Source organism: Platalea leucorodia, assembly GCF_965183815.1.
Source record: "Platalea leucorodia genome assembly, chromosome: 7".
NCBI classification, from domain to species: Eukaryota; Metazoa; Chordata; class Aves; order Pelecaniformes; family Threskiornithidae; genus Platalea; species Platalea leucorodia.
Window position 1 is genome coordinate 16420280 of NC_138829.1, and position 144179 is coordinate 16564458.

General features: G+C 37.7%; 5 protein-coding genes across 16 annotated transcripts; 1 reads left to right on the top strand and 4 right to left on the bottom strand.

The window, feature by feature from the left end:
* Positions 1-818: 818 nt before the first annotated feature.
* Positions 819-27697, bottom strand: AK7 (adenylate kinase 7; the record flags this gene model as incomplete). The annotated part of the gene is made up of 18 exons (XM_082317404.1): positions 819-857; positions 2048-2206; positions 4349-4569; positions 8168-8365; positions 10311-10382; positions 11399-11527; positions 12758-12899; positions 13205-13333; positions 14674-14823; positions 15567-15644; positions 18331-18421; positions 18943-19031; positions 19623-19706; positions 23581-23691; positions 24470-24564; positions 25607-25715; positions 26831-27013; positions 27617-27697. 18 exons carry the CDS (start codon positions 27695-27697, stop codon positions 819-821), a joined length of 2160 nt encoding a protein of 719 aa, XP_082173530.1.
* A 1028-nt stretch (positions 27698-28725) lies between these two features.
* On the bottom strand, positions 28726-32793 carry GSKIP (GSK3B interacting protein). 3 transcript variants are annotated; one of them, XM_082316663.1, is made up of 3 exons: positions 32751-32793; positions 31277-31535; positions 28726-30646 (listed from the first exon to the last, which is right to left on the bottom strand). In XM_082316663.1, the coding sequence occupies exons 2-3, from the start codon at positions 31532-31534 to the stop codon at positions 30485-30487; spliced, it is 420 nt and encodes a 139-aa protein (XP_082172789.1). In that variant the 5' UTR covers position 31535; positions 32751-32793; the 3' UTR covers positions 28726-30484. The 3 variants fall into 3 exon arrangements, with proteins under 3 accessions (XP_082172789.1, XP_082172787.1, XP_082172788.1); XM_082316661.1 differs by lacking the exon at positions 32751-32793 and adding an exon at positions 32563-32716; XM_082316662.1 differs by lacking the exon at positions 32751-32793 and adding an exon at positions 32157-32554.
* Positions 32794-33064: 271 nt separating this feature from the next.
* On the top strand, positions 33065-80498 carry ATG2B (autophagy related 2B). 10 transcript variants are annotated; one of them, XM_082316651.1, is made up of 42 exons: positions 33065-33455; positions 37100-37262; positions 39127-39279; positions 40261-40363; positions 41746-41908; positions 42388-42567; positions 45796-45896; positions 46956-47134; positions 47781-47935; positions 48665-48776; positions 48933-49194; positions 50096-50246; positions 50805-50897; positions 51046-51264; positions 52580-52853; positions 53676-53781; positions 54879-55071; positions 55215-55357; positions 56527-56684; positions 56943-57115; positions 57409-57559; positions 58322-58521; positions 59405-59485; positions 61194-61300; positions 61575-61667; positions 62499-62569; positions 63612-63688; positions 63922-64092; positions 64582-64723; positions 65698-65900; positions 66891-67117; positions 67827-67935; positions 69824-70018; positions 70607-70708; positions 72388-72466; positions 73314-73518; positions 74516-74585; positions 75540-75622; positions 76104-76225; positions 76489-76643; positions 77724-77873; positions 78658-80498. In XM_082316651.1, exons 1-42 carry the CDS (start codon positions 33294-33296, stop codon positions 78886-78888), a joined length of 6267 nt encoding a protein of 2088 aa, XP_082172777.1. In that variant the 5' UTR covers positions 33065-33293; the 3' UTR covers positions 78889-80498. The 10 variants fall into 10 exon arrangements, with proteins under 10 accessions (XP_082172777.1, XP_082172780.1, XP_082172779.1 ...); XM_082316654.1 differs by having other exon boundaries at positions 67830-67935; XM_082316653.1 differs by having other exon boundaries at positions 57412-57559.
* Positions 80499-110716: 30218 nt separating this feature from the next.
* BDKRB1 (bradykinin receptor B1) lies at positions 110717-111802 on the bottom strand (the record flags this gene model as incomplete). The annotated part of the gene is made up of 1 exon (XM_082316650.1): positions 110717-111802. One exon carries the CDS (start codon positions 111800-111802, stop codon positions 110717-110719), a length of 1086 nt encoding a protein of 361 aa, XP_082172776.1.
* An 8675-nt stretch (positions 111803-120477) lies between these two features.
* BDKRB2 (bradykinin receptor B2) lies at positions 120478-121623 on the bottom strand (the record flags this gene model as incomplete). Its single annotated transcript, XM_082317365.1, has 1 exon — positions 120478-121623. One exon carries the CDS (start codon positions 121621-121623, stop codon positions 120478-120480), a length of 1146 nt encoding a protein of 381 aa, XP_082173491.1.
* Positions 121624-144179: the final 22556 nt, after the last annotated feature.

Here is a 144179-nt window from a genome sequence, read left to right on the forward strand (position 1 = left end):
TTTGACAAAATCCTGTATTTGTTTTACACCAAATATGCTCTCAGTTTCAGCTCAGTTAGCATAGATATTGACAGTTTCTGTGAGAAATAAAAAGGGATTCCCAATAAAAAAGGGAATGACAGCCACGTGCTGGAAAGTTTTTATAGATTCTTCAAGAATCTATAAAAAACATGTATCAAATATTGAATGATGAAGAGAATTAAATGAGAACTACACCCATTTGTTTGATACCAAATGAAACCCCAGGTTTTGACATACCTATGCTGGGAAACTGTTTACCCAGTCAGTCTTCAGTGCAGCACAAGACGACTATGTTGAGTGGCTTTTTGCCTCGTGGTAGCTGGGAGGGGAAATAATGGAACTAAGTTGAAGCAGCAAGTTCTCTTTTCAGTGAAAATGCCTTTTTTTTTTTTTTTTTTTTTTTTTTAAGAAAAGTTTTTCTCAGGCTAGCTGCCTACATCTACTATGGGTCAGGACAAGAATATATTGCTTAAATAGAAAGTGTAACTGAAAAAATGCAGAAAGAAAATTTGGAGAGAGAACAGATTCTTACGGTTCATAGTTTCAAACAGACATATGAAATACAGATGCGTAAATGTATTAATCCATATGTGCAGTAAATGCTACTTTTGCAGACAGAATATTAAAAACCCAACACAACATAATAATAACAACGTATAAGAAATAAAAATGGAGATTACATAACAAGCCTAAACAAAAATCATTTCAGAAACTAAGTATTTTTATTTAAAACACATTAGGAATGTTCTCCCTTTCTGCTTCACAGTTTCAACAGCTGTTAGGATTTAATGTTTATCTCATTCGATATCAGGACTGTTCTTGAAGAGATACTCTGCCTGTAAACAGAAGAGTTTCAAAAAGTTACACTTGTTTTCAAGTCTCCAATTTTAAAATTTACACAAAATAACAAAAATATAGTAGACAACATTGCTTTAAACAAAATCACATAAAGTATTAAATGGCTCTAAAATGTAATTTCTGGCAGATATGTCAGAGAAACCTCTTCCCCACAGACACCATCTAAAGTACCATCCACCTCATTCTCCCTCTTGGTAGCAGTCACCCCATCTGCATCACGAAATAGGAAGTGAGCTATTTATGACAGTATTTGTCATTCCATGGAAAATCCTAGGGAGTATCCTAGGGCCTGATTTCTGGATCCAGAAGAGTAGATAATACAGATCTTTAAAAGTTATGCAGTTAGTAGGGAAGAGCTCATGCTCCTACAGCTACAGGTAGTTGTCACTCATCAGTAAGCAAAAAGGTTAAAACAAGTAAACATTCCTTAGTGCCTAAAGTGGCATGCAACACTGATGCTTTAATTTTAAGCTTTTGCTTGGCTAATAAAATGTTTCTCTTCACTAAAACAGTGATAGCTTGTTAACAACTTTCTTAGGATGTGCAGGAAGAGCAGCAGTACAGCAGTAACTTTACAGCATCTGAATTCTTGTCTGAACGCAATGCCGGCCCTGCTTTCAGCCGAAAGTTGAACTAGATAACTTCTTGAGGTCCTCTGCAACTGGAATTATTCTATGAATGCCTGATAGGATTTACTCATTAATTTATCTGCATATTGTGAAGGAAATTACTGAAGAGCTTTCATTCATCATTACAGTAACATGTTCTGTTCTGCCTAGAGGGGTATGAGCAGGATGGAGGGTGATGTCCCCCTTTCTGCAGGCCTCCGTCACAGCAGAATTGGCGGGGTACCTAAGATGTGCAGGGTTCACACAGCAAAGAGAAACAGATTCTGGCAGTGATTCTTGTCCTCTTACTGTTCAGCAAAGCTGGATTACGCCCGTACTTGATGCACAGTATCAGCTGACCCCATAAAGAATAGTTGCGGGGTTTTTAGTTTTCACAATAATTACTGCTCACCAGAATTGCAGATACTATCCATTAATTGTTATGACAGTGGGGAAAAAGAATGTAAGTCCTTATGTTAACAGAGAGTCTTTGGGTCTACGTGAATATTTTCGTTCAGCTTTTTCAAACATATTTAAGAAAATAAATGTAATCACCTTACCAGAAAATCAACTGGATCATCTGGCCTGATCCTACAGCACTCATTTATCCCTTGCATAAGTGTTGGCATGACATTCTTCATTAAATAGTTTCGTAGTGGAATGGACTGGGCCTCCACTAACTCTTGTTCTTGTCTTTTCACTTCCTCCAGATGTTTATTCTACAAATAATGAAAAAAATAATGAAGAATAAGGTTTGTAACATCTACTAAATAGCACTTGACTAAATAATAATGGAGGTCTAGAGAAAAAAAGTAGTGTTAGAAGCTGTGGACAGAACTTTAAAGCTCACAACTTGGCAGGAAAAACTATGAACTCCTTACTAAATTTAGAGCACATGGCACACTGAGGACAAAGAATTGCACATGATGAAAACTGAAATAACCTGCTTAGTAAAATTATTTTATCTTTCTCTCTTTCACACCTAAAAGGAGGTTTATTCTGAAGTCTTCCAGTGGTCCTGTTTCCATAAGATATTTGGCAAGATGGTTGGAATACACTGTCGCTTCAAAAATTAGTATTGTTGCAAATGCAGATGGTTTTTTGAGGGTTTTTTGAACTGGAGGGGAAGGAGAATATTTTTACTCAGAAGAGAGCCCTAACTCTCTAAGTAACTGTCACTTGTGTTGGTTTTGTTTGTTTATTTGTTTTGGGTTTGGTTTCTTTGCTTTATTTTGTTTTAATTTAATTTATGTCAGTTTTCAAGGGGGATGAGAGTTAAATAAACTAAAACCACAGTGAATTACATGTGTTTACACCAGCTATATCTATTCTTGAATTCAGGTTAAATCAAATACAATGATTACCCTCAAAAAGTAGGAGGGGTGGGGAAATAAAACTGCTGTGAGTTTTTCTTTCTTCCATTTAATAGCACTTAATAGCATGCATACTTGCAGTAGTTTTAGCAAGAAGATTACTCAAAAACATTTGTATTGTCCTCTCTTCTCTCATTTTATTCATCAGTAGCCTGAGTCATATATAGATACAGCAAGCAGATGATACTCTGAAGGCTGCTTTTCCATACTCAAGGCATAACACAAAAGCAATGTTCAGATAGATAAAACCAATATACCAATATCTGGAAAAGATATTTACCTTATTCACTCAATCCAAGAGTGCTACTGAATAAATCCTGTAAGTGGTCTTTGGTCACTATTCAGACACAGCAGCTAATCTACAGTCTCAAGGGCAAATGAATAGTTGCTTAGATTTCCTGAGCATATGCCTATTTAAAAGGATAAACTTAAGCACACATTTTATTTAAATACTTACTTTATCTTTGAACAACGCACTTCTCTTGAAAGTTAGATGGCTTTGGATTGAATATAGCTAAAAATGTGTTAACTACCATTACTAATCTTTTAGACAAGTTTACAGAGAGTACAAAATGCTATTTAATGTTGAATGAAGCTGTAAATAAGCATAGAGATAACAAAGAAAACTTATTTACAAGCCAACATCAGAGCAATGTAAATGCTTCTTTAAAAGTGAGTAATTTCAGAGTATTATTTCCCCATAGATGTGATGGGCATTCAAATGTAAGAAAAGGATTTCTCTGTGGAATGATCGGTTTGTTTTTAAATAGCTCTAAAAGGAGACAATAAAAGAACAGCCTTCTGGTGAAACAACCTGACTTTGGGTGTGAACAAGAACATCCTTATAGTATGCATTTTAGGTTATTTACCTGAAATGTCCTTGGGTGTGGCAAAGTAAACACCCAGTACTAATTAAAGTATTAGCAAACAAAAAGCATCCTTCAGACTGCATCAGGTTGTCCTCACTGAACTGAGGACTCAGCTCTCAAAGGTGTTTCTCTTGCAGGCTCAAAAACTTTTTTGCAATGCAGACTGGAATATTGATCAGTGTTGAGTTAAAAATCTTGTTTGAAAGGCAAGATAATTAAGACTTGGTCAGCTGCTTAGAAGTAAAGTGAGCAAAATGCAAAAATCCTAGAGGACTGGTTATGGAAAAACACCATTGATTATAGTAGGCATTTATAAATGGTAAAATAAAAGAGCTATGGCACAGCAACAACAACAACAAAAGTATCATAAAAGTATTTTAAAGACATGCTGATACCAACATGCAAAAAAAAAATGCTATGTCTGTAATCAAAGAGACTATATTCTTTAGGTTGGGCCTCAAAATGCACTGTGAAGATAGTCTAACCCAGATCTAAAGTATGATATAAGGAACTAGAGAATTTATGCCACACTTTCCAAGTGTATTTACATAACGGATTGCTGGAAGCCATCTAAAACACATAAATAATAATGTTTTCCCCAAAATATGTATTAACCTACCCACTCTTCCCAATTTGCCATCCTTTCAGCCCTTTCCTCAGCTTCTTTACGCTCTTGTTCAGCTTTTTCTTGAGCTTCTTTGACAAGGCGTTCCTCAGCTACTTTGCGTTCCAAATTCTCCTTTTCTTCATCTGTCAAACCATAATTTCGAGGTTCCCCAATTTTTTTGATGATGTCTTTTACAACAAGTCTGTTCTCAGGATCTTCAAATTTGGCTACATCTTTAAAATAATATAAGAGAGAACTTCAAGGCTTTTGTCAATTATCAATGGACATCAATAAATAACTGCAAGCCCTAAAATTATATAGTATTCACACTGTTTGAATTTTCAAGTATAAGATGTTGTTTTCAGTTGCTTATAAATGTCAGTTTTTTGCTACACAGAATGAAGTTTTCTACATCTGATTTTCTTTACTAGTTTCAGCTAAAATAGCTTGCCTTTTTAAGATGATGTCCTTCGGCTGGGGCTGCACAGCTAGAAGGCGCGTCCCCTGGGTGGTGGATAGGGGATCCCTCTCTGGAGGGTGCACCGGATAAAATTGAAGAAGGTGCCGCGAACCAACGCAGCCTAAGGGAAGGCCACCCTGACAGAAAAACCACTGGCCCTCCAAGTCATGGGGGTTGGGCAGGAGGCCAACTACTTCCTCCCGGGAAAAAAAAAAAAAAGTTGCAGAAACGACGAGCATCAGAAATGGCGGGGATGGAGAAAATCGGTAACAAAGTGAGCAGGAGGAGATGGAGCTGGATCGGTCGTGTCCTGAGGGCGAAACCGACGGAAGACTGCGCTGTGGCCCTTGACTCCAGAGCACGCAGCCGCAGACCGATTGAAGTGGAAGAACGACGTTCGCGCCTTGTGTGCCTCCTGGCACTGAGAGAATTCAGATTCAGATTTTAAGAAGATGTAGGGGAGAAATGTATTAAAATAATTTTTACAACTATTCTGTTTATCAGTTACAGCTTGCCTAAGTTTTGGAACTGGAAAATGAGGTCATTAGAATATATCTACAAAACAAATCTGTAGCTTCATGTAGGAGCATAGCAACTGAGCAAGACCTCTTTCATTCCTTCTCCCTTTTAATTCCTGGAGGCTACTTGCGCATTAAACTTGCAAAAAAAGAAGGAAAAGAAAAACCACAGAAAAATGGGGACTGTCTCCAGGGCTTTCTGGGCTCTGTATGCACTGTGTGGGGAGGCATCTGGCAGAAAGGGCATAGAAATGTACATGGGAAAGAGGGAAAGTGGGCATTTTGGGTATCCAGAGAATACAGAGATAAAGAGCTTGTTCAGTGGTAAGGGGCTGGAGATGTAAAGGCACAGAAATGGGTAAGGAGAGCAAGCAGAGGAAGGGGAAAAAACAGAACAGCTAGAATACAGCATTTAGATGAGAATCCAGTAGTCCATACTCCACAGTCCTCAGCTTTATGAAGTTATTTTGAAAGCCATTGGCAAAGCATGGTTCCCATTTCTTTCTAATCACTAATTCAGACAGAAGATAGCTGTCCAATACTAACACCATTATTCCAAGAGTTTAAGTGTTTGTGATTTGGACCTGAAGTCTAAACTCTGCTAATAAATTGAGGAGAAAGCTAACATAATTCTACATGATAAAATTTCTTTTCCAGCTGCTTCTTTCAAAAAAATCAGGAATTACATTCCTGAAGTATTCCAAATTAGAAGAATAATACATTTTCTATGTCAAGCAGTCCATTGTTTCAGCAATTTTAGCTGCACCTGGATATCCAAATTACAAGTGCAAACCACTCTTCTAGTCATTTAAAGTATTGCTAAGAACTCTCTCAGCATTGAATCTGAGGTCTCAAAGACTGCAATTTTTTCTTAGATGGCCAAACAAGATTACAATGCAAGTATTACAACAGTCATAATTAACTGCATTTATCCTCAAAAATAAATGCCTTTTAAATAAAAAATGAGGTTAGCACTGATGCTAATTGAGAGGAAAGATCACCAGAAAAGGAATTAATATATTAAGATCTTCAAAGGAAATCGCTGTTATAACTTTAACGTGCCTTTTTGTAGATGATCTAACATGCCTGTGTCACCATCCCCAATTTGCAGATGAGAAAAACAAGACAGAAGATAACTGACTTGCAGACTTCATGCAGTGAGTCACTGTAGCAAAGTAGGTTTTCCAGAAGCCTACTCCTTTGTACTAATCATATTTCAGACTCAGAATAAATAATAATCGTAAAAGCAATTCATAAAGTCATATGTTATTATTTTCTAAAATTAAGGTGGAAGAAATTTTGATTAATTTAAGTCAATATTTAACAAATCAAGCACAATTTTTTTAACCATTTCCACACTAAATTCCTTCAGAATATGACTGAGAAAGCAGTTGGCGCCCTGCTTAAATCTGATGCTACTTAATTCTATGGATCTGATAAATGAACTGGAACTTCAGCTAGAATGGAGAGGTATTTGCAGAGCTGAAGGTTCCTCACTGAAGTTATCTTTGTAATCTGTCCTTGCTGTTTTACAACAGAAAGCTATATGCTTGCATACTTAGCTGGGTAACAATCAGTGATGTGAATATAGGTAAAGAGGCCGTTCCAGAGATAAACAGGACCTAAAGACGATGCTCCTTTGAAGATGAGAACCAACACTATAAACTGAATATGAAAATCATCTGGAAGTCACTGAATGTCACAGGTGTGATACCTCAATAATTAAAATTAGTAGGCCAGTAGTTTCCTTATTTGGAATGGACTGGCGTGTAAGAGTAGTCTTTGGGGATAATTCTTAGCAGAAAATACTGCAATATTCTACCACGGAGTACACACTTTACAGTCCCCACCAAAATAAAACATGGTCTTGGACAGTGCTACTACTTGCATATCCAGAAGTGTATAAGATAAGAGTATGACCAATTGATGGCATCAGACCTTAATATTTACCCTTTCTTACATTTACTTTCTGTAGCAGAATTAGCTCAATTCTAAAATTATTATACTAACACTATTTTTTCCCACTGCTACACTTCCTAACAACACATGTATGGTATTATTCGCAAGATAATCTCCATGACAGACATTAAATAAAAACCTTAGGAAATCAATTATGATTGAGGCTGTTCAACAATTAACTTCTCATAACTCATCTCAAATGGACATTCCAAATATCAGCAGTTTGATTTTACTTGCAGGGTTTTCCCCTTATTCTTTCTTCCCCTCTCCCCCCCAAAAAACCCAAAACATTTTTCTTAAGAATGCTGTCACCCTGATCTCACTGTTTTTGAATAATCAGATTATAGTAATCTTCTCAAGATTTCCCAGTGACCACAATTTTCTAGATAGTGTGTAGGAAGGACAAATTTTCTTACATAGAGGTATAGTGCAAAACAGATTCAGTTCTACCCTTCCACCTTGAATTTTTAATAATTTTCTTTCATGCTTCATCATTTACAGATTACCCATATATTGTCATGGCATCTGAGGATAAGTCTAAACTAAAAAATATAAGCAACTATAATATTTAAAGTCCATGAAAATATACTATTACACCAATTTAGAAAGATGAGAGTGCGGAGGTCTGTAACCTAATTTAGCCTACAAAAATGAACAATTAAACCCCCTATTTTTTAAAACAGGTTAACCGTAGGAGAACAATTCAGAATCCTTATGAGTATATAGATATTTTTGCAGGTATATAATTAAGTGCTTCTTGTATCTGTATTCTGCAATGTTAATTAAAATATTATTTATATATGTACACTTACTGTATGATCTTTGCAAGTGTTATATTTGTAAGAACAAAAAATTTTTATTCAGATTTTATCTACTAATTTTATTATTTCATACCAATAAACTGAGGATGTATTTCCAGTTCATCAAAATAGTTGAGAACAGTCTTATCGTCTGTGTTTAACTCTCTGAAGAGATTCAGGGATTGCAGGAACCGGTCCTGGGTGTAATGAGTTCCAGCAACAATTCTCTCTGGTAGATTTATTATTCTGTTTATAAGGAATTCATCAGATGCGGTCAAAGAAATAACAAATTCTGTGAAGAAAAACTCATTATCGGCACCCATATATTATTGTTTTTCCTCTTTCTTACCTATATTGTGTTAATAATAAAATTTAAACCACAATTGAACATAAATAGATGTGAATTGTATATCTTTCTATAGAGAATTTAATTATCAAATTCTTATATTCAACTTCTCCAGTTAGAGCAATCCAACAATATTGAGAGACATGTCTGTAAAGAAGCTACATATTCTAATTTTACCAAATTCTTTCTTAGAACTATCAACAAGACTATTCTTGCAATAAGCAGCACAAAAATCTTAAGAACAGCAATGCAGTGTAGTCCAAATTTTCTGAGAAAGCTATCATACAACCAATACATGTCATAAGTATAGCAGGAAAAAGAATTCTTATGAATGGTGCAGCCAAAGCAGCAAGTAACACTGGAAAATTTAACAACTCTCTTGCTTGTCAAGTCATCAAAAGTCATCACCCTGTGTTATGATTTTTAATCTCACAAATAAAGGTGTATCTGCTGAATTAAAGTAAATTAAAAAAAAAAATTGAATAGTACATTAAAGATACTATGCCACCACATGCCATAAAATTTAGTGTCAATGTTATTTTAGTACTACTGGTAGACAAAACCACCAGAACTCCTTCAAGGATCCATTAAAAAAAAAAAAGAAATCTCCTTTTGTCACTTCAGGAGTTTTGTATTTGTAGTTTCATTAGGCTGAATCTTGCAGTATTTTATTAACAAGCAATTCTTATTTATTAAATACAACTTCATATAATTTATCACAATATATTCTGATATTTCTATTAATATCATTACTCAATACTACTGAAACCTGTTAATTTAACGAAGCCAGGAGGTAATTTTTCTGACATCAGAGAGAAATTTGCAGAATCAAGCACAGACACAGCCCCGCTCCCAGCTCCCCCCCCCCCACAAAACCCTCAAAAAAACCTCAAAACCAAACCCAAGAAAACCTCACCAAAGCAACAAAAAGCTCTTCTGGACCATTCTGTTTTCCAAAACAAGTTTTCTCCAAGATTGAAAAGGTATCTTCTTAAAACAGATCCCATGCCTGCGGTCTTTGTTATAGGAGAGAAAGTGGTACTTACCCAGCCCTCATAATAATTAATTCACATTTCCTCTTTTGAAATGGAGGCTAAAAGTGGTTTTGTTTATTAACTGAATATAACAGTAATTATTTACTTCAGAAATCAGCAATTCATAAGTGGTTACAAACTTGGTAGAAGTCTGCTTTTTAAACCAAGCCTTTGTCCCCTTCATGTAAGTGCAAGGACTAATGAATTTTTCAGAAAATTTAGAATTTTCTTCACTTCCACTGAAACCAATAAATTACAATTTACTGAAACACTAAGCATTTAAGATATTCAACCTTTATACTATCTAACCAGACACATTTTGTACTGCAAAATATGCCAAATGTATTGTTTGAATGTAATCAAAACTTCCAAAGAAATCAAGAACAGCGAAAACACCAGGATGAAGCCATTCCTGCAAAGATGAAAACCACTCTATTTTAATTCCCAACTTAACTGATGCATTAAAATGAATTTGGTAACATCTTTCAAGATATCACACTAAAGATAAACTTACGTTTTTTTAATATGCCAAGTTCAGGAGCTCATGTTTACTCTGTTAATAGCTGCTGTAATGACAACAAAGGCAGCCGCTACTATTGTTATCAGCCAACAGTTGATGGCATTTTCACAAAAAGAAAAAAATAAAGAAGAATAAAACACCCACAAACTGAACCAAAACCTTCCTTTTGATTAATTGTTCACTTTCAAATAAGACTGCAGCAGCATTACATGAACTAGATATTTATTTTATGTTAAACTAAATACGAACAGATGGAGTGATATTTTAGACTTCTCGTTGGTGGCAGCAGTACTTGAAAACTCCTCTGTTTATTTATAAAGAAATCTATCAAACTTACCAGGTGTGATTAATTTATCACATTTAGGTATTTTGCCTTTAATTTCTTCTTCTTCTTCATCTTCACTTTCCACTAAAACAAAAGTAAGAAATGATTGACATTTTCATTTGAAGCAACAATATCATTATATTTGCTAAAAATGTGCCCAGTACAAACATAGGTTTGTCTATATTCAAATTTTACTAATTGTTGCAAATTAATCTAACTTGGACACCAGTTTAGAGAATTCAGTACATAATTCATGCTGCCAGCCACCACAGTATTCTACCTTGGGACACTAATAATTTGCTTATGCAGTGGAAGCATGCACATGCATACACAATTTTAAAATGTGTCCATACTGCTGTCCTGACCTTGGCCTCTCCTCCTGCCAAGTACATTATTCTGCCAAAAACAGAGACAGGGCTCAGAACAGTGAGTAGAAATGTTTTACAGTAGTATGGTTAAAATGGTTTCTGCACTAAGTGTCTGCTCTTCTGAATAGTCAGTAGAACTGCCTGAAGAGCGTCAGCTGAGCACGATAATTTACAGCCCAGCATATTAAGCTGAACAAGTCTGGTTTTTGTTCTCCTTCAAACCTCACGATGTAACTTACATATGGAGATGATTCTTGGTCTTAACACACAGACAGTGCTTGATCACAATTTGAAATGTATGTCGCAGAGCTCCTCTGAAGTCATATCTATTGTGGCTGATCTAATACACCCACTCTAATCTGGCTCACAAAACACTTATTGGCGCACTGGCTGGATCCCCTCATTAAGCAGGCCTTAAATATTATGAAGAAATTCTGCCTTAGAGCTTGCTTGAATGGAGTAGACCAACACAGAACAAGAAAGCATCCTCCATATTTGTGCATTTAATTAGTACTTTGCCAGCAAAGATAGTCTGAAAACTTTCTTGTGCTTAAATTAAATAAGGTGCATTACAATCCTTCTTACATGTTAAGCATCACGTGAAAACAACCGTGGTTTTTGTCCTGCACTGCAGTCATTACATTGCTGATGCACTTCAACTACTATGGCACTGAGAACGATAATGATAATGACAATATTAGCAGCAATAAAAACAAAAGCTGCAGTACTTACAATTAAAAAGATCTTTTGCCTGGTCATAGGTCTCTGGGAAACCATCTAAAACATATCCTTGATTCCTACAAGGCATAGATTTGAGCTTATCCTTCACAAATTTAACAACATACTGGTCATCTGGACGACCTAAGACACAAAGGTTAATAGGTACCTACTTTATGGAAAAGAGATATCTGAAATTATTTTACTAACACTTTAATTAATTTATCAGAGAAACTTCTACTTAGAAGCTAAAAAATTTATGTATTTTGAGTTACTATTTGTATATTACATGTTGTCAGAGATCTATGAAATAAAACCATGTAGCTCTAAAATAAAATTACATTTGTGTTTACAAGGATATAAATATTAGAACTTTAAGGATACTAAACATGAAGTTAGATTTTTTTAGAATAATGCAGTCAGATTTTAATAGAAGCAGCAAAGAAATAGGAAAAAAGTGAGAAAAACATTTTCTGTTTACAATTAACGGTAAGACTTAAAGATAGTCTTGCAAAACAAATGTGAGATAGGTTTTACAAGTTTCATTTTCAAATTAATAGGCTGAGATATGAAGTGGTTTATTAACTTGGCCTACATTGTTGAGCAAATATGTGGGAGTAAAAAGCTTGGTTTGACCTGATTTTTTGTCCTTGTTCAACCATTGACTCCTGTTTCCTACTTTATTTTGCTTCGGCTTTTAAAAGTCTTAAGTATTTATAAACCATTGTAATCGTAAAAGTATGTTACTATTTTAAAAGGCGTTATTATTTTAAACAACAAAGCAAGACATGCAGAAGAGATGCTGCCATAGATCTAATTACTGAAGCTTTTGGGTGTGTTACAAGTTCATTGCTTTGCAGATACAGAAGATCCAAAGCAGGTAAACCTTTAGTGATAGAGTGCATTTTTAAGGGGGATCACTTTATACTGCATGAAAAATGTTAAGCACTAAGTCAAAAATTACATGACTTTATTCATATATAGATGGTAATTAGTACTTTCAGTAATGGCAGTTTTTATGGACCTTTTTCAATCTGCAGACTTGAAAATTCTTTACAGGCTTCAGTAAATACTAGAGGGTAAAAAGAATTATATAAAATGTATAAAGAAGTAGAAAGATGGAACTTCTACAATTAAAAAAGCACCACAGTATTTAAAAATATGTATCACTTTTGATATACAAGGTCTATAATGCATAATGTAAAACATTGTATTTGATTTTTAAATAAGGTACATATAAAAGGACAGGAGGGCATGATTCTTGCTTTTAATAGGACATAAAAGTTCTAAGCCACCAATTTACTTCTTGATTTTCCATATGCATAGGGTTGCACTAGCTACCTAAATCCCATCTTAGTACTTTGTATTTCCTACCTGCATTCTGCTCCATGCATTCTTTTATTCTAGCTAATAACTCGTGTGCTGCTTCTACATTTTTACCCTCCTCCTCTTCATCGTCTTCTCCCTGTTCTCCCACACTGTCAGAGTCCGGTTCTTTAGGAGCCACAATTTTCTCCTGAAGACAAGATCAGAAATATGAATAGGCTCAGAAATTCCATAGCCAAATTTCTGTTATACACAGATGTAATCAAAGGAAAATAAAAAATTAAACAATTAATTTCATGTATGCTCCTGGACAGTGAGATGCTGAGCAACTTTCAGTCTCTAAAAAGAGTTCAGTGCATCCCCCAGAGGTGATCAGTATGTCAAAAGAGATTTCCATTCTAAAATAATGGAATTATAACTAATTTTTAAATGATGCCAAACATTTTAGAATCACAGAAATTAAAATAGCAGCAATATTAGAAAACAGCAACACACCAGATTTGCTATTGTTTCAGAAATCACATCATTTATCTTAATGTGATGTAGCTTGTAGTGTTTGCAGAGCTCTTCAGCAATGGTAGATTTGCCAACCCCAGGAGGACCATGAATGTAAACTTTGAGAGGCTGTGAAAAAAAGATAAAGATATAATATCATTCAAACTGTATGGATGTTTTTATGTAAAAGGAACAATCTTTTTACTATAACTAATAGGAAATAACAATTACTATAATTAAAACTGAAAATATATTTTAGTTTTATTCATTTATTTATTTATTTCTCGCTGCATATCTCCTGTATCATCCACAGGCTTTGAGTAACACAGTTACTTAATCGAAATATATAGCTTTACCACTGGAGAAAAAGCATGCTTCTAATGGTTATTTTGACCTCAAAAATTTCAGATCCATCACAATCTTAAGATATTATCAATTTCTTATTTCAGCCTACCTAGCCTGTGGATGTGTAAGTGTAATTAAGATTGCAGTACACGCTTACTAAATATATTATGCAACAAACTCAAAATCATACATCATTAACTGCCTGTCTTAATTCAGTAAATCTGACAGTGCAAACTCTGCAAATTTAATAGAGTAGTGACAGGGACAGAGGTCTAGCTAGATTTCCCTCTCTTTGCCACTAGCTAGCCTTCCCTCTCCTTGCCACTTGGTATGTCCGTATTTTGTACTGAATTTTTTTAATTACATGCATACATATTCAGACGCAGTTGTTTAACCCAAATGCAGATCTCATAATCCTTTCAGCAGTACGCAGAGACTTCCAACGAACAACCTCGAACGATAGTAGTTGTATTTTGTTTTACAGCTCCTGAACTCTTGCTCAAAGTTTGAACAAGATTTAGACATGCTGAACAGCTGTAGCATACCAATCAACACCTGAATGTATGCAAGCATTTTTCTGCACCTTTCAATAACCTTCCCTATGCTTTTGAATACAGAAGGTCTAAATATTAAGCTAGCATAGGAAACAGCAAAGTTGCTCAGTACATTACACAATACAGCAGGGTAAAATGAAAGCTACATTGCAATTGAATATCCTGGCTCACTAAATATAATGAAGGACACAAAATACTCACCTAACTACTGCCTATTATAAAAAAGCTTAAATAAAAGATACACTTATTGTGTTCTTGAAGCAAAATATACCAGGAATGCCATATAGAAACTAGTTTCAGAACAGCAGCTTCTCCATCAGGAAGCTTATTCACATTTACAGGGTTTCAGTTTTAGGCATAAAAGAAATAAAACTTATTTGATTATTGTTTTAATTAATATTCCCTCTTTTTAACTTCTTCAATTTAATTTTCAGTTTTTATGTTCACTTATTTTGCTTCTGTATCAGTCTTCCATGTATTTTTGCTTAAAGAAATTAAAGCTTTTGTTTATATAACCATTTCTATTGTGAAAAAAGGCGCACTTTAAAATAGCGTACACCAAACCATTACCAGTAATCCTCGACTTTGCTTGTATTCCTTGACGATTTGTTCAATGTTCTCCACCAGTCCTGCCTGAGCAACCCACTTAATGTTGAAAGTCTCTTTCAGAAACATAGATTCCATTCGCAGGTTCACAAGCAACATATCCAAATGCATTTGCTGAGGGAGCAAAGCTACATTTATTTACAGACTTAAGCTATGCATGTTAAAAGAACATCGTTAGCTTAAATTAGAGACAAGAATGGAGGGGTGAGAATAGAAAGAATTAAAGCATAGGGAAAGAAGGTTTGCACACAAAGCAAAACAGACATTTTAAGCTTTTTAAAAACATAAACATTTTCAGTGTATATTTGTATTTGAGTATTCTCGTGAACTATTAGAACATGAAACGTTAAAATTATTCTGTACAGTATAAAGGTTTCATATAATTGCACGGAATAACCTCTTTCATAAATTTATGAAGTACCATCGTAAAACTACCAGGGTTGTAACTTGTTTATTTCTCCTATGAACAATTTATTCCAGATAAATAGATCAATACAACATAATTTATGTATGCTGTGTTCATCAGCCTTAGTAGCACCTCATTATTAACTTTTTTTTGTTATTTTTATCATTTTGTGTAGGTTTTGTAACAGTGCTCCAGTATGCTCAGTGCAGCAGTGACATCAGTGCTCCACTGCTTTTCTAAATCAGGCTGTAACTCCTAAAAATAGTCTGTTCTATGGTGGTTAAATTTTAGTTTGTTTATTTTCTAAATTTAAACTCACTGTATATATATATTTTTAGTCATGTTTTGGGGTTAAATTTTTCTGATGAAATAAAAAAAGAAATATTTCATGATATTATACTTTTAAGTTTATATCCTTTCCTTAAGTAATAAAGGGAAAAAAAATACTAACTGTTAAGTCTTTGCTCAGGAATGCATTTTCTTTTGGTATCTTCTCAATTTTTCCTGGTCCAACATTTTTACTGATACACTATCAAGAAAAAAAAATACATTTATCAAATCAGATTCTTAGAAAAAATTGTACAGGATCTCTGTGGATAAACTATGTGCTGTAAATTTTATGTTACACTACACCTGAAAAATCAGTATTCTAATTTGAAATAGACAGATTAAAGAACAGTATATTAACTTTAATGTTAAACACCTTTGTTTTGCTATATATCACTTCCTCTTTAGTACTTGCAATAAAACAAACAAACAAAAAACCCAAAACCACAAAAAGTGTTCCAAAGCTCTTAAATCTATGTACATCTTCCTACTGCTTAAGAACTATTTGGAAACCTATTTTATTTCCCAGCACTTTCACTTCAGGTTCTTGAAGTATGTAATTCTGTTGACAATCAGGAAGGATTTTCTGATCAATGCCACCAATAACTCTCCATATTACCATTTTCATTTCATAATTAGACAGAAGTTACTCCTACAGAAGTTACTCCTACAGCTCTTCAAAATAGATTCAAAACCCCACTAGATTCCATAAAATCATAAAAATTGATATAGACCATCAGATCAAATTACATATATTCCAGCATTCTGTCTCCAACAATGTCAATTAGTGGACACCTAAATGAAATTGAGAATGGGAAAAGCATATATGATACTCCTTCCAGATACTCTTCTAATCTTCAACTATTTTCAGCTCAGAGACTTCCTAAACTAGAGATAGCTGCTGTATATTTAAAGTAACTCTCAAGGTATTTCTCTCCCATGTACCTTTCCAGTCTTCCCCTGTGCTGGTACAGCTTCCTGCCAAGATAGCTCTACGCAGCGTGCTCTACAACACTCTCCACTGGAAACTTCCTGTCTCTGCAACAACTGTCCACTTACTCCTGCCCTCTATTTCCCGTTTCCGGACAATCACATACCCATGAAAGGACCCAGCCACTTTTCTTAGGGTGCCTAGCTGCTTCTCAACAGCTTTTTGTGAAGTACTTCTTTGAAAACCTTTGGGAAATTCAAGTAGACTACATCAGCTTATTCACTCTTATCCACGTTTGCTGGTCATATTAAAGAACTTCAGGAGGTTTCCAAAGTATTTGAAAGTACTTTTTTGGAAAGTATTTCTTGGGAAAGTATTTTACAAAAGTCACATTGACTCTTCCCAAATAGATCATATCTCTCTGGGTGTCCTTTAATGCATTTAATTTATTATAATGTCTAATAATGTACCTGGTTATTAGCCAACGGTATTAAACATAATAATCTCCCAAACATTTCAGGAACCTTTCTTTTTACATTGGCATCACATTTATCATCCTCCAGCCCTCAAGTGCCAGGATCGTGCCAAACAGCAGGTTGTATATGCGAGTTAGCAATTCAGAATTATTTCATCCTTGAGCTATTTCAGACCTCTTCATTGAATACCATAAGACTCTGGTGGTTTCTTAGTGTTCGTTTTGTCGGTTCATTCTGTAATCTTTTCTACAGTTACGTTAGTTTTACACAGATCCTCTAACAAGTTATCCACAAAGAGATCCTGAAGCATTAAGATACCTCCAAATTCTTATCCATGCCCACTAATGGAAAGCATCTCTGCTATGGCCTTGTTTTCTCCAAGTGCTCCTTTTATACCATAACCATCAAATTGCCTTATAGATGTTCTGGCAGGCTTTTTAAGTGTATGAAAAAAGGATATTCATTTTGAGTCTTTCCTGATAGCTGATCTTCAAGTGGTTTTTTCACTTATCCTGCCAGATTTCATGATCTTTTCTATTCTATTTTCTTCATCTGGACATAACCATATTTTTTTGAAGTCTGACATCTTGTTTACTTCAACCTACAGTTTAACCATGCTAATTTTCATGTCCTCTTTCCCAAACTTTTCTTAATAAGTAGCATGCAGTGGCCTTATATGGCTAATAATGTAAGTTTCAATAACCTCTACCCTTCTCTAAGGACTTAATATTTTTAACGTCTTTTGTGTTCATTTTTATATAATGCTCTTTCCTATGGTTGACTATAGCTGCAAAAGTTATTTTGACCTTTGCTTCTTCCATAGGAGTGTTAACTAATTGCATTATGGTCACTTACACAGAACGGCTCTTCAACTGTTAACTTTTCATTGAGACCCTGTATACTTACCTGAACCAAAACAAAGGTTGCATCTTCTTGTGAGCTCCCTAACACACTGTTCCATGAAACACTCTTTGACACAACCAAAAATATTGGGCTGTTATGTTTGGTCCTTACATAACATTTGCTCAATCTACATGAGCAAGTCTCCTATTATATTGTATTAGTTGACTCTCACTATCAGTGTATAGCTCAACAGTGCCATCAAGACTATTTCTACACTTAATTTCAAAATGCTTGGAAAAACAAGATATCTTCCTACAAAATGAAGCAAAAAGCATCTCAAAGACTCTGAGTGTCTCATTACAGTACTGTGAATCCCATAACAATTCACCAGAACTTTCTTAGGTAAAATTTCTACTTAAGTTAATGCTAATGCTGCAAAAGTTAGTTCTGCAAAATCAGGTCCAAGTAATGTATTTTGTTCAAAGGACATAAGTCTTGGAGGATTTCAAAATAATTTTCTGTGTCATTTACTACACAAGGTAATTCAGGAAGACATAGGAACTTCTACTTCAGTAAAATGTATAGCTTTTAAAACCTTAAAGATATCTGAAAAAAAAAAAAAGAATCAAATCTCTTACCTTTATTAATTCTTGAAGAGTGTGCATAGATACATCTACTGCAAGTATATAGTGAAACCTTGGCCTGTGGTCTATTATATTTTGTAACACTCTGAAACATAGCAAGTACAGTCAGGACCGGTAGTTAGAGAAGCGTACTGGGCTTTCATTGTTAAATGCATTTCAGAAACAATACTAAGAGTTTATAAAATCTTGCAGAACTTTTCAGAGCATGACATTTTCATATATATTTTCCTTAATAGAGAAGCACAGTTAGATATTTTATTTGGAAAGAAGCTCAAAGGATAAAAAGCAACATCTGTGGAAGATATTAACTTAGCTTGCTAAGTCCATATTCCATTTCCAGTTCTGTGCCAGTTAACTGGTATCATACTCTAGACCGAGCATTGCTAGTAATTTTTAAAAAGCATAGAACCAGTGCAAGAGTCAGATAAGGTTTCCAGAAGGCATATCTAGTACTAAAGAAATGGAAGTCTGTCTGACTCAGAAGGGCCAAAGAGTATTCTTAAACCCACCCACCCCAATTTAAAAGCCTCAGTACTCTCTAGTAGATTTGGATTTGTTATCTAGCTAGGTATCAGTTATTGTCCAGGGGAAATTTTTTTTACTTACGCTGCTAAATCAAGAACATGAATAGTTGGAATAAAATTGCTTCCGTTTCCAAAAACAGGTATTGCAGGAGTCTCACTAAGCCAACCTATCTGAAAATAAAAATGGAGAATGAAGTGAGGAGAAAAAAGTTACTTTTAACTAGAGCTAAAGGAGCATTTGTTTACTAGGCAAATCTATATACTCAGGATTTAAAGTTCAATTTCTTGAATGATTAATGGAACTGCAGTAAAGGAAACAATTCTTGAGAAATACTGACTGGCAGCCTACAAAACCCAAGAAACTTTTTTTTTTTTTTTAAAGAATATTCTTTGATCTTGACAAATGTTATTTTGTATCCCAAATAAAAAAAAAAATGCTTGGGAAAGAAGAATATAATGTTGAGAAGAACCTGACTCCATTGATATGACACACATGTTCTCCCTGTAAAGTACATACGGAGATACTGTTCAAAAACTATGGAAAAAACTAAAATCATATAGAGCCAAAAAAGTGTAAAACACTTCCACTGTAGTTAAAACATTTCAAAGGGATCAAATAATCAGCTTGTTCACAAAAAGCATTAAGCTTACTAAGCATTAAGCAAAAGCATTAAGCTTACAAAGCTACTAAAAAAGCATTCAATTCCAGTGTGGTTTGCCCCTAGAAATTAAATGAGCCTTTAAAAATAGTTGGACGTCTACCTTAAAAAAGTAGTGCAAGACTCCTTCCCCAGCTCCATATTGATGTCCTGAGGCAACAACATAAGTTGAAAATTTATGTTTGTTCTGTGAAGTAAAATCAACAAGAAAGTTTTAATAAAAGTATGGCACTGCAAATGGGATACTGGTTTACCCTGAAACTTGAGTACTTGTGTACTAAATGTACAAAGTGTGTAAGTTATATCACTTAAAATTTGTACCTAGATCAATTGTTGCATATCTTGTAGTTTCGTAAGTCATATTGCTAATATTTCCTTCAAAAAAAGCATTGCTCAATCAGAATTGACGTGTCTACATTTGAACTGAAATTCTAAAAAATTTTTAGGTGTTAAAATATTGGAAGTAAGTTATGTAAATCAATGAAGTGAACAGGATAACTCATGTTTCAACTTTCTATTTCCAAGAAAAATAACTCTGAAAATCATTGAAGCTATTTTTAAGTGCATTTTATTTGCATTTGACTGCTTAAAGAAATGGGTAATGCTGGATCAATGATTATACAATTGGTTTACTTTCATTTTGATATACAATTTAAAAAAAAAAAAAAAAAAAATCCATGAACTATCTAAACATTTTCCTAACCACACATCACGATCAATCCACATATTTTTTGCTGACCACTACTGCATAATGTCCTAAATTTGCCTGTTCTGGCTGCCTGTTTATATAAAAAGTTACTGCCCGGATCAGTGTTGAGGATGGTTATACAGAGACAAAAAAAGATTTTTAAATCATCTTAAGGAGAAAAACTTTCAAGGAGATCTTTTAAATTAGGACCAATCACTTAGAAATTTTTAAAGTGAACCAAAATTGTTAAATAATTCTCATGTTGTAAAGATCCTAGACATTATATATCTACATAATGGTTGGACTTGATGAACTCAAAGGTCTTTTCCAACCTAAACGATTCTATGATTCTATAACACTGTGTAAAAGAACCTGCATTTATCAGAAGAGGGAATAAATGCCCAGATTTGGGATCTACTTTTTTTGTGAAAAAATGCATCTTTTGTTATCATCTTTATAATATTACAGAAATGTAAAACTAAGAACACTGTTAGCCAATCTTTGATTATATAAGCAAAGCATCATATAAAGGGATGACAAGTTATAACATCAGTGTATTGTATCTGTGTATGTGTTTTTATCTATCTACTTACAAAATAAAACTTTGTAATAAAAACTATCTCAACTCATTTGAATACAACAGCTTGTTAGTAATCACAAGAAACATTAAAATTAGAAGACATTACAGATAGCGTAAGAGCTCCCACACTTAGTTTGCCTGGGTAGTACCACAACAGAAACTGTTTGTATCCTAAGAGCAGCAGGTCCCAGGATTGCTCTGGACAGACTGGAAACATGCCCCAGGAGAAGACATGCTCTAATTTCCATCTCCCAGCAAGAAAAACCTGCCTCTTGTGAAAGCACAGGAGGTGCTATTTCTCATCTCCCTTAGGAAGAATGTAACACACAGGATTTTCTTCCATTTACCTTGCAGTAGCTTCTGCAGTAGCCACTTGTGGAGACATACCACAGTTTGACACTGAGTGCTATACTTCACTGAAATACAAACCTCTGAGACAGGTTCAAGTCCTCTAAAAATATCTATTTAATGTCACAAGTCACACATATGAGAAGGAACTACTTGAGAGTACTTGGATATACTTAATTTAAAAAATAAGACAATTATTAGGCAAGCTCCAATTACACACAGCATGTTCAGTCACGGGTAAGACCTCCAAGTTCCTGTGTAATATTCATTAAAGCCACTAGATGTCACATTCTAGCTAGTATAACCAGTTCTGGTTGTTTTACGTTTGTCTTTGTTTTATTCTAATAAAATGCTTGAAGTGGGGAACAGGTCTAAATTAATGGATTCAGGAGCTGTGATGCCACTGAGAACAGAGCTAGGAGATGAAGAACTCCTCTGTCTGTGGTAGGCAGATGTTTCTCCAAGGATTCTGAATTTGGCAGGACCCCAGAGTCAGGAACTTCTCTCTGAGAAAAGCTACACAGCTGGAATGCCCTGCCACAAAGGTAAAGGTAAAAAATTGCTAGTGGTAAAAAGCAAAGACTTCTAGCTCACAACTTTTGCTGAATTTTAGGCAAAATATAGGTGGGAGATACACAGTAACTCAGAGGGGTGAAATCTTGCTTTAAGCAAGAACAGCCATTAAATTGCACTCTGAACAAATATGAAGGTTAAGAAACCCTTCTATTCTTAGGTGCAAGATCTTCTCTCCCTGACTGACACGGCTGCTGAATCCTCGTCTCTCCTGATGAGCTCTTTGCAGGTGAGTGGTAACACCGTCATTTCTTTCACAGACGGCACATTCCCCAGATGCCACTGAATTTAGAAATGATTAAGAACTGTAATCCAGAAGCCTCCAGCCATCACAGGAAGCTAATGTTGATCTGCTGGGAAGAACAGATGCTTTGGAGCCTTCCTGTTCCAAAGTGCTGACAGAAACTAAACAGGGGCACAATGACACCCACTGAAGCTGCCCCTGGAGTTCTGGAGGAACAAGGACTCCTTTTGAAACGCTTACAGGAGGCATATACTGGAAATATTTAAATTGCTTTATCATGTATTGCTACATATTGTTCCACTGTCTTCTCAACAGACATTCAGCCTGGCAAACATATAGAAGCTAATTATGTTAATACCTTTGTTACACAGTGACTCAGTGCTTTGGACTAGTCAGAAAAGTTGAGTCAATAGTTCATCTGGGTGTTACTGGTAGCAGAAGTTATTGCAAGGTTTCCTGGACACTTTACAATCTTCATGCTTCTAACATCACAAGTATGAAAGTTATTCCATAGTCTTATAGAATAACTCTATGTTAGCACAGTAAAAGTAAGAACAATTTACCACTGATTTTTCAAGCTGTAAACCAAATTTTACTGTCATTCTGTACTATTAAACCCATGTTAGAATAGAATATAATTTGTAGTGCTATTTTCTGAGCAGAGCATAAGCTGACAAGTGTATACTCAAATCAGAGTAAAGATTCTTCCCCCATCTATAATTAGCCTGATAAATTTCTGCAATAGACACTTAATTATATTTATTATGGGAGACGGTTAACGCACAAAGAGAATGACCAAACGACACCTCCGTCATAGAGCATATTTCATTGTCTCCCAGTTCTCTTTCCTAACCTCCACAGTACTCCACCAGTAATGACAACAGTGTCAATTTTCCTGAGCTGTGAAGCACAATCTGAGCTGCTGTTGGTATTTATTTAATAATAGCTCTTAGATACAGAGATGGTATGGCATGGTCTGTTCTCTAGAAAGACTAGTAATCTAATCAGATCAAAACAAAGCAAGCTGAAGGAAGGGATTTTAAAACACGTAAAAAGGGATAACATAGATTCAAGTTATTCTGGGTCAGCTCTATGGCCATGACTTTAAAGTGAATTATAGGGTGGAATAAAAGTCAACAAGTCTTCTGCTCCACGAGCACAAACTATCCAGGAACATGCCAGGTGTGGCCAGAACATCTTCTAAGTATTTAAATGAGACATAATATTAACATAGCTTGCTAATATCTAAAGATGCTGCTTTTCTTTAAAACTACACTAATATCCCTTTCCCCTACATTCTTTCATCCTCAAGTCTTTCCCCACACAGGCCTCTGCTTTAACTTTCTCTGATACAACCAATGAAACAATATATTTTTTTAAATGAGAAAAGCATGATTTACTCACCACCCAAGGGAAACAGACAGAATTCGGGATTTGTATCATGCAGACACTTAGGTTTCAAAAGACATTGTAGTCTTCTCTATGCTTGATATTTTACTAATAATTGATGTTATCCACAGTTATCAAGAGAATAACATACTCTTACTGTTGGTAATTTCCATTACTAAGATAATGCTCTAAGTAAGAAGACCAAACAACTTATTTTTATAAAAAAGTTCTTTACATACAGTTTTCCCAAGTTTGAGAATAAGCTTTTCAGCATTTATGTGATCCATAAAGTTAGGATGAGGTTTTCTTCTGCGATAATCTTCATCAGTAAAAGGAATCTCAGGATCTTCCTAGGAAGGAAAAAATGTGACTGTTACACATGTCTTAGAACAATTTTGAAAGGCCTAGGCGGTTAAAATAAGTTCTTAAAAAGAATTTTAAAAATATGTTTTAACTTTGTTTTAACTTGGAATTCTTAAAACTTCTGATTTTTATACTTGAGGTTCAACATTTTGAAAATGTCACTAATTCAATTTCAGTGTGCACAGCAAAAGATTTTTAACTATTTTTTATATTTAAAAAACATGAATTTTTATTATATATAGCATCACACAAGCTTGAAAAACTCTGACAAGAGCTACAGATAACATTAATGTGCACAATTTCTGTAAGACTAAATTTGAGAATTGCAATATCATATTACAAAGCGTCCCACATGGTTCCTGCCAATACTTAACATATGCGGATATAAAGATGTATCTATTTATCTGTCTATACACTGATTTAAATATGTATTTCATTAAATAGGTGGTAAACATGGGATTTTTTATGACTGAAGGACAGCGCATATTGTGGTTAGCATAGGTCATCCAAGCACTCCCTAATGGCTGCCTGTATCATTGTAGCCCAGTGCCTAAACTTCTCTGTCCAGTGGAATAAACTTAACAATTTTGGCAGTAAGTAGTGGTTCAGGGTGAAAGGATCATGCAAAAAAACACTTGCTGACACTAACTTTATTAGCTATTGTTGAAGTACATACTGAAATACTTTGTTTAATTGCATTTAATAAATATTTTCCATTAAATGGAAATATTCAGTTAAAAAAAAAATTGTTTTCACATTACTTACAGGGTCAGGGGGTTTGCTTTTTGCCCAGCTCATTATTGTTGAAATGAGGATGAATAACTTTGGTGTTGCAAAATGCTCTATTTCCATATGTAGGGCTGTTAAATGAAAGCAAAGGATTTAATTTATTGTAAACTCTATTACTCAAACTGTATTTTTGCTTTAACGTAAAGGTCCTGTATAGACATTTATACCGTAACGTTCTATGTGACATGTATTTTTAAGCAAATACTCTTTATTTGGGTTGGTTTAAATAAAGATAATAAATCAGGAAAGAAAACAAATAGACAAATAATGGTAATAAAGAATCAAATTATTGGGAATCAACATAATCTTCATAGACCTACATATTATGGGGGAAAAAAAAGAAACAATCCATACTAGGAAATAATTCATCTTTATTGACTGCTGAGATACTGAAAGAAAATAAAAGTGTGGGTTTTTTCATGATTGAAACAGAAAATCTACAGAATTCAAGTAAAGCTTCCTTATTTTAATTTAGAGCAAAATAATTAAATGTAGGTTATGCTTTGTTGAGTCCTCTAAAACTTATGATGTTATCCAAGTATTTATACTACATACAGGAAAGCATAATTTAGTTTGACTATCACATAAAGAACAACATTGCACTGTCACCATAAAAAGATTCCAGACGCCCATTAGAATTTGGATATAATGATCAGGAGAAAGTTTCAGAAAGGGTGTTAGCGGTATTTTTTATTGCACTTTTAAGTCAAAATACATTTAAAATAATTATATAAAATATTGAAACATTACTTGAATATCACAGGAGCAAATTTTCTACTCACCTCCCAATGCAAATAGATAAGACAGTTGATAGTTATTTAGGGAAATAACTGCCTACACAGATATGTCATTTAAACTGTTGGACCGTTCCATGACAGCTTCTCTAGCTTATGAATGCTAGAGTGCATTCCATGGTCCCTTGCAAATTAATCGAACAATTCATGCAGCATTTCACCATCAAGGAACCCAGTTTTGTATTACAGTAAACTATAAATTTCAGATAATTTCATTATACATTTCTGGTAAATCCCAGATAATTTCATTATAGATTTATGGTAAATTTTGATGGCTGTATAGCAACCAATTTTCTGTTCAGTTGATAGTTATACTAACCAGAAGCAGCCCATGTTGCTTCCTCAATTTGATTTGCATCCTCAGTGATATTATATAAAACAATCTCACACTCAAGCAAGTGACTCAGGAGCTCTTTTCGAGAAGAGACCTGGGGAAAAAAATAGTTAGAATCTATCATTAAAAAAAAAAAGAAGAAAAAAAATACGCAAAATTCCTTTTCTTTGCAAGTTTAACTTACTGATAGAATGTAGTTTTCTAACACTAGGATGTTAGAATAATTCATGACTGATATCAAACTTTATCTGTCAGATACAAGTAAGGTGAAAAAATGTAAATTAAATTTCTGAATTTAATGCTGAAACTTCTAATTTACAGTACACATTAATATATTTCAAAAAGATGCACAATTTTAGTGGTACTTTAGAATTCATATTTTCATTGCAATTGTGAGTATCAACAAAATATCTATGACTTTTATAGGTATTTTAAACAAGAATCAGCTGGCAGAATGGAGAAGACATTAAAAAAATGTCTATTTCCTTGCAAAATAACATCCTGTCATTTTTGTTAAATGTAGATTGTCTGCATCACTTGAGCAAGTCCAATAAACACTTTAGGCAAGAGCAGTGATTAAATACTGCCAGCCATAATTTTCTGATTGAAGAGCTCAGCTGTATAGAGATTTAAATCAAAGTTGTCGAATGTTTGAAGATATTCTGGATAATCAATTTGAGACAGAGACAATTTTAGTTGCAGAAAACTAAATCAAGCAATAAGCAATAACATTCTTAAAAGCAAGCCTCCTTTAATTAACTTAAACTCTGGACATATCTTTATACAAAAATGTAGGTATTCAGAACAACTAGCTCCTAGTGAAACTGTGATTTCAGTGAACGGTTAAGAAGGGGGACGCCAAGTTTGATTCCAGCACCACTACCTTTAAAATGGTGATAGAAGACAAGAGAAATACTTGAGGTGTGGGTTTTGAGGGAAAAAGAAAGCAGACCTGTGGATCATCAGGACAGATGATGTCCTGTCCATAAATATTTTTCTTAAAATCTATTTTGAATCCGAGTTCCTTCCTTTTACTATTTACTGTATCAGACCTAGCAGAGAGGAGACAACAGTGTGCAGGAAGCAGAAGGAATAAAATATATGTATACAGCTTCCAGCAGCAACAAGCGGCCATTTTATCATTTTATTAATGACTTGCAATATTTCTAATGTTGTCTAATAGCAACCTGAAACAAGACTCTTACTTACTGCATATGTTTCCTCTGCAAAACACAGTTTAGTACTCTCTGGTTTAGAAAGGGTACCCACTACTTGGTAGACTCCCTCCTTTGGCCTACTAGAAACTTCAGCAGCTGAATTATTTTCATCTTCCTCCTCCTCTTCTTCTCCTATGCTTTCAAGTGATGCCCCAACAACACATCTGGATAAATACTGCAATATACAAGACACACATTTGTATGCAAATATATATTGAATCCTACACAGCTTCTCATGGACTTGGGAAGACTCTGTTGACTAGCCCTGATCCTGTTGCAGGTAATGTAGCTCAGAACACAGCTTTCCATTGAACAGGAAAAGGTTATGGACTCCTCAACCTCAGCTGTAATGTTTTGCCTTGACTTGTGTCCTACGCCTCAAAGTCGACGGTGCTGGTGAGTCCCCAGGTGCCTCTTCTCCACCACCTGGCTCCTCTCAAGCAGGTTACCTCAGAGAGATGTTATCTCTCTCTCTCCACAGTGATCAGCTGTTGCCTGAGGTCTCCTGACCTGCTTTATCTACACCTCCTGCTCCTAACTCTCATTTTTTTCTCCTTTAACCACTTCTTGCCCCCAGTCCCTCTCCTCAGCAGCTATTTCAGGTGACCCCAGCTAGCCGGCTGGCTTGCCGCCCGGCCGAACTCCCTGGGGGCCAGCCACGGCTCCCTGCGACGGGCTGGGCTGGGGCAGGCGGGAGGGCGGCAGCGGCGCCTCAGGCAGCGACCGCTGAGGAAGAAGCCGCGGCCGCGAGCAGCTGCGGGCCGCGCCCCGCGGTCACCTCGCCGGTGCTGCGGCCGCAGTAGGAGTCGAGGTGGTTGAGGAAGACCCGCGGGCTCCGCGCCGGCCCCGCCGCCGCCATCGCCGCCGCCTGCGCCGGGGACGCGGCCCGTTGCCACGCGACGACGCGGGCAGCGGCGGCTGCGCAGTTGGGCGCGGGGCGCGGGGCGGGGCTGGGCGCGCGGCGGGGCCTTCCCCCGGCGGGCGGGGCGGTCTGCCCGCCGGGCCCGGGCCTCGCCGGCAGCTCGGCTGGTCAGGGCCGCCGTCCACATAAACAGGCATTTACCGTGTACCTACCCTCTTTTTTTAATACCTAATTCAGCCTACCCTAGGACAAACAGGGACGGCGGCAGTCAGTACGTTAGGGACTTTGTTCCTGACTTCTAGACGCGGAACAGGACAAAAGGTATGTAGTACTGCTGAGGCAAAAATAGCTTTAATTAGGTTATTAGACATACTTTCAGGTAGCGGGCAGGCTTTGAGGCTTTTTAGGTAATTCATAGATTAACAGCTACATTAGGCCAAGCAGCACTCACTCAGGGGTTCAGGTAATGAAAACACCTGACAGCCAAAGGCAACCTATTTAAAGTCTCCATTGCCTGTGCTTCAGAGAATCTCCCTCCATACAGGCAGCAACGCCGAAGTATAGGGGCTGGACAGCATTTTCTTCGTACTCATAAACCCAGACGTAGTAGAATGACACAGCTTTCCCCTTTTTAACAGTGCAGTATGTTATCAGAAACAACAGTTTCTTCTGGTAACACCTACAAAACACCTGCTTTAGAAGTATTTCTCAGCTTAGGTTTATAATAAGCACACAAAATGACAAATCATTTTAAAGATGCCTAAGAAAAAAAAAAGCAATGTAACATTTACTTTGGCATTTTTCCACTTGTATTTCTAACACTTTGTTTCCAAGTCCCTCTTTACAATCACCTACCTTGTTTTTTTCATGACAAAGTTTCAGCAAATACAAGTTGGCAGCCAAAGGTTTTCAAATACTTGTTAACTATTTAAGATTTTTTTATGGGCATGACAACTTTGGTTGTTCACTCCCTCCTTTCCAGTAGCTTCTCCCCCCGCATCCCCCCCAAGAAAAATACAACACACTGGTGCATTTATTTAATGCTTTAGTCACTGAAATTGAACAAGTAAATTAGTTGCAAGGGAAAATATTCAAATATAAATTTGGTAAAGTACATTCTCCTCACAGAGGACTAACCACGTGCCACAGACCTGTGTGCAAAAGAGAGCCTATTTTTAGAGCATGGAAGCATACCCTAGGGCAGAGGATTAATATCAGAAGTTTCAACCTAAAAAGATAATAAAATAACACAAAATTAAGCTCTGGAAAACAGAAGCGCTAACTACAGTTGTCTTGTCAGTCATAGTTGTACATCACTACCCCAAAGCTATTACAAAAGCTCTACTAGGCTTCTCCAATTAATATGACTAATCCTTAGCAGGTAGAAGTCAGTGTAGCTCTACTAAAGTCACTGGAACCCGTGACTTCATGAGAACCGATGCATCCTTAAGTGTGGCTCCAAAAAAGCTACTGCATGTACTTGTCACAAAAGCATGGCAGAATAATGGCAGGATTATTTAAATAAAGATGCACAAATACTGAATAATACAAGAATACAAAAAGTATGAACGTCACAGAATGTTAGTTCAATAGTACTGGTATTTCTAACCAACTGTAATTTTTAAAAAGTCTACCATTCAGTACATACTTGAAAAGTTACAGCAGAACAATAGATTTATAAAGAGATTTGTACCAGTTTTTACGTAGAAAATACAAGTTATATCTTCCAGTTTATATTAGTCTTAGCAAATTTCATACAGCCTTTGGTTTCAAACCAATACAATGCAATTAACGTTACAGTGCTTGCTTAGTATTCATTAGGAGAGGATGCTGTACAATTGAAGGAGAAAATGTGAAAAACGCGTGTACCAAAGTACTGTATTATAGAAAGTAAAGGCTGAAGCAAAAATACTCTTGGGTATATCCTGTACATCATGTAAACACACATTCAGAATAGTAAACAGGCTAAAATGTCTTCCAAGCCTCCCAAACAGTTACAATATAGCATACATACATACATATATATATATCATATATAACATCATCTTTAGGAAATGTAGCCCATTACATCCTAATTCTGTGCTTAACTCATTTGCAATTCAGACAATACATTCATATATTAGCAGTACATCTCATTTATTATTTTGAGTTTGCTGGTTGCCATAGACAAGGACAGATCAAATAATACTGAGCCTTGCTTTTAACTCAGATACTGTCAGCATATAAGCGACGCTCAAGTGTTCAAGAACCATCTTTCTTGTTACCAAAGCTGAGAATTTTCAGATTTATGTATAGTAAATCAAGCTAAAATTCTGTTCTTTGCAGAACAGTAGTTTTCCCAATTATTCTTCATTAATTGGGTAGAGCAAGTAGTTAACTCTTATTTTAAAAAGCAGATACGAAAACTAGCAGTAAGCACACCAAAAAAATTACCACTTGTATATATAACATTCAGTCTCTCTACTTTCAGAGTTTTGGATAATAACACTTTGAAAAGAGACCAAATTTTCTGAATGTTGTAAGAAGCAACTTACTTGCTCACCTACAACAAAAAAGAAAACAAAAAACTTTATTAATTTTGCAATTTATCAAAGTGGCTTTTAATAGCATTGCGATATATGCAAATCCACTGTAGCAAAATGTTATAGAGTAGTACTACCATGAATTAGGTATTAATGCAAGAAATGAAGCTTAAGATGTTTGTGATTATATTTTTAAGAAAGATCTCAGTGCTTCACGCTAAGAATTCCTTCTAGCATTAAACCTTCCTCACTTCTGGGTAAATCATGACTGACTATCTTTCTTCAAAGCTTCTAGTCTTTGTAGTAATGCGTTTCCAAACACCTCTCGATATGCAGGGCTGAGAGAGTCCAATAAAGAGTAGACAGTTTCATGGTACGGAGTTTGCAATCTGTCATCAGTCTGATCAAAATCATAAGCTACTACCTGCAACAAAGAAATCACTGGTTAAATTTCGATGGTTAGGATCACCTTGCAATGGGAAACACATATCACACCATTTAACTTTGCCAGTCAGGGTAGTACAGTACTGTGAGAACAAAAGATACTGGACTTAAATCACAGTCTGTGCTTTCTACCATGGGGCTTAGTGGTAATACAGTATTTAAACAGTTTCAAATACCTTTTGTCCAAAACCCAAAATATTAGTAAAATCTATCATTACGACCTTTGAAAAGAAGTCTTACATCTAAATGTTTGCACAAAAAATGCAAATGATACAAAAAGGAGTTGTATACATGCTGTATTACTGACTTATGTGGGTACCCGAGAAACCCAAAGGCTGACAGGCTTATAACAAACTGCTGCTTCAATCTTCATCATTTTGTGTCGCAAATAAATGCCTGTTTTTTCATCAACTTCCCTTCTTGCTTTGTTGTAAGTAACTAGTTAAAGTTCCACTTTCCAGGAGAAAACACGTAGAACAGGCTTTCGTAAAAGTACAACAGGAATATGTATGCTGTTTTGGTGTCAGTGAAGTATTTTTCTAGGCACCTTTTGAACACAATCATTGTTCAAAACAAAGAGGCTTAAGAAATTATAAACAAATCAGTTTACCCTGAGTCCTGCTTCGGTGAGCTCCAGGCAGTATCTGTTCCTTTCCCTGGTTTCCACATTGATATATGCCACATCCTCTGCACAGGGAAGGGTTTTTGAGACAAACATGTTGCTGACAGCGAACAGAACATCATTCACAACAGCTTCGGCTTCTAGTCTCATATCTTTCACATCTGTTCCTTCAAAGTCTCTGTAATCAGAATCCTCTTCAAACCCTGTATTATTGGGTAACTCCATAGGATTGCAATCAGTCTCCATTCTGCATATGGAAACATTTATTTTAGATTTATCATACCACTACACTCAATATATATTAACACTGTAAAACAAGAGTTATATCTTAAGCACTTGATGTATTTAACATTGTCCAAAAAAAAGGAAAATGAGAAACCCAGTGACTTCCAGAACTCAAAACCAGGACGTTGAGAACAACTGCTCAGGAAGGTTACAATAGCACCTAGAAGCAGAAGCAGAATCACTGAAGTTGCTGCTGCTTATGCAAGTAACTCGCATTCTGTTGTATAAGACTCTGTTATGATTCAGCAGTAATTAATTCTGCACTTTGCTGATCCAGAATGCAGTAGGAAGACAAGTCATGCCTGGAAAAACTGAAATCAATAGCTGTAGAAAATAAAAACCTATTGTTGGTGAATTTAAGAAAGACTTGGAAGAGTCTGTGAACTAAATGGGTTGTCAGAGACTATAAAGACATATTAACAGCAGCTTTTTGTTTACAGTCACTAAAGAACAATTCTTTTATTAAGCTTTCATGCACAGCTGTCAATACATTTCAGAGGCATACATAGCTGGCCTTTGTAAGCAAATGTTAGCAAAAAGGGACAGACTCCGCGGGGGTTCCCACAGCGGCCCCAGCACTTGCCTCTCAGGTACCGGTGTCGCCACGAGGCCTGGGCTACCTTGCACCGCAGGGAGACCTGCCTACGGCCAGCCGGGAAGGCCCCGAGGGCGCTGCCCCCGGTGCCCTGTGGCTGAGCGCTGCTGCCCGGAGGGACCGGGGACTGGCAACAACCGACCCGCAGCACGCAAGACATTCACAGCACGGGATTCGCCCCTCCCTGACGAATCCCACCTTGCACCTACAAACAAATTCCAAAGAAACCGAAGGCGACCGGGGGGCTGGCTACCGAGCTGCGCAGCCTCCCCTCCGCGGGGAGCCGCTGCGATGTCAGGACAGCAGAACGGCCTCGGATCGCACCTGCGCCCCTGCCGCGAGCGGCGCCGGGCGCCACCCCCGCCGGCAGCGCCGCGCCCCGGAGCCCACCTACCAGTCCCGCCGACGGGCGGCCGAGGCCCCGCCGCCCGACCCCGCACAGCTCCGGACGCAACGGCGCAGAGCGACCCGCCCCGCTGCCTCCCCCGGGCCGTTCGCTGAGAGGCGGCCCCCACCGCCGCCTCGCCCCGGCGCCGCCCGGCAGCGGAGGCCCCTCCGCCGCGACACCGCCCCCTCACGCACCTCCTGCGGCCGCTTCCGCCCCCGCCTCCTCCGCTCGGCGACGCCACTTCCGCGCGGACGTCACGGTGCCGGTGACGGCGTTCGGCGGCGGGGGGGGCGCGCGGGGAGAGGAGACAAACAGCGCGGATCGGCCCGGCCGCCCTCGCCGGCGGCGGAGAGCTGAGGCGGGGGGCCCGCCCGCCGGACCCCAGCCCCTTCCCCGCTCCGCGCACCCTTCTGCCGCGCAGCGCGGCTGCGGCGGCCCCCTCCGTGCTCGCGGGCCGCCGAGAAGATGGCGGCGACGGTGTCCGAGTGAGGATGGAGCTACCTGTCGGCGCCTCTTCGCCCTGAGGGGAGGCAGTGCCGCCCCGCCGGCGGTGCGAGGGGCGGCGGGGGCGCCGCCTGGCAGCGGGAAGCCCCCGCGGTAGCCCGCGCTGAGCGGTGAGGCTGGGCCCGGCGGCTCACCTCCCTCTCTCCGCCCGCCGGAGGGGCCAGCCCCGGCCCCGGCCCCGGCCCCGACCGCGTCGCGCCGCCTGGCCCCGCGGCCCCCGGCGCGCAGCCGCCATGCCGTGGCCTTTCTCGGAGTCCATCAAGAAGAGGGCCTGCAGGTACCTGCTGCAGAGGTACCTGGGCCACTTCTTGCAGGAGAAGCTCAGCCTGGAGCAGCTCAGCCTGGATCTCTACCAGGGCACCGGCTCCTTGACGCAGGTCCCTCTGGATAAGTGGGTAAGAGATGCCGGCGCTTCGCCCCCTCGGCTCCTGCTGCGTCTGAGGGACCAGCTGATTCCCTGCCCCCGGCTGCCACCCACCTTATTTTCAGTACCCAGCGTCCTTTATGTAAAAAGTTGCAGCCATAATTAGCATTTCATCCAGGGAACTCTTCTCTGATATGTGAGCACTTAATAAATGCTCAGATTTTTTTTTTTTTTTATGGATATGTTTTTCTAGCCGCACTTTGGTTTCGTTACTTCTAATTACGAGAAAGGAAACAAACTAAATAGAAGGCAGTAGCAGCTCATATTTCAGAGAGAAGGAGCTAGTGTAGCCCAAACTACTAGAAATGGCTACTGTAGTTACTGAGGAGCATGTTTACTGACTGCTACTAGAGATGATAACATATAGTAATCCCTGTTCTGTCTGATCTTGGAGGCATTTTAGTTCTTATTGAGCTTAGTCCATGTAGATCTCTAAAAATTGTCCCCTAGTCTTGAAATGGTGAAAGTGCTTGTTGACATGGAAAGCTGTTTTAGCTAGAGTTTGCTTAGCAGGTGGGCTGTCACGCTTTGAACCAGCTGAAGCTTTTTTCCAGTCCTGGCATGTATGTATGTTTGTTTGTGTGTGTGTGTGTGTGCGCGCACATGTGCATACTTCCAGCCTACTGTAGTAATCCAAAGGTCTGTGTCCGTGTTCGTAATATTTCATAAAGTTTCTTGGGTTAATTACCAACTGAATTCTACCTGCCAGTCAAGTGACTGTCACGAGGAGCCTTAAGCACAGCTGTGCGTCAGTCATCGACTTCCAGGGTAGCACAGATGATGAACTAGGTACACAGGCTTATTGCTTTACAAAGTACTTCCAAAGCCCATTTTTACTATAGTATGTTCTGGTATTACGCCATGCTGGGTACATTTTAAAATACTCGTGAATATGTGATGTTTTCAAATAATGCTTTTCCAGTTGTTTGTGTGAAAATACGTTTGAAAGTGGCAGGAGACAGACATTTGTAGAAATGCTCGACATTACCAGTGTTTTAGTGTGGGGTCTTTTTGTTGTTTGCTTGTTTGTTTTCTTTTCTGGCTGTGTCTGCAGCTTGTTTTCTGTGGCAGGCAGTAAGGCTGTCTCGCTTTAATTGAATTATTATGCCCTCTAGTGGGTATCACACCACTCTTCAGTAGTCGACGTGACATTGTTTAAAATGTAAATACTTTGAAACAGGAGCGGTTATGGACCATTACTAAATGAACAGTTAATTTTGTATACGCAGTGGTTAAATGTATGTACAATAATCCTTAGGTTATCTTCCCCATTTGTAGATCAGCATTTTTCTTTTTGGCTTGTAAACAGTGACATGTTTGAGGCTCTCTGCACGTGACTTTCTCATGTATGACAGATTGCAAAAACAGATGTCGCGGAAGTATTATAGCTCCTTTTTTTCCCCCCTAGTCATTGTAAGCCTGTTCTCTATGAATCACCAGGATGACTGTACTTTTACATATTATCTTATCCATGTTTGTGGATATTTCTGTTCATCTTAATATTGTAGATATTTTAGCCAATATTGTACATGTTTATAGATTATAGAGATACGTGGGAATACCTGGGGCTATTAGTGTAACCTCTTTGCCTCTTGGGACCTGGACCGTTTAGAAAAATCAAAATGTAACCCATGATGTTTGTGGTTGAATCTTAATGTACATGAAATAGTACTTTCACTGCTAGCATTACTGTGATTTCAGCTGGGGACTTTCAGTCAAAAACGTGGGAACAAGTCCTGATGTGAAGGCTGCGCTTCAGTTTTAAAATTTCACTTGGACTGCTCTAATTGCTACTTTCTAGGAACAACTGGCCTGTTTATGAAGTAATTTAGCTATAAGAATACTTGAATTTGTTTACTTTTAGATAGTAAATTTCTATTTCAGAGTAATAAGCAAGGTACTAAAATACACTAATTTTTATGGCCATGTATGTTGGTAGCAGAAAGACATCTGAGATCAGATTTATTCACAATAGCTTTTGGTAACGAGCTTACTTCCTGCTATAGCAAATTATTTTGTAATGGTTCAAGTAATTTAAATGAATCGGTGATATTTTCAAATATGGTTTTCATGCCAAATTTTTGCCTTATCTTATGCTATTACCACATCTATAATTCTTACGTTTAATTCCAAATAAAGTTTTAATATCACTGAATTTTAGTTGATTATTCGATCCTTAAATAATTTCCCGATAGAACTGTTTGAGGTTCTGTTTCTTTAAAGTTGATGTCTTTTTCTTCTGCTTGAGTGGACTTTGAAACAGAAACTAGAAAAGCTGAACAGGCAAGCAAACAAAATTCTAAAAGCAAAGTAATTAAGAGCATAAGCAGAGCAACAAGTTAACATGACGGGAAAATTGCACCTGGAGACGTAAGAATGAAAAATGTAATTTTCTGAAGACTTTTTTGTTCGTTTTTGTTTTTAAATTATTCTATATAATTATAACAACATTTTAAATATGATTAAAATGGAAAGCAACATTTAAATCCTTATTTTTTTTAAATACTTTTGATGTCGACTTTATGCATTTTCTCAGGTAAAATCAGTGGCCCTGTTCAACACAGGAAGGTCAAAGCCACACTTATTTTGCCAGTTGAAGATTATGTCCTAGTATTACAACCATAGTCTTTAGTAGGGTCTTGTATGTATTAGAAGGTTGCACTCACCAAATTTGGTATGTGATTTAGATTGTTTTTTGTTTTATTAAAGCAGCCTAGATAGTTCTTGTTCATTAATTTGAGTTTTAACTAAATTTTTGAATCGGGGCATTTGCATTTTTTTTTTAAACATAAATGCGAAGAATATGCTTCCTTTGAAAATAGGCTCTTTGGACTCTTTATGGATGTAATGAAAGCTATACAGTGCAACCAGTGTCTTTTCTGAGGATTGTGGAAAACTTAAAAATCCTAAGTTACTTCTTCAGATCTGGTGTTCCATTTGTCTCATCAATTTCACTTGCTCTGTATGATACTGAGGGAAGCTTGATTGTAGTTTTGTTTATAATGTCACTATAAAGGACTGGATTAACCCAACAGTTTCTGTAGAATATTGGTCTGTCCACTAAGCTTCAATTTTTAAATTAGTGCTGAACATTTAATATATTAAAATATGATTTAGAAAAGGCAGGTATGTTATACGTCAAGAGATGATTAGTCGGTTCCATTGTGCCAGTGTCACAGAGAAAGCTAAAATCAACATTACATTGAAATTGAATGCTAGTGAAATACTCTTGCCAAGAAACCAGGTACTTTTTACGTTTTTACTGTCAGCCTGTTTTCAGCTTTCTTCAAGTACTGCCAGAGAAAGAATAGATCAACTTGTGTCAGTACTGTAGTGTTTATAACAATAAGATAGCAGAATTTTTTGGTATAGTGCAAAAATACAGGGTGTACAGCTACCACAGAGAAATCTGTATTGTGCTGAAAGCGAAGTAATTATTGTGAAACAAATTATGATGGAATCAAAATACTTGAAAGTGGCCAGCTTATTGTCTTTCTGAGTATAATTCATTTTCTGGTAGCCTCAGTATGTTTTAGCTGTTATACTCAAAATTATGGATGTGATTTTATTTTTCTTTTTAATAATTATTATTTTTATTTTATTCTCTTCTTCTAGTGTCTTAATGAGATCCTGGAGTCTGCAGATGCACCTCTGGAAGTCACAGATGGATTTATCCAGTCAATTTCTTTATCTGTTCCATGGGGGTCGTTGCTACAGGATAACTGTGCGTTAGAAGTAAAAGGATTAGAAATGGTCTTCAGGCCAAGACCAAGGCTTGGTAGGCTTAATTTTTAATTTTGGAAAGGGAGATTCTTTGCAGTTTTTCAGAGGCAAAAGGCTACACTTGCTTTAGTCAGTTCTTAGTCTTATTTAAAGTGCCATTTAATTTACATACATTAATGAAAGAGAATGTAATAAAAAAAGAAACTGTCAGGTGTTAGTCAGTTGGTTGTCAAGTGTTTCTCAGTTGGTTGTTGTTCTGTTAAATAACTTTAAATGTTTATAATGTTCCTACTGTTGTATCTCTTCTTCCAAAATGCTTCAGACATATTGAAATGAAAATAATAGTGTGTGGAAAGGAGGTTTTGTTAGCTAGGTTTTTTGGGTGTTGTATGCCAAGTGCTGTTAGTCAGCATTAGTAGCTGGCTGTTAGGTGGCAGTAGGATAACACAGTAGTGTAGAACTATGAGGTGGGTTACAGTGATGTTCTGGCTTTCTTCGGCAACTTTAGGGTAAAAGATGCATCTTCTTGTATGTTTGGAGAACAACTAATACATTTTAATTGCTATCACAGTCTGAAATAACGACTTTAAAATACTCTAAATACTTACTACCTTTTACTATAATGCTGAGAGGATTGTCTGAGCTCTTCTAGCTGACGAGCTAGAATCTAGCTGGTCTATAGACTGTCCTGGTGATAAAATTTCACTAACTACCAAACCTCTACACATTCTGTTAAGATGTGTTGTTATAGCGTGCGTAGGACATTTAGTGCTTTTTTAGTGTGTGAAAAATTTTGAATGAATGTCTGAAGGATTTTAATTAGTTTTCCTTTTTGTAGTGTAGAGAAGATGGAAGAAAATATTTCTTTAAATGCATCATAAAGAAGAGAAAAAATGCATAAACCCTATTTTCCATTTTTTCAAGTTACCTTAAGTAACTTGCTTATATATAGTCTACACTTCATTCTTATTTGTTTAACTGGAACTAGATTTTGAGTTGTCTTGCTTTCTGATGTAAGATTATTGCTTTGAAAGAATGGTAGTATTAGGATGAAGCTTTATTTATTCACTTGCATCCTTTTAGTTCTCTTTCATGCACAGAGCTTTGCAATACAGCAGAAAAAAACCTATGATGCTGGTTTTATCACAATTTTATAGCCACATAGATGTTTCCAGACCTGAATGCTAAACTGGAATGTTTTGCCTGTTTTAACACGTTTGTATTTGTGCTTGGTTTACTTTTGTTTGTCTATACTAGAGTGTTATAGTTGATTAACTTTTCTAATCTAGTTTTACAGTATTTGCTCACAATGGGCTTGGCATTAGCTGACAGGAATGCACTGTCAATTAAGTTAATCTGGCTGCTAAAAAACTTTTTCAGCTTAATACGTGCTATGCTCTCGGATTTTATTATGTTCTACTTCTTATGGCAGGTCTGTGTTAGACATTTAAAACGTGTTCTAATATGCTAAGATAACATCTTAAACCTTGTTTAGTCTTTCCCCATCTAGGATATGTTTCAAATGGAATAAGAAATCTTAAAATAATTCTTAATAAAAAAGAGTTATTTTCTAGATTTCATTTTGCCAATTATGCCTGCAACATCATACCAAGATAATAAAAGTACTTGAGAAATTATTCACTTAAACCAGCACTGAAGATTGGTTACACTAAATCCTGGTTTCATCTTGTTTATATTGAGTTTTCAAATACCAGACTCTTACCTATGCAATATAAATAAAGTAATTTTAAAGTAGTACAAGTGTATAAAGGGAGATTGTAACTAGATTTGTTTTTAAGTACAACTTCTTACTAAGCTGTTGAAATTTTTCTGAATGTGACAAATGCATTATTTCATTTTGTCATTATTGTTTCAAAATGTTCAGGATCAAATTTATTAAGATTTCTCTTACTCCACAGCATCTGGGTCTGAGCCTATGTATTGGTCAAGTTTTATGACCAGTAGTATGCAGCTTGCAAAAGAGTGTCTTAGCCAAAAATTGACAGATGAACAAGGAGAAGGGTCCCAGCCTTTTGAAGGACTTGAGAAATTTGCAGAAACTATTGAAACAGGTATGAATTAATGATTGAGATCTGAATGAACATTTGAGATTAAATCAGTTTATGTTGTGTCTCAGTTTCACAAAATGGCATCTCATTTGCCATAACTTGTCTCACAATTTTGACTTGTTACCTGTAAAATTTAAACAGGAAGTAAGGATAATTGATCTTGTTTTCGAAGGCAGGGGGAACCCCATTTACTTACCAAAATATGTGTATACTTCCCTCAGTGGACAGAATGAACCCTACTTCAGGGCAAATTGGTGTTTGTTTACACCAGAACAAATCCAGCTAATTCAGTGCTTGAGTGATTGGTGAGATGCCTTGGTTTTGGAGGTTCCAATTTAGTTCATCACACAAACTTAGATTGTTAGTGGTGATGCTGTTGAGGGAGAAACAAAGAACAGCTTTTCAGCTATTTTTACATAAAGCTGACGTGTTACAACATATGTATCTCAATAATCACACCACGTTGTTAGAAGTACTTCAGAAACTCTGGATTTTGGTGGTGGTGGTGTTTTTAAGTGGAAGAATCTAAGGGCTTATGACCACACTGTGGTGTGGAGAGCCTCGTGCTGCAATGTCTGAGCTAAGGGAAATGTTTAAAATTGGATCTAGAAATAGAAGTATTCAGCCAAAGTAGCGTGGTGCTATAGCAATGTATAGGAGTTCAGACATGGTGCACAATGAAGCGGGTACTTTCTTTGAGGACCACCCACACTGAGCCATAGAACAACTTGGTCTGAGTTGTCACTTGCTCAAATATACGTGCATTAAAGGTCCATTGCTTGGTGTGGATGTACATATTAGACATTTAATAGCGGTTTACATTGTCACTTGATGTCATTACATTATTAAACTCAATTGATTATATCCACTGAAATAAATATTGAGAACTTAAACAAAATGAAAGACCGTGTTAAATTGGTTATAAAAGTTGTTGAGTAACTTGACTTAAATGCTTGCATGGTATCTTTTTGTTTTCTCATGAAGTTCTAAGAAGAGTGAAAGTTACCTTTTTAGATACTGTTTTACGAATAGAACATGTGCCGGAAAACTCTAAAAGTGGAACTGCACTTGAAATCAGAATTGAAAGGTAAAGATTTTTTTTGATCTATTTTTTTTTCCTAAGGCACTCTTTGCCATTTCCTGTACAATATATTTTACCCATGCACACACATTCTTGATTCACAGTCAGACACTAGCTCTTGAGCACCTCTTTTATAATGCCAGTGAGCACTTTCTCCACTCAATTTCCACTTAACATGTTTAAGCTAAAGATATTTAACCATCAAATTAGAAGAGTTCCAATTAGAAGATTTTCCAAAGATAAGTTAATGACCACTTCTACAATTAATGAATACTATTTCTTAGATGTTCAACAGTCAATGGATATTATTGGCAAATCAGACCATCTCTTACGCAAAGGGATTTTAATATCTTAACAGTTCCTCCTGTGTATTGAAGACACTTTAATTTTTTTCAGGACTGTATCTTTCTTTCTGAAAATATTTAAACTGGAAGATTTTAGGTCCTCTGTGAGCTTTCAGAAGAGCCCACATGTAATTACTGTAATTACTTTTAACTGTACATGTTCTTAAAGTATTTTTCCTGACCTATGGGATAGTGTAATGATACCTTCTTGCAAAATGTGGAAATTATTACCAAATAAAACTGATTCCTACTGAGAAATGCTAATGAAATATATTTGGTTTTAAACATTTATAGACTTCAGGTTGTTATGTTCAATTCAGGACAGATGTCGGTAAAACTGTAATTATCTTCCTTATGGAAGTCCATTCCCATAACAAACCTCCTTTCCTGTACTTTAAAAACTAGATTGAAACAAACTGTTAAATAGCATGTTGTTTTGATGTTTGATACATGTCATTTATGGAAAGGTAGGTGCATTTTTCCACTGTAGATTCTATTATGTGGAGACTTGCATCTTTTTAAGAGTTTACTGTTTGTGCTGTCTCTCAGTATTATAATGCAAGAAATTTAATTTCACAGAAATTTTACAGGATTGGAGCCTGTTCTCTCAATTTTCAACTTTCATTTTGACAGAGAAGGTTACTTTCAAGTAGTACTTTTAGACAACAGAAAAATGTTAGAAGGCAGATTTAAAAAAAGTTCACGTTCTGAAGCAAGAATTGTGTGTTCTAATGGAAATGTATGTATAGAAGTGTTGGGCAGACTCCTTCACTTTGTGGTTAGATTAGACGTAAGTACTAGGATAATACACTAGGATACATTCACATTGGAAGCATGTCACAATTGTCCTGTGGCGTCCTGTAGAAAATCTAAGATTTCCACCCATTCCCAAAGAGTGGTGGCTTCTCCTTTCAACTCCAGTCAGTTGCATTGTAAATAGTATGAAGAGAGAGAACATGTAGAAACTTAGAGGCTGTATGGCACAATAAAGGTAACAGTCTGCATACACCCACCATATTTATTTCCTTGCTTTTTGTCTCCCAGAACTATGTACTGTGATGAAACTGCAGATGAGTGCTCTGGAATTAATGTACATCAGCCCACAGCTTTTGCTCACAAGTTACTGCAGCTCTCAGGTGTCTCTTTCTTCTGGGATGAGTTTCCTGCATCAGCAAAGTCCTCCCCAGTGTGTTCAGCTACGCAGCTGGTAAAATTGAATGTATTATATAAGAATGTAAATTGATGAAGGATAGAATATATTGTTACACTTATATATTAGATTCATTCTGAAGGATAAAGAAGTTCAACTTTTACTTTAATCTGTGTTTGATAAGTTTCATAATCACTTCCTGTTGATTTTTAGGAGGGGGAAGGAAATAAAGACTTAAGGACTGAGTAAAATTTAGGATGTGTTGTACTGGAATCTGGTTGCAACTTTAATGTGTAGAAGTCCTCTGCAATTCACTATTCTGTGTAAACTTGCTCCACTTTTTTGCAAAGGCCTAATGTTTCACATTTCACGTGCCTTGTTTCTTTCACAGTTGTCAATACATGTTTTTATTGCCATTGTCAAACTTATATTTCTGTAAAATGATCATTTGTGTGATATGCTTATTTGAAATGCTTGTTTATTTTTTTAATAAGAAATAGGATACATTCTTATTCCTTTTTCTGTAACATTTTAAGGCAACTGAACCAAAGCTTTCACCTAGCTGGAATCCAAAAATCACTTATGAGCCACATCCTCAATTAACGAGAAACTTGCCAGAAATTACTCCTTCTGACCCTGTACAGATCAGTAAGCTGATTGGTAGAATGGAGTTGAGCCTAACATTAAAGCAAAATGAAGTACTTCCTGGAGCTAAGGTTAGTCATGCTTTCCTGGTCTTTAACTAAATTAATAGTTATGTAGGATTTTTTTTTTTTTTTTTTCAACTGCATACAAAAAATGGTGGGATTCTCAAAGGAACAGAATCCCCTTAGTTTTGTTTTAGAATCTCTGCATTCAAAACCAATATATATGTCTAATAAGACATCTTTACAGTGGCCAGACAAGTCAATGGCACACTGAAATCTGTTAAAGGAGAATTCTTGTATGTTAGAGAGACTGAATTTATGTATTGGAGTAACTCCTGAGAAAGTTGTTTTGTTTTCATGAATCTCCTGCTGTTATTTTATCCTTTTTTCTTGTAGCACTATGACTGACTTTGCCAATGTATGTGTGGAATGTTTAACTGGTTGATTAAAATCACTTTGGTTTTAAAAGGGTATAATTTACTTCAACAATTATAAGTAAACCTTAAATGATTAATTAGGTTGCAACATTGCAGCATTATAAAACTAACATGAACATTTCTACTTCTGAATTTTTATATTAAAATTTATAGGAAATCAAATAATGCCATATTTAAATGCTACCAGTTAAAATATTTTATTTGACTTTTACATAAAGATACAGGAAGCAAAGCAGTTAAAAATAAAAGCCCTATTTTTTTTTTAAAGTGTGAGTATATAAGTAAAATTGTGTAAATACATTCCCCTTGTCTCCAATTTTAAATTTGGCTATTGACCTGTCTTGTATAGTGCACTATAGTCTACAGAAAGCAGAAGGTTTCTGCTGTAGTAGAAAAGTTTCTTATGTCCAGCAATTTCTAGTCAATCCTTATAATTTGTTTATTCAGTTAAGAAAAGTCCTTGCAAAGTGAAATAACATATTTTGTTTGGTGCAAAATAGAAAAATGCTAGCTATTTCAGAAGTATGAACAGTTAATGCAGTTAACACCTTTAACTGGTGTCCAAATGTTTCTAAAGATCAAAAATTTTCCACTGTTATATCATTAGTTGTATTTTAAGGTAGTCAGAAGAAAACCATCAAGATCAGAGTTAAGAGTAATTTTTGTTTTATAGAAGTTGAATATGATAGAATGCAGAGCAGTGGTCTCTGCAAGTTGGGCTTGAGAACAGGTAAAACGCTTAGTATGTTAGATAACAGCAACATCTGAACTAGCAAATGGATGTACTGACAAAATTAAAGAAGGACCTGTTTTTTGATTTATCAGGTGGAGTTCATGCAGATTGGAAAGAACACAGATTCTTAGTCTAGGCTCACTTTTTTTTTTTTTTTTTTTTACTCTGGAAACTGAATTATGTTAGAACACATTTGATTAGAATAGGTGTTTCAAGCATGTAAACTACAAAATATTCTTTATAAGTTCATGTCAAGTATGATGCACTTCAATAATTTCATTTTCTTTCAACTCTTTCCAAAGGATGGAAAAAATAGTAGGAAACAGTACACAAAACTAATTGATCATTTATTTTCCCCGCTTAGGTAAATATTCCCTTAAGGTGTTCATGAGGAAAAGTGTATTTTCATATAAATGCATTATACTGCATGCCTAATTCCCCCCCCCCCCCCCCCCCCACCGCTCCCTCCACCCCGATGAGGGTGGTGGATTGGCCATGGCTGGCTGTCATACACTCATCCAGCTGCTCTCACTTGCACCCCTCAACAGGACGGGGGAGAGAACATGATGAAAAAGCTTATGGATTGAGATAAAGATGAGGAGACCACTTAGCAGTTACTGGCACGGGCACAACAGATTCAACTTGGGTAAAATTAATTTAATTTATTGCCAATTAGAGTGGAGTTGGATGATGAGAAACAAACTAAAACACCTTCCCCTCACTCATTTTTTCTTCCCAGGCTCAACTTCACTTCTTCATTCCCAACTCCTCTACCTCCTTACCACCTTGAGCAGTGCAGGGAGGGTGGGGAATTGAGGGGTTGCAGCCAGTTCATAACAGTTCCTCTCTGCTGCTCCTTCCTCCTCATGCTTTTCCTCTACTCCAGCGTGGGTCCTTGGGCTGCAGTCCTTCACAAACTGCTTCATTGTGGGTCCTCTCCATGGGCTACAGTCCAGCAGGATAAACCTGCTCCCACATGGGTCCTCCATGAGCCGCGGTTCCTGACAGGAGAACCTGCTGCTGTGTGGGATTCTCTTCGTGGGTGCAACACCTGCGTGGAGCCTGCTCCTGTGTGGGCTTTCCACAGGCTATAGCTTCTTTCAGGGCACATCTACCTGCTGCAGAGTGGGGTCTTCCATGAGCTTCAGTGTGGGTGTCTTCTCTGGTGTGATCTCTTCCACAGGCTGCAGGAGAATCTCTACTCTGGCACCTGGAGCACCTTCTCCCCCTCCTTCTTCCCTGACCTTGGTGTTTGCAGGATTGTTTCTCTTCCTGTTTTCTCCTCAATGCCTGTGCAGCATTTTGTTCTTTCTTAAGTTTTTCACAGAGGCACCACCAGCTTTGCTGATGGGCTCAGCTGTGTCCTGAGGTGGGTCCTTTTACAGGGCTGGCTGGAACCAGCTCTGCCCAGCGTGGGGCAGACCCTGACCTCCTAGCATAGAGGCTGTCTCTGCAGCATACCCTGCTGCCAACACCTTGCCACCTACGCCCAATACAATGAGCACTAATCATGAATGGACCAATGTCTGTGAGTACAGAATTCTAGAACTGAAAAATAAATCTATACAAGTCCTTAACATAGATTTAGCTTGAGCTGCTTTTAAAAGATAAGTGGCTTGCTTAGTTGTATACCGTATCAAACCAATTAGACTTCTATAAACATCCCACTCTTCGTGAAGAAAGTATGTGAATTAATTCATCTGTATACTAGAGAGAAGTCCTGAAGAGAACCTTTACAGTTTTTAAGGTCAACTTCAGAAGGTGCTGACTTCAGTATTTTATAATTAGTACATAATACTAACTTTATATTGTTGATTACTTCTGGAATTATTAAAGCAGCAAAACAACTAGCAAGTTAATGGTATTCTTGAATTTTCCTATCAGGCAATTGTGTATTTATTTTAAGCTAATAAATAGTGAGTGACACACCTGCGTTTATCCTGCCAAGCTACAGATCAGAAGCAATACACAATTAAATTTCTAGCTGTTGTTGTGTAGAAGATGAAGATACTGCTGGATGGCTGTATCCTTTACAGCATCACAATCTATTATCAAAACAGTTGCTTCAAGACACTTAAAGAAAAATTCCTTAAGTGTTCTTGAAATTTTTTTCTTTCTTTTTTTCAGTTGGATGTAGATGGACAAATAGACTCTGTACATCTATTTCTGTCACCAAGGCAGGTGCATCTTCTATTGGACATGGTAGCAGCTATTGCTGGACCAGGCAAGTGAACATTGTGTAAATGTTAAATATGTATTACAGTGGACGAAAAACAAACTTTGCAAGATAAACAAGTTTCCTCAGTGGAAAAAAATATTTGTGGTGGTAGATTATTATTATTTTCTATCTGATCTTAGCAAAATGTTTTGTAGCTGCTCTGAGTAGGACTATGATCAATTTATTGACTTCAGTTGCAAATTGTACATACTGGTAATGAAAATCTAGGTAACAAATAAGGCTTGACAGGTGACTATATAATAGGACAAGAGATGGGGAAATGGTAGGTGGAGAAAATCAGGAGGCCAGAACAACTTTGGTTCTTGTAGCTTCTGTTTCACAAGAGGGGCTTAGCAGTCTGGTTCCTTCTCTATCCTATGCTTTAGTGACAGGCACAGAAAACATAGAACAGACAGTAATTGAGTTCATTTGGCCATATTTGCTAGATAATAACAGCGGTGTTTAGACTACTGCACTAGCAGGATGAGGGTGTTTTGGTTTCTCGTTCCTGCCCTGTCTACCTAATGTAACAACACTTATTATTAGGATAGATAGTTAATCTTTTTGAAAAGATTTGTCATGTCTGGGGTAGATGCTTAATATTCTTCTAATGATACTGATTTATTTGTTGTACTGGACTAGTTTGTTGCTGTTGGATAACTGGAAAAGCATTACAAATAGTTTCCCGTATGTATCATCTTCAAACCTGAAATTTTAATAATTCCTTAGTAGTAAAACCTTTAAGAGATAGTGTCCTTAGTCCCTAAAGCTGACTGAGAAGAGAAATATATGCTGATATTATATATGAACACATTTGCATATATGACCTTAAAATATTTCCTTCAGACTTGAAATTAATGAATGCTGGGGAGAGAGTAATCTGTTTTGGACAAGTAAAATCACCAAAACAACAAAATGCATGTATATACACATCTGATTTACACACATGCACGCACATATAAACACACCAACAACAATTCATTAATTTTCAGATTAATTTTTGAATTTTCTTTGGGATATGGTAAGGAAATTACAGTGGGCTTTCTGTCCTTTTTTTGAATTCAGAGAGCCTAAGCAGGATAGAATTGTCAAATAAAGATAGGAAGAACCGGCCAATGCAACAGGAAGATGAGTATCGGATTCAGATGGAGTTGAAACGTTATTTAAGAAAAGAGTCTTTATCTGCAGGAGCATCATCTGAACAAAGCTTCTATGAGACAGAGAGTGCCAGAACACCTTCTAGTCGTGGCAAGTATAAAAGATGATGCAGCTCATCTTTTAATCTTACTAACTTAAGTATCAAAAGAACTTTGACATAGAATAGTTGTATGCTATTAATTGTACTGTTGAATAAAAAATTAACACCTAGTTTAGGTATCAGGCTAGACTTGGTTCAGTATTCCATTAAAACTGTTCAGTAATCTGTATGTTACTGTGCAACATGGTAAATACACATGCAGTGTAACATCTTTTCAAATGCATGGTTGAGGAAATTAAATAGAGAATAATTGTTGTATTGTCCTGATATTTATATTTTTATTTCAATAATTTTTTGCTGATTATTTTTAATGTGAAAATATGAACTTTGATTTGTCAAAAGAAGAGTGTATGAATTTAGAGAAATTATGCCAACTTGAGTATGAAAATGGAATGTTTAGCTGTTTTAGTATTTATTAGGGTTTTTTGCCTGTTTTTTTTTTTTTTTTTAAGTCTCATCGTCAAGAGGTGCTATTAGTCTCAGTGTCAAGAGAACTTGGAACTTCTCTAAATAACATACTTAGCCGGTTATTCTGTCTAGCAGTTAGATTTCTGAACTTACAAATACATTTCTGTTAAAGTAAAGTTATTTCTTTTCATTAGAAAATAACTCTTTACTATCTATGGTTCTCATTAGAAGAAGAGGTTTTCTTCTCAATGGCTGAAATGGACATGTCTCACAGCCTTTCCTCCCTTCCACCTCTTGGAGACCCTCCAACTATGGATCTAGACTTGTCTTTAACCAGTACATATACAACTACACCAGCAGGATCTCCCCTGAGCACTACAGTGGTATAGTATTAACTACATTTAAAATCTTTTTGAAATTAACACTTTTGTCTGAAACTTGCATAAATATTCTTTACAATATCAAGAACTATTGCAAAATCCTAGGACAATTGAAATGTTTAGAGCGGATAGTATTCATTTTCTGCTATGGAAATTGTATTGGAAAGTTTCTTATCTGTTTGGCTACGAAGAGAGGAAATGTAATATATTTGTTTTCAAATGCCTTGAAGCTTATCTAGGACACTGTATGATTTATTTTCTTTTTAATAACTGCATGTTTGCCATCTGGGTTTTCTTTTAATATGGACTACATAGGAAAAGACAATAAAAAGTACAAAATTGCTGTATTACATTATTCCTCAAAAAAACATAAAAATTTTGCTGTTGATATCACCATCTTTCCCAAATGTGTTATGTGCCTAATGTTTTGCTTAATGAAAGCCATGGAGAACTGTTGTGCTTTTTGCACAGAAACAGGAGAATATATGCTTATGGAGAGAGCAACATTAGCTTTAAAAGTATGTGGGTGTAGATGATCATAGAATTAGAAAGCGTAGCCCAAAGTAAAGCATATGTACATTGTTTAGTTGAGCACTAATATGTCATGAAATGGCATGCGGTTGATTTTTTTATACATGTATTTTCTTTTTGTTCCTGTACCTTATTATTTATATTTATCTAATGTCTAACATCTATTTGTCAAATTTAAGATCATATATATTTTTGTTTTAGCTTCAACCGACTTGGGGTGATTTTCTCGATCGTAACAAACAAGAACTACAACCTCCAAGAGGTTCTTCAGTTACAGCCAACATGGTTCACCAGACTTCCTTAAGAAGGACATGTAAGTAAAAATCTTGTTTTGCATTCTGCTCCCTAGATAATTCTGGAAACGAATTGTTATGCAGCAACTTTGTAAAAAGAAATTAAAATCAAATTAAGATGATTTTCTAAATGTGTTATTGCTGAAAAATTACGTTAACTTAATTTTGTATTTCAGCTATTCCATCCAGATCTGTTTCTGTGGATGAATCCAGACCTGAGCTTCTTTTTAGACTGGCAGTTGGAACTTTCTCAGTGTCTGTACTTCATATTGACCCTTTACCCCCACCTGAAAGTTCACTGAACCTTAACCCATTGACACCAATGGCTCGGGATTTCTTTACCCGAATAGAAAAGATTGAGCCAGTTAAGTTTTCAACAGAAGATTTTCTGTCCTTCCGAGAAGTATTTGCAGAAGCTTGTTCTCATGATCACCTTAGGTATAACTTTGCTTATTAATAAATATAATTAAGAAAAATATCTTTTAAGTACATTTTAATAAAGTAAGTTTATTTCCATAGGAATTGTGTCACTTAATATTTGAAATGCATTAGACTTCTTTGTTAATTTCAAAATAACCTTGAATTTTGACTTCTGCTGTCCAAGACTGTGTATTTTTTTAATAAAAAAAGAAGAAAAGTGCATAAACATTAAAATCAACCTAGCTTTTTGCAACAATAGATGAATTAAACTAGGTACAGTTTCTACCTCAGAAATCTAGCGAGTCAAGGATCATTAAGTAAATTATTTCTTTAGAAATAGCTGTATTTTACAGGACCATCCCTATTTCAATATAGGGATTTGTGCTTGAAGGAGCTTAGGCTTTTACTTAGTGCAAAACAGTATCAGTAGGGATAAAAAGTACGTGTGAGCAAAATCATAAAGTTAGTCAACAGTCTTTATTTCCAGAAGTTTTTACTGTCCCAGTACAGTGTATGAAGTAAAATATTTAAGGGTATGTGTATCTCTGCTTACCTTATCATGTAATTTAGACTTCCTGAGGCATTTGACTTTTTCATTGTCTATATAAAGATGATAGATTCCCAGCTTTATGTGAATTGCACCTTAGGTTAGATGTTTAAAGTGTTCTTTACAAATTTCTCTACACTGACCATTGTTGAACATGTAATATAAGTGACCTCCATTGTCTTTGTTGCTAAAGTTTATAATCTGTTATAATTAGAATTTTTTCTTATTTTTGGAGAAATTATGGCAGTTTTAATGATTTTTTTTTTTTTCCAAAGGATTGTACTGATCCTTTCTTACCTATGTAAATCTTGACTTTTCATAATTTTTATTGTTTTATGCTACTTTTCATAATTCGTAATTTTCATAATTCAGATTTATAGGTACTGGCATCAAAGTGTCTTATGAACAAAGGCAAAGGACTGCCTCTCGAAGTTTTAGTACTGATTTATCCATTGGGAATATGGAGTTCCTAGAATGCCTTTTTTCTACTGACTCTCATTCCATTCAGCCTCACTATACGGAGGTATGTAAAAAATACAGGGAATTCCATCAAAAAGAAATGTTAATTTTGTAACTGAGAATGCTGGATTTTTAAAATGGTTGTAATTTTAAAATTTTAAAATTTTTTACTTTTTTTTTTTTTTTTTTTAATATGTTACGGTTTTAAGATGCAACTTATATTTTAATTGCAAGCTCAAATAGTGAACCAGACTGCTGTCATACCTGACAGGAATAGCGTTAAGTAGCCAGACTTCACTAGTGTACTTCTCTTTTAAATATGCTTAACACAATTTGGGAATTAGAGTAAATGTTTTCCGAAAACTAACCCATGGAGTTGAGCAATGCGAAGTTTTCTTTGGGTGATGATTATTCTTCCAGCTCTTTTAATGGTCAGAGACATCCAATAAAGTGGCTGAATAAGTGGATTGAGTAAGTGGTTGGGCTGGGGCTCTGTTTGCTGACTTGAATGTAGGGTTACCTACTGTCTGTTCTAGGTAAAAATGTCATAAATAACTTTTTTCCTGTGGCAAGTGCTTCCTCCTTATCTATTACATATTTTTAACTCTATTTTATTCTAAAGCTGCTGACATTTCATTCTGAAGAAGGAAATGAATCTCATGCTATTCCATGCCTTCAGCTTCATTATAAGCATTCAGATAACAGAGGACCTCAGGTAAGGTGGGAGATTAAAAACACCAAGTTTCTGTATAATAACCTTTGTCTGATTTTGTGCATTTTAGTAGAAAGGTATCTTTCTTGTAAAACAGAGAGTCCTTAACTCTCAGTTGTTATAATTTGTTTCTTTTTTTTTTTTTTTTAAGGATTTTAGTGCGTTTTCTCTTTCTTTTCAGGGTAGCCAAGGGAGACTCAGTTCTGTTCCACAGAAAGCAGAGTTACAAGTAAAGTTAAGTCCAGTGTTTTGTGAGCTTGATATTAGTATTGTAGACAGATTAAATTCCTTACTTCAACCACAGAAACTAACTACAGTGGAGATGATGGCATCTCACATGTATGCTTCTTACAACAAGCACATAAGTCTGGTAAGTTAGAAGTGAAGTTGCTTAATAAACTTGCTGACTTTTTTGCAGGAGGAAGGCAAGATGGCACTAAGCCTGAGATTGCTAATGCTCATTGACTTCCGGTGGTTGGGTTGTTTTGTTTGGTTTTATGTTTTATTTGGTTTGTTATTTTTTTTTTTTTTTTACTTCTGATACAGAACAGTAGCCATCTGACATAGATACTCATTTTAGATTCAGTGATTGCATACTTGATAACAGACGTAAAGACAATGGTAGCTGCTTCACAACCTGTGTATGTTCTCAGCTTCTTGAAGCAAGCAGAACTGGGCAAAAAAGAGGAATCTTCACTGACTTCTAATCCCTAATCTGTCCCATCGTGTTCTCCAGCAGCTGATATAAACTGTTGCTGACAATTCCACTTCTATATTGAAGTCTTTAGGCATCACAGTCAGCCCAGTTGCCTCCGCTGTGCCTTACCCACTTTTGGGGTAGGTAATAGAAAGGATGGGAAACATATGCGTTGTGTTCTAGTGATCGAGTACCAAGAGAAGTTGGAGTTTGTTTGTCTTGGTTCAGGTTGTCAGGATTTAAGCGTTAGTATATTTAGCACGATAGCATTAAACTTGAAGGCTTTTCTTGAAATACATGAGGAAGGATTCATGCAATTAACTGATTTTCTACACAGCAATAAATACCTTTGTGTAATTGCTGCATTGATTGATTACAGAAAAATTAGTCTTCAAAACTTATTTAAGAGAATCCTCATTTAAAAACTTGCAAGACATCAATAATTTCTGTCAGTATGGTTATGTCCTGAAAGTTTTTGATTCTTTTCAGTGATGGTCAGCAATAAGCTACACTCAGGGAGGTTTTGCATGACACATCAGTGACAGGAGCTGGAAGCTGTGATTTACTGAAAGGGGCAAATATGCATGATAGTAGTTCTGACTTCTCAATAGTAGCATTTAAAACAAACAAACAAACAAACAAACAAAAAAAAACCCAAACAACTGTGAGACATGATAGTTCCTAACTGCAGCTGAATATTGTTTGGTACTCTCACTCTCTAATTTAAGAGAAAATGCAAAGATAGCCATTTTTGAAAGATTGCTAACCTCTGCAAATACTTGACTTCTAACTAAGTAGAATCTTAACAGCACCAGTAATAGAAGAATATCGTAAGAGTAATAGTAATTGGTCCTAATACGTGTTTTGTGTGATATATCTAAAATGAATATTTTTCATTTTTAGATATAACATCATCAAAAGCTTTCCCCATAGAGAAATTAGCAGTAAAAATTACTAATTTAGATTTTTTTTTTCCTTTATTTTTTAGCATAAAGCATTTACTGAAGTTTTTCTGGATGATTCACATACTCCTGCAAACTGTAGAGTTTCAGTTCAAGTCACTGCCCCAGCATTAAATCTCTCTGTTCGCTTCCCAATACCTGATCTACGGTCAGATCAGGAAAGAGGACCATGGTTTAAGAAATCGCTTCAGAAGGAGATTCTTCATCTTGAATTTACAGATATGGAATTTAAAACTGAGTTTATAGGAGGGTCAACTCCAGAACAAGTTAAATTAGAACTTACCTTTAAAGACCTAACTGGTAAGAATGTTAACATTATATTTAAATATTCTTCTTTATTTTCCCAGGTGTTACGTAGTTGAGACAAAGGTCCTTTCACATGGATTAACACAGAGAGTGTTTTTCCACCTGAATTTTGAAGCAGATATCTCTGCTGCAGTTTAGTGTTGTGTAGTAAATATTAGCATAAGTCAAAATACTACTACTAGGAGGAGAGGCTAATGTATGTAGGTGTAGTGCTTGCATTCTTGTTTTTGAGATCTGAGCTATTATTTCTGTTATTTTCTGTTATATTGTTATACCCTAAATGGAAACAAACTGGTATCTCTCAGCATGGTGTTAGGGTAAGTTTTGTAGATTTGTAGGGGGATACTACAGCTGTGCAAATTAGGAATCTCAAGTCTAGTCTAGAAATGAAGTGAATGATGTCCTAAATAACTGTCATTGAGAAAACTAATACTTTTATGCCTCTAATATCTTTCAAAGTAATAAATCTGTGAGACTAGTTTATATTTGTAGCCTTTTCTGCTGATTTGTCATTCTGTGTACTTTTCAAGGCTGTGACATAACGTAGTGATGCTATGAATGTAAATGAATATATCTGCATCAGAAGCACCTGGTTTTCTAACTGCTGCTAGGTAGAAGATAATGTGAAATAATTTTTGTTTCTAAAAATAAATATTTAATTTTTGGAGGAAAAGACAATAAAGTTTGCGTAAGTACCTTAGTAATAGCATTTTGTCAATTTTATTAGTCTGTTGGGCTCCAGCCTAAGGAGCGGGCAACCTGAAGCTAGCAGTTCTCATTCCTGTATTAAGTTCTTAAAAATCTCTTTCTATTCAGGTTCATTTGAAGAAGATAATGCAGAAGCACCAATAAAATTTTTTCAAGTGTCTGGTGGCATAGATGGAGATATAACATCATCATCAGACAATTTTGACTGGCCTCGGTAAGATAATATTTTATATTTTAATGTGGGTTGTTTGGATTTTTATGAAGCACTGTTATTTTTCTAATTTTAATGCAGACTGCCTGGGTGGTAAATGCTTTAAAATAATTTGCAGAGAAAGAACATGTAGCTATGGAAAAGAACCCAAGAATTTATTAAAATACCCCCAAACTTCTCCATTTATAATAATGCAAGATGGTTTTAATGTATAATGGTTTCTGCATAGACTTGGGTAAATTTAAGTGAAAGTTAGGTGAATGATTAGAGACTTGAAACTTTCTCTTTGTTTTTTTTTGGGTTTTTTTTGGTCACTTTACCTTTTTTCCTAGTTTTACATTCAAGACTGAATGCCAAACAAAAAAAGAAATCTCAGCTGAGTTTTGCTTCAAAATATTAATATAAGCTAGTATAAAGCCATAACAACAATAAGGATAATTATATTGTGACTGAATTATTGGAGTTTATATCATGTGTAAGGCAATACAATACCTCAGAGTTACTGAACAGAAGGACCTAGCAGCTGTAACATGTAATAAGGTGTTTAAAGAGGCAATTTTAGATTTTCTGCAGAATTTGCCACATATATTTTTTGCTACAAAACTCAGTGGCTTTCTAACAGCAAGTTTGTATGGACATTTTTTCAACATGGTTTTCTTTTATAATGGTAAAAATAATTTTTTCCATAACACTGTGTACATGTAATACTGCATCATGTAGCAGAGCATTTTTTAATAGCTGTTGATGGTCTAATGATACAAGCATTATTTTGAGAGTGCTAGGGTTTTTTTGGGGTCACCTTATGGTCACCTGATGGAGCTGAAAAAAGCAGACATGAACCTTTTTGCCTGATGTGGGGTTTTGTTTGGTTGGTTGGTTTTTTGTTGTTTTTTTTTTTCCCCATGTCCCTTTGTCCCTATATGTTTGGTGTTTTTCGTAATGGTATCGATTTCTCTAAAAAAAAAATGTCTGGTCTTTGAGCTATTTAGTCTATGTGTATTTAATGGCTAGCTAGTAGGGCTAGGGGACATGTAACTGCATCAATATAAAAATTCTAAGCATCTCTAATGGCTTATTCTGCATAACTTCTCCAATATCAGGATTGTATTGAAAATAAACCCTCTGGCTGTGCACTCTATTCTGGAACGGATAGCAGCTGAGGAGGAAGAAGTTGATAATAACTTTCAAGAGGAAGAAGAAGGAGGGTCTCATTCTTTGAAGGATGTCTGTGATATTAGAAGACCAGAGCCTTCTCCTTTTTCTTCTCGTAGGGTCATGTTTGAAAATGAAGAGGTACTATAAAATTTTGTTATTGCTTTGTGCTTATGGTGAACAAAATTAATATATTCTCACTACTTTTATATGCATCTTCTGGCTTCCAGTTTTGTTTTGTTCTGTTTTTTACTTGAGAAGGTTTTTTTTCTTTTTTCTTTCAGATGGTGATGCCAGGAGATGTAGTTGAAATGACTGAGTTTCAGGATAAAACAATTAGCAATTCTCATTATGTACTGGAACTCATGTTACCAAACATTCACTTAACATTACCAAACAAAAGCTTCTATGAAAAACTTTACAATAGGCAAGTATGATAATTGTTTTGCTTGGTTACCGCGACCTGTACTTTTAGTTCTGTTTTCATTGTTGATAAAAGCAATTGAATGAGCAGCTACAGCAGGAATTCATTTGTATAGTTTTCTAGTAATGAAAATGCTATATAAATATTCTTCCAAGTTGACATCAGAGACGCCACTGTGTCATATATTTGATCAATACCATAGCAGCCAGCTGCTAAAAAGTGTTTGGCAGATTTTGTGAATGAAGGGTAAAGTTAAATAGTCTTTCGCTTTCAGTGAATACTTTGTTCAGATCTCTGTTCACAATGTTTCATTTTGCTCTAATCTTTCTGAATTCTCCGTTATAAATAGATCATTGTACTTCAAAAACGGTTGCATTCAATTTTATTCTTTCCTTTTTATTCAGTGATTCTCCATCTAAAAATTAAGAGTCCACAAGGCAGGCAGGGGAAAAAACCCTAATAACCCAGTTTGTAAGCCTTACAAAGGCTTACGAAAGCGTAGAGAAAGTGAACCCAACTTACAGATAGGTGTTCAGCATTTATTTCTGTTAGTTTTCTGTATGAAAAACAAAGAAATACAAGTAGATTAAATCAACTGAAAAATAGGTATTATGCTACAAATTAGCTACATAAAGAGACATGCTGATCTATTTTAGCCTCTGATAGACAGTACTTTACTTCCAAAGCATCTTTTCCCTTCCAAAGTGGCAATGCTGAAGCTTTCATTGAATATTCTGTTGGTGTACTTTTGGACTGAATGTCACATATATCTTCTACCCTGACAGCCACAGACTCACTTGAAATCAAAAGAACTAACATTTTCTGCAACTTTGCTTGAAAATTGATGTGATCAAAACAGGGGTTTGTCACCACCCCCCAGCCTACTGAGCTAATGTACACCTACTAATAGAGGCTTTTGTGTCACTATCAAATCTTAGACTTTGATATGTGCATACCATAAGTACAGAAAAAGAAGTTACTTTCATTATTTATTGCTTTTACTCATGAATACATAATTCTTCCTTGTGGTCTAGAACTTTTTTTTCTTCCTTGTTTATGAAATCTGAAATCTGTTATATGAAGTCTGCAAAGGAAATATTGCTTGACTGACCTTATATTAAGTGGGGAATATAGTAATATATTTTGTATAATGGTAATGTATTTCTTCCTAGGATCAGCAATGATTTATTGTTGTGGGAACCCACAGCTCCATCTCCTGTAGAAACATTTGAAAACCTTTCTTACGGTGTTGGACTGTCTGTGGCCAGCCAGCTCATCAACACTTTCAGTAAAGACAGCTTTAGTCAATTTAAATCTGCAGTTCATTATGGTAATACACTTAATAAATCATCTAGAACTATAGTGATTCAAAAGCATAATTGGCTGAAGTGATTAAGCTGGTAGTGGAAAGAATTTGCAAACTTATAAGAAAGGGTTTAGTTAAACCAAGAAGAAAAAACATAGATTACTGTTTAATTAAGTAAAATAAGGGTGAAATTGAATTGCATTACTGATGGAAAAACAATGAGTTATTGGCATAATATGTGTACTAGCTAGAGAGTTAGTTGTTTTTCATTTTATCTATTAGATGATGAGAGTGGATCTGAGGAAGAAACACTACAGTATTATTCTACTGTTGATCCAAACTATCGTTCACGCAGAAGGAAAAAGCTTGACTCTCAGAATAAGAACTCACAAAGCTTTCTGTCTGTTCTGCTAAATGTGACACATGGATTAGTGTCAATATTCACAGATGTAAAGGTGAGATGCTGGGGCTGGAAAAAGTTGTTCTGTTGTTTTGACCGTGGGATGCCTTTCATGCCTTATGTAGTGTTTTTGGAAGGAACAAGTGTTTGTAACAGTAGTTCTGTAATCTTCATACTATTATACTATAATGCAACACAATATTTTAGTAATTCTGTTTACTTTGCTCTACATGAGAATAAATGCAAGCAGGAGAATATGTGTTGGTAGCAAGTATTATGTTAGATTAGACTGTCTAACTGCAGCAAACTCAGCAAGCAATCAATTTATCATTTCTATTCTTCCTTCAGCAGGATGATGGAAATACACTGGAAGGAAAACATGGCGAATTCTGGTTTGAGTTCAACAATGGTTCACTTTTCAGTGTGACTAAATATGAAGGCTTTGAGGACAGACACTACGTCTGTATCCATTCTAGCAGCCTCAATTTATATCATCAAGGTAGGTGTGGGATTGAGGTGGCTTTGGGACTAAATTTGAAATAAGCTTGACGTTTTTTAGGAGAAATGCTTTTTTTTTTTTTGTTTTTTTTCTTTTCTTTCCTCCTTTCTTTCTGTCTCTGATAGTGTATCATTTGGCACAATAGATTTAGTTCATGGCTAATGCTCCTAAATGCTACAATGATATAACTTCCCGATAACTGTATTTACTTAGCTACAGTTTAGCTCAAACTTGCCTTGGCAGCTGCTGGTCTTCAAAGATATTGTCGTCCTCTGGCAAATTAGCTGTACAGTCTGTACTTCATTATGAAAGTACACACTTCCTACATGTTTTTGGTTAGTTAATTTAAAAAGGTACAGGTTACCAGTGGCTGCTGTGTCTTTCCTGGGTAGCTAATTGTAGCCAGCAGGTGAAGAATTCTAAGTTGACTGTGTAGTTTGTATGGCTGGTAACCCCTATGTAGTTAAACCTTTTAAGGTTTTCCCCCTCAAATGTCTCTGAATCAGTAGTAGTCAAGTTAATGGATTTTCAGTGCAAGCTTAATTATTGTGTGTTTAGAGGTTAACCTGGCACCATCTCATAAAATGTAAAGGAGCGATATATTCCTATCTCTCCATGTAACCCATTAAATTAAAATAATCAATTTAATTAATGGTAATTAAAAAAATTTTAAGGGCATTAAGCATAAAATGGATTTTCCTTAACTCTTTATTAGTAACAGCTTTGAAGCACAAGGTAACTCATTCTAAAATCTCTTTGCAGGTATGGTAGATGGGGTCGTCCCTTCCTCCGAAGTACGACTGCCCAGCGCAATACGTCCCCATTGGTTAGAACCTACTATTTGTTTTTCTGAAGAAGATGGTCTTAGTAGGACTACTTCAGATGGTGTAGGAGTGGATTGTCCAAGTATGCTGACCGTTGCAGTAAAAATCCAATCGGATAAAATAGAGAGCAATACGAAGGTTTGTATTTTCAAATTTGTGCTTTTATAAATTATTTGGGTTATCTCAGTTTATATGGAAGCATCTAGATGTGGGGTTACAAGGGTTATAGATGAAGAAACCATATAATTCTGAGCCATTCATCCTCAAACTATAATTTTCTATTAGAATCTTTTGGGTGGATTATAAAATTTAAGTATCAGCATAATTTACTGATTCTTACAATGCTTTACTTTGCTGATTGCACTATATTTCTTTACTGAATGCATTTTTTGGCCAGTTGACCTTTTTCTTGTTTTTCTTTGCTTGAGTTTTAATCTGGTAGGAAGAAATACAAAGAGTTAAAAGCTTTCTGCTCAGCTTACTAGCAGTGTCATCTAATAGGCAGCCCTTGCTGACCTATTTGGAATGGCCCTCGTAAAGGAGTGGTACATTTGGCTTTGAAAGTAGCATTCATTAGCATGGCTAAAAGATGACCTTTTAGCTGGCATAGTGGTGACAAACAGTTTGGTAGAGTTAGAGGAAGGAATCTGCAGGCCAGCACAATGTCACAGAGGCTCAATTTACTCAGATTTGAACAGCACGAGAATGAACTACATTGAGTTGGTACTCCTGGTAATTTCTGTTGAATCTGAGAGTGAATGAACAGATAGCCTTCCTTCCTACCACCACCACAAAATTGTGATTTCTAAACTGTCCTGTTCAAAAGTATTAGACTATATTAGCCAGGGTTTCTGTATTGGGAAGCAAGGTTTTTTTGAATGTTTAATCTTCGCCCAGTCCTTTCTTCATTTCTAGACACTTAGAGATTCTGGAAGCAGAAGGATGACTGTGTTTCATAATCTAGATGTCAAATAGTTACATGTATTTCATGTAAACTAACTCATGCAACTTTCTTGTGCAGGAGTTTCTAGTTGCTGTCGGACTAAGAGGAGCCACCCTTCAGCACAGAGTACTGCCTTCAGGTTTAAGCTGGCATGAACAGGTCAGGTTGCTACAGTTTTCTCAACTACATCTTCAATTTCAGTCTTGTTGCTTTAACAACTGCTTTAAGTATCAAACTAAACCTCGATGGAAAATCTTTGTGTTAGGCTGCGTTTTATTATCTTACTCTGCTCTTGGAAGTGTTATTCTTTACTTTCATTCTTGTCTCTCTTTGACGCCATTGACAGACTGTAGTCTTGCTCTTAAATTCTTACTTGTGTATTCATTTGCTACAGTTCCTTTCATCATCCTAAATCTCTGCCCACAACATGTCAGGGAGGTTCTAGGGTCTTTTTTTTTTAAGTTCAGATGGAAAATCTCAGTAGTCCAGTGCTATCCAAGTACTTAGATAATCCTTGACTTAAAAAAACCACCCTCAAAACAAACAAATGTGCTACTTGCAGCACTGAAAGCATTTCTGTATTTTTCCCTTCTGCTCACTTCATTCCTCAAGTCCTGGTTTCTCCCTTGTCTCTTTCCTGTTTTACGTCATTTGAATAGCAGTAACGGAGAAGACAACTTTGGGGAAGTAGTAAGCAGCAGTTTACCTAAACTCTTGTAATGCAAACTTCTGAATTAGAAGGGTTGTACTGATCTATGTGGATGCAGAGGTATAGCATAGCAGACAGGGCTAGAGACCCTTGATCCGGAAGCTGTGTGTAAACATGCATGAGCTAGGACATGCCATTAGCACAGTAGCAGTATAGTTGCATGTACTTGCATGTAGTTAGACCATACTGGATTACAGATCATAAACCCTGACATTCAAGCTTGTCCTGCTTATCCTCCAGTACGTACAGTATGCTTATTTTTACATGCATTTTTATTGTATAACTTCATGGAGCTGACCTTAGTGCTTTGGACTCTGCTGTGTCATTACTTTCTTCTCAGCATGGTATTTCTGTGTTCATGTAGCCTGCTTTACACCATGTTTCTTATTTGCTCTCTGAATTTTTACACAATTAACATTGCATGTAATGCACTTGGGAATCTTTTTTGGAGGAGGAGGGGGGAAGTAAAAAATTGGCCAGAGAGATAGGTAGAGGAAACGATTAAAAGGCTAGCAGTGTTGGTATGCCCCAGGCTTGGAATGATATAAGAACTTCTATAGTGTAACGGATATGAGAGAGCGCTATGACAGATCATAAAGAGAAGGATAGGAGTTTATTTTATGCAGTAATACATGAAAAAGCAGTATATATACAATGCATGTGCACATATTTCTGATTCTGAGCATATTTCCTGCCCCGCCCACAAGAAAATGAAAGATAACTTGAAGATAACTTTAACAATGTACAGTGTTACCAGAAAAGTTGGCTTTTCAGATAAAGAGAATAAAGAAAATACTAACACTGTCATAACAACTGCAAAGAAAGATGAATGAGACTGTATTTGGGAAATGCTTTAAAAATGGATTGTGAGGCATTGTACAAGTAGCCACTTAGGCATCTGTGGATTGGCCTTTTTCCATACCTTTGAGGCTGCACTTTGGATGTTGTATTTTTTGCCCTCTTTACATTCCATGCTTTTCTATATTCAGATACTGGGTAAGCACCTTTAAATATCCGAGATTGTTCACTCCCTTTTCCTTCTGCTAATCAAACATTTTATTGTCATACCTGTTAACAGATGTTCACTTTTCTAATGCATAAATGTTTATTAATTTAACAGATATTGAAGTATTATAATAATATGTTTGTGATTTTTAGATTTTATACTTTTTGAATATTTCTGATGAGCCTGTTCTGGGATATAATCCTCCAGCTACAATTACAACTTTTCATGTACATCTGTGGAGTTGTGCTCTTGATTACAGGTAAATAAAATGCAAGTGTATGTCACTTGGTGGCACTGCAGCTATATATTTATTCTTTAGGAATGTTAGAGTTTGTATATTGTAAAGAATATTTATTTAAGCTTGTTTGGAAAAAGTACTTAACAGAGATACCTTAAAGTGTAAGCAATTTAAAGTAGGATAAGCACTTACCTAGGCCTGGGAAGATCTAGTTAGGTAACTTGTAAGACTTTGATTGCACTTTTAAAGAAGTACAGAGTATTAATTTTGGTTTTGTTTTCCTATTTGTTGTTAGGCCCTTGTTTTTGCCAGTCAGATCTCTACTTACTGTTGAAACTTTCAGCATTTCCAGCAGTGTTGCAGTAGATAAATCCTCTTCTACTCTCAGGTATAATTTAAGTAATTGTGAAACATGGAAGCTCCTGTAAAACTTGTAATGCCTGTCTGCCTTTTTGACCTAGGAATCATTCATGTTGTGTAAATGATCACATTGGTTTGCATCTTTTGAAATATACCTTGCTCATGTGTAATCATTCTGTTTTACTAGGTTAAATACTTTTTCAGTTGGATTGCTTTCTTTAACAACTGCATTCTGCAATTTTTAGTACAGTTGAAAGATGTCCTGAAATGAAATTGTGTCTATTTTGTTAATTCGTAGCACTGTAAGATTTCTTAAAGATTTGTTATTTGAAGATAGTATATTAATTAAGGAAATGTTTAATGATGACTGAACATGTCTGTAACTTTTTTATATATTTTTCTTTCAACTTTAGTTGAATATTCATTCTGTTATGCCTGTTCTGATGTGAAACATCTGCCAAGGTGCTTGTTTCTATAGATAAAACCTTATAAATGACCTTTGAAACAAACGTGTCTGTTACTTTATTCAAAAGAAAAAAAGGCAAAAAAGGAAATAGAAGTGTTTAATTCCATATGCCAAAAGCATTACTTTTCATTCGAAGAAGGATCAAATACATAAATTGAAATACAAATAAAATAGGATTAGCAATGGTGAAAATGTCTTGCAGTGGTTAATTACCAGTGGATTTGGAAATTATGGAAGGTTAAAGTGAAGAGTTTGGATTTAAGATACAGTAGATGTATTTGTGTTTTTAAATATTTTTTCTATACTAATTTCTTTTGTCTAGTGAATTGCACAACATTTCTCTAGCATATTTATTTCTTTTTTTTTTTTTTTTTTTTTTTGGTAATCTTTTAGGATAATTTTAGATGAAGCTGCTTTGCATCTGTCTGACAAGTGCAACACTGTTATGGTGAACCTCCATAGAGGTAAGGATGTTACTGATGATGTTACTAAGATGTGACTAATGAATTGCAGAGCCTAAAGAAACAAAATTACAGGCATATTCAGCATATATAAAGGTTATAGAAGAAGAGGTCTAAGGAGATAAGGAGCAGCGAGTTGAATATGAATGAATAATGTAGTGTTGATGAAAATCTGAGTGCTCTAGTTGGGATTTGTGGATGCAGAGGGATGTCAGAGAACAGCAACTTGCAAGTCCTTCATTTTTTTGTTACAGTTTCATAATGGGTATTTGAAAAAAGCATATTTTTAAAAATCTGGAGTTGGCACAGAAAGAAATCTTCATAGAAAAGAGATCTCATTTTATGACATATATATTCTAAGTAGTTGAACTTGAAAGGTGTTATATGGCACAGATTTCTAGGTTCTGAAAAGAATGATACCAACTGGTTTGTTTTCATTCATATAGTAACAACCGTTAATGACTGAGGAACTTAAGTCAATATTTAACAAATGAATTGGAGAAATAATGAAACCGTGTGCCCACAAATGTGTGTATTTAGCTTAGGTAGGAGATCTCTAGTGAAGGACAGAGTAAAGATATGCCTGTTTTCTTTAAACAAGAAAGAGGGGAAATATGTTATTCATGGTACTGAAAGATTAGTGAAAAAATGTGAAAATGTCCTCTCTCTCACTTCAAGTAAAAAACTGCTAGGATGCTTAGTCACCCAACTTCTGCGTACGTCTACTTCTCTAGCTCACACAGATGGGATGAGGATAAATATCTTAAAAGATTAGACTGCACACAGATGGTGGCAGTAGGAGTGATATATTGGATTGAAAAGATTTGGATTCTTCATTTGAGTAGCTGAAACTTGAACTCTGAGAGTAATCCTCATAAAAGAAGGAAATGCAGAGATATAAAAGGTTTTGACAAAAAAGAGCCCTTTTTATGCTCATGCTATTTCTGATGGTTTAATAACCAAAAATACATAGTAAGCATGATGTTTGTTATTAAGTCTTATTTTTTTTTTTTTTTTTTTTTTTAAATTACTCATTGTCTTTCAGATTATGTCCGTGTTATGGATATGGGACTGCTGGAACTAACCATTACGGCAGTAAAATCTGATTCTGATGGGGAAAGAGTAAGTATTTAATCACAAATAAAATAAAACGTAAAATCTCCATGACAGATTGTGATTTGAAAATTACTTTATTATACTTAAAATAAAGGAAGGTTTTTCAGTTTATGTGTACTATTTTTTGAGTCCTTTTTGACTAGTTAAGTAAATTAAGAACAACTGTGTATAGATGCTATTTTTATGGAACCTTAGGTTGATTTGAATTGTATTCTTATCTTTTTATTGTTGTTATCTAGACTAAACCACGTTTTGAGCTGCACTGTTCCAGTGATGTAATCCATATTCGTACCTGCTCCGATTCCTGTGCTGCACTAATGAATCTTATACAATATATTGCAAGTTATGGTGATTTACATCCACCCACTAAGACAGAGATTAAACGTGGAGTTAGCAAGCCAAAAATGAAGGTATAAGGTGGCAAAATAATATCAACTTAACTTTATGCTTCCTGGTAATATGTTTTAATTTTGATATCCCCATTCTATTTCCGAAGAATACGAGATTTCCTCCAAAGAAATTAACACACTGCATCTAATTTAAAATATATTTAAGAGTAAAATAGTGCCTTTTTTTTCCTGCTTTAGTCACTACTTAATATTTTAAGAAATTTTGTGCTGTTTGCCTATTGTACTTTATTCCTACCTAAAGAAGGAAATTCCAGGATGTATACGAGCTGTCCAAGTACTCTGATGATCTAAATACCCTGAACCATAATGTTCTAACCCACTTTATGAATCATCTAGCTTGGAGTTTCAGCTCACTTGATTATTTATAAAGTTAAGGTGTTACTTCTTATAGTTTAAGAGCTGTACATCAAGCTGTTCTATCAAAATCTTATTCAGCATGATACTGCAGTTGTCTTTAAGATGTAACTATGTATAGTTCCTCTCCTCCAGGTAGAGACCTTTAGCCAACCATCTTCCCACGGACCAGTCCTTGCTGAATCAGAGCAACAGATTTTGCGGGATTTGATGAGTGATGCAATGGAGGAAATTGAGACTCAACAGACTGCTTCTGCCATGAAGGCAGAGTCTAATGGTAAGAATCCTCTAGAGGCATGAATACACATCAAGTACAACCTTTCTGGAAGGAAAGTGGGATTGAAAGTTTTGTGTATGCAGAGATGCTGTAACAAGAATGGGAGCATACCTTTGATGTCTGAAGTCTTCAAACTATCAAACAGCTTCTTGTTTTTAATAACAGTAATGCAAAAGTAATTTAAGATTCTGGTCAAAAACACATTATAGAGACACTGAAAACAGCAAGGAAGGAATCTGACTTTGTGGGACTCTGTCAAGACCTCAAATTCTCTAGGAGCAGAAGTTAGTATGGGTGTAAGTTTATGTGGCATACTGCAGTGTGAAGGAATCGGAGACCTCTATTCTGTTTATGAAGGCAGTCCAGGAGGATGATACGGTTCTGAGTCCCAGAAAGAACTTTTAGCTGTGAGGAAATCTTTCGAGTAGCAGAGAGAACCAGATAACTTATTTTATCACAAGATTATGGCTTCTGCATCATGGCTAGAGTTAAATCCAGGTTTAAATTGGCTAAGGATTTTGTACTGCAAATAGAGAATTTCACTGTTCCCATAATGTCTGGTCCCCTTTTTGATTGTGGAAGGTGAGCAGTCAGTGTAGTACTGAGAGTTATTGATGCTGGCGTCTTACTACCAGAATGAGAAACTTGGACACAAAAATGTTGTGTTTTTTTTTTTTTTTTTTTTGTATCTGTGGGGTTTTTTACAAATAGTTTTTCTATAGTTTCTCAGTTCATCTCTGCTAGTAACTAGTTATGATTATATTGTAATCACTTCCAATTGTACAGTCGCTTAATTTTTAAGAATTGTATTTTATTTATAGTAGGAATTGATTCAAGATATAATAAGCAAATTCCCTTGATGTAATTGAAGTAACAACTTTTAGTTAACATTTATGTTATTTTGTTCATATTTTCATATTTTGTAAAGATTTTTCCGCTGACGTGTTTTTTCTACACCCTCCTTCAACTCCCAGGAGTTTTGGATGACAGGTCTCAAACTCAGGAGCCATCTTGCTCAGATCTCTTCCTGTTTCCAGATGAAAGTGGAAATGTCTCACAAGATCCAAGTCCCACTTATGCTTCATTCACTCATCACCTGATAAACGAGGCCATGGGAGATGTTCCTGCAGAAAGTGATGATTTCTGCATTCTTTTTGCACCCAAAGTTGCTGTTGCTGTAAGAAACTTTGACAATTACTAAAAAAAATCCATATGTAAACTGAATTAGAGAAAAGCCTGTGTAAGACCTGGACAAATTAGACTTCATAGCTTTTTGTGATTACTTAGTGATATTTTTATCAGTGGGCAGAATAGCAGAAAAATAATCTTCTTGTTTGAAAGGACTTCATCTGTTGTTACTGTTAGGAATGAATGCAAGTATTTTCAAATATATGATTTTTCTGTATCTCAGTAGTATTTAATTGTTCTCTGATCTTAATATTAGATTACATTGGCAGTTTTCCTACATTTTAGTCATGTCTTATCATTGCCATTTTGACTTGCAATAATGGCGTAGTTAAAAAAAATGTTTTAAGCAAAATATAGTATTTATCAAAGTAGCAGCTTTGCACGTCTTCTAATCTTTTATTCATTTCTCTCATAGTGTAAGCTTTCAATGCTTTTATGGGCCTAAGATCCTTGCCAAATCTCAGACAAAAGCTTGTGTGTCACTTTACACTGCTGTCTGTCCACTGTATTAAAAGATTTAGGAAACTGTACTCAAACTCTTTGAAAACAGCTTATGTTCATGTTTTTCATAGTATCTCTGGTTGTATTCTTCTTAATAGACAGAAGTAGTTCTGGATCCCTGATTAGAAGCTGGTTTTGCCCAGTTATCTTTGAGCTTGTTTGTTTCCAAAAGTGCTGATATGGTAGCCTGGGCTCTTCCATGTTTTTTTGTTTGTTTTCAATTCTTGTTTTGTTTTGTTCACAGTTTGGATGAGGAAATTTTTTTCCCAATTACTTCTCAGCTTCTAGGGTTTTTTTATGTGTTTCTGTCTTTAAGTTACTTTATAAGAATCATTCCTAAACCAAGCCTGTGTTGTATAAGCTTTAGAAGGCAGTACAGAAGAGTTTATTTTCTTTTCATAGGAAAGAATTAGACATCTCAATAAAGAAAGCAGATTTCACCTTCTCAATGCTATATACTAATTTTTTTTCTAATTAGGAAAAAGAGGAAGAGCCAGTAATAAAAATAATGGTTGATGATGCAATTATCATAAAGGAAAATCACTTCAGCCAGCCTATAAAAAAAACAGATACAAGCAAAGCTCCCCTTCATTTTCCTGTTCCTCTGGTACGCTATGTTGTAAAGGAAATCTCTCTTATTTGGCATCTTTATGGCGGAAGGGATTTTGGGACTGCACCACCAACATCTCCAGCTAAAAGTTTCATGTAAGTGTTTGATGTAATTCTGTAGATTAGAACATTTTAAAATACTTAATTTTCCTTTGATTTGAGGTTAATACCATTATTCAATCTCAAGTCTCCCTCGCTTGCTTCTTTGCTCCGTCCTCACAAGGAATCAGTCATAGAATGGTTTGGGTTGGAAGGGACCTTAAAGGTCACCTAGAATCTTCTTAGTCAGTTTAGCTCCACACACCAGAGTATGTTTTTCCTGTGTCTTAACCTGGACAAGCTGGGTTTAGTTTTGGTGTTTTTTTGGGGATGGAGGGATAGATTTGCTTTTAAGGGTTATATTAGAAGTTAAATTTACCTAAACAGATTGGGGCTTAAGGAGCATAGAAGAGTATCGCCATGGTAGCTGGAGTCTGGTTTTCAAGATGTCTTGTAAGCCAAAGAGTAATTAATATTATTACAGCCAAAATTAAGGAAATGTTTTATGAATGCTAATTTGGTGGGAAGCATATACCTAGCATTCTGCTTAAGTATGCATTACTTGAACAATAAAAAGAAAGTATTTGGTTAACAGTAACACAACTTCCAGTATGTTTTTGGTATTTTCTACTATTTTTCTCTTGTAACCACTAAAATGCTAGTAAGTTATATCCAGTGAAACGTAGATGCTTTTAGTGTTAGATTAACAGTGAGATAGCTTTAAGTTTAATCTGCAAAAGTGGGTTTTTCTTTTTTATTTCCCTAGAAGTCCTCATAGTTCTCCTTCTCATACACCAACAAGGCATGGACGAAGTACAGTATGTGGGGGAAGAGGAAGAAACCCAGACTTCCTAATGGAAATACAGTTAAGCAAGGTGAATGACAGAAACAGCTTCAGCCGTAGCTGTTTGTGTGTGAATATCTTTACGTGTTATATCCGTTTGATAACAGCTTTCCACTAGAACTCAGTGGGATTTCTTCCATTACTATCTACATCTAAGCAATCACTTTGAAGGTGGTGAATTCAGAATTTAAGAAAAAATGTATTTGTTCTTCTAGCACAGTATTGTTTACTTGCTGAATAAACATGTTTCTAAAGATGAAGGATATTTATTGTAATATTCTTAAAGTTTTTGTTTATTATAACCACGTTTTACAACTGCTGTTCTGGTTTTTTGTCTTCAGTTCTACTCTGAATTGATACACCTATTATGAAATTAAATGTTCTAGCAAAATACCTGGGAGGTAGATCTGTTGGGAGGTAGATCTGTTGAGACACTTAGTGTATCAGTTGATGATAACTGGATATTAAATAACATCCAGTTATATCGCAATATCGTTCCTGTACTTGTCCTAACATATTTAGCACCCTTCAGGCAGTAACAGTATGTTACTGTTTTTAAGCCTGTGCTTACCTCTAACATAGAAACTAGATGCTTGATTCTGGCGCTGTGAAGAATATTGACAAGGAGTTAACCAAATTGCATGTTAAACAGATCAATAACAACAATAACAACCTATTTTTAAAATAAGGTTTTCTCAAACATTGCTGTAAACATGAAAGGTACTACATAAAACTAAATGCCTTTTATAGTATATGTGCATTTCTAGAGCTTAAAATTCATCCCATTAGCACTTCAGACTTGCCAGAAATGTTTGATGCTTGTCATAGTTTTTCTAGAAAAGGCTAAAATATTGCAATAAAGAAGAGGAAAAAAGGAAATGTTTAATATTCCACGTGGAAAACTTCATATGTAGAAGTACAGCAATCTCTCTTACTTTGCAGGTATTTAATGAGTTGGTGTTAGTACTGAGGCATAAAGTCATCCGTCCCATCCCTCCCCCGCCCCCCCCAGTACCCCTGACTTGATACAAGACTTAATAATAATGTTTAAGCAAGAAATTAAGGAAAAAAGAGTGTCAAAAATGTGGTTTCTGAGCAGCGTTTAGAATAAACGTGTATTTATCTCTTCAACACGTAAAATGTTCATTATCCCATGTACCTTGAGTAAAGGGCACTTAAATACAGCGTTTCTGAACATCTCAGTAGCTGGCCAGTAGAGGCCACTGTTCCCCTTGCTGTGTGCGCTCTGCTTCATTGCATTGCAGGCAAGGGTGCTGTGGGGGTTACTGAGACAGGGAATGATTTGTAGGTAACCACAGGTCTTTGATAGAAAATGAGAACTACATCAAGAGATGAGGAAAAGGAGAGAATTCAGAATTCTTTAGAACTTAAGAAAGGTAATGGATGACTATTTAGATGGACTAAAGTGCGTAAAGAAAAAGGAAACTGAGACTGCAAGAAGTTACTTGAGAAGTCTGTTGATAGGGAAGAAACCTTACTTTCCTAAGCATAGAAGGAGCAGGATTCAAGAACTGCAAGTACAGGCTTCAACATGATGTAAGAAATATATCAGGATTGAGAGGAAAAAGCAGAGTCAATATTAAAATGAAAAGCAAAACTTGTTCTTTGTCTTACACTGACTCTTTGTTTTGGCTCAGATTGGCATCCTAAAATATGAACATGTACACAAGTAGAAATTGGAAGATTTCTACTGCTAGATGCACAAGAATCTGAATAGTTTTCAGAAATCCTAATATTGTTCCTGTAAATTTAAAATAGTAGACAGCTTTTCAAGTTCTTATGTGTGGCATGGGGTTTTTGTTTGGCTTTTTGTGTGTTTTTTCTTAAAGTAATATTCTATTGTTAAAGGTTGTTTTTCACTGAAGCTGATTATGCTGTCTTTCTTTCCTTTTTAAAAGGTGAAATTCCAGCATGAGGTATACCCTCCAGGTGGTGCAGAAGGTGAATCCAGTCTGTTGGAGCAGCCAGTGTCACGGCAGGTTTTTATTGTTCAAGACCTGGAGATTAGAGATCGCTTAGCTACATCACAGATGAATAAATTTCTCTATCTCTACTGCAGTAAGGAGATGCCCAGAAAAGCACATTCAAACATGGTACAGTTATGAAATATGTTAATTCATTATAGTTATAGTGGTTGGACTATCATTGTGGAGATTGTATATGTTTCTTAATCTTGCAGAAGAAGGAACATGAGGTCATGGAACATTGAAATAATATTACTTGATAGTTATTTGCTTGACTCCTTGTGGGTAAATGAATTGTGGATTAATTAAAAAGTCAGTTTGAATATTAGTGTGTCAGGTATTAATGTTTTTGAGATTCTGTCAGTTTAAAAAAAGTAGATGTGCAGGACTACTTTTGTAGCTTTCACATTTTGGTTTTGAACAAACATCTGCTTGTATGAGTATGATTAGACTTTTCACTACACATGCAGAGTTGTAGTTTTATGATATACTGTAGTCTTACTGGTTCTATAAAGGATTTATGATTTTTTTTTTTAATTTTCTTTTTCTTTTTTATAACATCCATAATAAGTTATTTATGCAGCACTAGCTTTATACTTGGTAAGTGGAATCAGATTAGTACAGAGGTTTTGCAGTAAATGTTTTTCCTAGCTAGTGTTCTGAGATGTAGTAATTGTGAATGTTACTGCTTTTACTTATGTTGTTGCTTTTTCTCAGTTAACAGTTAAAGCATTACATGTCCGTCCAGAGTCTGGCAGATCCCCGCAGGAGTGTTGTTTACGTGTTTCTCTAATGCCACTTCGCCTCAATATTGACCAGGTTGGTTGTGCCAATAGGAAAAAACAAAACAAAACAAAACAAAAAACACAAAACAAAACAAAAAAAACACAAAAAACAACCCAAAAACATTTTTATTTATTTAATGATACTGAGTTGGGTTTTTTTACCAGATACTTGTAACCATCATACAAGTTCTATGGGGCTGTTTTCTTGATTTAATACCTTTTATTTATTTATGATCAATCACACATATCTTTTGGATCTCTTCCGCTTTGTTTATATCCATGTTAGAACTTGTCTTCTGCTCCAGCTATTACAGAAACTACCCTTTTTTTTTTTTTTTTTTTAAATTTAAAAACTAAGAATATCTATAGGCCTGTCTGTTTACTGCATAATACCAGTTTACCTCTTGAGAATTCTGATGATGTCTAATGTTTTTAAATCATAGCTTTTAAAAAGCATTTACTTATTCTTGAATGATCTTGCTTTGCTTGTTCATGAAGTCACTTTGGTATTTTTAATTGAAAAAAGGTAATCATTAATCCAGAAGCTGTTCACAACGTTTTAGTCAAGGGCACTCAACACTTGAGGACTGCTTCTTTATTCTGAAGGCTTTGGTCTCGCTATCAACTGCAGTGGCATGAAGAACAGAAATGGGAGAAATTGTTTTACTTTCTTTAGCGAGCCTTTGTGCAAAGTATTTTTCATATACTCAAGAAACAACAGTTGGGCTTTTTCTCTGCTGGTGAGGAAGCTATGTATGTTTGTGCATTCAAATTTAAAGTGCAGTTATGACTCTTTGTTGAGGCATTTCTTGCTTAATTTGTCATCTGCAGAGAGATGTGGGTTTTTTTCAAGAGCACAGTTAGGAGTTCCATACCTACCTTCTGTTTCCCTCAAAACACGTTGGAGACCAGGTTTTCATTTTGCTGTTAGAAAAATTGTACTGTATAGTTTGTAATAATTTCATATAGAAAAATAGCATGGAAATACTGCCATCTAGTGAGGAAATGTGTTCCCTATTGATTGCTTTTCTAAGTCTTTTGTCTTTTATGCCATAAACAAAATTCACCTTTACAACTTCTGCAAAATTAACCGCAACTTTCTTGGAAGCACAGGGCTGCATGCAGTCATGTTAGAAATTCTTGCTATTACTACTTAAGCTGTCTGCTTATCAGTTGGAAACAAAAAAAAACCAAAGTCCAGATGTCATTAATTACAGGATGGACAAGGCACCAGTGTGATGCATCTGACTGGCAAAACATTAACAGCAGAGATATCAATGACTTTTAATGAAGCAGTTGCGAGATCTGATCTGGAATAATTTGTCTGACATTGACAGTATCAGAGAAGAATATAAACTGTACTTGAATATCCTTTCACTGGAAATCAGAGAAAAGTTTATAGCCATTAAAACACTTGGGTTCTGGAACAGTCTCCAAAATGAGAGTAGATGAAAACAACCCTGGAGTTTTAAGACAGAACTAGGCAGATTATGAAATCATATTCTGTGTAGGAGGGGGCAATGACCAAGAGGGTCTTTCTGGTTTCTGTCCTGGATTTCTATGTGGCTTCTGCATGTTGAAGGATCAAAAAGAGGAAATGTGTTTTGATCGTATCCATATGGAAATGAAGAGCTGGAATAGTAGATAATATTTTTTAGAGAATTGGGTATTTTTCTTTTTTTTAACCTGATTGTATTTTATGTTTGACATTAGGATGCCTTGTTTTTCCTGAAGGATTTTTTCACTAGCCTCTCTACAGAAGTAGAACTCTTAGTTACTCCAGATCCTGAAGGTATATTTTTCAAAAATCTAATATGAAAGTGCTTCTTCTTTCTCCTTTAATGTGTGTACATGTCTATATAAATTCACACGTGAATCTTGTGTTCGTGAAATAACTTATGTTAGTGACCAAACCTCAGCATTAGTAACTAATTTGTTAGAACACAGAAACTTTGTGTATTTAATTTTTGTATTTTATAAATACCAACAAAGATCTTCAACACCTGGGATCTCCATTGTATGAAAGGTTTCACCAAAATTGGAGCATATTTAATAAGAACTTGTGAAAAAATTGAGAACTGTATATGATATTAGGAGTTGTTATTAGATAAAACGAATACATTATTTAATACCTCTTGCAAAAAAGAGTACGTCTGTCTAATAGCTTGAAGTTGTGTAATCCCTAGAGAAAGGAAGAGAGTTCAAGATTATAAATAAACAGTACAACATATGTATACAGTTAAAGCAGTACTTCTAATCAACTACACCATCTGATGCAAAACCCAGTGCACATTGAAAAGCACAATTCCTCTATTAACTATCTTTGTGAGTTTGTTAGCAGCTATACTTTACCTCTTTGTTGAGATGTACTGAAATGTACAGGTAATAAAGTACTCTGTAATGAAAACTAGATGGATTATTTATGCTGGTGCATAAACCTCAATTTAAACTTCTTGTAATAATTTCTATTCATAACTAAGTTATTATCTTAGTAAGAGAATCTACATATTGTCCTGCTAGTAATTCCTATTAATAAGCATTAGATCTTACTAAGGATACAGTAATTGTATAAACACAATCTTTTTGTAATCACTGTGAAAAATATGAATCAGTTCACTGTGTATAACTTCTTATCTTAGTTAAAAAGTCTCCTGGTGCTGAAGTTACGTGTAGTTTGCCCAGGCATGTCAGCAGCCTTAAGGACCCAAGTCCAGTCATTTCTTTCTCATCACACAAGCAAGCAAATGAAAATGGTAGCATTGATTCTATGGATGTGGTTAATGGAGATGATCATCATTTCTCACAAGAAGTGACATCATACAGCGATCAGCCAGTATTTTTCAGGTAAACTTTCATTACAAAATTTCCAGTGACACACAGCTGTTCTGCTGAGTGTTTTAAGAAAGTGTGATGATGAACTATTCAGACCTTACGACAAGGTGTGTTTTTTTTGTTTGTTTATTGCCCATGGAAATCAGTCATATTTGTTTCTGTCACTGGAAGGTAACTAATGATTTTTTATTAACTCTTGCACACTACTGTGCACAAGAAAATAAAATTAATTAAAGCTCTGCCGTGCACAGAACCACTAATGAGATGTTTTACAAATAAATTAAAAGATCAGTCTTTGTACTTTCATGTCTAACAATGTAAATTATATCTAATATAACCAGAGATGAGAGTATATAAATGAAAAGGATCTCATGGGAGACGTACAAGATTAACATATCACAAGAGAAACTCTAACATAGTCCTGACTGGGAAGTGCTTAGAAAAACTTCAGCTTGTTATGCAGAAGTTTTTTCTTGTGTATTCAGATCATAAGTGCCTCTAACAACAGATGTCTGCTTTCATAAGCAGTGAGAGCCAAATTATGGGAGAATGACTGTGGTTCTATTTCATCACGTACATCACCAACAGAATTTTTTAATAAGTTCCAGCTGCAGGGCTGAATTTGGCCCACAGAACCATCATCATTAGCCATACCTTTTTCATACCTTTTTTTTTTTTTTTTTTTTTTTTTGGTAACTGAAATTCATGCTGGGAAAACTGAAGGAAGATGTTCACCTGCAGGATTAGTAGCACTTTTGCAGGACTGTTAAATTTATTATAAATGCTAACCCTGGCTAGATGTTAATAAACCAAGAAAAGCTGAATTTGCCATTTTATTTTGTACGCTTATTCTGAAGTACTAACACGGTAACTAGAGGATTTACAGTTTACAGAAAAGAGCATGGCATCCTATTCTAGGAGGATGGGAAACCATGGGCTTCTTTTTTGGAAGGATAATTTTATTTCATTTTCATGTTTCTCACCGTAAAATTTCCTTTGTATATCCCAGAGAATTTCGGTTTACATCAGAAGTTCCAATACGGCTTGATTACCACGGCAAACATGTATCAATGGATCAGGTTTGTGTATAATGCTGATGCTGTAGAACAAAAAGTTGATGATGTTTGTTTTGTGTGTTTTCCCCCCAAGAGTTGGGGTATATTTTTATGCTCCCTACTCATTATTGATGTGATCTTGAGAAATGTAGAATTTTTTTTTTTTCCCTTATTTTCAATAAAGCTTAACCTTGTTTCACCCTTAATTTGAAAACTAGGGGGTGGCTCCTCCACGTATCATTAACGCAGAATGAGACTTGAAAGTCTTATTTATCAACTCAGTGACTAGCCGCAAATCTTTCTACACAGCTGTGGTGCCCCTCCAAGGATGATACCACTATCTGATGCCAGAATCGTGCATTTTATTTTCATACTCATTAATGCCAGAATAAAGTATTGTGGGTTTTTTTCTCCATGTTTCCTTCCCTTGCAGTCTAGTAATATATGGGCTTCAGTGGCAATGGCAGAATCTAATACAGATTAAAAAAATGCTCATAGTTCTGTTTAAAATATGTATTGGTTATCATACTGAGTTTACAGAGCAGACCTCAAAAAATCCTGTTCGCACAACCAGATTTGTACTCTGTCATGGCAAATCAGCAAGAAAATATGGAAAAGTAAAAGCAGCAACTTCTTGAATTTGCGCTGCTGCCAGAGAAATCAAAACATGAAATAGCAGCTTTTGAATGCCTGGAACACGCTAATGCCAGAGCTATATTTACATAATTTGTGATATCTTGGTATTTCTGAAGAAGCCCTCTTGTATCCAGATGTTTTTCTTAGAGTAACCGATTAAGCCAGATTCCATCTTTTGCAAGTATTCATGTAACATAATTCATAGCACTGTAATGAGTAGCATTTGAGAATCAGTTTAGACAGAAATACCTGCAATAAGAGTTGAGATGATGAAATTGTTTCTCACCTACAGATTGTACAGGATGAATAAACTCATGTGATAACAAAATATTTCACTTACAGGGGACACTAGCTGGGATTCTTATTGGGCTTGCTCAGTTAAACTGCTCAGAATTAAAGCTGAAGAGACTTTGTTACAGACATGGGTAAGTTTATCAAATTGTAGATTAACATTGGTATTGCAAATTGAACAAGTTTATGGTGAATACCTGAACGTAGCAAGCAAAAAGCAGATTCTCTGATAAGATGCACTTCTAAAATCCAAGACGCTTTTTGACTATATAAAAATTTCTTGATTCTAATTTTTGTCAAATATGTATCATTCAAGAAGGACATCTATTTTCAGGACAGTATATAATATATGTGCTAGTCTTGGTGCTAAACTCTCTTAATTTTAGTTGAATGTTTGCTTCCTATTGAACTGGATGTGGTTATGCAGTCTTGAACTTCTGTTTTATGAAGTGCATATACCTGAAACCCTTGGGTTAGCCAACAGCAACAAAAGATGATACTTGAAAACAGCTTTCCTTTTGTTTAAATGACATCTTTGTTTACTTCAATGGATAATGCATTTGTCTTATTAGGAATTGTACGTTTTCAAAAAAATACTAATAACTTTTACTTCAGTTTGTTAGGTGTGGATAAATTGTTCTCCTATGCCATCAGTGAATGGCTTAATGACATAAAGAAAAACCAGCTACCAGGAATTTTGGGAGGAGTAGGGCCTATGCATTCGCTAGTGCAGTTAGGTAAGTTAATTCTTATTTCTCTTTGACACACATTGCAGTTGTTTTAAACAAACAAACCAACAGAACTCAAAAAACCCCAAAAACCAAAAAAACAAACAAACAAACAAACAAACAAAAAAACAAAACAAAACAAACCAAAAAAAACCCCAACCCCCAAAAAAACACCACCACAAACAACGTTGACACTTGTTTTCACTTCCTCTCAAGGCATTCTGCTTATCTAAGACAACTTTCTAACTATGGTGTTCTGTCTTTGTTTTCAGTCCAAGGTCTGAAAGACTTGGTGTGGTTACCAATAGAGCAGTACCGAAAGGATGGCCGTATTGTAAGAGGCTTTCAAAGAGGAGCAGCTTCTTTTGGTACTTCCACTGCAATGGCAGCACTTGAGCTAACAAACAGAATGGTTCAGACTATACAGGTATAGTGTATTACTTCTGGAGTTAGACATAAAATGAGAAGTGTTGCTAGTAAGTGCTCCATATTAAGCTAATATCTTAATGCTATATATTTGAGGTTGGAAGCATGTCTTAAAAAAAGGCAGCTGTATAAAAAGGAAAGCAGAGACTGGGCAAAGCTTGCAGCAGTCTGTGAGGTGGCATCAAATGCAATGGTTAAAAAATTGTGTTAAAATATTGCTGAACATCCAAGCTGTTACATGTTTCTGAATGTCTTTAATGTGTTACAGTGTGCAGTTTAATGCTAAAATACTCAGCTACACTAAAAAAACACTGATATTGAGAAAGATGAATTCTTTGCGTACGTGTATTTTCCAGTAATAGATTCTTAACTTTTTAAAAATGTCAGCTTATCTGTGCTTTAAAAAAAAAACAAACACAAACCCCCCAAAAAACCCCCAAAACCCCCAAAACAAAAAACCAAAAAAACCCCAACAAAACAAACCACAAAACCAACCAACTAAAAAAAAATGCTTCAAAACCAATACTAATTGTGTTGTTGTACACAAAGTCTATAAAGCTTGCTAGATTTAACCCCAAAGTAATCTTGGATTAAAGTGTTAATGAATTTATGTTCCTTAATGGAAAATACATAATGAAAATACACTTTTACCACCTAATTTTGCAAAAACTGTAGATGTGCCTAAGTTTAAACATATATAGTAAAAAAAACAGTGGTATTATTCACGAGTGGAATTATGTGTATGCTTGTGTGTTTGTAAGAAAAACATAGTGGTGATCAAATGGTTCAGTTTGTCTTGAACATTTTGTGCAGATTAGAGGATGCCTTTGAAGGAATGGCAGCTGGGGGCAGGGGGGGAACCCTACCAAAACCTACAGCATTTGTTCTTTTATTATGGAACTTAATGTATAGTTACAGCCACACCCATTCCAGAAGTTCTTGTACAAAACCTTAATCTGATGTAAATGAGTATTATTTATGGAATTAATTTTTTTTTATTTCAATTATGTCACCCTGTTTAAATTTGTGATCAGATGCTATAAGACATCTTATATATTTTGCATGTGCTCATGATCTTCAGGCAGCTGCAGAAACTGCATATGACATGGTATCACCAGGGCCTACTTTTATTGAAGCAAAAAAGATCAAACGCTTCCCTCGCCATCGTTTAGCTCATCAGCCAGTAGACCTACGGGAAGGTGTAGCCAAAGCATACAGTGTAGTAAAAGAGGTGAGTGCAAAAGTAATTGTCCTTAACCAAACTTAAGAATTATTTCGTAAGGCAACAAATAAAATATCAGACGTTAGTTTAAGCTGACCAAATGAAGAAGAGAATTTAAGTTTTGAACAAGACTGTCTTTATCAGTAATCTTAAACCAACAGAAACCTTGCATGGAAAAATCAGAGAAGCAGAAATAAACTAAGATGTTGCGCAGATAAGTGTGAATAAGACTTCAGTGCTCTACAGCTGTGAGGGTTTAGTTATTCTGAGACATATAAACCTGATTTCCCGCCCCACATCATCCATCCTTCCCTTCCTGTCCCTGCCCCAGTTACTGTTAATCCTGAGGTTGTTAGAGTTTAAGCATAATGCTGAATTTAAGCTCTCTTTACCATGACAGTGTATTAAAAATTAGAATGCTGACCTGTTTTTGTTGTACTTTTTGTATTGTACTTTCAGTTAGCTGCACCTGATATTGTGTCTAGGAAGTTCGGTCTCAGCTGGGGAGTTTCTGTGAATTCTGTCATTTTTTAATAGCTCACACTACCCCACAGCTTATTCCCTTATGCACAAGAAGTGCCACCAGAAGTTATATGAAATATTTTAATAGTAATAATTCATAGTAATTTTATTGTAAGCCTCATTAGAAGAACTAAATCATATTTGTATCAGTATGGTTGTACCGCAGTTATAATACAAATCACAAAGATAATGAATACTGAGCAATTTGTTTCCCTTAAAATTAGGAGAGGCTGCTTTTTCAGTGTAACAAATTTCTGTTAATTTCTTGAAGGGGATTACGGACACAGCCCAAACCATCTATGAGACTGCTGCTCGTGAGCATGAAAACAGAGGAGTAACTGGAGCAGTAGGAGGAGTCCTCCGCCAAATTCCACCAACCGTGGTGAAACCTTTCATAGTTGCAACAGAGGCAACCTCAAATGTTCTCGGTGGAATGAGAAACCAGATCAGGCCAGATGTGCGTCAAGAAGAATCTCAGAAGTGGCGCCTTGGGGAGGATTGAGATTATAAATCTGGCTCAGCAGTCGGGTAGCAAGGCTGGAAACGCAGAAGATTGTCCCGTTGCCAGCTTTAGATGGAGCTCACTTTGTTTTGTCATGCTCATCTCAGGAACAAATGAGGTTTTCAACTATTATTAGCAAAACATCCAACCAAAAATATTTATGAAGTGAAAAGCAAATTGGTACTTGCTTATGCTGTGTGTTACCAACACATTTGGTAGATAGTGCCAAACATAGCGAAGCATGCGCTGCCAACTCAGAGACATGCTTGCTCTCTTCCGTTTACCATATTTTTCTTGGTAGATTTAACATCTGAAGCAGTAGCCTGTATGGTGAAACTAAGTATACTTTAAAGATGTTTTCTGTGCATAGTCAAAGAACTGTCTTCAGTAAAGGGCTCTGCAGATGCTCTTCACAGACTAAAGGATAAAAGCTTTCATTTTGGATGCGAGACGTGAAGGCTATGTTATATGGAAGCAGATAAGATCTTATCATTTAGTGGTCATAGGCATCGCTTTTAGCGTGGCACTTAGAGCAAGGGCAAGCTTGATAACCATTCAGAATTCAGATTCAGTGTTGATACACCTATGAACAGGATTTGTTCCTAAATATTAAATACCTACTTTTGTGGGTCTTTGAAGAACCTGAATGTTGCAGAAATGTTCTGTTGTGTTGCACTTTAAAGGATATGGCCTGTATATTGTGCTTTTTTTATAGTGTGAATAAAATGTAATGTGCATTATCCTTTATGTGGTTTAGAAGCTTACACGAATTATTGAAAAGAGCATCATTTGATGATGATTCTACAGAAAAAGTGTCTTAAATTTTGTTTAAACTACTCATTATATGTAAAAAAACTTTTGTCTTCTGTTACACTAATTACAATGCTAAAAATAACTATTCTTCAGGAAAGCAGCAGTTAAATATTATTGTGGCCAATAGCTCTTTGTAAGAATGAGAAATCCTAACTAAAGTAAAAACAAATTATTTCATAGTTAAAATTCTATACAGACTTCATTTTAATAATCTGCTTTTATTTAAAGTTCGTATTGTTGCAAAGTTGCTGCTCTTTCAAGATATTTTTAATTTAAATTGTGCGTCGTCAGTTATTTGGCAATGAGTATTTGGGGTCATTTAATTTGAATTGGGGATGGGTGAGAGGATTTTTAAAAAAAAAAAAAAAAAAGACAATGAAACTTCAAAAATTGAAGTTGGTACTGACATTATTTATAGTTTAATAGGTGACCAGGGTCTCCACAGAGCTTTATTAAGCAACTGACATTGTGCCATTTCTGGGCAGTTAAAAGGCTTGGCACTAGCTGTGCAGGAATAAACTTTTTTTTCCTTGTATTAGCAAAAAACTAGAGGATAAAAAGTAAAGACTATTCTGAATAGAAAAATACTCATTTTGAATTTCAACAACTTAACACTTTGGACAACTAACCAGAACATAAGTTTGTCATAGTCCTGTGCTTGTTGTAAGTGGAAATCCCGCAAATAGGCTATGTGGAAAATCTCCACTGAAAGAGGGACAGCAGATGCTTTTGATCAGACTTCAGTCTCGAAGGGTGATGAGGAAGTAGTTTCCCTCTCTTTTTTATTTAATACCTGCCACTAGCAAAAACTTTGCGGATGGGCCTTACAGGACAAATAGGAGTGTATGAAGGAAAATAGTTACTGCTTGTTCATCTTGATATTATACTAACTATTCCTGAACACCAAAGAATCTGGCTGGAGGGTAAATGATTTGAAAATGTCCCCTCTGCTGGGAAGACTTCTGCAGTCTGCTTTATTTTTTTTCATAAAACAAAACTTCAGTTACAAACAAATTCTTGCATTGGGTGACAGGTGGTATTACAAAGTTTTGTATTCATCCACTGGAATTATCTAAGTTGTGGTACACTTCGAAGACCTGGTTATTTCAGTTAAAGGACTTGCTGTAAGCAGAAGGAGTTGCTTTTGAGAGGACAAGTACCTGCAGATTTAATGACATGAAATATTTTCTGATGTAAAAATACTTGCTGCAGTTCATACTTCTGTCCAGTAATTAGAGAGCTCTGCTTGAGCTTTGTGCACAGGAATGAGTTCCATGTTTGCAATTTGGCACCTTCTGAATGCCTTCTCAAGAAGTGACGACGAGTCAGTGCAAGTAAGTAGCAATGCATCATTTTCATTTGCAGGTACCATACTATGTAATTTCGGCTGGTCCAGTTAATTGGAGTACACTGTCACACTATAATTCTACATGTTTTCTTCCTTTTTGACATTGCTGAAAAGGAGCAGTGGCATTTCAGTGTTCATTTCATTTTCAATTCTGTCCTGAACTGATTGTACTGCAATGCAGTTAGAATATATTTTTATATGAGGGCATGCTGTCAAGATAAAACATTTTTATAGAGTGTCTCTCATTGTCAGCAATACAGATTGTACAAATTTATTAAACTTTACTTTTCACGATGTAAACCCTTGCATTTACTGCTTGCACTTTATTGAGCTTTTTCAGTAAAATTGATTTAAATTTTTTTCCAACATTTTATTTTTACAAGCAGTTTCTTAATTTTTGGATATACATTCTGCATTTTTTTCAGTTGTAGCATGGTCTTGCAGTGTTTGAAATGTTTAAAAAGAAAAAAAACCACACACACACAAAAAAAAAAAATAACAAAAAACCCCACAGAACTTGCCAAACTGGTCTATACATTAGGACCTTGTTTTCCAAAATGTGTCGTATATGGAGCGGCTTGTGTTTTAAATCAAAAGGTATATATTGTGTATGAGAAGGGATTAATCAGATGCTCTGCTCAATACTGTAAGAGTTTTCAGGCACTTAAAAAAAATACACAGAATGAGATTTGACTCTGGAAATATTTCCTGGAAATAGAAGCCTATGGGTACATTACTGTATTCTCTGTTAGCACGAGGAGATATGCAAAAATATTGTTGTACTTGAAATTTTCCACTGCAATCAGTTGGCTGTAGATAGTAGTACTTTTCCTGTTTGTAGTGGGTGTAAACTGGCAGTGTCCATGTTTAATGTTCAAATTCTCTAGTGTTGAACTCGCTAACACTACTACTGCTATGACTATTCCTTGGTGCGATACTGTCCTGATAGAACTGTCGTTCTGGGTTTTCTTAAGCATCCTGGCCCGTCAAATAATACGGTGATGAGTGCCTGGGAAGTACCTGAAAAGAGAGAGCCAGCTTTTGAAAAAAAAAAACAAAACCCATGGTTCATAAGAATCTTAGCAGTGACTGGGAGCAAGAAATCATCACATCCATGCAAAGGCAGCTTCCGTTTTCTTGCCGATATCGGTTCACAGTTCCTAAATACCGCAGCTTTTTAGCAACGCAGGGTGTCCTATGAGCACTTGCTAATGATAAGCGTTGGGTCAGTCACCAGTGAGTTCGTATGTGCTTAAGGGATGCATCTTGTTTTGTTTTCTTATTAAGTGGTTGATTGTGAGCAACCGTTGCTTGCTTTCATTTACAGTTGCTTAAATGAGTTGCCAAGAAACGTTTCTTAATAAACCAAAAAGCTGTTAAATGGTTATGAACAAGACACTTACTGAACATGATCCCTATACCTGCAAATGTGATACTGATTTTACTTTAAATATTGCAATGTATGCATTTTGTAAAACAGTGAAATCTAAGAATTTGTTTAGAGTAGTTAAATACTTCCAAATCTTTTAAATATCCTCAATCTCACAGCAATATAAGCATTGTCAGAAAAGGTGTGGGTATTTATGTCAGTTTTTGGATCCCTAGTGTGCATAGTTCTCGCAGTCTCCAGGCCTCATGATTTAAGCTTCTGACAACTGTTCTAAGTTGCTCTACATGCAGAATCTTGTTTACAATTTAAAAATTAGATACTATAAATTGAGTACATAAATACAAATCATGTATTTGTACTGGATTTATTAATAGTAGGGTAGCTCAGACAGAAACACAGCAATTTGTGTATATGTTTGTGTATATTTTTTACATTTTTCATTTATAGTAGTTCTGTGGTATTGTTTGTATATAGTTTGCTAGTGTAAAAAATATAATCTCATGAAATAGAAACCACTGTTGAAGGGAATTCACTATTTCACCTTGAGTTATTTTGCTTAAAATTCTTGTCCCCTCAGTATGTCTTTGAGAATTATTTTTGACCATAATTTATATGGCACCAAAAGTGTATATTTTAGCTTATTAAAATGCTGAAAGGCCTGAGTGCAAATTGGTTGTCCTGTTAAATATGTTTAATGGAAAAAACCACAAATTTGTAACAATGCATAAATAAATATCTTAATTTGTTCCTTGAGTTGGTTTTCTCTACCTATGAATAGAACTAATACAGAAAACAGTCTCCCAAAATAATAGAAGTTAACTGTTAAAGCTTTTTACCTACCTGGCTATACAGCTGTGCCTCAAAAATTAAAAACACTTTTGTACTGAGGAAAAAAAAGAAAAAGAAAGCTTTAAAACTGCACAGAGGTCAAAAGCTAGGAAATAATTTAACCTGGCTGATACAACTTTAACCCACCTCTGCTGTGCATCAACAAAGCCCTCTGTAACTGTATGGTCACATACTGTGTCTCCCATAGGGCCACTGCCACATTTAGTTACTGAGTATGTATTTCTTACCTCCCCATTCAGTGGAGATTTTAAAGCTTTATTAGCTTCCAAACCCTGTGGAGAATGCAGAATAATTAATTCCTTTCAGGGTGCTTGGATGATGCCCACTTCACAGGCATTTCGTTACAAGCATCTGAAAAGAGATCTTGGAAAGCTGAGTACTGGGTAGTATTAAATACTGGTGGCAGTGCCAGATCCTGGAATGATGAGGGAGACATGACAGGTGTAAATCATTTTCTACTGTGTTTTGTAATGTTCTTATAGCTTAGAAAGAGGGGCAGGCAAAAAAGTCACTGTATAATGCCTGGATAACTATTCTGTCTAACAGTAACCCCTCATTTAAGAGGGAAGCTGACTCCCACCCTGTGCAGCTCCTCCTCCCCCTCTTTTAAGCAAGACCTCATGTGAATTGACTTCCAATTTCAGTATTTTTATTTAAAAGCTCTTAATTGTTTATTTAAGGAAGTTCTGTATAAGGAGAACGAGAGGGAACGAGGGGTTTTTTCTTTGCAAGCAAGGTGGAAAGGTTTCTTCTCAGCTTTTCTAAACATTGCTCATAAAAGTGATCAAGGATATCTGAACAAATGCTGTGCTGGGGGGAAATATGGATCACAGAGGATAAACAGGGAAGAGCTTGGAATGAGTCATTGATCATCCCAAGAGAGTAAGAAAAATTAGAGGAATTTATTTTGCTTGTACCCAATGGTTTCTTTCGTAGATCAAAAGTGATAAAGTTGCAAACTCCTCTGATTTGCAGCCTGTGCTTCCCTGGATTTTTGACATTCATCTGTCACTTGTAAGAAAACAATTATATAGAAACTACTAGTAAGTGTTTGTGGTTCTCTGGATTTAAGTCCAACGTAATTCTAGCTTGTATCCACAAGACTTGTATCCATCCGCAGGGCCAGAATACCAGGCTTCACTTTTCCCAGCTGAGCCCCAGGGAGATGATACAGGATGGCACAGGCTGGGAAAGCGTCAAAGATCCATTTCTCCTTGCGATACTGAGATGTACCAAGGATACTCCTGATGTCTCCAGGTCGGTCCCAAGAGCAGAGCAGACTGAGACTCCCCGGCCTATGACACTCCCACTAATTGAGAATTTATGGGAAGCCACAAGTGTGACATCCACCTGGAACAACACTAGCTGGTGTCCTTGAACTGCATTCCTAACTGAGGATGACCCAGGCTGAAGTGTTTCTTTCTTTTATCTCTTTTTTTTTTCCCCCCCCCTTCTCCTTTCCTGTTAGTGACTTTTGTTAATAACCTTTCAAATGTGGTATTAAATGACGTTTTTTCCTGCCAATTCATATTTCTAGCAAATAATAGCGTTTTAAGCCATCCGATACTATCATAGATGATAAAAGACTGCATAAAGCTGCCTTTTTGTAGCAGATAAACTGAGGTTTCAAAGCTAGTTTGTTCTGAAGTAGAGTGATTAGATGAAAGCAGAGTTTACCGAAGGGCAACAGTGAAGTATTTATGGCCCCACAGGCAAGGAAACAGTTCAAGCTCCTTAGATATTCATCATGACGATTTGTGAGATGGCTATATGTAGTGTAATTCTGTTCTCAGGCTCTCATTTGCGTATCTAATTATTTGCTCTGTTGTTGATTTCATTCTGTACTGGGAATGTGAGTGTCAAATGGGGCTCTTGCAGGCCAAGAGTGGAAGCCTCCAGGGAGGAGAAGAGATGCGTACCTCTATAAGCAGGAGGAAAAGTTACTTTGGTTTTGGGGATATGGACTACCTGTGCCTCAGCACGCAACTCAATAAAATGGGACTTGGTCCATTGTAGCTCACGGGCACAAACATGAAAGGAGTAACAGTGCTCAGCAGCTCTCAGCTGTCTCAATAAGAAAGCTTTAACTTTCACCTTTAACACTCGGCAGTTGTTTGGTACTAAAGATTTTCTGGTGGCTCCAACTCCTCCATGAATCTCACAGCACTTCTTTCCTTTCTTCCTTTCATCTCTTCTGCCTCTTCAGTGGTTTGAAAATGCTTCCTACTGTGCGTACAACACAGTCTGAGGGAGGCTTATGGCTATTTGTAAGTGAAAGGAGTTGTGAGTTTGAGGGCGTTTGGCAGGGCCGCGCTGTTCGTTGTAACACGGGCATTTCTTGGCCAAATGGCAGGTCAAGAGACTGGAAAAGGTGCAGGCATGGTGTGCTGAACCATAAAAGAAGAAACACAGCAGGGTGTGCTGTGAGAGTGTTTGTAAGACCATGGCATGGGTATTGCTATGTGTATGTTTAGCTATGACAAGTATTGCACAGATCTGGATCCGTTGCAGCTGATGGAAAGTCAGATAGCACTTGCACCTGGCAGTGACAGACAGATAGATACATGTGGGTATATGTGTGTGTGATAGGCGTGTGCGCAAACGCTTGATGTGGGTGGCAAGGTAATAGAAAAGAAAAGTATGACATGAGAGGATGGAAATAGTAGTGCTCAATTGTATAAACAGGTTCTTTATACAAATACAATTCCTGGTATCATTTATCTCTTTAGTAATGTTAAAACAGATCTGAAATGTTTCCTGGAATTATTCAATGAAATAAAATGCTTCACCGTCATTATGGCCTGTCCCTGTGTACTCAGTGCCAGAAGTGTCTTTTAGAGCACTAAAGGTATTTATTTTAAGCATGAAGCTTTCAGTGATGTTCTTGAGTTCTGCTGTCTCTTGGCCTTTCAGAGCTCTTTAGTACCTTGTTGTAATGGTGTTTGCTCTTTTTGTTCTTTTCTATGTCACTTCTGCCTCCAAGTGCTTACTTTCCTCAGAACAGTCAACAGGCCAAACTCAGTGGATGTAAATGAGGGGGAGCAATTACACCAATTCCATTGGAGGCGAACCCTCTTACTTGATAACTGAATTTCATTCACACGGGCCAAAAGTATTGTCCCAGGGCATGGCTTTCTATTTTTACTGTTCTTTCCTAAGAGCTGTAACTTAACAGCATGTAGCCCCTTTTTCCTTTTCCCGACCAGAGGTGATGCCCCTCCCGGTAAATTTGTTAATACAATGGAGTTTGATAATTCATTCAAAAAGAAAAATGACCTCCAAGTTTGAGAAGATGCATTGACGTGGGATTGTAAACCGGGCCCTGTCTCTTCACAATGTCCCACAGACACTGCAGAAATGACAGGAGGCAATTACAACGGAGCACGTCCTACTACATTAACTATTAATGCCTCTACATCATTGCCTTAAGCCTCTCATATCATTTAATGCAAAGATCCACACTGACATTAAGAGAGAAGGTTTTCAAATGCAATTTTCATCATAACAATCTTTCCTTGTTGTCCTTGGCCTGAGTTTTTACTGATGCTGCTTCCTATTAAGTGTGAAGACCTAAGAATAGTTTTTAACATTTTTGTGAAGATGCAGAAAAGGCCACTAAGGATGATGAATAAAGATCAGCAGTATTTTTATTTCTGCCACCCCAGAGCTTTCCTGGCAAGTGCTCTTGTGTCTGAATTACTTGATCAATACTGTTACCCCAGGGGCAAGCACTTGAATTTAAACTTGCCATGCAAACAAAAGAAAGTAGATTTTTCAGATTAACACTGGAGACTTGAAAACTGTTTTTTTTTTTTTCACCACATATTTTAGCAGTAGTTACCCAAATAGGTCTACTGGAGCCCTCTTTGTGTTGCTGAGTAATAGCTCTTAATACTTGCTGCTTTTGCAAAACTCTAGGGAAAGGACAGTAAAGTGAGTTCATCTGCCCAAACAGACTCCAGGGCTGAGGAGGAAAGCTATGTCTGTAAGCATCCAGCCCTCCTGAGGAAGGGTGAGGATGTGTGTTTCCAGAACACAGACAGCGTCCTTCTCTGTTGGTAGGAAAACGGAGCCTTTCTGAGCTTCCCCTGTGTTTCGGGGAACCAGCCCCGACCACTCCCCGCAGTGGGTCCCAGGCCAGGGCCATCAGGTGGAGGGACTGACAAGCACGCGGCTTCCTTCCTATCTGTAACATACTGGTGTCATTCCCTCTCCTTTTCTAAGCAGATATTTTTTCAGCCAATTTGTGATGCGAGTCAGGGAAAGTCTAAACTGTCAGAGAAAGCTAAGCAAAACAGCTGCTCAGTACACCTTGTTTTTACTGTAAAATCCCAATTGAAGAAATATTTTCTCCTGGTTTTGTCCTATTCTTGTTTAAAAAAATATAAAATCTGTTCTCCTCCTGCGTTTTGTATGACCGCTGCTTTGCATAGGAAAATGAACACCCTGGGCTTAGCCTGCTGCAACACGCTGTGATGCGGGTACTCTGAGTTTGCACAGCAGTCCCTGGGAGGCAGGCGGCAGGCTGCTCGTACCTTCTCCTGTGTTCTCAGCTGCTGAAAAAACCTCTAGAAGCATATAGCAGAACTGAAAAAATGAAACTGTGTCCCCGCCTATTTATAGCAAGGGTAAAGTGAGAGTTTGAGGAGAACTGAAAGAGAAGACTCCTTCAAATTCTTTACTGTTTGAAAATTGAAGGACCTGCTTAGAGAAAGGCAAAGAAGTGGGAGCGTTTTGACAGAGCTTTGTTAGTCTCCAGGGAAGCTTCCACATGACTGAGTCTGCTTGGCTGAAAGCTGTTTCCTTCTTCAGATCACTTTCCTGTTTAAGATTAAATCCGCTGTGTTAGGTTCCGAGCAGCAAGAATTTACGTTCCTCAGACATTTCAAAATCCTCAGTGTTTCCAGAAATATCGGCTGTCACTATAATGTAAAAATGTTTGAAATGTGTTTTCAGAATAGCTCTTGTTTACATAAAAACTGGCAACTAATACTGTCTTCTATAAATCAAACTTTGTCCCATGTATCAATTGTGGGATATAAACTATCTGTGTAGAGGACAGCACATAAGCTCTACTGGCCCAGGACACAGAAGGTGCTGGAAAATCTCAATCACAATCTATGGTTGATGCTAAGGGCAATTTTACGTGTTATCATATGTACTTATAGCTAGGGAAATTTATATCCTTATATGGACTGTAATTGTGACTATGATAGTAATGTTCCAAGAAGTCAAGATATATGTGAGAGAGCAATAGATATTGCACTTTCTGCAACAATTACAGGAAATGCTTTATAAGGCTTAGCAATAATTTCCCCAAATTTTCTCATTGTCAGAGAGGAAGTTTCTAGTTGTTCATAATGAAATGCTGGGGTTAAGCCTTCAGAAGAAACCCATCACTCTGGCAGGAAACACTAACAAGAAAGTGACTGCTACAGAAGAAAATTGTGTCTTAGTATTAGCCATAGTCATTCGCAGAGACCAGGGAAAGTCACAGCAAATTAAGTCGTGCTGTTTTCCAAGCCAGCCACAACTGAAGTGACACATCTTAATATAACCAAGGCCACATTAATCACAGACAATACATTAGCTCCTCTTTCAACAGAGAAAATGATTAAAGGCTTATTTAGAAAATACATATATATCTACACAGTCTCTCAAAGAATAGTGACAATTGCTTTGTATTGCAATGTTAAAAATAATCATATGCGCTGTTTAGAAGGAAGAGACTCTGAAAACGGCATTAAGAATACCCGAAAATTGAAAAACTATATTACAGTCAAATAACTTGAATCATAACAGTCTAGTGCCATGTCAACTTTAGGAGACATTATTCTGTCCATTAATGCAATGCATCAACGTGATGCATTTTAGCTGCATGACTCCCACTCATACAGTGCGATGCTGCTGAAAAGCTTGTGTGCCATTTAGACAGTTCGGGGCATGGTTTCCCTTAGTAAAATCAGTTCCCTGCAGAGGAGGCTCAGTCAGGGAGGGAAGATGGTGGAAATGGAATGAGGAAATATTTCTCCTGCTTACCAGCTTTCAGTCTAGCCAAAGAACCATCTGGTGTGGCCTTGCTGTCAAAGTTGAGTCCTGTACTGAAATGCCCACCCTAAAAAGACAACATTACAGCAAGTTTGTGATTTCTCTGGACATTTTTGAGTTCTTAATTTGGAAAACGTTGTAGTTCACTTTTACCTAGCAATTGAGCAAATGGTGGGGGTTTTTTTGACAAACATGATGTTTTTATTAGGATGTTGTTCTGCTAGAATCAAATGTTATTCTCCATGTCTATAACTTGCAAAAACCTGTTAATAATCTTAATGAGGTATTGAAATACTTGGAATTGATGACAAAATGGTTACATCTCCAGAAAAATATAATCTCTGATAAAAAGCCAGGAGTCATGGTTTTACCTGGGATAAAGAAGTCCTTGTGTCTATGTATTTCCTATGAAATTATACTGTCTTTTCTTTGTATGCATTTACATTTTGATCACAGAGTGGCTTAAGCTGTCCTTCACTCCTCTTTCCAGCAGCTACTCCGTCCATGTCCAGCTCTGCCTCCTAAAACGTGCCAGGACACCTTGTGCATACATAGTGAATTAGAACAGGAACTGGGTAATTAATGGTTTGCTGGTTTTTAATATCCGGATCACTTTCCTGATTCAGTTCATCACACATCTACAGATCCAGCTGTCCTGACTCAGCTAAAGGAGAAAGAACAGACGACTGGAGAAGAAGTCTGGAGAAACGAATCCCCAGCAGGCTGGGGCAGGACAAACCAGCGGAGTCCTTGAAAGAAATACATGGGAAACTGTGGCCTCAGCAAAGATCAGTTACCTTTACCTCTTCATTCGCTCTCTGGGAGAAATCAAAGAGAATTCACCAACTCGTAAGCGGACTGCCTATGAGCACTTGTAACTGTTGTTATCTGCCATGGTAATATATAACTTATTATTGCTTTTGGAAATACAGTTTAATATTTGCTTATCATCAAACTCACTCTCAAAGGTGTGTTCTCTACTAACCAAAACACAAGTAAGAAATCTCTTAGCTTTTCTTCCTTTTCTTCTTCTTCTCTTTTTAAATAATGGAAGAGCTCTCATTATCTTGCTGGTCTCTAACGATGAGGTTTACTAAGTCAACACTGATAGGCATAATGTGTTCATTTACCATGTGTTACAGCATGTGAATTGGCGTTGACAAAAATGTTGCAAGATTTGATCTCTTGTCTTTGGTTTTTTTGCAACATTAATTTAGGAGAAAAAAACTTCATAGTCAGCATCTTGAAACAATGCTTTCTATTCTGCCTGCATCTCCATTTGTGCTGAGATAAATAATACTGTACTGTCTTGGTGAGATGATACCCGTGCAGTTTTTATGCCAATTGTGATACTAGTTTAATTGGTCTAAGTGTCAGATTCTGCCAGTATCTCAGAGGATAGTGTGGAGACTGGCAAAGACTCAATAACATTAAAATGTGTACAGAGCTGGCCTTAACTTGCTTTACCTACACCACATGTAGGTAAACTTAGAAAGTGCATTTTATATGCTATAATTATTTCTACATGGTTAAAAAACTCGAACTTTTAAGTGTCCACAAAGTTTGACTGTGAGCAATCTTGCATGACAATTAGATTCAGCAGAACAATTAAGCAGAAGTCAATCGAAGTTAGTAATACACATGCTTCAGTTTTTTTCGTAATACGAGAGAATGTCCTTAAGTGTTTGCTTGCAAAGGGATTTAAAAGCCTACACAAAGAGCTAAAAAATCACAGAAGTGTGTGGAGTGTGACACATTGTAGGTCATGAACTGTTTAAAGCAATGGGATGATTCATCTTCTCAGACACCTGATTTTATGAAAAGACACTCCTTGGATCTTAACCGTCATTCAACTTAACAGATGATTTGCTAGAGTGTATTTGTAAACCCATTCAGATTTTCGCTGGCAGTATGGCAAAGCAATAGAGAAAAATATTGTTGCAGCGATGGTAGCTGGAATTAAACACTTTGAACCCTAATTCTGGAAAAGCAGTAATTCATTTCTACCAGGAGAGGCTGCTCAGCAACTGTTTCTTGGCCATACAGCCATGCCAAGAAAGAAAACCTAGCTGGGCTGCAGCTCTGCCAATATGAGATGTTCACATGTGCCCCCCTAATTTCAGACAGCTTGTTGGAAAGGGTCCTTCCCCTTGGGCCTGTGTCTGTGTGTCCGCACACTCTCACCAAGCCTTTTATGGCGCTCTGAAACATCAGTCATAGGGCAGAGTCTTTCACTCAATAGTGACAATGGGCCTGAGGAGCTTGAAGGGTTTAGTTCTTCATGTCTCTGTGCCTCAGCTTCCCTTAAGTTATATAATAATAAAACTCCATAATAAAGCAATATTTTGCAGTATTATTATTGTAAATAAAATAATAATATGGCAGTAATAAAAAACTTTTCATACCATTATGGCTCTTCTTACTACACTAATGAGTGACTTACAGTTTTGGCAGATAAGAGAAAGTGAGAATTCAAAGCATCGCAATCCTTCCAAAAAATCCCGTGCCATTTTCTCCCTACACGGTCCTACCCAAGCCCCAGAGCTTGCCTTGCCCTTGAAACAATGAAGGCAAAGCTGCCTTGGGCAATCATAGCAGTAGTCTTTGAAATGATGTCAGACTTCTTGGCTTTCTTAGGTTTGCTCACAGCCTCCACTCTGACATTTTTGGTCAAGCTCCAAAGAAGCTCCTCAACAGCCAGCTGCCCCAGAGCCTGGACCACACCAGCCAAACTCACTGCATGGGCACTTGCCCTTCAAAGCTGTTGAACATGACTGCAGCCAGTTCCTAGCAAGGCAAACACATTTCCTCAGCCACTGAGAAGCAGATTCCCTAACACATGGGTGGAGTTAAGCATCATCTTTATCCAGGAACTTCTTTGGTAAAGGGTTTCTAGCTGTGCTCTTCAAGGCAGAATAATTTTGCTATTCTTGCATAACTGTCTTGGAAGGTGTCTTCTAGGTACTCTTTGGTTTATGGTCCCAGGCAGCCAGCTGAGGCTCCCTTTGATGTGTCTCGTCAACTGGAGTAGGACACATAGCTCCTGGAGGGCTAATGGAGACGGGGAAAGCTGGTCCCTGGGCAGGCCATGAGGGTCTGGTCTCTACTCGATGACAGGGCAAATTGAAATGAGAGATGGTGGGCTTTTGGCGGAGACCTAGGGAGGAGGGGATGGATGTCAGTAGTGATTTTTGGCACCTGCTGAACAAAGCTTGTGTCACTTGGTGACCTGTGTCCTCACTTGTGGCTCAGAGCAGGGCTGTAACTCTCCAGTTTGTCCTACCCTGCTGCAGCTGTTCCCAACACAAATTGCTCCTCAGTCACACTTGCCTCTTCTGCATCCTTGGATGACTCTCAGGTCTATGGGTCTGTGCTGGGGCCATAGGCTCGCACCGAGGGAGGCCCTTCATCAAGTAGCAGTGACGGGAGCCCATGGGGAGTGTCTGTGCTCAGGCTCTGCAGCGCAGGAAAGGAGGCATCCTGCTGCAGGCAGACTGGCCCAGAGGGGGTGATGACAGACATCTTTGAGGATGACTGTCTTGCCAAGGCTATGGACAAGATTTGTGACTGAGCAGGGAATTGGATCCTGCTTGCTGGAGTCAGAGGTGCTAAAACATCAGAAAAAATAGTAGTAACAACTCCAAGCTCTGAGTATGTGCAGGTTTAGTGGTTGCTGTTCATCCACACACAGCAGGAAGGAGTTTGACTGCCCAAGGTATTAAACTTGTGAACACACTCATGAGAGGAGATTTTGATTTACACTGACAAAGCATATAAGGTAGACGAGTCCTGGGTGTCCACATGTCATGAGTTATAAATGAGACAGTTCTGTTCCTTCACTGTCTTTAATGAATGCAAACTAGAAGAACAGGCTAGTGAAAAAAATGCTATTTGTGCCACCAGGGATCTGGGCCTGGCTGGTTTCAAAACTCCTGAGCATAAAATGTCCATCACTCTCTGACTTAATAGAAAAATGATGTAGCTTTCATCCTTTCATATTCCCTTTTTTAGCTACAGCCCCTTTTATGATTTTTTTTTTTTTTTTTTAACCTCATGGACCTTTTTTTTCCAGACCGAATTGCTCTTTGTCTGTAAGACTTCTGTTTATTGCTCTCTGTGATCGCTTCCACTTGAGTCAAGACTAAGCACACAATACCGAAGCCTAAGCTTCAGTTTTTTACTCCCAAATGCTTCTCACAAAAAATCAATGCTTTTTTTTATGAGCTCGCACTTTTTGAGTGTGTTAAATATGAGCGTCTTCACCAACCCAAGAGACCTCTTATTTCCTTTCAGCTGCAGAGATGAGGTGAAGGCTGTGTCTACACAACAGCTTTCTTCCCCAATTCCAAATGGTGCCTTGATCTCTAAGTCACCTGTAAAGGCTTCCAGCTTTCTTAAAATGTGAGTCTAGTACTCAACTTCTGGCCATCTGAGAATACTGGGTCAATGTTCAAATCAGGGCTTGCAATCCATACAACATCATGTGGATGTGAAAATTATCTAGGATGCTTGTCCAGAAGCACCTCCTGAGCACACTTGATTCACGTGAAAGCCAGTCAAATAGCTACCACCATCCTCCACCTCACAGAGTGAAAATGCTTGTTGAGAGCAGTTTCACACCAAGTAAATTCATGTTTCGTGTCCATCTTGTAGCTCTGAGTTTTGCACATATTATTATTTTGTAATAATTTGCATGTAATAATTTTACGTATCCATTTCTATTTGGAGGACTTGTCAGCAACATACAGTGCAGATGGAAGGGAAAGTCAGTTGTTAGTGTTGTACTATCACTGTCTCATGGTGTTTAATTCCGGAACTCCTACTCCATGGTTTATGTATCTATTCATGTAAACACTGGCAATTCTGAAAGCATAACTGGTCTTTCCTTATCAGACAAACTTTGGAATAATTCTGGGGCAATTTTAGGCAGGACAGAGTAATCTCTGCCATGAGACAGTTGTTCTTACATAGGAGATACAGCAGCTAAAGGCTTGGGGAGTGATGAGCAGGGCAGTAAGTTCTGCATGGTGTTTGAAACAGCCAGCATCCAGCTCTGTGTTGCCAAGCACTGCTTCCTTGATTGCTTCTTTTTGAGTAGAGACTGCATGGGCAAGGCAATAAATGTATTTTTAAAAACTGCATTGGAAGGTTTGAGAGTAGCAAAGCAACAAAGGTAACGTATTAAAAATGTAGTATACAAAAGGACAAGGCAGCAAGAATTTTTCCACTAATATTTAAGATATATGATTCATTCTCTGTGCCCTCACAGAAGTGCAAATCCAGACTAGCCTCATTGCCAATAAAGGATCCACAGTGTTGGAGACTGCCTCTGTAGCCTTGCAGTCCTTCATGCTCACATCTTGCTGTGCCTGTAGTTAGAGATGAGTCTGTAGGAGACTGTCCCTTGGAGAAGGCAGTTAATGGACAGCAGTGCTTTGTAAGAAGTGTTTTTGTGATATTGCATTGCTGTTTCGGGAATCTGTGCTTCTACCAAGAGAACATTAAAAATGGCATGACGTTCAGCCCAAGGGTGGGGCTTCCTATAACTGAGCAAAAACTCCTGCACGGGTGCAAACCACATTCCAGTTAAGTGACTTAAGCGAAGCTGTTTGCCTTCACCTGAGATCTGGTCCAGTTTTCTTAAATGGGCTATGCATTATTTACCACTGAAAGGAAAAAGGGAAACAAGATTAAAGCAACTATATTGGCTAGAGAACAGACTAACAACAGGGATAATTTGGCATTTAGGTTCATTGTCTGTCATTGATACTGCTTTGCTATCTAATTGCACAGGTCCTTAAATTTCTGTTGTTAAAAATCCCATGGACATCTGCAACTCTGTCAGTGAACTGGTAGAATCACACAACCCTTGGCAGAGCCAAACTTTCGGGTGGATATCTTGATCCTAAATTCTGCTGGGACTCACAGTCCAGGAGTCCCCCACCTAAACTGCCCAGTGTAGCACGTGTTCAGATCACATAAATCTCACCATAAAGAGCCAGAGAAAGCAGGGTGGAAGGGCCCAAGGAAAGGGCTCTTCTACCCGCCAGCTCTTGGGTTAGATGTGGCACACGTTCACATGTCTTCTCCTTCACCTGAGATAGAGTGGAGACCTAAATACAGTTCTCCAGGTTCCAGGAGAGCACCCTAACAAAAAACTGTACTCTAGTTTGGCAGGGTGCTTTTCTCAGTCTTGAAGTTGTTGTTTCTTGTATGATAACTAAAATCTAGAAGGACTGTTGGCTCTCTTCTCCCCTGTTACAATGCCATACCTGTCCATTTGTAGTGAATTTTTTACTTTTTCTTCTCTATTTGTGACCCAGTGCATGTATAAGAATTGTTTAAATTCTTAGGTCGAAGGAAGTGATCCTTCCTTTCTTCTCAGCACTGGCAAGGCCACATCTGGAGTGCTGCAGCCAGTTCTGGACTCCCTAGTACAAGAAAGTATGGACTTACTGGAGCGAGTCCAGCGCAGGTTTGCTAAGATGATTAAGGGACTGGAGAGTCTCTGTTATGAGGAGAGGCGGAGAGAGCTGGGACTGTTCAGCCTGGAGAAGAGCAGGCTCAAGGAGGATCTTATCAACATGTATAAACACCTAACAGGAGGTAATGAAGAAGAGCACGCCAGACTCTTCTCAGTGGTCCCCAGTGACAGGACAAGAGGCAATGAACATAAATTAAATGCATGAAATTCCATCTGAATGTAAGAAAACGTTTTTTTACTGTGAGGGTGGTCAAGCACTGGTGGAGGTTGCCCAGAAAGGCTGTGGAATCTCTGTCTCTGGAGATAGTAAAAACCCAACTGGACATGGTCCTGGGCAAATTGCTGTAGCTGACTCCATTAGAGCTGGGGGGTTGGACTGGGACATCTCAGGAGGTCTCTTCTGTGGTTCTGTAATGTGAACTTTAGCCCTAAGTGCACACTGCTTGGAAGTACTCTGCCTACGGTTACAGAATATTTATAAAGCAGGATGCTGAGATTTCAGAAGATTACTAACATTGCATTTGGCAGTGTGCTTTCTTCATCTTTTATCTGTGAACAGGGAGAAAATACTTTGAAATATTTAAACAAAACAATTTGAAGTATTTACCTCATACAAAATATGCACTTAGCAAAAGTCATGTAAAAGAGTTTAGGTTACCACAAAATTCTGCATAAGTATCCTTAGGAGCTTCTTCTGCTCTTGGCAGACCTTCTTACCTCTCTTTCTTGGCAACAGCATTTCTAAATGTGTTTCTGCAGGAAGGACATTAATTCTTTCCTTTTACCATGTGAGCTAGCATATATCCTTAGTAGTTCTCAATCCCTTGACTCCTCTCTCTCACTCATGCACTCAGTCTTCCCATTTCCCTCTGTCCCATCTCTTGAGGCCTCAGATGCATATCTCATAAAAAAAGACAGGCTTTTCACTGCAGTTCGCTTGTGGTACACTGATGTTGTCCCTGAAGCAGCTCAAATGTTGCTGATGAACGATACGTATTCCTCCTTTTCTGAGGAGTTGACAGCATTGTCGCTTCACCCTTGGGAAGGCAGTAATATCCTCAGTTACTTGGAATTCATTCAAGTCATCTTGCACCAGTTGTTTGAATTTCAGCACAATATGGCACAATACCTTGTTGGCACAGAGCAGTATCACATTGACTGCTGCATCGGTGGAAAGAAATAGGCATATTGAGGATCTCTTGACATCCACAAGTCTTAGATAAGTGTTTACTGGACAGTATGTGATAGGTAAAAGCACTATCATGCCTTTGAAAGGGCTAGGGTTGGTGAGTGAGTACCTGTGAGATAGCACACCTTGTTTTGAATCACAAGCTTCTGCTTTGAATTTCAATTTCTATGTTTTAACAGAGCTCTACTCTCCATTTGTGGGACTAAGTAATGACTCCAGAAGTTTCTCAGGAAGTAGAGAGAGTTAAAGGAGGCAATACAGACGTTTTTCAGAGGAGAGATGGACTGCAGTTGTTTACTGCCTTGCTACCAGGTCAAGTCCTCCAGAACAATTAAAGCAACCAAAATAGATTATAACCGGAAAGGGATTGCAATAGCCAAGAAAAGGAGGAGTAAGAGTTTTCATCTATTCTTAAAGAAAAATATGAATGTTGTATTTCCCCAATACGCTTATACCCATCCCCAACAACTCCCTCTGTACTTTAACTCTTGCCTTTCAGAAAAGCTTCTTTGTCTTGCCCTTCAATCCTCCTTCAGTCCAAATGAGAGATGAGTGAGCAAGTGAGTTGGTTGACCTCTCAGACAAGGACCATCTAACAAAGCAGGTCATGTTGGGAGCTGTCTGATGCTTCCAGTGTTTTGCCCTAATACAGGTCATCAAGGAGAGCGAAGCAGTTTAATGGTTGGAATGGGTCAGGGAGTTTCAGCTTCATCTGGGCATTACTGAATCCCATTTCTGGTCCCTCCATTTTGCTGTTTAAGTGCAATTTCCCTTCATTTTTCTTTCAGGTGCATTAACTCTAATGGTCTGTTCCATATATAATCTGTTGGTAGTTTCACTGCTGAGATATAGGCAGTTCTGATGATGGTTTCATTAGTGCACAGGTAGCTGGGGACCTGGCTTGCCCTGTGGCATGATCGTGTGTTATACTAGTAGCATCTAATCTAAGCTGGCAGAGTTGCTGCAGTGACAGCCTGTGTATATTGTGATTTATAGGAAGGTGTGCAAAAGAATTGGGATAGGAGAAGGAGGCTATGTCAGCATTGCTGCACCCTTTAATTCAGTGAACGCATGCTACACTGGGCCGTGCTAATGTTTAGGAGGACTGGGCAGGAGGGAGAGGTATGATACAGCTCCTATAGTCTTCCCAGTAAGAGCGTGCACACAGTGGCGGGTGCACACAGTAGGTCTCTAGCTTGTCAGTTCCCTTAGGTAAAAAATTGATATGAATCAATGCTCCTTGCACAGAGTTCTGTAGCAATGATCTAGGCTCCATCACAAGAGACCTGCTGTGATATATTTTGAAATTCTGTTATATGTATTATAAATTGCAATTGTATAATTGTAATTATATAAGTTACAGCTGCAATTTTAAAAGGTGCAGAGAAATTAGGCATTCATGAAGCTCTGTATTGCTTTACCAATCATTTTCACTAGCAGATATTTCTTCTTCTGCTCAGAGAAGGCCATCTCACTGGGCGGTCTGAATTCTGGATGTGATTAACAGGAAAATATTGTGTCCAAATGTGTATGAAGCACTGTAAACATCATTAGTCTTTCTGAGACACACTTGGCAAACAGCAGTGTAAGCTGCACATAGCAGCAAGCAGAATATGAGACACGGCCTTTCCTTGAGACTGAAGAGATGCATTTTAACAAAAGCCCCTAATCAGTGTCAATATTTTAATAGCTCAGGATAGCAGCTGCTGGTAAAACTATGCTGAAGGTGCTTTGGGATACAACGCAGCACTGTGTGTGCAGCTTGCCACTTTTTTTTACTAGTCCATTGGGAAGGTCTCCTCCAGCTTGGTAAGTGCTGCTGCAAAAACACACTTAAACTCTGAATTCATTTCCATGTCTGTAGACCCAGTGGAGATAGAGACGTTCCTTCAATGAGGTCGAGCGGAAGAAATCTGGCTAGGTTCCAGCAGAAGTGTCCAGCTGAACCACAGAGCCAGAGCAGCTTCAGGGGCTGCTACTAATCCAGCAAAGCCTGGTCTTCAGCAAAGCAAAGGAGCCACCTTTTCTTTCCCATATTCCTCCCCCCATCCCCCAACATTTCTGGCAGCAAAACTTTGTTCACAAGCCGGTTTGAAAGAAATGACCTGATTACTCCTGTGGGAGGGTGCTCCTGTCAAAGGAGTGTGTGAGGCTTTCCTTAGTGGGTCTGAAAATATCCTGGGTGATGGAGGATAAATGAAAGTAGGTGCCTTGGATGGCTGTCCACACTGAAGATCAGCAGCTGAAACTGCTGCAACAAGATTAAAGGGTTAATAATTCTTTAGTATGTTGCATTCTATACCATCTGCCGCATAATTTCAAACAATGAGCATTTAAAACACATAAAGCACGTTCATTCTGTACATATTTGGTGAGGAAAAAAGTGGCTGTATTTTTCAAATAAAATGCCTGTCTAGAAACAGTTCACCAACTCTAATCAAACTGATCAATCTTGCTATAACTCAGCATCAGACAGTAACTGCAGTCAGTTATGTTAGAAGTTACTACAAACAAATTTGCTGGAAGAGAAATCTGGTGTATTTCTTGCAATGTGTATGTGGAGGGAGGAAGAGCTAATGCCCTCGAATATTGCAAATGGTAATTTGATGTTTTTCAGACCTCATGAATTAGAAAATATTTACCTTGCAGAGCACTGTAGCTTCTCCCCATTTTTCTGTAGAAGAAGAAACGGTTTATTAAACACTAAAAGGTATTGTAGTCTTAGTTCCATATGTATACATATATACAGAAGCTATTTATAGCAAAATCATGCAAATAACACTGGAAAGTCAGATGGCAGAAAGCAACCAAATGCAACAGCCTCCATTGTCTGCCCTACCTTCATTTACCTCCCTTAATGGGTTTGTGATGTGAGGATAATTTCTAATTACGTGACTGTATATAATTATTGCCACACAGTCTTTTTCCTGCTGTCTCTCTCAGTGCCTAGGCTGACGAGAGGGGGCAACTCCTCTAGTTTTCTGACTCTTGCTATTTACTTCCCTGGCTTCTTTCACCGAGGAAACACAGTCGTTGATCCAGTGTCAGATGGAGTAGCCCATGTTGACAGGAGTGGTTTGCCCACCACCAACAGCCCCTGGTCTCGCAGCCAGGCTATGACTCATGTAACCTTCCCTTCCATGATACACACATTGTTTCCCAAACATTGAACTGTTTTGCCGTGCTTCACCTTTGTTGCCATTACCAAATATGACCTTTCTAAGTGCTTTACATATAAGATACACAACTTTTGGATCACATGTGTGGTAGCAGCATATGATAGAGAATTTCATTAATATGTTCTGTATCTTTACTGCTGCTTTATTTTTGGATGTGGCTGGTGATCTAATTTCCTTGGTGTGCCAGAGAAGTTTTTCTCATGCCCCAGCTTTTTCTGTCACCTGAGGAAATATAGAACTTGCATAAGCTGAATACTAAAAAGTATCTCTCAGAAATAACCTTCACATTAATAATGCTTAAAATTGTACAAATAAGAGAATGTCTAGGAAAAGGAAAGCACTTTATAGTGTGCATTATTAAGGTATAGCATGTAACTCAGTAATAACTTACAGGACAAGACAGTAAGAAACTATGATTCTGTGAAACCATTTGTCTATATTTTAAAATTCTCATACCAGAATCACGCCAGAATTTTTTCCCAAGTACAAAACTGTCTTCAGTTAGAGTGACTAAGATATTCTCATATTTCTATTGCTCTTTTTCTAAGAGGAACTGTTTTTTTTTTTGCTGACAGCTTCTGATAATATACACTCATATTTCTCAAAATAGATTATGCCTTTCCTGTAACATAATGTTATGGAATGAGCTTATCCCTAATGCTCAGTAAGTGCTATTAATGTTACTCTAAGTTGGACTAATAGCATCAGAGCTGTTCAGTCTTTCTCCTTATACCACAGGAGAACGTTCAAGGAACTGACTGTATCTCAGTTCAGAGAACTGAGTGAGAGAGAACTGAGTTCAGAGAACTCGGTTCAGAGAACTGAGTGCATCTTGCTGTCATGTTTGCTCCTGAAAGATGTACAGAAAATGTCACTTCATATAGCAATATCCTTGAGCAAATAAAGGTATTTCCCAATTGGCTTGTGTGAGAAAAAGAAGATATTTTGGACATCTAGGAAGATACTGCTGGTGTTTCCTAAAAGGAAGGTGGCATGACTAGTCCATCACATTTGTCTTGTACTGTTGGCTCCTGTTGCCCGGTTCTCTGCCACTAGACTAGTACCTTACTGTAGAGTTGCAGGGGCTCTCCTGCTCCGGGACAGCATGTGCTAAGCATGGCTGGCTGTGCATGATGCTCCTGATGATGGGGTAGGAGAGACGCTGTGGGGCTGGACTGAGGAGCTCCGCTGAAGGGCATCATCTGCCATTATCTGCTACTGCAGGCTATCTCCACCAGTGACCAGGCACTTCAGATACTTCTCCCACAACACAACTGGATACAGTATTGTCCAACACGTCAGAAAATGATAAATTGAACTGGAAAAGGAAGCGTTTCACTAAAATCAGCGCACAAGATAACTCCACTAATATTAGTCTGAGTAGTTAGAATTTGAAAAAAGAGCAGACAAAGAATCCAGTGCATGAAGGGAGTTGTGTTTCACATCAGTGTCCCAAAAGTCTGGGACTGTATCCCAAAATAATTCTTCCAGACCCTTCACAGCTCATCCGAATAAACAGGATGGGTTGTGTAGAATGCCTGGAAGTGAAGCAGAGCAGGGCAGGAAGAGCAATGCAGGTCTAACATCACACATCTAATTTTATTCTACTGAAACCGTGCCCTTGGTTTACATGCTTTCTCTGTGGACTACTCCTTTTAAAGTGATCAATCAGTGGTACTTTTGTGTAGTTTCTCAGGGACATCATGTGCTGTTTAGAGGACTTCTTATTGTTTGGATAATGTGCAGCGTGCTTGAAGGATATTTGATTTTTGCCATAGTGTGAAAGATGAGATATGATTAATTCTAACAGAGCTAGTTTTTTGTCCTGCTATTCCAAGTAAATGTTTATATTCACAGTAAAACCTATGAATGCTTCTTTTATTTCGGTAATATTTTACTAGCAAATACAAACCTATAAATACTCTGCATCCAGCACATGGGAAGGAAAACAACAGCAATCCAACCACTTCTGAGGATGCAACAACCAGCAAGACATGTATTGTGGGGAAGCTTTGGGCAAGAGCTACATGCTTAAAGTAAGTGTTATATGCCTGTAGACAATAGGTAGAGTTTTGGCTTTTATAGTCTAGGTGAAGTGCTTGATAACCTCTGTTATTATGGTATCTGAATATCATATGCCTATTTTATTTTTAGGTGTCACAAGAAATCTGTGGAATTTGTAAGCCTCATTCTGTTGATGGTGACCTGAAACATATTGGTGGCAGTGACTTTGCTATGTACAGGGCTGATCACAGTAGCCTCAAAACAAAAGTACCTTTTTGGCTATACTGTTTGGTCTAGGGATCACCTCTGGGGTGATGGCTGGTACCTTTAGAAGCAAACCCAGGCTGCACGTAGAGCTTACAACAGCCTACAAGGCTGCAGTTAGATCCCCAGCTATTAAGCTACCCCATCTGCCCCCACAGTGAGGGCTTGGATCCCTTGTCTGCTTGATGCTGTTTCTTGCAGGCTCCTTGGAGACCTTCTGACACCACTGAGCCTCAGGGCAAATGGGGTTTCTAAGCAGCGTGAATGCAGCACACCTTCAGCAGGTAAGGTGAATTATTGGCACCTGAGAGGTGCTGGTTCCTGAGAGGCCTCTGGAAACCAGAGCAATCCAGCGTCACAGCGGCACACTTGTGCCTTAGTCATTGGAATATCTTTGACCACAATCTTACTGCTGAAAGCAAGCCTTCAAGGTCAGCTGAGTGGTGCTAATACAGCTGCTGCAGAAAGCCAAAGGGCTGAGTAGGTATAGGTGGATCAGAGCTAGTGCTCTGTGGTTTTGAGGAGTTGAGATACTGGTTGTACAACTGGTAGTTAGACCACCATCCTCTCCCCTTGGGCTACTAAAGTGCATGTATTTGGTAGGCCTAAGAAAAGACACTAAGTCTTGGTGTGAACAAGGCCATGTGTGGAAGGAAAGTGTGTGTGTCTTCAATGCATCACTGAGCACCTGAATGTTACTCTTGATCTGCAGTGACAGTTTAGCAAAGAATTGCCTTGAAGTTTAGGATGTGCAAAACTTCAGTAGTATGCACACCTAAAAGTCCTTTGATAAAAGAGAGACTTTTTCTTTTCTGGAACTTGCTTCTGGTAGGTATTTTCCCATGAGCTTGAATTTGCTTTTCTCCTTTATTATCAAGTCATGAAGAGTACCCCAGGTCTGGCTGAAGGGATTTTGATACCCTTGACTAATGGCAGTCTACATATGTTCCCATATACATGCAATTCATTTTGTTACATTAATCTTCTGCTATCATTAATTCCCTCTTCTCTTAATAGGGCAATGATAACCTTTTCCATGATAGCCTGATAGTGATGAGTTATTATTTAACAACTCTGAAGTAGCTGCCAAACAAAGCAGAGTATTCCTTTTCTCCCATACCTTGGGAAGAAAAAAGTTTGCCTGGATATGTATTTGATGATGCTACACAAAGCAGTTTTCTTACCGTTGCAGAACTCTGTATTTAGCTGAGCCAGTGTGCTTTGCAAAAGTAGAGTAATTTTTTTTTGCCCCTTTTTGGTATTTTTAGAGTAACTGGAAAGTAATTTTAGTATTTTTTTTAGAGTAACTTTTTTTTGCTAACACTTTTTTTTCCAAAAGTGCTTTGTAACCTTTCACATCCAAATGTCTGAGGCAAGACAAAAGGAGACAAAACTGTGCTAAACATCATAACATCTTCTCACAAATAATTTTGGCAGTTCCAGTAGATTACTATTTATCTGCAATAATGCCTAAAACATAAGGATGTTTGTAGGACGTTAATTCCCATCAGATGTATTGTCACTCGTTGTCTGACTAACGTCAGAGATTTTATATTCTTGCTATGTGTGATTTGCCTTATGAATTACTGGCATCCACGCCACGAAGCTGGCACGCAACCAGCTTATAAGAGTTAAGCAATGCTGGCAAAAGGCCTCACTCAGAGGCTCAGTGCTTCTTGTGATTCTTGAGATACTGACTAAAGTTTCGCAGAATAGGCAGCCTGATCCTTAAATTTTCTTGTTTTTCTCGTTTTTAAAAATGTCTTAGCTGCTTTTCCATTTATTAACTTTAGTATCAAGTCTTGGCTTTCTTTTGCAATTTACCTATTTTTTTCAAAACTTATCTTAATGAGTGTCTATCATTAGAGGCTGATCATGCGTTCTGTCTCTTCATGATTTGTCCTGCAAAAGGGCAAATGTCCACCACCTTCAATAACTTCTACAGTGTGCATCAGCAGTGTTGTCACATGAAAGAGATTTTTATCAGAAGCTTTATAGCTAAAAAACATAGCAGAAAAAAAAATATAGAGACGGAAAGTCTTGCTTATTACGCTAGCTTTACACCGATGTAATTCTTTTGACTTTGAAAACATTATAGTGACTTCAAAATGGTGTAATGATTGGCACTCAAAGTCACTATCTCTGTCCGGGACTAGCCCTTTGGCTGGTACAAATAGGTATAGCTCCACTAATTTCAATTTACTGTGATGTACACGAGGTGAGGTTTTGGCCTCTAACCTGTTATTTATAGAACAGTTCTGTCAGTCGGATAAGGAGTGCTTGAGGCTGCAGATTAGACGTTTCTACTTATCCTCTTCCCAGTGCTGAATGATGAGCATATCTCACTCCATAGCTACCTGGCATGTACATTTGTCCATAAATCAAAAAGATACTGGGACAATTTGAAAAGTTTTTTCAGGATTTGGACCTTGCAGTTTATCTCTTGAGTTAGTCTTGTGTGATGGATGTGAGACTTATTCCATCTCTTCCTGTAGGAAATGGTGGTGGCTGGTTTCATTCCTAATGTGTGGCTGGGGATTCGCTGTGCAGGAGATGAAACAGTTAAATACCAATGCATGAAACCAAATGTGAACTTTTCCGTGTGTGAATTACTTCCCAGAGGAGAACATCTCTCCCAGCTGTAGCAGTGATGATGGAGAATACGCCTCAGCTCCTGAAAGAAAATATCACTAGCAGACAGCAAAGATTTTGCTGGAACAAACCTGCAATGCACAAGATTAAGATGGCAGAAGAGGGTTTTCTTGAGCAATTGCTTCCTAAGTTGTTTTCCTGTAGAATGCACTGCAACCAGCCACATATATGCTTTAAAAGCAGGAAGTTTTGAATTCATCGATCCCTTTTTACTGTGTCATGTCATTTAATAAACCCCCATGATCACTGCTTGATGGCACAAGAGAGTTCTTGTACTTGTGGGAACAATATGGCCAAAGTAGGTTGTGTGGACAAGGTTCTTCTGCCAGAAACTGAGGAGCAGAGTGCGAAAGCAGGCTTTTCCCCTCTTACCATTCACAGGAGGTAGTATGATGCATTGCTGTCCGTTGACCCTGAGAGGCCACTGGATCTGTTCAAGCCATGCTTAATAACCAAGGTGAAACTCAAGAATGGGTCAAATCCTGGTTCTTTGTGAGCATCTGCACAGTGAACTCATCCAGCAAGACTGTCCCTTTTTTGCAACAGTAACAAAAAAGGAAAGAAAGGAGAAGGTGTTCACTCTTCCTTTGGAGCAGAGCTTTGCTAACATTTTCTCTTGCTCAGTATAATGGGTATTTGCAATGCAGTGTGTTCTGGAGAATTAAAGTAGAGCATGACATCTGTGGCTAAATGGGTCCGTGGCCATTCTCCACCATGGAGAAACATACTAGTTTCAAGGGGTCTCTATTGTTTGGGGCTAGGGAAAGAGGGGGCAGGTCCCTCATCTAGCCCAGTAGGCTGGGAAAGATACTCAGGATTTTACTTTCAGTCATGTGTGAAATAACAGGCTTGGCAATGAATAGCAACTACTGAAAACTCAAAGAAAAAAACAGCTGAAACACCAGAGTAATTAAGATAAGCTGGCATGCTCTTCAGATGGTCTTGTTTTGCCTTCAAGCTTCAAATTCCCTTTGGAAAAAAAAAACCAACAAAACTGTTCTTGCATTGTCCAGCCCAGGGGATCTGTGCTTCCAGCTATTCTCTATGTGCCCTGAGCTGACCGAGTACGATTTTTTTGAATCCCCAGTTCTGCCCTCCTGATGGACCCAAAGCCCTGCCTTACTCTTCTATGATGAAGTTGTTTTGATCCCTCTTTCCAGTGACCAAGGGTGGTGTCTACTGTTTGTCAGGCATCCTACTGTGCTACAAGGAAAGGGGAATGTTCCTTCCTACATTTGTGCTGACAACAATATTCTTCCTAATTGCTCTTACTTTAGAATTTCTTCTAATCTTTTCAGTTATGATTATATATGATTATTAGACTAATTTGTCTCTATATAATCTCACTGCAGCAAATTTTTCACTTTAATTATATGTTGTTTCAAAGATTTCTTTCTGTAAAATTCAAGGCAGGATGTGTATTATCAAAACTGTTGTTTTTATTTAATATGCAGAATGGATGATTTAGTTTCTTGAGGGTACTGTTTGGTTTATGTAAGTGTGTTTCTCTCCCACGTAAGGCAGAGTGACACAAAGCTAAATCAGAAGTGGTTAAGTTGCAATGTTGGAAATTCAAAGCTTAGTCATACAAGACTGTACTATAACTCATACACTGAAGGAGGCCATACTGGGATTCCAGGGACAGTCTTAGGTCAAACATTTCCTGGCCCTTGAATGCTTGATTTGGTAAACTCAAATTTCTTTTAATGTTTTTAATTTTGACAGACTTTTTTTTTTTTTTTTAAAGGAACAAAATATCCCAAGTACTATCCTAAGGCATCTGCCTCTTCCTCCCTTTTTTACACTTTGCTCTGGCCTCCTTGCCCAGCAGGTCCCAGCTCTTTCCCAGTTCCTTGTCAAAGCTGTTTCCCCTTCACACACACACTGGTTCCTTCTGTGTCTCCTGGAACAGCCAGTCTCTGTCTCCTCTACTCCCTCAATGCTTTCTTTTGGTCAGTGTGACCTCCCTGCTCCTCCACGCACTCCCGCATTGGGAAATGGCTGACAGAAACACTGGTAGTTGCTTTCTTCTCTCCCCTCAGTGTTTTCCTCCATTTCTCGACTCCCAGTCTCCAGTCAGATATTTCTCTGTTTGCCATTAACCTCCAGCCACAACCCCATTTCCCCAGTCTGATTCTGGTCCTGCGGTCTGGCACAGTTTTTGTCACTTGTTCCTTTCCTGCTGCTGGGAGTGCACCAACAAGCTCATTAGCACCGTGAGCAAGCAGCTTCCTTGACATCCAGCACCCTTGTCCCACAGCCACCCACAGGCAGTGAAGTGGCTCCTGTTGCTCTGTGACGAGGTCTCTTGTGAAACCCTGTCACAGGCAACTGTGGAGGGTTTAAGCATCTCTGTGAGAAAGGGATCTGGCTGCTGAAAGCTCCAGCATGGCTGTACTGTGTACAGACTGCTTTCTTCCATCTAAGAATCAATATTTTTACTTGATTTGGTATGATTTTCACAGGGATGACAAACAGCTCTCTTCCCAGGAAGATGACTCCTGGCAGGCTAGGAGCCCTTGTGGCTATAGATCTCTGAAAGTGCTTCTGTCTTTATTTTTAGTGATCAATGTCTTTTCTTCTAGCTTCAGTTTTAGAAATGAATCAGCTCATTTTGGCCTGTTTTTTTTTTTTTTTTTTTTTTTCTTGTTGTTGTTAAAGGCGGAATCTGATATGAGAACTGTCTACCTTTACAGTTAAAGTTTGTAAAATTGAAATAGCTTGTCAAAATGTTTTGATACGGCAAATGCAAGTCCAGGCTGTATTATTCCTTGAGATGGGTTTCAGTGAATCCTAAATGTCACTTCATTGCACTAGTGCTAGCAGGGCCATATTGTAAACTAAAACTAAGCAACCCATGGGCAGTGGAGCCTGGCAGTATTGGTTGACTGGCTAGCAGAGCTGACATTTCAGTAAAGGGGGTAGGTGAAGAGCCCTGAAAGTGCAAACAAGAAAACTTTATTTATTGACCACAAGAGAAAGAGTGAATGGCAAGATGCACATCATTAAAAATCCCCCCCTGTGCTGGGGCAGAACCGACTACGCTCATATTGTCCCCAACGATGGCTGTCTAAAGTGGCCTCAGAGGCTTCCATTGCTGCGGTGCTGGGTTCTCTCCAAGGCAGCCTATCACTAGCTTTACCAGGAGAAAGTTTTTATTAATGCTTATCCTGAGCCTCCCTTGCTACAATTTAAGTTCATTACCTGCTGTCATACACACTGTGAAGGCAGAAAGAGCATGGCACTCCTGGGTCATGTTCAACTTTTAATCTATGGATCCTTTTCTGCTGAACTGCTGTTCACTCTGTTCCCTGTATCTGTACAGTGGATTATTTCTGATTAAATATAGAATTTTGCATTTTGCTGTGGAGTAAATTGCATTTACTTTTCATATTTTTCTATATTAATACAGATCACAGTCAGTAATGAGAGAAGCTGATCAATTTTTACTTCATGGATAAAAAATACTTTCATTTATGTACATTAGTATTGGAGAGTGAATCCATTGATTTGCAAGACCCTGTTAAGTGGTTTAAAGCAGTATTTAAACGACAGATGCTTTTCCTAACAGTTGTGCACATGTAAAATAGAAGCAGCACTTTCATGAAAGCCCTTGTCACTCGCCCACTGATGCAAATGGGAGGCTTTCCATTGATTTCAGATTTCAGACTGATTTTCAGTCTATTAGCTCATATCCTAAATATGCCACAGTGCTCAAGAAGTGTTTTTCCCTTTATTTGTGTACATTGCATAACATGGACAAGCGTTAGTCAGACAAGACAAGGTATTTTTCCCTTTTAAGGTCTCCATGCATAGTGGGAAAATGGCACTTCTGTTTATACAGTTTTTTTCGTTATTTCAGCTTTTTTTTTTTTTCAGAAAATATCTCTGCTTGAAAGTTTTTTGAATTAAGGATCAGCTGGGGATGTATTACATAAATGCAGTGTGCAACAGTTTACAGTAGACTGGAATTAAGTTTTTGATCTCAGATGACTCAGTGGACTTCACATGCTGTTGTGACTGCTAATCTCTAACCTGACACTTATTTAAAAGCTTTTCACAGAAGGAGTGAAACTAATAAAGCTATGAGTGATTCTTCCTCCCTGATCCCTTAATCCACCCTTAATTCTTAAACCATCATTGCAGGAAGATAGACGTTTAACTCTTCAAAAGGCTTCCACTGTTCAGATTCAAAAAGTTTGGGGGACTTATTAAAAATGAACACTAATCTTATTGCAATGAAGTTGAACGGGCAGTTTTCTACGATTAAATAGGAGATTAATTCCATATTCAAAATGGCAAGACTACAAAGAACTGCAGAAAAGGCAGCACTGCTACAGTGAGTACAAGACTGAATAGGCTTTATAATAACTAACTAAATAAACTGTTATGCAAATGATGTGCTTGCATGCACCTTTCTGCACTCAATATATTTCTGGCTGAACAGGTTGCACTGTAAGTATATCTCCTATCATCTTCTTCTTCCATGTCTGTACATACACATACTTTTATAGTTATGGGAACAGATATCTCAGTTGTCTTAGGTCTATTCTGCAATTGTGGCTGTGATGGAAAAGAAGTTTCCTTCTTATCTCCTGTCTGGTGTATTATTGTCATGCTGTTATTATAACTACCACTACTACTACTACCACCAGAGTTTATATTCTGGTAGCAGCAAGGATTTTTAATCACAGAACTATACATTTTCTCTTCCCCAAAGGAACAGGGAAAGAGACAAAATACAAATAAATATAAGAAAGAACAAGACTATGGTGTAAAATGGGATGTTATGCAGTTTATTAATTTTGGTTCATAAAAATATAAATATGTATCTAAGGATTTACCTCAGATGAAAGATATTCCAAAACAATACCGTATCAATGGCCATCACTGATATTTTCATATATAAAAAATAAAAAGAATCTTTACCTACTTGATGAGTAATTGTGTAACATTTTACTGGATCAAAAAAGGTCATATTTTGAGGTGGACACCAGGTTGCTTTGCTGTTTTTACAGCTTATGTACACTTTCTTTGTGGTACATTGTCTTGTACAATATTTATGCACTGAATATAGTTGAAATGCACAAAAAATTATTCAGATTTTCCATATGCTACCATGAAAGTGCAAACCATTTAGAATATTGTTAAAAATAACTGCAGCTATAATTGCTCAAATGCAGCTATCAGCTGAAGATTAAGCTCATATTTGCTCTGTAATACACATTATAATTTTATGTATAGTGTTATTGGTGGTATAGTGGTTGTCATCACAGATACAATGCAGCAAAACATTCAGCCACCTTGTGGCTTTCTGTAAAGAAACCAGACTTCTGATATCTTGTCAAAGAGTTTTTCTTTCAAGTCACTGATAATTGATAAGACAGGTTAGATCATTTGGTATAAAATTCTGGTATCACATGTTATTCATTTGGATGGATCACACAGGAAAAGAAAAGCAAGCCTGAGGACAAATAAGCAGTCAAGTGATTTACCTTAATAAATAATTAACTTAGTCTGTGAATGCTAGATCAGTGCAATTCATAGTCAGTTTTAATGCCATTCGAAATGAGTTGTAATATCAAAATTAAGATGGAACTGAGAACCATTAGGTTAAACTACTCCTGACTGGAAACATGTTGAAATATGAAGACTTTTCTTTGAACGACACCCAGCTCAAAGGAAATCCACAGGGAATGATCTGTGAAAAAACTTCTAAAGCCTTTTGCCTGAAGTATTTCCCAACAAAGACATAAATCACAGGGTTAATGCAACTGTTGGTGGTAGCCAGAGTGTAACTAAACTGTTCCCCAAAGTTGAGCAGTTCCTCCCAGAAGCAGCCTTTGATCACTTCCTTCCGGTGTAACGTATCAAGGAATAAAAAAAAATGGTGAGGAGTCCAGCACAAAAGAAACATCAGTACCACTGCGAAGATCAGCCTGGTAGCCTTTGTGCCTTTGTGCTCCTTGCAACAATTTGTTCTGAGCACTCTTCGTTCTCTTGTTTGTTTTTGTAGGGAGCGAATGGTAGAGAAATTAAGGAAGATGATTGCTGTAGATGGCAACGCAAACCCCACTATGTTGAATACCAGGTTTTCAGCTATTTTCCACGATGGGGTGGGGAACTCTAAAGCACATGCTGAAATATTCAACAGGGGAAAGTGTTTCACAGTCCGAAACATAAAGGCTGGGATGCTGAGAAGGATGCCAAAGAACCAGGCGAGCAAGCAGATCCCTTTGGCCATAGTTTTGCTCCGTATCCCGCGGTGGTTCAAGGTACGAACAAAAGTCAAATAGCGATCCACGCTGACTGCCACTAGCAAGTAGATGCTGGTGTACACGTTTAGGATGATGGATGTGCTAGTGCTACGACAAAGGAAATTGCTAAACGGCCAGTTAAATTCATTCCTGATGTTCTCTGCCCAGAAAGGGAGGCACGTGAGGAAGATAAGATCAGCAACAGCTAGGTTCATAAGGTAGATTTCAGCTGTCTTCAGGGGGCCCTTGTGCAATGAATAAGTGAAGAGAACAAACACATTTCCAAGCATTCCAATAATGCAGATGATGTCGATATACTTGGGTACTATGTAGTACACGATTTCCCACCAGTCATTCAAGTCTGGGCAAACAGTTGAGTTGCTCTTGTTTTGACTCTGGTTTGAGGAAGAAACATTCAGTAGAGGCGTTTCAGTCATTTTTTTTTAAATTCTGAAGTGAACAGGAGACTTCTTTGAAATGAGAGAAAGGGACTGCAAAAAAGAGGCATAAAATTCTAAAAGTTGTCTCCTATCAGCGGTGTAATAAACATTTAACTGCTGGAAATTCTTTATTAGTGCTCACAGATTTTTATAAGCTAGAGCAATCCGTGCACTGTATGTGCAATGCCGAGGAATGTTCCCAGTATTGGTGAGGATTGAGCTTCCTCACCATCCTATGAAATTTCCTCTCTTTGTTGCCATTGTTTAAAGTGGCAGAGAGGAAGGAAAGTGACAATTTAGTGTAAGTAGTTCTGTCCGTCTCCTCCAGACTGATGACAGAGAGAGCTGAATTCCAGCTCCCTGAGAGTAGTGGGAGACATGCTGGTGAACAAAGCTGACTTTGCACCCTTCCCTGCCCTTTCTCTTACTCTTATTTTCCGTGCTATGTATAACTTTATGGATGATGCCCATTTCCCCAGAACTGGGAATGTTACTCAGTCTCTGTGTGCATTACTTGTTTGCTTAACTTTGCATTCTTTTGTTCCCTCTCAGTTCCTCCCATCCTGAACTGTAGGTTCAAAATTACCATTAGATTAGCCAGCTTATTGCCCTCAAATGTTAGCAGTTGTAGCAATAAAACATTGACTCCTCTAAAATCTTATGCTCAAAATCTTATCTGGAGGGAAGGCTTCTGCAGCTCCAAATTCACGGCACTTTTCTCCAGTTCAAAAATTTCATCTGAGTTCAGCTGGAGAGAGGCAGCCCCAGCCTCCGAGGCATTTAGGCTTTTACAGCATTGATAATAATTCCTTTATTTCTCTCTGGTAGCTCCATGTGAGATGGTGCAGGAATGAGAACACGGGTAAGACATTATTCCCCCGTGAAATTCCACTGGGTTTCCAGAGCTGCCTCCTCTGGTGACTTTATTCTCCTGGTGCTGTCATGCAGGACCATAGTGCCTGGATCTTGTTCTTTACAGGCATTCAGTCTTAGAATCGTTATGGTAGGCAAGACATTACTGAGCCTGTGGTGACATCTAACATTTCAGGATTTCATATCCAAGTGGAGCATGTCAATCATAAAAAAACACATTTTAAAAAAATCAATATTTTGCAGTCAGTCATCCTGAATGTTAACTTTCTGCTACAGCTATTTAACTCTGCTCTTTCAGTATCTGTATTTTTACACCAAGAAGACAGCTAAGGATGGAGTTTCTAATGAGAGTTTTTATGGCCATTGTTCATTTCTTTTACATATATGTACAGCCTTAGAGATGTCTGTGTCTGAGCAGTTTGCAATACTTATCTCTGTGATGCCTCTAGCAATTAGTTAAGTACTAATATTCTACATCATGCAAGTTGGTACTTAATGCACAGAACATTTTTCATCATCGCAGATTAAGTCAGCAGCAAAGTTTTATCTGAGTTCATAAGGTCAGGGAACTAGGCTACAACTCAAGTTAACACAGCTCTATGGCTTTGACCACCTTCCCTCACAAGTCTGAATGTTATCCTGTTCGCTGACAGTCTCATGCAAACTAAGATAACTTGGGAGGATCTAAAACTGCAGGGAAGATATATAAGGCAAATAAATGGACGATTAGCATCAAAGAGGCTATTTGTGAGACAGCAGGAATCTAACCTTTTTATAGCAGGAGGCTGGCTAAGATGTGAGAGTAATGGAAAAAAATATGTAACATATGTCAATAATAATGTAAAAGAAAGATATCAGTTAAACATTTCCTTTTGTAAACAGAATTATTACTTTTACTAAATACAGAGGAAGAAGAGGTGCTTCTTTTCCCTGCTTGCCCGTTTTCTGATGATTTGTTGCTATCAGTTTACTCCAGTCACTTCGGACACTTTGTATGTGATCTGTGGGCTGGAGCCACAAATTCATTCATGATAGCTAACCCAAAAACTCCAGGAACATTTACTTTCCATTGCAACTTAGATTTTAGCCACAGCTAAATCTGACTTCTTGTTCAGCTAGCAATTGTACATGAAGTTTCTGCAGAGTTTGTCATCAGGAAAATTTCTTCAGAGTCTACTAGCCAATGTCCGAGCAGTGCCACAAGCCACAAGCCTTTTATAAACTTAGAGCTCCAGGTATCTTCTTGACAGAAAATGTAATTAATTTTCAGTTGCTTAATTTAATTTCTTCCTCAAGGCTAATTTTCTTCTGTAAGTATTTTTAAGTATTTAGTGCTAATGGACAATTAGCCACATGAATGGTTTTCAATTTATGTACTTAACACGTTCCAGTCATCTTTTATGCAAATAATGACATATTTTTCCTACTTTGAACTCACTTCTGATTAATTTCCCTGTACAGTGAATCTGTTACCGTTACTACTATTAACACATATTACTCATTTAGGACCATGTGTTCTGGAAACACTAAATAAATACAACTTCAGCTTTGGGAACAATCTCAAAAGTAAAGATTACTTTGAAAGACAAAATTCTGCAATCAGCCAAGCATGTTCAGCTATAAAGAAATTTCATAAAATGAATCCCATTTTTATACAACTAGAGAGAACTTATCCTGACCTTCAGAGTTAGTTTCATGATGAAAAAGAAAGGGAAATTGTTAGTAGACTGCACAGACAGAACTGGGAGCACAAAAGATTTTTTTTATACAAGAAGTATGTGAAATAATTTTAATAAAGGTGAGACATTAAAAACAGATAGACATACCTATTTCTTGTCCTTTCTGGCAATTTAGGCAAAGTTTCAAATTCAGAAACACTTGGTAAATAGTAGTACAGAGGTTACTGAGAGAATTCAAAGATGCATCCTGAGGCACGACTGAGTGACTGAGTGCTCTCTGAGTGTTTTGTTGGCCATGTACAATGTCTGTGATGTTACATATTGGAAGAAAGCCCCAGGATTTTTTTTTTTTCTCTCCAAATGTCAACTGTAGTAATTTTCAAGGTATGTGAAATATTTCATGCTCATTGTGAAATCATATAAGCCATATGCCATGACTCTTGTCCTCCTGTGACCACTAAATAAAGCTCTCAAGTACAGGTCCTTGGCAATTAAAAGTTCCTTTGTATGATTAACTATGGCCGTAACAATAACAATTTTGTCAACAGTTCTGAACTGCCCTCTCAGTGGCAATGCACACAAAGACAAACTTTGAACTAGGCTTTTTTTGTGGTGGGAGCTCCTTCCTCTGCCAGGCTGGGGGAGGACCATGCCAAGGAGCTGGGGTTAAAGCAGAATTGGTATATGGGAAGGGCGGCTGAAACTTGGACCCATTAAACCCAGGGTCAGCTTTTCCACCGTTTTTGAAAACAGATGTCCTTTGCACCCTATGTTAGGTGTCTAGGGCATGAGTCTCGTGAACATTACTGCTCAGTAGTGCATGATGACTGCTGTATTTTCTCAAGTGTGCATCCTTAAATAATCTTCTTTGTATGTGATTACCTGCTGGGACCTTGTGGCCTGAAACTAGTTGTTTACCAATTACTTTTATCTTTTTCATTCTGATTCTCCTCTGATGAAAACAGTATTTTAAAAAAAAGATCATATCTGTTACATCTCAGATTTTAAATACAAATCTCTCTTAAGTATATCTGTGTAAAAAATAGGTTTTTTCAACTTCTTTTTAAAAAACAGTATGAAATTATCAAGGGACTGGAATGTTATTTGCTTACAAGAAAACATTCTTCTCATTGGCTACCTACCCAACACATGCACCGTTTCTCTGAATTCTTATTCAACTGTGTCCATTCTTGTTTGATAAGTGAGTTAAAATGAAAAGCCACGTGAGGCTGCACAGTGATATCTTATTATGAACTTCCCTATCATTGTGATAAATGCTTTTAGTCCCAACTTTTTATTCATTAAAAAGATAATAAGTTATAGTTATGCAAACACTGGTAAAATTGAGAAATTTGAAAAATTGTTCTGGTTAAGACCATCACACTGGAGAAAACTCTAAAGAACCCAACATTTAATTTGAGAATTTAAAATGTATAAATACTTCTTTTATTTAAACAGCATCCTATTTAAACATTTACTTATTTTATTCAATAAACAAAACAGTATAAAAAATACATCTCAAATGAAGCTATATGCTTCACTTCTGTCAAAATGATTTTTTTTAAATATCTGGATCAAAATATTTATTTTGGTGAAAACCTGAAACACAACATTTTTTTGGATTAATGTTACCTAAAGAATCCTAATAACCTACAGGGGATCAGTATCTAAACAACACATCCCATGCTGACTCATTAAGGTAAGTGCAATACAACAGGAGATCTTCGTCACAGACTTTTAAAAACTTCCTCTTTGTTTACGCTTGTGAATTTCTGTGTTTAAGTTATTTCTTCCATAAAGAAGAACATTTGAGCAATAACAAGAAGCCTGGAACTTGTCCTTGCTTGGACATGAATATCTAGGAGCTGCCAACATCCACATTTACTCACAGACTCTGAATAGAAAACTGCAGTTGCCTCTAAAATTTACATAATAAATAACATAGTCTTATGAAACTCATCACTTCTTCAAAATGGGATCAAAATATTGGTTTGCAAATCCAACTCCTTTTTGTAAATCTAGTTTCTTATTTTCTGTTGTTTTTCATTGCCATCTTTAGAACTTTTTTCAGCAATGGAGAGAGATTCAAAACTGGGAGTCTATACATTTGGTGGAAATAGTGAAATGAATAGGCACTGATGCAGCTCCAGCTCTTAAACAACTTAGAACAAGTCCACATAAGAAGCTGTAACTTTATACTAAAAGGGGATTTAATTTATGATTTCTTTGCAACTTGGGTGTTCATTTCAACCTATAGAGAGCATATAATGATTTGGTAACATTTTACAGTTTGCACAGATGTAATGGACCGCAAATTAAAGGAATGTGAAGGATTAAGTTTAAAAACATCTGTATCAGAGTCAACAGTTAAAAGCTCTTTGCTGTGTATATGTAATTAAAACATATCTGTCTATTGGTGCTTTCAACTTGGGATACTCACAGCACATTAGTTTATGTTTTAAGCTTATATGATCTTCAGCCATCCTGTCTGTGTTGACTTTCCTGCAAAAGTACACATTCTCTAGAGCTCCATAGGAGTTTACAAATGCTAACTGGGCCTTTCTGATCAGAAAGATTAAACAAATATGTTGATGAAGGCAGAGGTAAGATTGCTCAATTATTACACGCATTACATGGTAGACAAATGGCAGAAATCCAAAAGGCCTCCAGAGTTCTGGCTCTTGGTCGTTCAGTTCAGCCATTAAAAGTCTTCCTCTTAACATAGCTGGAGCCTTTAATGATCTGAACAAATTATCTTTTTGGGACAGTATGATTTAAGAGTTTGATTTTCTTTAGGAAAACAGTTTGCAAATCAACATTGTTATCTGCTATAACTGTTCATCTATTTTGGAACAGGAGAAAAGTTTTTTGATGTGACCTTTGTGATGTAAAATCCTTTGTTCAGCTTGACTGGATTTCTTTACATAAGCTACAGACAGTGGTTGCCAAGGAGAGCTTAAGCTCTGATGCAGTGACTTACAATTCCTAATGAATGATCCTGGTAGCATCACAGTGCAGTAATAATCAAGCCCTGCTAACTATAGTTTACAGAGGCTGAAGCAGCAAATTACGGAAGGAGCCAGTATAGGCTAGAAACCCACAATGTGCTGATGGAAGAAAGGAGGGAAAGAATGATCCAATGGCTAAAGAACCACTTGGGGATTTAGGAGACCTGAACTGAGTTCCTGACTTCTCCACGGAAACCCTGTCTAAAAAAGAGCAACCTTGTCGTGTCCACAACAAACACCAGCTGTTTGTGCTAAGAGCATTTTAGATCATTAATTTTGCATTTCAGGTGAAACCAATAATCAACCTGAAAAAAAACAGACAGTGAAAAGATGAGAGTTATTCCTGCCTGTACCTACCGCAGCCCAGAAATACCAGCGGGCTGTTGATACCCTTGCTGTTCCTCTGGTAATTGTTCCCAGCCACCTCCATTGGACTGAATGGGATGTCAGCCGTTTGTGTGGCCAAACTCTCAATAAAAGATGTGTCAGCCTCAGGTAAAAGGGAAGATGGGAGCGGCTGTGGGAGGGGGACAGAATAAAGAGGAATAAAAAAGTGATGTGCTTACAGTTTGATATCTCCAGCTCTGAGATCCTCAGAACAAAGTCTGCCCTTGTTTTACCAAGAACCCTTCTCATATTTTGCCTTGTTTCTGTGAGAGCAGGACAGCGCCAAGCATCTGAGTGTGACTGTAAACTGCCAGTAGGTAGGATGTAGCTTGGACCTTTATTTCTTGGGTTTTTTTTGTAACCTGCACAAGCGGTACATACAAATGCTGCACAATGTGTGATCGTGCTGGAAAGTGGGCAAGAATGTGAATTAAACAGTCTGTGAGCCAACATTGTGCATTCTGCAATCTGCAGAGGCTGGTGCAGGGGCTTTCCATTGCTGCTGGTGTCTGTGTTCTTTGAGAAGAGTGAAGGCTTTAGGCAGGGGGTCCACCCTGCAAACAGCACCTACAGGCCTTTATGTGTCCCAGGTCCTCACAGAGAAAAGTAATATCTGCTGTTTCATGGGTTCTTGAGCTACCAACGGGCAGAGAAAAGCTACTGAAAAGATTTCGGTATCCTTAGCCCCCTTAATTCAGATTTTAACTTCCAAAGGAACTGAAGGTGGTCAGCACCACTCAGAAATGGGCCATGAGAAGAAAGCTGACCCAAAGTTTTGAAAGTAGCTAAAATTCTGGTTTCAGCTCACTTTCCTTTGGTACGACAGGAAGTGAAAGTACGTACCTGCTATAGTTACACTTCGGACAAGTCATTCCTGAGTAACAGGATATGGGCTAGAGAAGAAAATGCTAGAAAATCTCATTTCTTAAAGTAGTTTATTTTCTGTTGTACATGCTTACCACATAGCAAAATAATGTGTCTATATATTTACATGATTTAAATTAATGTCATATTAATATAATAACATTTTTATATTTTACTTCTCAGTACCAAATACTCAAAAATCTCTTCCATTGCCTCAATAACCTCTGCATGGAGTTCCTTTTATTTAATGGTTTCATGAACATCATGCTTGTGAATGAGACTATTGATAACACTGAAGATAACAGAAAGCCTTGCAGTGTTTTGTCATAGGTATCTTGAATAATTTAAAGAATGAACAAAAAAAGTACTTATGACATAGGATTATACTGGATTATTAAAGAAAACCTGTGGAAATTGTCTATAAATCATCTACAGTGATCTAAATCCCATAGTTTTTATAGCACATCTGCACACTTCTAGAGCATTTTTGGGTTTAATTATTTGAAGGTTTAATACAAATTTTCCATCTTAAATGGAACTTTATTGCTCCATTCAAGCTGCTCTGATGAATGAAGACCATGCAGTAGCAACCTGAGTTTACTTATGTCACCAAACTCTGTTTCCCTTGGTGGTTTTAAGGCTGTAACATTAAGTGCTTTGAAAAGAATAAAGGCTCTGTTAGTTTCAGAAGATTTTAAATCATCTTCAACTCAGTTTTTGATCAAGGTTCCTAGAGGTAAAAGTGCACACTGACAATTCAATACACTATGAGTTTATCTTCTCTGTAAACTCAACTTAGATCATAAATCCAGTCGAATTGGCAAAAAGCAATCTTGTATTAAAATCACTCAGATCAACTCTACAAATAAAATGTAGGTATTATTAGAGTCTGAAAAGGCCATTCTTGAATACTCTGAACTTACAAGACTCCTTTTATCTTCAGTTAGATTTCTAAGGCAGTTAGGTGATGCTCTCCATATTTTCAATTTCTTCTACTTGTGAGATTATACTAGTTGTGCTGAGCTTTTATTTTTCCATTAAATAACATTTGAAATATTAATTATGCTTTGTGAATATTAAAAACTAAGTCTCTGAGCTGAACTGTAGGTATGAATGTAAATAAAATTCACTCGCTCAGAAGGAGAAAGTGAATGCTTTTACCTTGGTGCAGAAGGGGTAAAGAATCTCCTGCTACAAAGAAAACTCACTAACTTCATGCAGTTGGCTGCAGCCTTCCTTCCACTACTGCTTTACCTTTTTTGAGCTACTTTTCATACATACAAGCTGACATAAACCTGTAACTAGCAGGGGTAGAGCAGTTGCAAAAAGGCACAGCTTGTCAATCAAATAATCAAAATAGTTTTGGATGACTAAACAGAAAAAGTAAAAGCCTAGAAGGTGGCCACACCTAAAAATCCATTTGAATAATAGTTCTACAGTATTCATTTACCAGAATTTACTCAAATACAAGCCTCTCCTATCAAAAATCTAGTCTAACAAACTGTATGGGTACCATGAGTAGTTACACAATCCTGACAATAGCTTCTATACTGGGGCTCTATTCAGAGAACGGAATGTACATGTATGTACACCTTAGAAATGCAAACATTTCAAAAGGTACACGCATCAAATATTATTCAGCCGTGAAAATGTAAGCATGTTACAAAGTAGGATTCAATAATGAAAAATGTCCGGTAACATTAGAAGCAGGTCTCTCTGTGGAGTTTCCATTAAGATCAAACCGTTGGTTTCTCACAAATGATGAATACTACTACATGTTTATTCCGTGGACCAGTAGCAGATGGATGTTAGTGGAGACTGATACGTTAGGAGGCTTTTTTCCTGTAATGAACAAATTATGCTATCGTGGTAATGGGAAAACAGACTTTTTCCTTGGGTATTCACTTGAAATGGAAGTTCTTAAAGTGTCCAAGGAGCTTTCCATCTGCACAGACTGTGATTTTTTGCACCTCTTTGGGAACAAGTCCTTGTAGAATTCCACAGCCTTCTTCTGGAAGTGCTTCCCAACAATTACATACAGGACTGGGTTCAGGCAGCTGTTGCTAAAGGCACAGTACGTAGCTACCTCAGTCGCTATGTCATTGATTTCTTCCAGGCATTTCAAAGTGGGTGCAAAGTAACAGATTGTGTCGATGAATGTGGTGATCTGGAATGGAAGCCAGGAAACAATGAACAGCAAGAGCACAGCAAGGACCAGTATGGTGGCTTTCCTCTCTGTCTGGACTAACTTCAGTTTTTGTAGCTCACTACTTCGTAATGCTTTGATGATTTGCATAGTGCAATAGGTGATTACACAGAGTGGGATCACAAAGCCTACAATATTCAGCAAGCAGTTGTTTGCAGGCTCCCAGTAGCTGGATGGATAAGCAAGACCGCAGGCTGTGATGTTGTATTCTTTGTAATACTGTACATTTCGAAACGCTATTGTAGGTGAACACATGAGCAATGCACACACCCAGACTACAAAGCTATTCCATTTGGCACACACAGTTCGTCGCATCCGTCCGAGAGACATGGTTTTCACCAAGGCCAGATAGCGGTCAATGCTCACAAGTGTCAGGAAATAAATGCTAGAATAAAAGTTCATGTTACTCATTATGTTGACGGCTTTGCAGAGGAACAGGCCAAAGGGCCACTGAAATTTATTAGAAATATTAATGGCCCAGAAAGGTAAAGCACAGACTAGCATTAAGTCAGCAAGTGCCATGTTTGCTAGGTAAATTTCGGCCACTGTGCAGCGACTCTTGTGGAAACACAGGACTATGAGGACAAAGGAATTTTCTATGGCTCCCAGAATAAATAGACACCAGAGGAATCCAGGCTCAAAATCCTGTAGCCATTTCCATATATCTGAATTAATACATTCATATGGATTCAGCTGGTGCTTTCCTGAATTATTGTGGAAAATTGCCGGACTGACTGTGAGCTCCTGGGTGGCCATGATGTTGTAAAGCTGTGTAACATTTTCAGTTGTGACGGAAACCATATCTGTGCAGAGAAAAAGAAAAAGTTGACATGAGATTGCTACATCTAGCTCATTGCTGCAAAAGACACAATAAGAAAAGTTGGCTCTGCTTTTCCTATGGCCCTAAAAAGCAGGGCTTTGAAAAGGCTTACAATTCTCGTGGGTTGCTTTCTTGTAGATGCCCTGCATGCTTGCAGAGAATTTCACAGTCTAAACTGCTAGGGACTGTGTGGACCAATGTCAAGTGGGTGAAACAGAGGGGATAAAGCAACAGCAGACAGTGTAGCCAACAGGTTAACTGAAGAGAACGTTTGCCAGTCTTTTTTTAGTAGAAGCAAGATGCAGCAAGACTTTTTTAATAATTTGAGGAGGTTGATGGTTACTTTCTTTTCTTGTATTTGTGCACTGATAGCCACAGTCTCCTAAAGGACAGATGTACCGCATGAGTCTTGTATTGCTCGTTGTTAAGCTGCTAGTCCTGTGGCATGTCCCTCAACATTTTACACCCTCTCCTGTAAAGCAATTGGGCAGAATTCAGTGGTGTTTACTCCTCATGCAGCACCATTTTTCCCAAATGTTATGACTGTCACAGCAGACATTTAGTTTGTAGTTCTAGTTTGCACTGAGAAAGCTGCAGGAGCAAGGATCAGTGTTTGCAAGCAGTGAGGCTTTCCCGACTTCTCATGGGAATCACCTGTGTGTTTCTGTGTCTGTGTTACATCTCTTTCTGCAAGCAAGTTGCGGAAGAGATAAATGGTTGAATCTTTGTAAAGGAACTTGGTTTTAATAGGTCCACAGTGGGTGGGTTGACGGTTTGGCAAAGATGGTGGCCATCATGTAAGCCAGGACCTGCCTGCAGTCAGGCTGCAGTAAGACAATTTGAGTGCAAGAGCACAATGTGAAAACCAGGTGCTGTACTGTAAGTATTCTATGGGTCAGAACAGCTTGGGGTCTTACAGGGAGCTATTTACAGGCATAAATGTCAGATATGCGCTTGAATGTTACTAAGGGCAAAAAAAAGTTGAGTGTCCAGCATCCACTCAGTACTGTTAAAATGTTAACTGTGGTTTTTCTTGTTGTGTTTTGAGATAATGAATCCTGAGATATTATTCAAATACAAGACTGGCTTCCCAGATCTGTATATGTAATCCTGTGGACTGGGTGACATAATACTGTTTGTCTTTTTCCAGGTCTTTAAAATACCACTGTTTATATTATGGTTTGACTGGAAGCTTTTCAGATGTATTTTTAATTAGGACATTTGTCTGATTCAGCTGGTAACTGGGCAGTAAAAAGGGGACACATTTGTAATTCCTGAAAGGATGGGGTTCTCATTTGTACTCTGGTTACTGGATTTGTTGGCTGATAAGTGTCATTCAATATGCTCATAGACATTTGTCTGTTGGATGCAGAATTACTAAAAAATGGTGGTCATATTTTGTGTACTTAGTTTTAATTAACCACTGTAGTGCTTGAGAACCAAAAGCAAAGATGAATACCACATTTTACTAAGACCAGTAAAGGCAGTAACAAAGGACACTCTATACTGTAAAATTTATAACAGAGGTGTCAGGGAGGACAGATCAACTGGATAAAACAGGCAAGTGGGACTGAGAACCTTGAAAGAAAGGGCAACTTAAAAATGGATTAATGGGCACAAAACAAAATGTCAGTGATGCATGTTTCCAGTCCTTCATAACTTGAGCAAAGGACAGTATTTGCATAAACTGGGTAACACCATAAATATTCTCATTCTCCAAGTTCATCCTCTCAAAACCTCAGGTTTTCAAGCCCATATCTAGCTGCAGGAACATAGTTCCATCCTCTACCCTGCCTCTTCATTAACCTTGTAATTGTTAGAACTATCTCAATCTTGAGGCACCTGTATCCTTTTGATTTCTGAATGTTTTCAACCAGCATCTGGGGAATGGGTTGGTGGAGCCTCTTTATTACACAACATTGCATGTTGTAGGCACCCATCCAGTGATCTATACTTTTGGTGACACTGGTTATCTGGAGCTTTTAGGTCTAGTGGATATGGATTTAGTTGTTCTATACCGAAAGCAAATGCCATCCGCAGTGCATGCTATGCAACATTGCCAATATTCTGATTTATATTCTCTTTTCATCTTCCAGGTGCAAGCAACTTACTGTAGGCTGAAAATGCTTTGGTTAGAAATCTTACTTTTGTTTGACCCCTTCTGGGCATAGCAGAGCACCTGCACCTATAGTGCATTTTTCTGCCACTTTATTTGTTCATGTTTCAGCACAATGGAATATAGGACACTACTAAAAGCCTCACTGAAACCCAGATATGCCTGATCTATTGCTTCTGCTTTATCCATTAAGCCAGATTGGATTAGTCTGACACACCTTTATTCTTCACAAGTTTATATTGGCAGTTCCTTATCACTTTGTTATTCTTTATTATCCTGCATATGCGGATATACTGATTATTAATATTTTGCTGTTATGTTTTCCAGGTATTTAAATGAGATTGACAAGTTCGTAAATCTGTGGGTCTTGCTATCTGTGCCTTTTAAAGATAGGTATTGTGTTTTGCCCTCTCTGGGCTTCTGAAATGTGCCCATTCTCCTTGGTTTCACAGACATAAAAATTGATAGCAAAGATTTCCTCTCCTAATTCCTGAACCACACCGCGATGGGTTATATATGACCTTGCCACTTTGCATGCCTCCATGTATTCTTTAATTTGTTCTTTCCCAATTCGTGTAAATCCAATTGTTCAAATCAATCATCTTAAATATCAGATCACAATTTTCATTTCCGAGAGGACTAATGCAGAGTCATCATTGAACTTTTCATCATTCTCTAAGTTACTGGTTCCCTTTTTCTTTTGATAACAGGTCTAGACTTTCCTACGTTATCCTCTTACTTTTGATATAGTTATAGAAACATTTTATGTTACCTTCTATGTCCCTTATTAACTGCAACTAATTTTTATCCTGGTGGTTTTGATATCTTTGACTTTCTGCGTTCTTAAATAATACCTCAGCTAGCCATACTTTTCTGTAATTAATCTCCCTGTAGCAAAAGCCTGGCATCAAGGTGCTGGTATTCATAAACACTCAAATATCTCAAAGCCCAACTTCTGTGGCTGTGAGAGATGCCACTAACAAATTGCAAATAGCAGTTTCAAGTCTCCCTTTCTGTGTATGCTGGCACTTTACAGTATAAAAAACACATTGGAAGTGAAATATCACCAAAAGGTCATCTGAGAACAGAGAAGTTCTGTTGGGCAATGCAATTAGCAGGAGCTGTTTCTTCTGCCAGTAGTGGGCTGTGAACCAGCAGAAAGACTTGTAAGTGGATTATTTTCTGCTTTGAGGTTGAATGTACATATATATTTAATAAGGTATTAATTAGTAATTCAGAGAGTGGTCATAAAGGCCATGTTGGCAATTTCTGTCTTTCCCTCATTATATGGCTGATTGATAGAAAAACAATAAACAGGAATTAATTTACAGCAAATAACAGCTCAAAAACTGCCTACTGATCTATGATATTTTTCCTACAATTAATCTCTTTTAGATTATTTTTTTTAGAAGGGAAAGCCCTAAAATACTTTAAAATATATTACTTGTATCACGTTACTGTGGTCTAGGAACAATGTGCGGGGGCTAGTTAGGATGTGACCAAGTCCACAAATGGGGCTTCTGGTGACCTGCCTCCTGGGTCCTTAGCTCAAATGCTTCCATAAAGCATTGGTAGAAATGTGGGAGAGAACAAGGTAAAATGTGCTAATAAGCAATTTACAAACCCTATTTAAATGATGTGTTTGGTGCTATTCTCTATAGCACAGGAAACTCATTTAAAGTATGTGTTTACTAAATAAATTATGATTTACACAGCCACAATTTAGAAAAGGGAGTGATGTCTATTTGCCATTAGCTTATCACAATTCAGTAAAAATAAATGCGACCCCTTCGCACGCTCTCTACAAACACTTTCTGTGCAATGCAAGACAGGCCTAATGTCTCAGCTGGGACCCTCAAAAATATTTTAACTGACAGTTTTGATTGAAACATCACCCAGCTGAAACAATCTATCATTACTAATCATGAGGGACTGCTATGGGGGCTGAATTTGTCCCTGCTGGAGTCCACCTCCTACTATTAGTTACCTCCTCCTTGACAGTCACTAAAAACATTGTCGGTCATTGTCTCACGTTGTTCCAGAATATTTTTTGCTAATAGTATTGGGCACAAATGGCAAGATTTCAATAGTGGGGGGCTGCAAGGTGCTCTGTGTGGGAAGCAGCCATGACTTCCCCTGTACTGGTGGCAGTCAGACCTGTGCCTCTTGCAGACATTGTCCTGACCAAGAGAGGAGGGCTTTGGGGTCTGCTGATACAGGGATATGTTGAGCAATGGCTGGATCCTGCCAGTGCTGCAAATGAAGAACCCTTGCAGAGGGACTGGGAAGAAGAGGTTAATCAACTGTAGTTGCTGGGCTGTAGGATTGTGTTTACACCCAAGGGGAGCGGGACCCCAAAAAGGCGGTGGTCACCAGTGCCATGGCTTGAAAGCTCTGAGGGCTGGGCACAGTCACTAACACTCCTTGGTATTGCCTGGTAACCTGGTGGGATGTCCTGCTGTCAAGGACTGACCTGTGTGTACTGTATTGGGGAGAGCATGCCAGAAGACAGGCATGAGATTATTAGCAAACCAAGGATAACACCCAGAGGCCAGGGGTGGGGTCAGCCTTGGAATGTTGTACAACCCAGCTATACATGCTGGGACCTATGCATGTTCTTGAAAGAAAAGAAGGGGGATATGATGAAGTGGGACAAAAAGCCCTTTAGGGATCAAGAGCTGTGAGCTAAGGAATGCAAGTACAGGGGAAAAAAGGTCAGAGCTATTGAAATAACTGCTTTAACAGAACAATTTTTTTTCCATTTTTGCTAACATAATTGATGTAAAAGCCCTTAATGATAACTGCAGGGCAATGGCTGTCATTCCATGGTGTGCTTCAAGCTTACACACCAAAGGGTCTCTAAAAATTCAACTTTTGAGAGGTAATAACTCCGTATCTTTTCTTTATTGCCTTAATTTTCTGACAAATTAAGGAGTTGATTTGCATTAAAATAACCTTTTCTTTTGCAAGGTTATTTTTGTCCCAGTCAAGTTCCTCAATCTGGCTCGATATGAAGCCTCATGAAACTGAACAGTGTAACTGTGAGGGCAGCCGCAGGGTGCAAAGGGACAGCGAAGGGTGAATGAAGAACAGGAAATGTTTAAGCTAACATTGCCGCAAAAAGTGTCTGCTGATCTACAACCTCAAATGTGCTAAAGACCATTAGAAATTAATTATACAAAGATTGGAAATTAAAAATTAAAGTCATGGGGTTAGTAAAAGCAGAACATTTTAGGAATGTTTCAGACACTTCCTCTATCTCTCCAAAATAATGAATGCCTCCTTAATGAATGTGATGGGTTGACCCTGGCTGAACACTAGGTACCCACCAAAGCCACTCTATCACTCCGCCTCCTTAGCTGGACAAGGGAGAGAAAATACAACGAAAGCCGTGTGGGTTGAGATAAGGACAGGGAGATCACTCACCAACTACTGTCAAGGGAAACCAGACTAAATTTGGGGAAATTAATTTATTAACAATCAAATCAGAGTGAGGTAATGAGAAATAAAAACTAAATCTTAAAACACCTTCACGCTCCCTCCCTGCTTCTTCCTGGGCTCAACTTCACTCATGATTTCTCTACCTCTTCCCCCCACAGGGGCATGGGGAATGGGAGTTATGGTTAATCTGAACCAAGAAATAATGATTTTTAACATTAGAGGCTGTTCCAGGATCAAACCAACAGGATCTTCAAGTTTCTCCAGCCACTAAATCATTCAATTTCAACCTTGACAACCTCAGAAACTTTAAAGACCTAGCTGGATAAAACCCAGATGGCATGGTCTGATTTCACAGCTGACCCAACTTTGAGCAAGAGGTTGGGCTAGAGACTTTGGAGGTCCCTTCCAACCTGGATTATCCTAAATTTCTTAATTTGTGCTTCTTGTGCTAATAACTGAAACTTCCAGTTGGATTAAGGCCAACAAAAAAAAAGCTTAATTTCAACAGTGAGTGCCCTAGCTTGCTGGAGTTTCCTAGCTCACCAGGGTGCCTTTGCTCACCAAGTTTCCTTAGGAAGCTATGGACATTTTGTTGAAAGCACTGTGGGAACTGGCTTTTGCTAAAGTAATTGTGGTTGTTTTTGTTTTTTTTTTCAAATATTGGGACACAAAGCTGGCTCTTCCAAATCACAGAAGGAATTGAAGAAAAGTTGTTTTGTATTACCTGGTGTTTTCAGTGGGAAGCAGAAGGTAGCTTGAGTACCAGGAGAGCAGACCCCACACAGCCAGGAGTTGAGGCCAACGCCGGCAACTGAAACATGATGAGTTAGTCTTCTGCATCTAGGCTGACACACTGGGCTGTTGGAGCCATGTTTCAACATGTACGTACTGCTCCATTTACCTTTCTAATCTTTGTGTTGCTTCAGTTATCTCTTCAGGTGGCTAGAAAATAAAGAAAAGCCCAGAGAGAGAGAGAGAGACAGACAGACATCTGGAATACTTAAGCAGAGACATTAAGTCAGTGGAGCAGGAGGGGTGCACAGGAAATTAAAACAGAAATCTACATTCATTGACAACTTGGTCTGGCATAGCAGTGGGAAGTTTTGCCTGTTTTCAACAGAAATTTTGAGGGACTGTATTCAGTGTGTATAGAGGAGAGAAAAAAATTCTGTGATTTTGAGGGAGAGAAGCAGCCAGGTGTTTGGGAGGCAATTCAGGTGCTTGAATATGGGCGTTTTGGAAAGTGCAGGGTGTCTAGGAAGACTGCATGGTATTGGTATATGATACAGGACCTCTGAGAGGAGTGGTCTTCTGGAGCCAAGCAAGATACCCTGGAGTTTCTGAAGCACCCCCAGACACTTCAGGGGCAACTTTGCCCCTTGATGTTAACGCTAAGATTGGAGGGTGGGGGCATAACTCCACTGTGAAACTAGCAAATCTTTGGGCTTAATAGAGCATTACAGAGACTATAAAATAGACGGTTATAGCTGTAAAATGAAATACGGAGTTATAGCAAAAGAAGATAAGGAGAAGAGTCTCCTGGCAATTAGTCTGTTAAAACAGCCCAGGTTTTAAGAGCTCAAAAAGAGAAGCTGCCGATTTCTTCCAGAAGAAATGGTTAAATATAACCTTCAGATTTTTAAGTATATGAAAAATAGAATAAAGGAGGCTTGGGTCCATATTTGAAATGAATAAGAGTCCGATGTAGTGCTAAATGTATTGGACTTTGGCTTAATGCTCTTTTTAAGAAAAATTTCTGGTTCTTGTCTTTTGGGAGAGTAGGATTGCTGTGTAAAGCTCTGTGCTACCTCAGCAACAGCTAAAGCAGATGAGCTAGAGGAAAAGGATTTTTTTTTTTTTTTTTTTACTGTTTTGTGTTTCTTCTGAGAAAAGGAAGTATCTATGGGTAATATAACAGGGGGGGGAAAACCAAACCTGCCTCTCTATACTAATTTTTGCTGACTTTCTGACCTTTTAAAAATCTGCATGTTCATAAGAACTTCCTAATTCCTGAGAACTCTGTATTCCTCAAAGCTGACTTAAAACCCATCCATTTTTTAGCCCTTCATAACTATCTCAAAGGCAACATAAGCTAGAAATGTTCAGCAAGAAATAACTTTTTAAATTAACCACTTTCTTTGTAGAAATATTTCGTCTTCCTTCTCTGAAGTATGAAGGAGGGAAAACACACATTTAGTCAGAAATGTAATGCCATACAGCTCTGGTCATCATTGCTATCGAAAAATTTATAAATGCCATATATTATTGTATTGTTCATCAGCAGTAATTTTACTGAGAACAATTTACAAATGTGAGTGGACTCAGTCTCTCAGAAATCTTTTTTCCTGTGAAAATTTATCAGATGAGCTGTTATGAGGTTACATGACTTACTCCCAGTCAGTGGTGAGCACAAGGGCTAGATGGTGAGCTTGGGCACACTTACTGGGAACTTCTTAAAACAAAGTGCCATAGATTTAGTTGTGGTTTTGTTACATGTGTTAGCTCACTTAGCTGTTCTTTGGAGCTGTGTAATTCGTTTTGTATGGAAAACTTTCATAGATCCTGGATTTCAGAAGGTATCCCAGAAAAGCACTGCCATTGGTGATACACTGGGTGAGAACATTCCTCTTCAGAGAAAGGCTGCATCAAAGCTTCATTAAATTAAAAGGGAAAGAGTATAAGCAAATAAACAGTAGGAAATGCCAAATCCCTTGAATACTGTTCTAGGGTTGTTTTAAGGCGTATCGTAGCAAGGCACAGTTTGGACAAAGGAATGAAATATGAGGGTAAATCCCTCAGCTGTTTTTTTTCCACAATAAACCTTCTGCTAATATTTGAAAGTGTTTGGCAATAAAAGTAAATGAGGTCTGTAACTATAGGACCATCAAGAACTGAAAATTTGATACATACAAAACCTGTACACAGTGATGTGCTCATAGCAACAATTCCCTAAGTTAAATTTAGACCTGAATAACTGGTTTAATGTTTTGTTTTCCTGGAGATTTCTATTATGATAATGCTGTGCAGCTTTGCCTTTCCCTTTGGCACATGATGGATTAGTAAACACAGTAGAACTTCCTGTACTTGTTCAGCAACTTTTACCATTGTAGTTCACGAGCAGAGAAAGATGAATTAAAAAACTATCAAACTACTCTGAAAACGGAGATGATTACTGCCTTTCTCCTCCTCCCAGCACACACTTCAATTTCTGCTGTTCAGGCACCTCTGAGAAAGTTTAAGCTGTTCTGATTTAGTGAGTTATGTTTTTGTCCATCCCCAGCTTTCTGAACATGGTATATGTCTATGAAGAAATGAAGTATGTGATGCTCTTAAATCTAAGTGTTAATCAAACGTAAGCCAATTTGTTCCTCTCTTTGTAGTCATTGGGCAAATGAGAGACCTATTTCCAAGTCTCCATTCTGTTTAACTTGGAACAAAATCTGGAACTAAGGTGATCCACATGCTCCATATACTAAGAGGTCACAAGCTTATTGAATAATGTTGATTGAGGCTATTTCTCTTTATGAAGCTATTTCAAATAAGTATAAATACTTAAATAACTGTTGAAGCAGGGACATGAATCTGATTCTTCCATCTTTGGAAAGTATCATCAATTGTGAGGTTTATAATGTCAATCTCACAACTCTTTCTTGCTCTCCTTGTGAATACTGAATTACTTGCTGCTGTTCTCAAGTCTCTTTAATCTTCTTTAATCCTCCAGGAGCTTAATCTTCATGGACCCCCCACTCCTGCCCCCTTAGACTTAATGCCACTCTGCTCCAGAACCTGTGTCAGGAGTCCTGAGTAGCTTTGTGTCTCCCTGAACCAAGATGATAACTTTCTCATTCTCTTACAGAAAGGTACATTACTCTCACACAATGCACTCAAGTCACAGATGAATCTATACTTTTTCTGTGTGTACGGTAGTGTATTTGCTCAAAATATTTTGACAACTGAGAAAGAAAATATTAAAACAGGAGAAATCTGACCACAAACTCACTCTGCAAGGCTGCCAGATTTTGTTCTGTTCTTTTTGACATTCACCATATGAGAACGGGTAAGGTTAACCACGAGTGTTCATTGTCCAAAGCTCAACCAACAACTAGCATTTACGTTAGGGTCAGGAGAGAGAGAAATCTAGGCACTGCAGTAGGAGTAGGACTGCAAAAGCACTGCAGAAGTGAAGAACAGTCACCCAAATAAGTTCTTCCTTGAGAACTTTTTAATGGGAACTATGTCTGGTCGTTGTGGTCCAGGACTCAGCCCGTGTCTAGGGTTCAGGTTTGGGCTAGAACACTCACAGACTATGTCTGCTCTTTAGGGTAATTTCAATAACAGGGTGAGCCCTATCATGCCTATATATGTGTTTGTCACACTTCTGACACTGTGTTTTATCAGTGCTCTGTGTTTCCCCATGTATATGATAGTGGGTCAGCCTAGTTTTGCACACTGGTATCTTGGGCTTTGTTGACAGCATTTACTTTCAAAAAGCTCTGAGTGTTATCATTGAGCTTAGGGTCCATCTGCTGCCACGTCTGACTTCTGTTCTTTTGGGTTTTGTTTACTTGATCTTCATATTTGGTCCAAAATGATGTTTTGTATTTCATTCTTGATAAGGTAAGAGGTAGAGGGTCAAACTTTGCAAGCTCTTCCTACCCTTTTCTCAAGTTCTGTGGTGCCTTTGAGGGCAAGCACTAGCTGACAGCAATAACATACTCAGGAATGCTGTTACTTCACTACGCAGGCATTTTAAACACTGCCAGGGTAGAATCATCCCTGAATACACCAGTTTAAGATTCCCACTCAGGCCAGCTTTCAGGCTGAGTGGCTCCCTTTCTCAAAGGCACAGACAGAGGAGATGCTGAAGAAAATGGAGAGATGAAGATGGCAGATGTAGGTCAGGGGCAAATTTGCAAGTCTCATAGGTGGAGGGGAAGGGAAATGTGCCTGATGGAGACAGTGCTGTCTGGGGCCCTGATTATTGCTAGGTAGAAATAAGTAAAGAAGGACAACACACTTGGTTTGTAGTATGGATGAAATAAATCCAAAGCTTGGTGTTATTGGCTTAGAGTCACAAAGCTCAGTAGTTTTTATCATTAGCTGAAAGGCCTCCTGCCAACAGGGGCAATGATCAGATAATGTTTTGCTCACATTTTTCATCTTTGCAGAATTTGCACTCAACATTGGATCTGTTGCTGAGAAAATGATCATCTATTAACATAACTTATTCCTGTGCCTAGATGGCTCACTGCCTAGCCTGATAATATCTCCCCTATTGCACTGTCTTGCAAACAGTGATGGATGGGAGTGAGCCTAACTGCACATTTGTACAGGGACAGAAGCAGCAAAAGCACTGCTTGGAGTGAGAGTAAAGTGCTGTGGCACCAGGGACCACACAAGGCTCCCTGTCGGGTGGCAGTGGCTGCTGGGAAAACCTAAGCCTTGTCCCAGGGCTGAAATCTTGCATGTCCCTTAGCCCTCCTGCAGCACTCATGGTGTCTGTCTACAGAGCTGAATGATCACAACTCGCACAGTTTAACTGAAGTATGAGGACAAATGCAAGATTATAAACTTCCTGAGTTTTATGATGTGACATGTAGATTTACCAGACTGGAGTAGGGTGAAAGGAGATTGTATCCCCTCACCTAAGCACTGCAGGCACCATGGGAATTCTCTGTTGTATGACAAGGGATTGCTGTACTCCATCACCACTGCAAAATTCAAAGAGCTTAATGCACTAATATTGTGAGACCCATTTAATGTCAATTGCAGGAGTCTAATGTCGTATGGAATGGCAGGTCTGGTGGTATCAAACAGCACAATGCATCTATCAAATGGCAGACAATACCTTGTGCCCAGTGAATAGCTAGGGTAACCTGTATCCACTGATAAAGAAATAAAATGCTAGTGATTTTATCAAGAGTAGCTTGTTCAGCTAGATTATATTTCTTTGTTAAGGTAAAAATTTCCTGCTTTAGAAAACAACCTTTTCTGAAACCCAGATAGATTAGAACTACTGCAAGAACCATGCTGAAAACAGCTAAGCTGGAAAGAAATACATGAATTTTCAACTGGCCACCAACAGTTTTTGAGAGGTGGGCTGGAGGAACTGTTCCTAGGGTAGGTTCTCAGAACTGGTCTTGGGGTTCAACTAATTAAATAGTTACAGGGCTGATCTCAATATGAAAGATAGGGGAGCACTGATGAAGCATGCCAATGATGTAAATTGCTTGATATCTTCACTACAGAGAACAATGTTCCCATTGTTCTGGAGAAATGTTCCCAATGTTCCCATATCCTGGAGAAAGCACTGGATGATATTAATAGAGGAACAGATGTGGAATAATAAGAGGAAAAAACATAAGTCCTGAAGCACTTCTGTTGCCCAAGAAGATGTAGTAACTGATGCTCCTTTATTCACCTTGCAGTAGTGGAGGCACACAAGAGCTGTTCAGCAGTTCACAAAACTCAGCTTAAGACTCACTGATATGCATGTGGACGTCCTCAAAAGCTTTGCTGTTTGTTGCATGACTCCTACAAGACCTCTTCAGCTCAGTTTAGCCACTCCTTTCTCTTAGCAATTGTAATATTGCTCTTTTCCCTGGGTAGCAGCTCTAAGTTCTCATGATTAGGCAAAATGTGGAGGTCTAATGGCCAAATAGTATTTGCCAATATTACTCCCTTTGTGCATTAAATACTTAATGGAGAGATTTGCCTTTCAGATGAACTGGCTCTGTGCCCTGAAAGCACTTTGCTTCTAGCGCCCTGAGAACGTTGTAGCAGCCATTTAGAAAAAAGGCAGAGATTTGCCCTCTCCAGTGCCTCCAATCGCTATTGTTTACACTGTTGTCGAAGGTATTTGTAATAATGCAGCATTTCCTGCACGTTTTTGCCACTGGCTTTCACAAGTATGGCCTTTGAGAAAAACCCAATTGTCTCCAATAGCAAAGATTGGAAGCTTATAGTATGTGTGGCTGACCGGTTGCTTTCCCAAAGTCTAATAGCTATTTCTTTGACAGCTGCCGTTTGCGTCATTTCTTATCATACGGGTAACTGATTATTTTACTCTGGAGTTGATTAATTCTCTGTTGCATTTTGCAAAAATATAAAAGATGTTCTAAACTGTCACATTATGTCTGCAAAACATATTTGCAACCACAAATAGTCATCCCCACCAGCAGCTGGAAATGTGTCAGTCACTACCACTTTTCCTATTGCTGAGCCACACGCTGATGGCTCTGCGCAAGCAGAGGAGTCCTTAGTGCAGAGGGCATCACAGGCAGAATCTGTCATCTCTATAAATTAGTAATAATGCCTTGTATTCTCTTAATGCCTTCCACTAAAGGGATATACGGACGGCTTCACGGTGCAGTTTTCAAACAGCACGTTGGGCTCTGACAACAAAATAGGCTAGAAAGTATGATTAACTACATAACGTTCAATTGAAATTACAAGTTTAATTTCAAGCAGTTAGAACTCAGAGGAGGTGATATTTATCCAGGTTGTTCGAGTTAGCATCTCTGCCACATGGGCTTCTTACAATGGTCTCAGTTTAATTTAGAACCTCTGACAACAGCTGTAGACCTATTTCAAAAGCTACATTAAACTATAAATTCAAATTTCGACCTCCTGAAAAGCCTGGCTTTTCTCATGGACTATCTCAGTGAATGATCCCCAGCATCACTGATTTGTGTCATGGAAGGCAATACGAGCATGACATGATACTCATTGTCTAGATAGTAGGTTGCATTTACTAAAAGAATTGGTGGAGGGTGTTTTGTTTTGTTTTAAAATTTCATACTCTTTTAAGAACTCCTAAAAGCAGAGTGCAGCAGTACAAGCACTGGTGAGTTTCCTTCTCAAGGAGAAGTCCAGTCTGGAACGTGCTTCACTTCTTAAATGATAAACTTCAGAAAGCCATTTTGCCTTGCCCTTCCTAGGTCAAACATGTCCTGCTACGCTGTTGCTTGAGCAGCTTGGGCAGTCATTTCGTATTATTTTCATATCTCTGCTCCTGACTTAGCCAGTACATTTGCATTTGCAATTGGAAGGAGGTCAGTTTTCAGATATCATGGTTAAAAATCACCACAGTCTGTATACTGCAGAAGAAAGCTCAAAACCAGGTGTACATATTGGAAATGGGGTGTGTGTGTGTGTGTGTGTGAGTACCTATAGGGAACCTCAGACTGTATTGCAATTACCTCAATAGTCACAGCAGATAAAATTGCATATACATCCAAATGTAGTCTGTTTTCCTGCTGAAAACCCAGGGGAACTCTAATGACAACAATTCTTAAGTGGGAATACACCATGTTTCTATTGGAAGAACTAAGTATTCAAATACATGCTAATAGGGATTTGGTGATTAACTAAGTTGTACAAACATGCATGTGGCTTTCAACTCTGAGAGGTCTGGAAGGTTCAGGACACTTCTCCAGCTGAGAAGTGGTGTGATTTATAACACTTATTTACAACAGTCAGTGTTTGGATTACGATTTTATTTTTGCTTTTTCATGCTTTGCCAGTGTTCTGAAATGAAACTGTGTGTTAATTTGTTGTCATCCTTTTCTTAGCAACAGGAGATGTCAGAGCCTTGCTGGAATCTGGTGCAGACAATTTGTTTTTTGCTATGTATACATGGGTTTTGAGCATTGGTGTTCTCTAAGAAGATATGTCTCTCTGCTCTTTGCAGAATGTCAGAGCCGACAAAAAAAGCATGGTGAGAATTTAGTTAGAGAGACAAATTCCCTTAGTATATGCCACAGCTCCTTCAAAGAACTATTGTACCCAAAGCTAAAAAAACCCAAAGACCCTTTAAAGATTGATCAGTCACGTGGTGTTGGGTTGTCATGGGGTGGCTCTGCATCCTGACACAAGATCGGAGACATTTTCCTGTCTGAACAGTGGTAACAGTTAATGGATCACACGTGCTGGTACCTCACACTCACGTATTACTACAGCTACGTAGGAGATATTTTAATAAATGTTAGAGGAGGAGAATTTTCTTTTCCTATTAAAATGACTAGCAAAACAGAAAGTTTCTTGAGAAACTGATTTTAAAAGCAAGATTTTTCACAACAGATTTGGGGAATTTAACAGAAAAATATTTTAAAGATGTGACTTCTGATCTTGAACAAAGGAGGAGACACCCTGACTGATAATAGCTTAGCAGGAGACCCAGATTCACTCTTGCTCTGTCTGGCCAACTAAACGGTTTATTATCTTTACAAAGGGGAGCAGCTCTAAAAAATGAGAATGAAAGAACCCAACTCACTACAGTTTATCCCCCAGGCACTTGCTTAAGAAGGAGGATGCCTCGTTCAAAATCCCTAATCTGTGCTACCCATTTCAAGGAAGATTTCTCCTGTGTGTGTGCATGTGTTTTGGTTTCTTGCTTTCATTAAAAATCGCAAGATTCTTTAATTCCAGATGGGAATTTCACTTCTTCCTTCTGCCCTTCCCAATTTTTCTGTGAAAATTCTAAGAAATTTTGTCTTCTGACCAGCTTTGTTAATTTTGAAAAATGTTCTAATTTAAGTTAATCATGTCACCTTTGAACTTGCATACCATCCCTTTTGCAACCGCTGTAGAACGTGAAGCACTATGCTGTATTGCACGCGACAGTTTTCTGCAGCAGGCAGAAAAGGCTCATGGCAGGATGTCAGGGCAGGAACAAGGGAAGAGGAAATGAGCAGATGCGAGTTCTGGAAGAGAACATAACGCTGCTAAGGAAAGCAAACCCAGCAGAAATGCTGCTGCTGGGAAGGAAGGCAGGATGGAAAGAAGGAAGGAAAGAAGGAGAAAAGAGGGGTTTAATTTCCCAAGAGGGAAAAGGGTTCCAAAACAAATAATGAATAAGGATTCCTTCCTGAGTCAGGTATATACATATGGTATATAAGTTATGAGAGTTTTATCTGGGATTTGCATTTAAAATGTTATAAAAGCTGGATAGTTTACACAATTTGGATCTTTATTTTACCTAGCTTCAAAATAGTACCAAATTCACAATTGTTTGATTCTGGTATTTAAAGTCAAATCTTTCTTCAATTTTTTAAACTTATTTGATCAGAATTCATTTATCTCAAGTCAAACCTTATTAATATGTTCTATTTAACCCTTTTTTAAAAAAATGACACAAGTGTGCAGGTGAAATTACTTATACAGTAAACCTGTCTATAGTGATACATGATGCAAAGTGTAGCAAAAGGAAATTCCAGATGTCGCATACTGTACAACTATGAGCTGTAATCATGATTTGAATGCCAACTTGTAGACTATGTTTATTGTGGAAGAAAACAAATTGCTGTTGTCTTATATTTGCAAAAAAGACATAAGGTTTCCATAACATTGCAGGAAACATCTACACAAAACTGACTCCACTTTGTTACTTGTCCTTCCTTCTGCTTCTGGGAAATGTTCCTGTTGCTGAGCCAGCTGGCTGGAATTTCTTGGCTATAAGGTGACTCTTTTAATAAAAAAAGAAAAAAAGTTTCTCAGCAGAGTGATGTAAGTATAAGGTGAGAGCATAGAGTTGTCTTGTGCAACATGCCTGTACGTGCTGTTTTTTAAAAAATATTTATGTTATAAATTAAAATCTTCTGTGAACAATATCCCAGACATTCAAGAATCATATTCATGTCTGATTCATTATGACTACGTTAACCAGTTTAGAATAGTATTGCTTTGAAAATGAACTTGCAACTCTGTGCTGGTTTTGGCTGGGGTAGCGTTAATTTTCTTCACAGTAGGTAGTATGGGGCTATGTTTTGGATTTGTGCTGAAAACAGTGTTGATAATACAGGGATGTTTTAGTTACTACTGAGCAGTGCCGACACAGAGTCAAGGCCTTTTCTGCCTCTCACCCCACCCCACCAGTGAGCAGGCTGGGGGGGGCACAAGAAGCTGGGAGGGGACACAGCCGGGACAGCTGACCCCAACTGACCAAAGGGCTATTCCACACCATACGATGACATGCTCAGCATATAGAGCTGGGGGAAGAAGAAGGAAGGCAGGGACGTTCAGAGTGATGGCGTTTGTCTTCCCAGGTAACCGTTATGCGTGATGGAGCCCTGCTTTCTTGGAGATGGCTGAACACCTGCCTGCCCATGGGAAGCAGTGAATGAATTCCTTGTTTTGCTTTGCTTGAATGCACAGCTTTTGCTTTCCCTATTAAACTGTCTTTATCTCAACCCATGAATTTTCTCACTTTTACTCTTCCGATTCTCTCCCCCATCCCACTGCGGGAGAGTGAGCGAGCAGCTGTGTGGTGTTTAGTTGCTGGCTGGGGTTAAACCACGACAAACTCACCAAGAAAAAAAAAAGATGAGAACCATTTAGAAAGCTCTTAAGTTTAAACTGGTGCCCTTGTTCTTGTAAATGGTTAGTCCATCTTCTTCTTTACTTGACTTCGTTACTTACTGTAAATGTCTACACAAAATGAAGACTTGTGAGAATATAAGCAAACAAACAAGCGAAAGCAGTTATGAGGGATAGTCCCAGATCCTCATGACTTGGAAATTTTGGCATTAACTAGAAGAAATAAAAAAAGATCCTTGCCCAAGCAAAGGAGAAGTAATAAACAAACACAATGGTCTTGATCTTAATAGATGGACACATCAGAAATGTCTGATGAAAATATTTGTTGGTCTTTTTGTACCAAGTAAAAATGTGGAAACTAGGAAGGAAGTGGTGGAGGCTCCTTGTAGGATTGTCCTTTAGTAATGGGTAGGACAGGGCTGTGTGGATAACATGATTATACAGAGGCACATGTATTTTACTTCTCTGACAAGATGCTAATAAATATCTATCCTTGTTTGTCCAAAAAGGTGTATACATGTGTGTGTCTATATACACGTCTAAGTGTGTATAGAGAGAGAGGAGAGAGAATTTCCACAAAGAAAACATTTCCTGGTCATCTTCAGTGCCACAAACCATTTGCCCGCTGTTTTGCTGTTTACTCTGGGAGAAAGTGGTTTGTGTGTTTCCAGCGCCCAGCACTGGAAGGACCAGGAACAGCAAAACTTTCTGGGTGATGCTAAGGAGAACAGCCATCTGTGAGCTGGTCTGGAGCTGGTAAAGTGGGAAGCTGCATGAAGAGTATGTGTGAGGGCTCTCCAGAGTACAAACACAGTGTCTGGAGGGTTTGCTTTACATGACTTAGTCTAAAGAAATAAATAAGAAATCCATCCTTGAGCTCAGATATCACAGATTGAGATGAGACCATTATAATAAATAACCTGATGACACTAGGCTGGTTATAAGATTCATTGGCTGAAGTTCAGCTTTGAGCTCAATCTATACAGTTACAAGGGCTAAAATTTGACTTGGAGTATATTTTGTGTCCCACACCAAAGTTTACCTGTTGTGATAGTTAAGGGAACACCCACTGCATAGATTTCTTTCTTGTCTCCTGATTTCACAGCTAGGAAAACATGCCCTTCACAGACCTTTCCCTCTGGAAAAAGAAGGCAGAAAAAGAATGTGGCTACCCTATCATGTTTGGTCAGCAGATTACTGGTGAGAAAATCACTCATGTCTGCTAACAGATGTGTAAGACCTCACCTGCTATCAACTGTCATTACTCTGCTGATGTGGATGACACGGTGAGCATTCAATCCAGCTGAGGATCTAGGCTGTGTGGTTAATTGTATCACTTTTTATGTCCCTATATCTGGTTGTTTGCTTGTTGTGTTGTTTGTCCTGGTCTAGCAGACAGGACCTGGAGCACAGCTCTGCAGATATTGCCATACTGTCTATGTTATACTGATGACCAGAGGCTTCAGTGATAACCAACATGAAAAGCCATGCAAGCATAGAGACAGGCTTTGCCTCAAGGAGTTTATAATCTAAGCAGATGCCAAATATGATACACAGAGTGTAAAATATAGCTTGTTATAGGGAAAGACTGCTGAAGAAGAACATGAGAGGTGCATGTGGACCTGAGCTAAAACCTAGTGACATATACTGCAATATTTCTGTCTTCCTACTTGTTTAAGGATCAGGTCCCGCCTTTGAATTACGAAGGCTTCACAGTTACTTTTTGCAAAAATGCTCAGGGGACCTGATGAAACACGTCCAGTTTACTGGCCTGCCCACTACCTGCAGGCAGTTTACCCTTCACATCAGGAAAGTGCCTTGGGTTATTGCTTTGCTCCACGTGTGTGGGCAGAGGGCTCACACTGTCCTTCCGGAGGGGAACCTGCTGCCCATCTTTTGTACCCCATGACATTTCAGAGCAGCATCCTTTCAGTCAGTCAAACAGCTAATAGGATATCACAGAGTTGTGGAAAAGGGACAGAACACCTTCAGAGACACAAGGGTGCAGATCTCAAAGAGCATGCCCGTAGCGTACTCCCTTCTGCCAAAGCAGAAACACTGCAGGAGGAAAACCAGATATGGCTAGTTCTGCCTCTGGGAATGCATGTATAAATCCTGTTCATATCAAAAAGACCTGGACCTCTAGCCATGGTTCATTCTCTTTTTTGTGGAGTTTACCTGTAATCTCAGATAACGTGAGTGGGAGAAATGGATTTCTGCATTTTGACAGCTCCATTCTCTGCAAATTAGCCATATTCTGAAGTCTGCCTTAGTTTGCAGCACTATCACTACACTGGCATACCTTAGTGTACAAAGCTCAGCACTAGTGGATCTGCAAACCTGGATAATTGGATTTGTTTGCAGGGATCACAAAAACCAGCCCAACCTTGCTGAATTGGGTTGAGGAGTTAACATGCAGGGGAGGTAAATATAGCACAGCAGCAAAACTAAGTCAAATCTACCCCTTCAGGGAACATCAAGAGTCCTGAAGCATTTTGTTGAATTTTGATGTAGCAGCTTTGCCACAACATCTGAATATTTTGGACTTGTTTATCATCAGACTGAGATAGCAGGCTTTCGGCAGGCTAATTTACTTCTTGTGTTTTTCTGGTCTGTATCCCATTAGTGTCTGTTCTCCAATATTTAACTCCTTAGTGGGGTGTTGCGCTGTGACCAAGCTCCCTCAGTCCCAGTGCACTAGCATTACTTCTAAGCAAGTGATGTATCACCGCTGTGGTGATTGCTAGCAGGTGCAACTTCATCTATGTGAAGACAGCAGCCTGCGGAGCCCAAATTTAAAGTCTTGCTGTGGCGCTCTCATCCTCTGTGCTTTCCCATTGCAGTTGTGCCTGCCTGCCTACCTCAGGGCTGTCACGTACAGGGATGCCCTCCCTTCCCGCTGAGGGGAGAAGCTGGTTCAGCCATCTGCCTGCCAGCCTCAGGGTTTGTGTGTCAGCACCCAAAGACTCTACTGCAGAGTCTGATTCTTTAGTAGCTGCCCATTCACCTGGAGTTACTCCAGTTATAGAGGACTGGCTAAGGAAAGCTTTTGTCTCCACTTTAAAGCATCATGTTTGTTCACAAACATGTACCAGCCAGCCAGAGGCATAACTTTTCAGCTTGTTGTGTGGAAAATTTGACGTATGCTAAATGCAAGAAGGAAGGAAGACAAACCTTTAGATAAGATAGGGGAAACTCAAATGTATGGAGTATTGAGAGAGAGTTCTAAAAAAACATGAGTGACAATAGGACAAGGCTGGCTTATGTGTAACTTTTAAAGAAAAGTGGAGGTTCTAGCTAAATGGTATTTATTCTCAGGTTTTTTTAACTTTACATTGATTAGCATTGCTAATGAGTTCAGATGTACTTTTGCTGTTGACTTGGTTACTGGGAGGGAATTTGTTTTGAAAACACAGCTCTATTCTCTGATGTGTTTTCCTGGACTTGCAATATGATTTTTTTTTTCCTTCTGTGACTTTGAAAACAGTGGGATTGGGGTTTCTAAGAGATTTTTACCCCCTTCTTTCCATGAAAAACAGACTATAAAACACTGACTATTCTTAAGAAATGATTTTAGGGTTTTCATAATAATTGTGTTAAAATTCTCCCAAATTCTGCTTGTTTTCTGTCTGAGAAAAAACTTCAAATATTACATAGCTATGAGAAATTTTTAAAGCTGTGTTCCAGTGCAATGATGAGATCCTTATTTCAGGAAGCTCTAACTCAGTAGGAAAGGCAGGGTTTTTGTTGGATTGTCAGTACAAAATGTTCAGGTAACTCTGAGTAACTCAATTAATCTTGTTATAGCACGTACGAGGCCCAGGGGAAAACCCGACAAAGATTTTCTGGAGGTGCCTCTGCTCTGGCTATTCCAAAGTCTTTATTAACTTGGGTACATTTATCCCTTCTCTTTGTGTTTTCACTATTCACATCGAAAATAAGACAAATATATTTGGAAGTCTATGAATGATCCTGAAGTGTGGAGTTGCTTCTCTTCATTTTTTTCTTAATGATTGCACATTCTCAGGGAACAGCAGGGAAGATAAAAATCATGTGACTGATATAACTCAATGTCCTGATACTTCAGTCTTAGAGATTCTGCTGTAAAAATAGATCGTTTTTTTCCTGTCTTCTAGCTTCTTTAAGAAAATACGTATAGCCGTTCAAGATAAAAATATACTCTTGTCTTAAGAGATGGCATCTGTAAGATTACATACAGTGTATTAAAACAAGGATTCTAATGACAAACTACTTGAACTCTTTTGGCTTTACAGCTATTTTGTTGTTATTACGCTAAGACGGCTGCTTAAGATCCTGAGTAATGGAAAATGAATAGCTAATAGTATAGCATATATTTCAACCTTTAGTCTTTCTGTTATATGATCCTAATTACAACCCCAGTTGTAAGCTTTTCTTTGTTTTTATCAGCATTTTGTAAATCAAGCTCATAGTGCACTTTTTTATTTGGATACAGATGTTAGAAAGAAACTGATAAAGTTGCTTAAACATGATCCAAAACTTTTCTTCTTTGTAACATAAGAAATCGCTTTAAAGCTTTAGTCTTTGCCATTCAATCAATGCAGAGGAGACAGTTTAGCAGTGAAAGGTACACACACTCTCTTTCTGCCCCACAAAGTTTACAATCAAAATAATAAACAGAGCAAACGATTAGTATGTACAGAAAAAAATTGCCTCTGGTTTCTTCCTACTATTTTGTAGGTAATTTCTCTGCTGAAAACAAAGTTAGCTGCTTGTATTTTCTGGTTTGTTTGTTTGTTGTGTTTTTTTTTTTTGTGAGACAGAAGAGCGGGTGCCCATAGTGTGATTAGAGACATGAAATGTCTTTCAAACAGAAGAAATCCTCACCCTCCAGTAGCCCATACAGTGGATAGTATCTGTGGAAGGTGAAAAGCCCTGCGCCTTTGACAGGTTGGGTACTTTGAAATAAAGCATTTTTCTGTAAATGCTACAGCTCTGCAAAACCTCACAAGTTACAAAATCACATTAGCAATAATTGTTTTTCTCCTCTGTGTTCCTGGAACACTAATAACATAGGCTCTTTTGTCACTGAACCAGAAACATATTAAGAATTCAAGAAGTGGTTTCCAAGAAGCAACAAACCATACTGAATTTAAATAATGAGAACTTTTCATATTAAAGCGAAGTGGAAACACATACCTTGACTGCAAATTCACCACTGAGCAGGTACAAATGAGTGAAGTGCAACACGTCTCTGGGAACTGCCAAGCTCCTTCTGTTGTATGAATGAGTCTAACTTCTGGTTTTTCTGCCCCTCCCTGAACAGAACAGACTAATCCCTCTGTTGATGACATCATATTCCTGGATTTTTTCCATACTATATTTTAAAAGCAACATTTGTCTGCTCTGTCCAGTATGAGACCGCTGATATTTGAATTTGGATGGTAAACAATACAAATCCAGCTAAAATATTGATGTGCCATGTTATGTGCATAAAACAGTCGTGTATTTGCACAACAGCTTCCAGAATTGTGTGTGAGCACATGCACACACACACACACGCAAATCTGACCCTGATTTTGCGGGATGGTGAGTGCATTTTATTTTTTCCTGGTGTTAGACACAATCAAGAATTAAACAAGTCAGTTTTTAGGAGGTCATGGATCTTTAAAATAGAAAAGATCA

What these genes read in the sequence shown, in the direction of transcription:
- GSKIP (XM_082316663.1), bottom strand. Translation starts at nt 31,534, where the DNA reads ATGGAGACTGATTGCAATCCTATGGAGTTACCCAATAATACAGGGTTT. An exon ending in TCACCGAAGCAGGACTCAGG is followed by an intron (nt 30,647 to 31,276) that starts GTAAACTGATTT and finishes TCTTTGTTGCAG; the next exon opens with GTAGTAGCTTATGATTTTGA.
- ATG2B (XM_082316651.1), top strand. Translation starts at nt 33,294, where the DNA reads ATGCCGTGGCCTTTCTCGGAGTCCATCAAGAAGAGGGCCTGCAGGTAC. An exon ending in CTCCCCTGAGCACTACAGTG is followed by an intron (nt 47,936 to 48,664) that starts GTATAGTATTAA and finishes TTTTTGTTTTAG; the next exon opens with CTTCAACCGACTTGGGGTGA. An exon ending in AAATCCTCTTCTACTCTCAG is followed by an intron (nt 61,668 to 62,498) that starts GTATAATTTAAG and finishes GTAATCTTTTAG; the next exon opens with GATAATTTTAGATGAAGCTG.